Here is a 109,990-nt window from a genome sequence, read left to right as displayed (position 1 = left end):
TATTTAAATATGTACAGTATAAATTTAAATAAAGTTTGCTTTGAAACTATGGAATGTAAAAAATATAAAAATTTTATTTAAATAAAATAAGGTTTAATTAAATTAAATAAAACAATTAAATAATAATTTTTTTTGGACTGTAGAAAGATTTTATTATTACTACTATTATTGGCAGGTTTTGTTTTATTGTTTTTTTATGTTGACGTGAATTACAATTTTTTTCTTAGAGGAAGCTTTAAGAAAAGATGCAGTTCAAATTACTAAAATGATTAAAAAAATTTCCCATTTGAATAATAACTATGAGAGGCAACAGTTTAATTAAAGGTGCTTTTCTAATGGTTTCTCTGCCATTTTTATTAGTAATGTAGAAAATAAATAGCAAAATCTGATCTTGTTACAGCTTTGACAGAAAGTATAGTCAATTAAAAATAGATAACATTTCATATCTTGGGACTGTGCGTAGTTTAGATCTAATGGCAATGATATTTGATACTTTAAATGGAAAGGCGTGTTTTTGGAGATGTTAAAAGTTTAAATTTGTATGCGGATCGAGGGAACTGTCCGATACAGCCTGCAAATAGTAGAATCCAGTCTGAGTGAATAGATAATGTTCTTTAGAGCAATGAATGAAATTGTGAAGGAAATAAGACTCTTGCTTTCATTTCGTGTCAGCAGAACAGTGATGTGCCAATGGAAAACACAGAGAAACAAGTAAATGTATTCAGCTTTTCACCAGCCTCTTCCACCACAGCTCCTGATGGAATTAAAGACAAGGACAGTACTGTTGTCCTGATATACCCCTTTCAAAATCAGTTCACTTACATTTGTTAGATTGTAAAATGCCTTACGTGTTCTTGGAATTGGGGCCATATAAAAATATTACAAGCTATGCAATGAAAATGCACTCTAGAACTAGTGTATTTCATGTGAACTACATGATAAAGCCAAGTATTATTATTATTATGGCATGTACGTATTTGTACTTTATGACCTACTCATAATCCTTTATTATATCAAGCCTGAGCATTTGAGGGTTCGGAATTAATGCAATAGTGAATTTTAAAATAATACATTTTAATTTGTTTTTCTTAAGGATATTTTTACCTCCATGACCCTACAATAGAGTTAAAGCTGTAATTTACAATAACGTCATATAATTATGACAACACGCATCAAACCTGTCTAAGCGCTAAATAATGCAACATTTTCCAAGGGAACGTGACTGCTGTTGAAGCAGTACCTTATATATGCTACAGATGGCACTATAAGTGCTATGTAAAGGTTTGAGAGGCACGCAAAAAATGGAAATAGCGACAATAATGCAGCGCAATCATCAAAAAGATAAAATCAAAATGGGATTTAAACCAATTGTATTGCGCTGTGACTCATATTTTATTTGCAGCACATTTCCACGTCTCAAATCCAGCACCCATCCATTCCGTTCATCTGACTGGTTAACGCTGCAAACAGATGGCCATGAAACAATACAATGACATATTTGAGCTTGGGTTATAATAAGAAATACCTGTTGTTCTGGAAAAATAATCTAAATGTATTCAGCTATCTCTCAGGTTTGGGTGACAGGCAGGCAACTTCTGTTACATCAGAGTAAGACTCAAAATGGTAGCTTTACGGGTGAAATAAAAAACACAAAAACAATCGGCAACAGATGTGGTGAATTTAGGGCACAGAGAAAGCTCTCTTCAACCGTATCTGGATCCAGTCCAACAGCAAACTTCAATATGCCAAAACGTCAGGATGGCTCAGTGTACAAGCTGGAAAAGAAAGAAGTAAAATGGTCGTGACAGAAATGAGGTTTTTGCTAGATCTTTTCCACCATTAATTGGAGAGAGAAATTAGTACCTGAGGCCAGTCAGCTTCACAGAAAGCCAAATTCTGAGCTGTAACTTTAACAGTAAAAATATTTTTGCCTAAGACAAAGAACACGATTTTAGCTCTTTAAAGAAATAACAAGGTCAGCCTTCAATACGGACTTTGTTTTCGGTCGTATTATGGTCTGGACCCAAAGAGTGTAGAATCTCGGGTCAATCCATCTCATCCAGTTGTGCGTGCGACACTGACACGAGTAACCTTCGAGCGTTTCGCTGCCCAGCGTTTTTCACACTTGAATAAGCCATGCATTATACTAGCCATCCAACTGTTTATAGACGACTTCATTTGGAGTGAGTATAGATAGATTTCTAGACAAGGGTTACCCTGGTTTTTGGCTGCTGCCCCGTGGCCTTGTAGCTGTGCCAGCTGGTTCCTTTTAAAATGCGATTTATAACTGTGAGACTAATAAATATAGACACACAACTGGAACGCATTTTCACTTTTATTTACCAGAATATAAACCAAAAGTCTGTTTTACGTTCAGATGGATTTCAGTGTCTTCCTGGCTTCCAAATTTGTGTTTTGATAAATCGTTTTAAGCTGCATCTTCTGATGTATGAAATGTGTTAACATGGCAAGCATGCCGTCCAGTGGTAACAGAAATAATATTCAATAAATCATATTTTTCAACTGTCTATGCAACCGCACAGTACTTGGCACAAAATAATTCTATAAAGAAAGCAATAACATGTGTTCGACATATCCTGCATTTAGCTAGTCTCAACCATTGGTTTGGAACTAATGAGGCCTTGTTTTTGCAACACATGGAGGGCTACTAGAAAATGTTGCCTAAACACATTAATTGTACTGGTGAGCCATGTTGTTTTGTCAAGCTGGTAAGCATTAAAGAGAAGCAAAGCATGTCTCTTAATGTTTATTAGCTGTTTAATATCCTGCTTTGAGTCTCTTTTATCATTCGGTTACATTTGATTCCTTTTTAGTCATTACATTCCGGTTTAACCCACTAGCTCTTTTTGCTCTCCATTTCCTACAATCAAGGGTAACATGACGTCTTGTTATTCTAACTTAAGCTGTGACAGTGAACCTGTGGTCAAAGTCTAGTCACCATCAAAAGTGATTTATAACGTCCCTTGTCATTCAGAACAAAACCTCTCTAATCTTTATTAGAAATGGAGTATAAGGTTTCGCGTCTTGTGGAAAAGCATTTGCATGCTGCTGATGACATTCATTGGCACTACGGGATCATGTCTAGTCGTACCCCAACAAGTGAATTTAATTTAAGTTGCATGTTTGAACCAGAGGTGAATTACTTCATGTTGCACTCATCTCTATAAAAGCCGTTAATCAAACACTTACTCTGAAATCTGACAGTTTCATTATTCTCTTTCCCAAACTGAGCGTGTTTGTGCGTGTGTGCAAGCGTGACTGACTGTGTGTAAACTGCGTAGTAAACCTTTCCCTTGTCGTTTGAGTCAAAGACAAGACGTCCCCATTTGGTGTCCGCATCAAATTAAATTAGCAAAAGTTTTATATACATAGGAAGCATATTAAACGCAAGTACACGTCTGCTCTAACGTTTCATAAAAACCTTTAACTACCTGGAAAGTGTCAGAATTGTTGGAATAATGTTCCTTCGTTATTCAGAATAAAGTATATTTATCTAAAAATGAAGCAACATGTGTTTTCTGACCTGTACTTAAAGAAAGAGAAGATTGGCAAAGACTGGTCGAGATTTCAAATTACTGCAATGTGATTTTTTGTTCTAAATATGGCTGATGATCAACACAGGAAAAAAAATTAACTCAAGAAAAACAATAAGTAAACAAACGAACAAATAGGACATGCTCTAATGTACAGAAAAAAAAACTGCATTAAACTTAAACTTTGAACTTGAAAATCCCTTTTAGTCTTTGACCATTACAACTATACGTGCTGAGACCAATGCTGCAAATGATAAAATCATCATATATATGCTTTGTAAATGGCAAAAGTGATAGGTGCAGTATAATTAATGAGATACGTTAATATGAACCCTTGAACGTGGCCTCCAACATTCATGTTTAACACAGTTTCTTAGATTATGCAAGACGCTGATATGTTGTTATACAACAGTGTGCCTGAGACAATTCAGACTGTTTGTTAATTAGGGTTGCTCCGAACGGTTTTGTACTTTATAGGTCATTTATGTACGTTGAAAAAATGATCATACTTGTATTATTTGTTCTTCTCAAATGTTTTTGATTAATGAGAAGCAAGGTTGAAGGTGTTGAAAAGATATTGCTTGCTCAATAAAAAGGGGTTTTTCCCCTCCAGAACTAATAAATATTAAACAGTCCAAATTCAAAACATATTTTATGTCTTCTGGATTTGATTACCGAAGGCATTAGGGTTGTAGATATGTTCAGTACAGTCATATTCATTTCATTTCGAATATGCTGTGTTTAAACACTGAGGTATCTAGCAAAGAGACTCTGTGTCTCAGAGTGCATTTATCACTCTATCTCAGCTGTAACAGTATCTGTACCAGATATTTCACTGGAATGCCTTTATATTCCTTAAAGCCATTTCTTCTCCAAACAAGGACACGGCGTTTTTCTGCCTGCTCATTGTCAAGACCTCTTCTTTAGGGTCATAAAAAAATATGATTCATTTTTCATCAAGCATAAGACTCTTTTAGGAAATATCTGCGATTGCATTTCCCAAAAATATATTCCCTGTTCTGATTTACGCTGAATTGGTAACTTATAAGTGGTTTTACGAGGAAGTGGAGAACTATATTAGAATACATATGATGACACCGAGATAAAACTGAAGTTTCGTTCTAAAAATACGAACAGCCACTCCAAACTTCAATTTAAGAGACATTTCGTCTGATGTATAACTTTGGTAAGTAGTGTAAAAGGAATGTAGCATGTTTCCAAGGCCTTTTAATCTTCTGATTATATTTGCAATAAGATCTGATCTCCATAAATGGAAGGATGCGGATAAGAACAGAACCTAGTAATTTTAACAAGCAGCTCAGGAGAGAAACAAAGCAAAGTGAAGCGATATCATGCTTCTGATATCTGAAGAAATAGCTAATCTTTGCATGAGTTATTATATAAGTGAAAGAAAGAAGCCAGAGCTTTTCAGACTTCTCCAAATCTGCATTTTATTATCCTGACATTTTAATACCAGCTGAAATTTCTTGATAAATATTTTGTCTCAATTACCAGCATGTCAAGGTGTTCCTAAGCAAGCAAACAATCATGTTGTCTTTCATTCTCTTCTAATTACTTTCACTTGAAAACACTTATATTGATATAAGCAAAGAAAATGGAATAACAAAAATGTTATTCCTTATTCATCTCAACTCACTGGGTGACAGGTATATTTTTCTTGTGAAGCAATAATGAAAATAATTTTGCCTCTTTAGAATTCCTTCATTTTATCATCAAGTGAGATGAATGTAGCCATCTGAAGATTTATGAACTCCAGTACATGTTTAGACTGAAACAATAAGCAAAGCAACTTTCCTCACAGGTTTAAATGATAGATTTGGCACAGAGAGTCCTAATGCTTCAAATGATGCAATCAAGGCAGTTTGATTGTATACAAGAAGAGGAAGATACAAGAAGGGGAAGAAAACAAACTGACAAATGTGTTCCTCTGTTTAGATAATGCTGAGAAAAACAAGGATACATTCTAAAATCCAGAACATTACATTACACGAGTAGGGATATAAGAGGGAAAAAAAGCCTTATTGATGCATTTGAAATTCACCTTGAAATGACCCATGGTAGATCCTACATAGCCCTCTTGAGCATAAAGTGAGGAGGACTGAATATGGAGTGGTAGTGAACAGCGGAGGGGGTAGATGTGAAACCAACTTAGACAAAGAGCCCATTTTTCCAGGGTCCAGACGACCCCCACTTTTGCCATTCAACATTCAAAATAAATAAATAGCAATGGAGAAAGAAACCATTTACGCCCCCTGAAAGACTCAAGGCTCGAATGAGTGACAGACAATTGAAAAGACAAATTGTTACATTGTCTTTGGCCATGGATAGCAGCAGGGTTGCTGCAAAAAGGCAATTATGGGCTGATGTGAACTGCGAGGTCAAAGGTCAAACTCTGCGTCTGACCCCAAATTTGAAGGGGGTCCTCAAACCGAGGCAGCATGTAACTGACCTCTTGTCTGTGTCTTCCCGGCTTCACTCTCTCCTTCTCTTTGTTTGGGTTCTCCTTCGGTGCCCCGAATTCCCTCAAAAAGCCGACTGGCTTTCTCTTGCTAAAAGTGCTGACGAGGCATTTGTCCTGTAGTCACTCATCCATGTTTGATTTAATTGCTTTTCCAGTGCCTTGAAATGCTCTCCCTGGACTAAGCTCTCAGGGGCGAGAGAAATACATGAAATCGCCGCCAAACATTTTATATCCTAACAGTTTTAGGTTCCCTTGTAGCCTATAGATTTAGAAACCATGATTAAGTGTAATCACTGGAACGCTCTTGACCAGACAAGTCCGATTAGAACCGCACTCAATGGCATCAGGTTGCCCATGGGCTGCCAAAACTCACATTATTTTGACAGTCAGTTGAGACGACGGGATGACCTACTGCGCACCGGTGGAGGCAGCACTCCCATGAAGTTTGTGGGCTGGAAAACCCTCCCTTTTCCTGTCACATCCAGCCTGCCTCCTTAAGCAAGAATCTGGACGCTGTTTTCTCTGGGAACTTTGCCACCAGGCAGGTGACCTCCCTCTTCCTGGCCTCTCCTTCACTCTTAGCAGCACCTGGACCTATCATTAATCATACATCCACACTGTTATATCATACATGCAAGTGAGAAAACAGAACGAATCGCTAAAGTTTGCTAGCTTTGTTTTGCGCATTAGGCATTATGTTTAAAGAGTGTTTATGGTAAAGTTTCCCTGAACATTTGTGTAACCAACGAAAATGTTCTTAAAGATTAAAAAAAACATATTTATATTTATATTAATTATGGGATTGCTAGAAAAACTACATTTAGGATTTGATTACTTCAACATTAATTCTATTTATTAAGTCCTATGCAAAGCATACTGGCAAACAGAAAATCCACTGCCCAGGTTAATTTCATGAACTTACTAGAGCTTATTTATTTATTATGATTAATAAATAACAATAAATGTATTACCATTTTAATTACACATTTAATTTAATTAATTTGATTTAATTTAATTTAATTAATTTAATTAATCATGTCAGCAGAACTCAAATAAAATGTTTGCAACTTTAATTAAAAGTTTGACTATAATAATACATTTGAATTTTTTATTTACAACCATGCGTTTAAGTCCCCTGAATTTATATCGAGAGTGTTTTACTCTAAAAATAATTATAATGTCTTGCAACTTTTAATCATAATTTAATAAGTAATTTAATTGTCTTTATCCTAGTAAAGTGACGTTTGTTCAATCAAACTGACCCATTTTAATCTCTGAAGAACTTTACAATAAGAATTATGTTTTCAAGCTAAACTTTATAAAGCCTGATGATGCTATAAGATTCTGAGAATGTAACGCACAAAAACTATTGCACATATGCCAGAACGCAAAGCCATGTTGCAGTAAACAGGGTAAAGATTTGTGGGTAAAATGTGGAGGTTCTGGAAGGACAGATTATTCAGTGGTTGGAATAACTAAATGCAACACACCATGCCTTCCTCGTTAAAATGCAATGAGTTCCTGATGAGACCACATTAAGGCTGCTTTGTGAAAAAAAGAAATGCATAGAGCTGGACAGATTCCCATTTTGTTTACAAATGGTCACCAGTGAGGTGTTGCTCTCAGTGCCAATGACTTAACTCTTTGTTGTAAAGAACACAGTGCCAGTTACATTCCATTCGGTTCATTGGACAATGAAGAACTGCCGCCTAAACAGTCTTATCTACAATAATCAGCAGACGCTAAATTTGAGGGCCATTAAGGGATATAATTTCTTTAATTAAAGGCACTACTTTCAGAGCAAATCTCAAATGATTAGAAAATAAATCTACTAAGTGCTTGTAGTTAGCAGGGAAAGATTTGTAGCAATTTACTTACTTGCTAATGGTCTCGGGCGAATATTGATTCACAATTAAATGTGCTGAAATGACAGCTGATATGTCTGGCACTCATTTAAGCTAACATTGCTGTGAAATGTTGTTTATGTGATGGTTTATATGTGCTGATGTTAAACAGGGTGTCCCAAGAGCCCTGTTTAGCCTCACACTGAGTAGCGTGCAAAAGAAAGATGAGAGCCCCGAGGCTGCAGAGCTGGACAAATGTCTCTGCCCATGCATGAAGTCACAGAGCCACCGCAACACATGTTTCTATGTCTGGTGAATGTCATGCATCAGCTGACCTAATTCCTTTTACTTTGGTCCTTCTTTGTGCTGGAGGTCTCAGAGCCGTGGGTGAAAAAGCTATTGTGGTTTAGATCTGTGGGCCTTATAATTATACTGTTTAATTTATAGATCATAATGATTATTTACATGTTTTTTACAGCAAGCAGCACAGTATGTACATGCAATGGATCAAAACAGATTTTTGAAGAAAATTAAAAAAGACAAACTAATTGTGGCGGTCTCTATTTTGTTTTATAGAAATAACCACATATACTCTTTTGAAAGTTTGTCCCATTAACATCAAATTAAACAAAAAATCCCTGAGGAATACTGAAGCACTTATATGGAAGAAGGAAATATAACAACAAACCAGCTGAATATGATTTACAGATGAAAATATGTTTCTGTGGTAAAATACAGAGGAGGAAAAAGTGTGTTCTTTGGTGGCATGAGGTTCCTGTAATTATAAACAGATGGATGTCAAAATGGCTCTGAGCTCCAGCATTCCCTCCCAGTCGCAAACTCGTTCCCTGTATTTATTAAGATGTTCTGATATGGATTTGGTAAAAACCCAGTTTGCGGTGTGCCTCTTTGGAACGTAAAACTGTTACAATATGAGCGCCTCCTGTGATTGAGAGATTTAGGCTAATAACTCAAAACTCAATTAAGTCTTTTATTTATGATAAGCCTAGCTATCCCGACTGGTTGGTTGTTTTTTTTTTATTTGCATTTCACAATGTTTAATCCTTGTTGTCTGTGACCCTTTTTAAACAATATACAGCCCATTTACAGAAAACCGTTGTTTTACAAATAAATATTCAAAGTCATAATAAATGGACGTGGCTAAGTGGCTTAGAAGATAAAATGCAGTCGTATTGTTATGCTCCATTTGGCTTGTATTTGTGAAATGTGGTTTAACGCATGCTGTCATTGTATTGTGATTATAAACAGATATAAAATTTAGAAAACGCCAACATTTAATCTGAGTTGAATTAATCAAACCCAAGCTGGTAATCATGCCTGTGAGGTTATGTGATGATATCATTGCTGTGTAAAAAAAAGCGTTGGTAGACTAAAGCAGTTATCAGTTGTGATGTTACTACCGTCACAGGACAGGCTCCTAAATGGACTTTCAGAGGCAAAGGGATTATCTCTGCTTTCCTTGGCTTTGAGCAGTGAAAGAAAAGTAACAGCATGTTTGTTTTACTGCTCCTCACTTTTTCCTCTTTTCTCCTCAGTGCAAATCAATCTGTCATCCTTACCGGCAGCTGGAGAGAACACTGTGAATGTCTGAGAGTCCATCTTTTACTTTTTGGCAAACTTTCTGAAGGCCTGCGGTTCAGTATGGTGGATATATTGTGTCTTTATCCTGAAAAGCCCTGGAGATGTTATGGTGGGCTACAGCAAAAGGATCCAATTGCTATGCCCAATTAAAAATGAATATTTTAAATGCTGTCTCCTGCTTAGATCAACTTAAAATACATCACCCCAATCAGCTGCATAAGATTCGTATGGCTTCGCATTCAAAGGGTTTTCGAACGCTAACGTTCAACTGTCATAATTTCCTTTTCACAATGCACTTACTTTTTCCTACTCCCACATAGCTCCCACATAAACTAATTGTTTGTTTGTAAATATAATGGTTGCTATGATCCACCTTGGAAATCAGTGTGACACAGAAAGAGTTGGCTATAATTAATTTGTAATCTGGGCCTAGTTGAAACCATAAAATTAAAGATTTACAGAGCAGCCAACCCCCAAAAGGCACAAAGATGACACTCCGCTTTAACTCATTTGACAAGCCTTAACAAAGACACAAATTAAGAAACCTATTCAAGTCCAGCTGAGTCTTGAGAGATGAGCAATAAACCTGAATCAGTTTCTCTATGGTAAAGCTGGCGGCTTTCTCCCTCCTGAGTGATTATGGAGTGTGAACATGTTTTATAACTTGACATGTGACATATAAAAAATTAACCTCTCTGCCTAAATCAACAGAACGGCTATTTCCTTTTCTCTCTCTCTCTTTCTCTCTCTCTCTCTCTCTCTCTCTCTCTCTCTCTCTCTCTCTCTCTCTCTCTCTCTCTCTCTCTCTCTCTCTGTTTCCTCATCCCGACATGAAAGTTTAAGCTATCTGTAAATGTTAGTCATTGGCTTTGCAACACATGCAGACAAGCACTCACAGGTTGGTGTAAAATGTGGAAATGTGGTATACAATCTTGTGAATTCCCCAGGAGGTGTCAGGACAACATTATTTTAAATGAGGCCTTAGTCTTCAATTATATTCAAGTGGGATAAGCTGTGAGTAAATGAAATGGCATGCGTATTTTCACTTTATCAGAACACATGAGCTTCTCTAGAATTCATGCGAAACAGGTTTAATTAGTCCTGATGCGATTTGTTGAGTAACTTAATTAAGTCTTCTTATTTTTCACACACGGGTGTGGAACTCTACAAACGTGAGACAAAGACCTCCCATTATGCATCATCACATTCCTGCATTTAGCCATCTATTCTCCTTTAAATTAGGACAGTTGCTGCGGTTAGGTGCTGCGGTTAGTATAAGATTAGACCTTTCGTGTACCCACATGCGCATTTTACTGATAATGATCTCTATTGTGACTGAGGAAACCACTTTGCATAAGGTCCAATGGGCACTCAATACAACTACCACAGTTTTGCTTTGTTAGTTTAAATGTTATGTTAAGAGGCCTACTGTTGGGTCACTTTTCCACTCACAGCCATTCAATTAGCATTCATGCAGGCATCTCTCAGTGTGATATTAGCTTGATCAAGCCCTTTTCCCTCTATACCAGAGGCTATACAAACAGAAAAGGCATTCATTTATTCAGCTTAAGAGACTCCCTAAACTCCCAGGCCAGCCAACCCGCTGGCCAAGAAATTCTCTGGAAAGGTGCTGGCTGAAAAATGCTTCAGTCGGAAAGCTGTTGAGGGCTTCACGTTGTTTCTTCTGATAAGCCAGCACTCCCTTTTCCTGACACTTCTGCTGTTGAAGACCCCTATCTTTCAGATATGTTCACCCTCATGTAGCCCATGTCATGTTGTTTAGTTTAGTACAGATGAAGTGCAATCTCAGCTGACATACGTTTAACAAAATTCATAGAAACATACAGTATTTCATGCAGTAAGAGATTATGCATAAGTAGTGCTTGTGAAGAAATGAAGCCAATGGTGCTTCTCTCAATCATTTTGGCAAGCTAGATACGTTATCTTTATTTATTCTTTTTCGTGAAGCCATGCTGAAATAAATAAACAAATATGGACTCGGGATATTGAATCAAATATATTAGTTTGTCTAATGCTGAAAAATAAAAGTATTACCACAAGTGAACTTATTCTGGTTGCAGTAGCCGTTACCTTCAATGATGCTGGATGCTGGTGTCAAAACAATCATGGTTGTAAAAATCTTTTATTTGGAGGATCAAATTAAAAAGTAGCATTTACTTTAACAAATACAGATTTTCCATTACAAATGAAACAAGGTGGACATTTTAATAATTATACTTTAAAGAAAAGTATATATATATATATATATATATATATATATATATATATATATATATATATATATATATATATATATAGTTATAGTTATTTTTTTATTAAAAAGGTTACTTAAAAAAAGCACTGTAACCCTCTCTGTGTTAATTTAAGTCTTAATTAAATATAAACTGCAAAAGGAAAACTATAATTTGTCAGAACGTTTTAATATACACACCATTTTATCTATCCTGTCAGCTTCAGACAGTTCAGACTTTGATTGCGTGTATTTTAACATTTTCCTGCACTTCCAAGCTTATTTTAAAACGGCGCTGAGCACATTATAATGACGACCGTCTTGCTTTAAAAAAATGTCTTGACAACGGGAGTTTTTTGGTAATGAGCCCTGAGCTATCTTCAGACTTCATTATCTCACCAATGTGATTAGCAAAACAACTGCACGGAGGAGAGCTAACATGCGTCGGGCGATTTTACACCTCACATTTTAACTTAACACAGCACGGTAAAATATAAATGTCTTCACGAATGCAGGGGCAAATTAAGTCGTATTAATTTATATACACCTTTAAACGCACGCTCCGTGAACGTAAATTAGCCTACCTATATGACGGTTTAACCAGAAAATCAGTGTTACGCTGGTTACTCCGCGCATACTGAGGAGACAGCGTTGCATGGAATTAAAAATGCACATAGTTATGTGATAATGCGTGCACGTTTCACTCAGGTAATGGCTCTTGTCGGCTTTTCAGAATATGGTAAATGCAATTATCACGAGCCTTCAGCCAGCAACTCCTCATGCATTTCAATGCTTCGAATAATGTTATCGAAATGAAGTTATTAAGGATCTGTTTCCACAGTAGACGAGTGAGAGAAACGCAAGCGGGCGGGGATATTGGCTCATTCATTGGGTCATTGAATACTTTGATTGACACATGAGAAGCAAAAGGTGCAGAAAGTTTCCTATTGGTCGCCGAGGCGGACTCGGTCTCCCCAGGTCTCGAGCGCAGCGCATTTCAAGCAACTCAGCCTTGTGAGTCAGCAACAGCTACGGGGCTTCAGAGGTGGAGTTTCCACAACTTCAATACTCTGACTGCGGAGTCTTTTAAAATTCAGAGGTATTTGGCTCTTCCTGCTCATTTTCTAGAAAAAGAGAACTTAATTTCACTCAAGGCTCACCGCTTTGGGGGCTGCATTGACACAGGGATCCTGACCAGGAGTTCACAATGAAGTCTCTTGCATCTTTGTTGCTTTGGAGGATCATCATCTTGATAACGCCAATGGTCTCTTTGGGCCAGACATCCGAGTATGTGTATGAAATGTGGAACCCTAGCGGCCGTATCTACGACAAGCCTCCTCAGTGTGTGGACATCCCAGATGACCTGAAGCTTTGTCACGGAGTAGGCTACAACCAGATGATGCTGCCCAACTTGCTGGAGCACGAGACTATGGCTGAAGTCAAGCAGCAGGCTGGGAGCTGGGTGCCCCTGGTGCACAAGAACTGCCACCCGGGCACTCAGGTGTTCCTGTGCTCCCTTTTTGCGCCCGTGTGCTTAGAAAGGCCCATCTACCCATGCCGCTGGCTCTGTGAAAATGTGCGTGATGGCTGCACTCCCATAATGGAAGCGTTTGGGTTCCCCTGGCCTGAGATGCTCACTTTCGAGAAGTTTCCGCAAGATGAAGTGTGCATCAGTGCGCCCAATGCCACAGAGGCCTCCAAGCCCACTGGTAAGTTCGCACGAAAACATACAAACATTTAAATCTAAACTAATTTAAATGTCTAGCTATTCAAAAACCTGTCAAATAAATATACCGAGATGCATAGAATATTTTGACATGCAAAGAGAATTTAACAGGAAAAAAAAGTTTTTTTTTTTTTTTTTTTTTGCAAATACTGATTTATTTGTTTTTGGGTTTTTTGATAAACATGTAAGGTTATACCGACTGTTTCAATGTATACTGTATACATTTAGTATAATTTTACCTACTTTACAACCTTTCACCTTTTGCTGTGTGTGAGATTTAACACTTGAACATTTTAACGGCAGTTGCGATGTTATTTCAGGGACTGGTGTCCATTTGGGGGTTTTCATCTAGACTTATCACGCCTTTTGTTGCCTCTCAGCCCCTCAAAAACCTCATGTTTGTGTCTGATTTGACAAATGATTCATTTTCGGGAACATTTAGGTAACATGTTCCTTAGAATAACAGCGGTAGAGGATGCAGGGGTTGTGGGTAAAGCGTGATAGATGAATATCTGAGTTTTTGCTAACAGCTGGTAGCAATTGATTTCAGGGTGTTAGTTGAGTTCCAGGACAACACTGGGATGTGCTCCAACAACAGACCATTACATATCTATTAATTTGGTGTTATTTCGCAACTGCTATATTTTGCCTAATTTGGAAAACAGTTCCTTTTCTTTAGTGTAGTTTCTGACATTGTAGGCAGACAGCAAAAGTGACTTAAAAAGAGTTACTGTATTCATGAGTAACCATACTATTTCTGCAAATGTAATGCTATTTCAATATGACACCAGCAAAAACTTTGCCAGGCTTCCCCGCTGTGCCTGTTAACACGTTTTTTCATAAGGTAATGCAGGAGGATAGCACTTTAGTTCAGACAAAGGCAGAGATTTGAACAGCTGCTTTTATTTACCGGTGGTACCAAAGCAGAAAATTAACATTTTCCGTGGTTAGAAAATGAATACATTTCCATACCCTTAAAGACTCCTGTTAAAAACCTCCCCTGTAATTTAAAGCAAATTAAGTATGTTAGTAGGTAGGTTGTAGTATATATCTGTTTTACCAGGTAAGTCAGGGCATCTGGCACCAGTCAGACTTTCCCTATGGAAACACTCAAGCCCTATAGTTGTGTGTCCCAGACAAGGGAAAGTACAACTAGCTTATAGATGGCTCATAAATTACAAGGGAATTTCCATTTCAAAAATTACAACATGGTGTTTTTGAACGAACAGACTGTGCCAGAACGATGTACCACACTGAGAGAAGATACTTTAGTGACTTTAGCCATCTGCCCTAGCCTGCTGTTAGTGACGCACGGTCCTGAGTGAGAGATCTCTAGCATGGTGGCTTGGAAGTCGAAATACCAGAGAAGTTAAATTAATAAGCACCCCACAGAGATCCTGTCAGCTGTTATCACATGCTGTCAAATGAACCCAAAGCCACAGATACATTAGACCCTCCCTCGCATATCGACCCACTGTAAGCTTCAAGCAGTGCCGGGTTAAAGAGAAGAAAGGATTTCCTCTCTTCCTACTCTCTACAAGGGGTTAAGCCCTAACCATTTGTCCGCTGTTTTCTTGTGATTCCGTGGTAATAATGCCTGTGGAGAAAGTAACACTCGACAAGAGCCACTGAAATTGAAACTCTGTTTTATCTTCCACGGGGTAGTTGTAATGTACTGCTGATATCACCACACAAAAATGCAGCGTTGCTTTAAAATACTTTTTTTTTTTTTGCACAATTTTGATCCACTGGCAGCTTGCAAGTGGGTGATAATTTGCATTACGCAGAAAACTTGGGGCATAAAATGTTTACCTTTTGAAATTCCTTGCCAACAGCTGTCTTTACAAGCTCTTTTCACCTGAGTGCAATTTCCACAATAATCTGTTAAATAGATGCAAATGAAAAAAACAACTAATCACCAAAAAAATGATCAAAGTATTGTCAGGCAGCATAAATAAAGACAGACTGGAGTTTTAGAAAAGTAGATTACAATAAAAAATTATCTTGAATTTTAATAGAATTTAATTGTAATTCTTACTAAGAGAATTTACTCTCAAGGGTTAATTTCTCTGTTTCCATGACTATAGGGAGGCATCTGTGGAACAATAGTAGTCCTAACAGTCAGCCCCAGTTATTGGGGTGTTGTCCCGTGCCTCCTTTTTTCTGACCTGCATAACTTGTAACAATGGTTTATATACAAATGCAAACTCTGGAGATCATATTTCTTCACTTAAAATTACCATGTGACAGGCAAAGAAAGAAATAAGCAAACATTTTTATATCTATGTAAAAAGGCTTAATTCTAATATTTTAGAGATATGAGAAAAGTTGAGCCAAAAAAAAGAAGTATACTAACAATTCAAAGCACAGTATGTAGTACAGGACCTGTATCTTGTTGGACGGGGAGATAGGTAAAGAAAGAACAAGTCTAAATTCTGCAGTGTGATTGGTTCCCTGATGTTAAAAGCCAGTTGCAAACCTTCCAGAGAGGTTTGGGACAAAACGCCAAAGTAGACAAAAGAAACAAAACATTTGGTCACAATTACTCTGGATTTTGATATCAATGTTGAATTTTTCTGACAGCATTCCCTCTGTTTTAGGGTTCTCTCCAGTTTGCCCTCCTTGTGACAATGAAATGAAAACGGATGTGATTCTGGAGCACATGTGCGCCAGTGAATTTGGTAAGAACATCAGTACATACATCACACATGCCTAAGCACAGATAAAAAAAAACATACATCCATTCCATCTCAACGTGCCAAGACTGCAGCCCATCTTCCCCTCTTATCTTCTGTATTCTGGAAATGGAGTATAGACATGCAGGAAATCCAAGACTGATATATATTAGTTTGAAAAAACTGCCAAAACCACACAGTCTTGAACCAAAAGTATTCAACTATTCTTTCAGCTTCCCCAGCAGCCTTATGCAGATGCCTGTAGTTTAATGTTTTGCTCAACTTAAATTTAGTTCTCATGGTTAGAATAATGAGGGAAAACTTTATTCTTCCAGGAGCGGAAACCATAGCAATTCATTTTTTTATAATGACTTGCTTACCGGTATATTAAATCCTTCAGTTTCGTTTAGTTTTAAGATGAGGTCCACCTTTCACCAGTGTTAAGTCATCTTGTTGAGTCATAACTTTTCTTAGCCATGAATGTTGAGCGCCAGAATGATATTTTATTTCACGGCCATTAACACTGCTTTTGGGACAGATTCAAGCACTTTTAGAATCACTGGATCACAATTTTTTGTTATTTTGCACATATTTGACTGTCTTGACTGCCAAATCCACTTTTAATAGAACAATGCAATGGTTTTAAACACTTAAAACAGCAGCAGCAGAATGTTTTAAACCTTGTAAATCTATGTCATGGTTTGGATTACCCTTTGAGAGGCCACGACTGTTTTACTAATGAATTGAGGTAATTCACAGAGGCCCTAAAGTCTTTATTTGGCTGTTACTAACAGCTCTAAATTGGGATGTTTGCCCTCCTGTCTGGATGTGACAACAGCCCAGGGGTTGACCTCTGGGCATGGACTGACAAAGTCTGAGTCTCTTGGTCACTGGAGAAAACTAGAGTACCCATTATACCCTGATATATTTGTTTTCATTTCAAACAAATTCCTTCTCGTTATTAGAATATTTTTGTCCATATTATATATATATATAACTTTTAAAAAGAAATTAATATATTTTTTTAATACAGTAAAGAAATTAATCACTTTATAAAATAATTAAAATTAAATTATGTTTACAGAAATGGCATTATAGAATGTATAAAAATAGAAAATAGTTATTTAAATAACATGAATAATGTATGACAATACTGATCATATACTGTAGATGCTTTCTTAGTAAACATAAGAGACTTATCTAATCTCTAACCAACCCCACATTTTTGGGACATCTGCACATGGTGGTCTTTTTTTTTTTTTTTGCATAATCTCACGAAAGTTAGGTTTAACTTCTCGTTATTAGATTTTCAGTGTGACTGCACATTTATATTTGAAAATGGTTAACAACAATGACTGTTAAATGAGCCTATAACTGCAGCCATTAAGGCCAATCACAGCAGGAGTTACCTCAACAAAAGGAGAGCAGTGCGAGAGTGACTTCCTGCTTTCCTCTGAAGAGAAAAACAAAAGCTGGTTTTGGTTAGCCTCTGACAAAACCATAAAGTTTCATTCAGTGTTTGAAATGGGTAAGCTATCTCTGGAAAGCTGCCGTCTCTCTCTGGTCAGCTTTATGTAAACCGACCCCACTGACACTCTCTCTGTGACCTCAGTACTACATTACTTCTCCAGGATATTGTTAGAGACAGACAGTGAAGGAAGACAGGGTTCACGCTGTGAAACATTGCTTTAGCAATTAAGTCGATGTATGGATTAGTCTGTCCATCAAGTTTAGATGCATGTCGTCTTGTTAGACATTTCAGACTGCCCTTGATACTTTACGTTTAGTTTCCCTCCAGATGTTTGAATTCCAGATATTTGAAGAATACATTGTTTTTTTTTGTCTTTCCCAAATAGCACCACATTAACACACTTTAGTTGGCTGTCTGTCCTGTGGTCAGTGATGCATGCTCAGCTTTCCTGTAGTAAAACTGTAGTAAAAGCACCATTTCAACTGCAGCTCACCCCGAGCCACAGGTGCCATGTTTGTGAATTGTTTCAACCCAAACTCTTCCTACTGAGTTTATGGCATCGTTACATCTGGCTACGGACATGTCTTCAAAATGACAGAGGAAGCCAGGTCAAAGATCAGGGACAAAGGTTAAAAGTTTTTTTTAAAGTGTAGTTTATCACATATGAAATGTAAATACTTTCAATGCTTTTTATCAAAGTGATTCATCTGAGTTTGGAAAGAACGCTGATTGTGACCACACGATTTCTGAGATATGCTCTCTTTGTTTATATCTTATTTATCAAATATTTACCAGAGCTTTCAAGCGTGAAGTACTTATTTGGACCATCTGAGATTGAAACATTATCTGCCCCGGGTTTGTGTTTAGAATCTGATCCACCGCCTGCGCTTGGAAAAGGTGGCTGCTTGGTGTTTTTGTACTATGTACTGTGGTATGAATGCAGCAGATATGTGCGATCCTGGTGTGCAGTGTTTGCTTACTATCCTCACATGGTTCAGTAAACTAGTTTAACTGATGCAGATCTATCTGTGAAGAATTTGCAGAGTGGTATGCTAGTCAGCACCCCCCCGTTTTGTGATATTGTCTTATCACTTTGAGGGAGATTGGAAAGGCTTCTCAAACGACTTGATTTATGTGGTGCTTTATTGTGGCTTGCCCGTTTCGAGACACTGGATTACAGAGAACAAGAGAGAGTAACCCTGTTGTAGCTTTGCCTTTGTTATTGTTGGGAAAGTGTGGCGTTACACGTATTAGCTGTAAAGCCACATCTGAAGGTTTTCAACTGTACCCATGTCTCTGCATTTGTAGGGATTACATTCACAAACACAAGGTGCACAAGAAGTTCACGGTGGAGTTAAAGTGGGATTTGAACTAAGATAAAGTGGTTGTGGGAGGTAGGCAAGACTCTTTCTAGCCCGACTTGATAATTCTTTAACCTTCAAACCATTTTTTTATTTTTTTTTCATCAAACACTAAGCTCCTTTATAGACTTCAGATAAAGCTGTAATCCTTTCCATGTGCACTAATAATACTGAGAAGACTGGCTTATTTCTGCAAGAGTCATTAGAAGCGAGGAGGTGTGAGATATGAGGTTATGGGTTGCGGACTAAAACACATTTCATCATGTAACTCTTCAATTACAGTGTAACAGTGTGAAGAGCTGCTCTCATGACTTAAACAGGGTCCCCATGAGGGACTTTAACTTTCTTTGGCAATGATCAAGCATTACATTTTTCATGTTCTAGGCTGCCGACAATATATATATAAGTCAAGGTTCAAGAGGATAGGAGGAGGATTTAGTTTCATTGTGGTCTGCTCAATGACAGCCAATGGAGACTGATCAGGTTGTTAAAACATAATTAGCAGTAAATCTCAATACCAATGTCTGCTCATTTTCACGGGTCTTCAGGATCAGCCTACTAATTGGACCAAATTCTTCTGTCGGTGGCAGACTGCCTGAAGTTCACTGGTGGGTCACTGATGTTAGACCGTTGAAGTTGATAAGATGTTACGCTCTGCATGTTTCTCCATCGTTAACCCAGAAGAAGAAAAAATCACCTGCGAGGCAGTGTGAGGGAGAAACAGCCATTGAAGTTTCACTCTGGCAAGACCACCGTGGCGCTGACTCGTGCATAGGAAGGTTAAGGAAATGAAAAGATTAACAGGTTAAAGAGAGTTTACTGACAGATCAGACAGATTAAGTAAAATCTAAGAATGTGGAGTAAGATTAAACCAGGAGTTAAACGGTCAAAAGAACGGTCATGATAGAATTTCTTCATGTTTTCTCCAAAGTCAAGAGTCTGATAAGGTACATTATTTTATGAAATCTTTACAGGGTTTTTTGCATTTATGAAAGCACTATTATTAGACATATTTTTTATTTAACTGTGTAATTACACATTGGTTTATTTATTTATCAGTATCAAACGCTATTAAATATTTTTTATTTTAACACTTTTTATACATTTAGATTATCTTTGCATTACAGTAACAGTCACTTAAAATTATTTTTTATAATTTAAGATGAATTATTTATATTTAACTGATCTTATAATGAAGATCTGTTTTCATACTGCACATTAAGTTGTTATACTTAAGTCCATTTCTAGCACTAAGAATTATTTTAGTTTTTATTATACCATTATTTTTTTTTAAGGGCATCCCTTGTTACTTTTACCGTTTTTTCCAGTGGAGTTGCAGCTTAATGGGGAGCATTTTACCTACAGCCAATATATCCATCTAGAAAAATTCTGACCTTTGACTAATTGCCCTAAGCTTATAAGAGAGGTATTCAAAGGAACAAAACCTGGTATCCAGTTACGTCTAGTGGGGCAGAGGGCAGTGAAGCTGCAATTTGGGACATTCTTGCCCCCTGGGAAAAGAATAAGGCAATGAGAGCGGTTTTGGTTTGCAAGGATATCGATGCTTTTTCTTGAACTTGATGGAGTTCATGACAGAGAGACCAGTATCATGATGGCTTTGCCCTGAGACCATTGGCAGAGAAGACAGACCTGATATTGATTACACCTTCTCCTCATTTTTTTCTCCAATCCTTCATCTTTTTTTGCCCCTCTGCATTACTTAGCAGTCTAATCTCTCTTTTATGGCCCTGGACGTTTGGGAACCACCAGTGATACCCCTTGCAACCCAAACCCTTCTTGGCCTCTCTGAACCTAGCACATGGCCTGAGGGATTAGATGACTTTGTGTAGATGAGAGAGCACTGCACAGTTCAGGGATACGATGCAAGATTGAATGAAGCTTTGCAATATCATAGACCACAACATAGGCAGTAGGTGGGAGCAGTGTTTAAAAACATTGTGGGGGCTTTTCCAGGCAACTCAAAATCTACATGTCATTATGGAAATAAACAAGGCCTAATTTGAAGAAATACCGAAAACTAATATTTACTGGCAGTATGATGTAATCTTCGGTCTCCTCTCCACCCACTGGAGAAGATTAAGAAAGCTCTGATCACAGTTCTCACTGTTTTCTTTATCCATATTCTCAACCTTATCTATATCTCTGTTTTCTTTAGCCATAAAGACCAAGATCAAGGAGGTCAAACGGGAGAACACGGATCGCAGGGTGATCCTGCAGAAGAAGAAAAAAATTATAAAGCTGGGCCCTTTGAAAAAGAAGGACTTGAAAAAACTCATTCTGTACCTGAAGAACGGAGCCGACTGCCCCTGCATGCAGCTAGAAAATCTCGGAAACACATACCTTATCATGGGACGCAAGGTGGACAAACAGTATCTTCTCACTGGCATTCACAAGTGGGACAAATCCAGCAAGGAGTTCAAAAAGACCATGAAAAAACTCAAAAGCCACAAGTGCCCTGCCTATGAGAACGTCTTCAAATAAACATTCTCAGAGCTCCCACTTACTTTATGAACTTGCACATCCAGGCAACCCCAAATGTTGTTTTATTTTTCATTGTCCACGTACTATTAAATATATATTTCCCATGTATTCTATAGATCAAACACTTGAGGTTTTTTTGTCTCGGATCTGTGCTGTTTTAGTCTGAAAAGATATAATGAAAGATACAGTAGACAATCTCTCCACCACAACCAACTGATCACTTTTGTATATATCCAAACTGTTGATAATATGTTGTAAAATTATCAGAATTCACCTGCAATTGATTGTTGACTTTTCTTTAAAAAATTTTCTAAGAAAAATATTACAACAGATTTCCAGTGCATAGTTCTCTGCCAAACATCTTTACAGTTATTGATACAATTTTGTACACACTGTGAAAGTACAAACTATATAAGCCATTTATTTAGGCACACTGAGTATATTTTGCTCCAAGTTTAAAAGACAGCACAACTGTGCAATATGCATTGGTCACAGACCTTTCTGTAACCTGTACCATTCAGTCATCAAACATGTTTGGCAGTTCTCTGTTAAGAGCTCTGCTTTGCTTAATTACTGCCAAGATATATATATGCAGACATTTATTGCACAGCTAAAGCCATGTTTATGACAAATTGAACTGCCAATCCTGTATAACTGAGTTGATTATGGACATGTTTGATAATAGAGTATTGTATACATAGGCCTATACTTTATCTACTGTAGAACAAACTTTTCTGACTAGTAAAATAATTATAAAAGGACAGTACTCGATAACATATAACATCAGCAATACCGATAATAATGTTCATCGCTACAAGATTTTTCCATGTAATCTCATAACTCTACTGTTATTAGTGCATAATGCTGTTAGCGTTGCAGGTGAAAGGACTTTTGCAAAACTCATGACATTCTAGTCCACAGCTTTGTCTAAAATGCATGTCACCACTCTTTTAAGTACGCATAGTACGAATTGAAGTGTTGCATCCTTATTTCTTTAAAGTTATAATCTTGTTGTGGCGTAGCACTATTAGTTTGAATGTTTCTCAATTCCCATTTTTTATGTTGGCAATCATTTTGTACATAAAATTCTAGCACAAATATAAAATAAAGACTAGAAAAATGTCTTTTGCACCCCCGTCTTTATTAAAACTAGTAATTCAAAGTTTTAGACAGGAAACATTTAGGAAATATTTATATTGTGGTCATTTACAGTCATTGTCCCATGCAGAGAATTTATGTGGTCAGTGTGTGCAAAACATCCCGACCGCTATAGTCACACCATTACAAAACACTAGAATCCAGTTCGCTCAATCAGATTGTCTTTCGTTTATTTGGCTTAGTTGATATTAGCTGATGTGCGAGTTCTGTGCTGTGATGTATGAGGGACTTTTCGTAACGCCGTGACAGGTAGCAGCTGGAAAGTTCAGGCCAAACGCACAGACTGGTGCATAATTACAGAGAAAAGAGTACACATACTGTGGCCAAGATAAATTATTCACAAGGTGAAATTACTTCGTCATACGTTTATATATAAATATATAATAAAATGCAGTATTCGTTCTTACTGAATGTTTTTCGAGCATGTTAATCCTGTCTGGAATGTTGCAACGGTCTTATATTACCAATGAGCGCAAGTTCAATAAACGCCAATTTCACTGCCATGTTTCAGATGATTTATGGGCCATGCTCTACATAAAAGAAAAAAAACAACAAAAAAAAACAAGCCAGTTCTGGAAACGATTGCATGGATGAGTACAATAGACTGTCAGAGTTAATCAAACTGTCTGCATCCTCAGACATGACTGCCAAATTCAACTAATTGTTGTTTTTATGCTTCATTTTACCTATGTAGTGTTTTGAGAAGAATCCCAACCTAGCCATGCTTTTCCTATTTGTTTCAATATGGTCATGATATGAAACGCTCACTCTAACAAATCTCTTATGTTTCAGCTGTCAAAATGATTTCACAGAGTTAGTCTTGGACGACGGCAAATCCATATCAGCTATCCATACGATCTGTGCCGTTTTATTAAGGGCATAGGAAGTGATACGCTTTAATGTTGATAATGGTTCTTCACTTTTTAACATGAGCGTACTCTGGAAATCAGTAATACATTTTAATAGTCTTTCTTTGTGGTCTAGCCTAGCACTCTTGCCGCACAGTGACTCACATTTTAAGTTAACAATAAACCACATCAGCTGATCGACTATCGTGTTAAATCCATCAGCAAGACAACTACATAACCTCAGACTGATTGGTGCGATGTTCAATCACAGAACTATTATTAAAATGCCAATAAATTAAGAGTTCCTGTTAATGTCGGCATAAGAAAAAAAAAAAAAGAAGCTAATTACTGCATCTCAGTAGAAAAACATACAAGAATGAAAAATGCAGGAATAATACCAAGACCAGTCTTCGGACATATGGTTTTAGTAAATGACCTAGTATTGCAAAATGTATTTCAGATGTGGTTTCATCCCCGTCATAGTTACTGCAGCTGTCTTCAAAAGCCTGGAAAGAGTCAGGATGCAGCCTTGCCTTATTAGGAAACAATCTTTGATTAAAACTCTCTTTCTGTTTCCAAAGGTCAGACAACACCTTCTGCTTTTGATTAGTTATTGTTAACAGACCATATTTGCATACTCCAATGAGGGTTTCTTACAAATTACCATTGCAAACCACCGGCGAGATGAGTTTGAATAATAATGAATGCTATGAAACTGTGCTCCAACATCATGTTTTTAATCAAAAAAACTACGTGGGCAAATAAATGAGATGAAATATCCATATAACAGTTTGTGTAACGTTTTAATTTTTTGTATTATAATAAATATAATATATTGTATTATACAACTACCTTGCTGTTATAAAGCCTACTATCAAATAAGTCAATTTTTGTATTTGAAAATAATTTCTGCCATTTTGTCATTTGAAGTTTTACTAGCGTAGCCTCGTTTGAGGGCGGGACTGATGCACAGGAAGTAATGACGGACGCGTTTTGTTGTCAGCTAATCACTTTTGGCAAGCGCAAACTACTTGTTTAATATTCATGAGCCAGGATAGACTGACAGCCACTCAGCTGATGAAAAAGGCGTTAGTCTTCGACTATTGTAAGTGATTCTCATTATCACTATTTCAGAAACACAGTACGACCAATGTCTCAAACACCACTACTAGCCCACGTTCAGTTTACTATGAAAAACATTTTAACTCATGACGCTTGATTGTTTAACGGTCAGTTGTTATGCGTTCGAATCGTGTCCCATAAGAGTTTATGAGTTTCAGTTGTGTTTAAAATTCGTGTCATGCAGTGAGGAAAATCTGGCAGAATGTGAAACCTAAAGAATATAATTTTTTTTTAGGTTCTAACGCCCCTGCTTGCAGCGTTTATTTACAAAACCAAAATTATACTTAGTAAAGTCGGTCCTTTCATGAGGCAGCCTGAGGACGATGGTTTAGATTCCTTACAGATGTTATGATTACTTTCTGTAAAATGCTTGCATCAAAGAATGCTAAGGTGCTTTGCATCTCCCAGTCACCTCTGTCTCCATTTGGTTTCTGACTCCTCTCTTACTAACAGGAATTTGCTTCATAATGTCCAGGAATAGATAACAGGCAACATCTTGATTAAATAAATGCCGATAAAGCTGGAAAAAGCCATCTGCATATTTTAAAGGGATAATATAAACTGTAAGTGCTACTTATCTTCATGCAGTGGCTAAGATGGATCCAAAACAGAGTTCTGCCGCTACGTGGGAGGTCTGATCTTTCCAGAAACTCTGATATTTGATAAGTGGACACACTCATTTGACCCGACTGAATTCCAGTAGATGTGAAGATTTTGTTAATGCCTTGGTACAGTTGACTTGACTAGAGATAGGAAAGGGGGGAAAAAAACACGTTTTCTCCTGAGTATATCATTCTTTCCATTTCTATGACAAGAGTTTAACATATTTGTTTAATCAAATTATGTAGACAATTTTTTGGAGCCTATGAACAGATTAGCAATGATAGTTTTGTGGTGAAGCACATGAAGCAAAGTTAAACAACCCATGACAAGCAAACTATGAGTATACCAGCAAATATTCACAGATTTTTAAAGATTGTCATTTCTGTGACGTACACACATTTTATTGCTTATGCCTGACAATTATCTAATTTTGCCATTAATCACAAAGCTTTTTTTGTGATCACTGGCAAAATGTCAATCACTTTTATGTAAAATGTTTATTGTTGCTTGACATGAATAAAATATATATGCAAAATTGGATGTGTAACTGTGCATTAAATTGCAGATTACTGGCCTAAACTGAGAAAACATCAGTCAACGGATCTTTACTTTTGTTGGTCACTCACTGCAAAAACAAAATAAAAAAAAAAATGTATCAGTGGATAAACATATCAGTCTTGTAATATCATACTTAAAAATTAGACACTTAATTTAAAACCACCTTAAATGCTATTGAAAAATGCAGATTTTATGTTGTTTTAGTTCATAATGTTCCATTATTTGCTACAGTTCTCATATGAAAGCCTGTCGTCTCTTGTTGCTGGAAAAAAGCACGCAATTTGGCAAACCCAGGGTTTTATTTAACAGGTTCCTGTGTACTGACGTGAGTTTGCAAGAGAGAGAGAGAGAGAGAAAAAAAAAGAAATTTCCCCAGTGCGGGATTTTCAGTTGAAAGTTCAGTGTTCTGTGTTGCTATTGTTGGATTCCTCTGGGTATACCAAAACCCTAAATGTAAAAGTAATTTACAGCCTGAAACGTTCACCTTTAAGCCTCCCAAAAACCAGACAGGGAGTGAAGGTTAAGGGGTTGAACTCTCTTGAAATTAGCCATAAACATTACATTGAGTAATGAAGTGTTAAGTGACCAGGGAAATTAAAATGGTAGCATTGCTGCAGAGACATAAATGTACAGGTTAGCTGAGTGTTTTATTGAAACATGTCGCACTAAAGCTTTCAGTCTAAGAGAAATGTGTAGTAATTGTACATTACATATATGCCGTATAATTTATGCTTTGCCAGAACGGAACATGATCATACAAAAGCTGCTTTATCTTGCTTTAAATATGTAACTGACATACTTGCCTTTCTTTGTAACTCCCTTCTGTCTTTGAGGTGTCTCCTGACGGGACTAGATGAACGCAAGTGTGCAAAGCTGTTCCCTCACATGCCAAGAAGAGGGGGTGCTCAGAGAGAAACGGGGGCCCAAAGAGTGTCAGGGTGGGGGTGTGGGAGGACAGGGTTTGCCAGCTAAGCGGCTCAGGCAGCTATTGTTGGTGCACCTGGCCGCAAGACTCATTTCTAATTTATAAAGCGCCTCCCAGATCTGCCAAGGGGAGCTTTACTCCTGAGGCACCTCAGACCACTATTGTTTATTATTCTCCCCCAGCTCCCACTTACAACTGACTGCAGAACGTTGACCAGAAACACACTTGTGGCTTGATTTTTCATTTTAGTGTGGAGCTTGGGAGGTGAGTCATGGTTAGAATGCGTTTTTATACCAGGCATATACAGCACACACATTTATTCATATTGTAAACACACTTAAACCCACTCGGACTACAGCGCACACATAGCCATAAATGTCCATGCTTTACAAACTGCTCATTCCATCATTCAGTCATCATTAGTTAGTGTGTGTATAGTGCCAGTAAAGCAACTACAGCACTTTCTTAAAAATTGCTATAGTTAATGTGCTGTTTTTTGGAGGGGTTTTGGTGCAAAATGATGGACAGGTCCGTTTGAAAGACTACTTTTGCATAGCTTTTTGGGTAAGACAGAGGGCTATGTATCTTCATGACTGTCTAAATTAACAGATCGCCTCTGTGGTTTAAATATTGAAGTCTGTTATGAAAGTATGAATGTCTGATATATTTTAATGTGTTACAGACATCAAGTTTGACTGGAATTATTCTTTCTAGTAAAATAACAATTTAAAGGAATAGAAGTGATTCAAAAACCTTAACCTGTATTAACTTTTTGTGTTAATCGATAAAAAGTCATACAGATACAAACTGACGTGATGATATTTGGGTAAATTATGAGTTGGCTATGCTATAATTTCTTAATTTACATTCTTTTTATTGCGCCTAGAAAGTTCCAGTTGGATCCAGAACATAAAGAAACAAGATTTCTGAACACACATCTTATGTGACGCGCCCAAAAAATTACCTTCTCATTAAAGAATGGACTGAGATTAGATTCAAACTAATGAGCTCCAAATAAAGTCATACCTGCATTTTCTCCTGGACAATGTTTCTTTGTGCTCAACTTGGAGATGGAGAACTATCATCTTTCGAAGTGCCTATGGCTAGTCAGAAAAAGAGACAGAGAAAAGATACCCGTCTCAGAAGACCTTATTTTCCTAAATTTGACAGAACATTAGCTTGCGAAAAAAAAAGAGAGAAAAAAGGATAGGAACAGATAATGCTAGGGAGATTTTATCTGTTGGAGAAGTTTCTCTGAAGTTTGCCAGAACTCCCACAGTAGTGTCTGTCTCAAGTCTCCCCCTGTTGGAGGAAAGTGGAGATTGACATGGCCTTTCAGCAGATCACAGAATGCAGATAGTCTGTGGATAATGAAGAAGATGGGCCTGTTTCTGAAGCTGTGGTCAATTAGACATTCGCCATTGATAAATTCACTGCTATTTGAGTGCAAGGAGTTCACACTTCCATCTGTCTGTGTATGTGAAAGAGAAACATGTAATGCAAAATAGTTCTCTTTTCTTAATCCAAAGTGTAAAAAAAAATTAAATTGTAAAAAAGAATTGTTTTTGTTATACACTGTCAATTAAAGCTTCTGTGAAGACTAAAATGAAAAAAAAAAAGTTACAGATCTAGATAATCATTCAAACTCCAAACCCAGTCTGTGAATTACAGGTTTTAAAAAATCCTTGTTTTTTTTTTTTGAGTGAACAATCATCTTTTATCTCTTAATATCACTCTTAAAAGCCAAGCTTAGTCTCACTGTAGAGTTTACCGTGCGCTTTTATGCATGGTCTTTCTATAGAAATTTTTTCAGAATTTCAGTAAACCGTTTCCCCATTGAGAAAATACATTACTCTAACATTGTGGAACAAAATTGCCTCAAGGTTCAACTGAATTTACTGGAGCTGTGAGCGGAGACATCTGTTTAACTTAGTGATACATAAAAGAATGTTTCTGCAGCCCCGTGATGATTGTTAATTTCAGAATATTTATACCATTGTAAATTGTATTTTCAAAAGTCGACCAGGCCAGGAACAAACTTGGCTCACGTGGGAAAAGAAAATTGTCTTGTCTGGCATGACAGGCGAGGCGTTCGTTGTTCACTATGATTCACTAACTGTGATCTCCAGTGTGCGAGGAGGTGAGACATTGTTGGACATTTACACCCCAACCTGATACTCCCACTGAGAGGAAGATGGGGACTTCTCGCTGCTTCGAGCTCAAGTATGTGATGAAGAGGGATTCCAAGACTAACAGCGCAGTCACTGGCTCTTCTCCATCCCTCTGGGCAAGGCTGGCTCCCATCATGCACTTCTCTGCCAGCACCTCATTGGCTCTGACTGCCTTCTCTAATTGCAAGCGCCACGCATTCCCAGAATGCCTCACTCGGTTTTCCAGCTCATATTTTTTTCCCTGAGATTTTCTTTAAATGGAGTCAGACTAGAAATGCGGTTTTAGGGAAAGTGAGAGCTTTGATTTGGAATGAAAAAGTATGAAATTAAGTGCGAAGTGGCAAGCCCTTTATACTTCGCTGTGTTGTGGTAATCCACAATAACTACTCTCTTCCTTCCAGTTTTCCTCATCTCATCCCCCTGACTACCACCCTGAGTCATGACTTTCTGCAGTTAACCAATATTTTTCCAGACCACCACAAGAGGGAGACAAAATCGTTTGCAACAGCCCACTTCGACGTTAAAGCAAAAGCCCAGATTTTTTTTTTTACTTAGTGTATCCAGTTAAATAAGAACTTACAGTTTCAGGTAATATCTAAATAGAGGAATTAAAATGATCATTTGTAAATAGTACTTGATCTCTTTACACATAATATGTCTCCACCACAGCCAGCACATCCTCATGTGTGTAGTTTGATGGATGCTGTATTTGCTCTCGGGCACATTGATCTGTGGGTGTTTGTGGGCAGATTGTATGAATAGCCCTGGTCCTCTCTGCCCACAGTGTTCTCAAATCTCTTGTGCTCTTTATAACTTGATAGAGACAATGATGAGATATACTGCTATAAGAAAGTTTGTCTGGATGCTAACACAATGTATTGTTTGCTGTGCTGTATACAGTAGGCCTACATCACACAAAACAGTTGTAGGCTGTATGGTACGTTTTAGACATTTGCAGGTTCTGCGAGCATTTTTTTTCATGATAAATAAGTAGCCAAAAAATGTGAGGAAATGCATTTATATTGTTGTTTTAAAAGTAACGTTGAATACCTCTGAATAAATCTCAGGGGAATAATCCAGGGTCAACTGTCTAAATGAGTGCAGAAGGCTGACATTTCACAGGAAGGTCAAATTTATATTTCATGAGGACTTGTGGGCAGTCTTTTGAGTATTTTAACATGTACAGATTGGCCCAGCTCACTTCCATTGCCTCGCCATTTCCTGGATTTTAACATTTTATAAGAAAAGGAAGTGCAAATGGAAATGCATTTTTGTAGCGATCCAAAATACGCCACGAGTTCTGAATATACCGCAGAACAAGTGCTCAACCACACGAATGCAACAGAATGTCTAGAAGTGGTTCATGTCAGCAAAAAACAAAGGACGGGATGAATGCTCTTTTTAACAGTGTAAGCACACAGGAATATGTTTATTAAATTAGCCTTGAACACTGGCACAGAGCGCTACAGGCTGTCCTTGCCCTTTACAACCCTCAGCATCACCAGTGGTGGCACACAAGAGCTTGCAGCTGTGTGACCTCAATTTCACAAGGGCCTGATTCTACTACACTATTGATGCACACTTGGAATGGTGTCAGAGGGGAAAAAAAAAATCACATCTCCTCACATCATTTCCTTGGGCGTATTCATTCACCCTTACTACTTATCAAACTTTAAAAATACCTGTGCATAAGTGACTGACAGCCCAGCAGAATCAACCATGCATTGATAAGACATCTTACCTTTAAATTGGAAAACTGAATTTATTTCACTTCAGACTCCAGATTGAAGCTGCCTTCGTGCGCTTATCTTAGACTAGCTTTCCTTATCCAGACGTTAACCGTTCGAAAAGGAAACAGGAAAATTGGTCTGGGTTGAGCTGGAGACTACTTCAAGCATCACCAAGAATGAGGTCTTGACACCTGCGGGTACATTGAGCATGACATCACTGTGAATGTTTTAGCCTGAGAATATAGGACTCACCATTTTTCAGAGCACGGTCTTACTTCCGACTCGTCGAATTTTGCCGCTTGGTCAGGACCCTTTGGCGTCAGTTTTTAAGTTACAGGTTATCATTAGAAGTGTAGAAAAATAAAAGCGTTACAAACAAGTCGTGTTGCATTCCAAGTCCTTCTGAAGTCATACGATGTCTTCATGCGGAGAACAGGTTTGGAATATTAATCCTTTTTAAATAAATAATGATGGTAGTTGTAGCTGCCTGTTATATCTTGTGTTTTATTGACAAATGGTAGATTTTAAGGGCAGGGGTTGGGTTACTCGCTCTTAAATGCGTAAATAATGTAATATAAATAAAACTGTTGTGACTGTTTACATGAAGAAATCCCAAAACATATGCAATAATGGCAATATCGTTACTCATATAATTTAATCATGACAATAAAATTCCCAGTATACTGTGTCAGCATATTGATGCCAAAGGTTTCTTATTTATAGCAACGGAAGACCTGTGCTTCGAAAAATGATGCTAAAAGAGTACCCTGTTCACAGAAAGTGACGCCAAAGGGTCCTGAACAAACAGTACAGTATATAAATGAAGTGCTTTGTATAAAAGTAATTCCATTTCCAATATATGTAATATTCAGAATGAATATAAATTTTATAAAAGTTAGAATCGCGAGATATTACCTTTTTACATAAATATGAAACACTCAAAATTCAGTTTTTTTTTAATCTCGAAATTATTGCAAAAAAGACAAAATTGCAAATATAAACTATTAAAAAAAATAGTTTATATTTGCAATTTTGTCTTTTTTCCTCAGACTTGTGAGTAATAAAGTCTTTGAATCTGAATTGTGAGATAAAAAATAAAACCACAGTTGGCTGTATTGACTAATTAAGCTTCCTTAGGAAACACCTTTTGTTTCGAATTAAGGACACAGCGACATAATTTGTTGAATGTGTATTTATTTTTGAATGCTTTATAATGTTCACAGAAACAGTCTGCTAAATCCTGCATTACATCCTGTTAAGTCACAAAGCATGAAAGATGAAAATGGGTTCAAATCTATAGCTGTCATATATATTAGTTGTCACAATGCATCTGTATGTACCGTAAAGAAAATTTCCCCAGTGGACTGATAGCCCATCAGTTCCCATCCCCCATTTCTCCTCTTTTTCTTTTCTCTCTGTGTTTGTGTTGGGGGACTGGAGTTGCCTAAGGAAGAAGCTGTGACATCACTGTAGGTGACCTTGGATCCCTTGGTTCAGCCACAGCCGTATGGAAACTGGTATGAGTGTGTGCATATGCGTGCATGTGTGAAAACGTGTGTGTGTGTGTGTGTGTGTGTGTGCTCAGGCAGTGAGCTGTGCAGTGGCTGTGAAGCAGAACATTAGCTTAACTTTTGAGGTGCACTTGCCTAAAGCCTGAATGAAAGAGCAAACCTGTTCTTCACATGTTATCATCTCTTTTCTTGTTCTTATCAAGAAGGCTGTCACCCGCATCATGAGATAACTACTTTTAAAACGGAAATAAATGTACTGAGCTTAGCAAACGCATTGTAAGTGCAATGGGCAAAACCTATATTTTCATGCAAAAAACATGATGGGAAAATCATCCTATTGTTAACCTCTTATGCAATAATATATAAAATGCTTCAAATATATATATATATATATATATATATATATATATATATATATATATATATATATATATATATATATATATAGTTCATTAACATCTTTTGCATTTAAAATTAAAAATAAACTAATATTAAATTGCTCAAAACCAGATTTTTCTGATCCAAAAATAGTCAAGATGTAATGAGTAAAAATACGGCACAATGCACTGCAATAATATGATTGTATTAAAAGGTTGTTTGTATTGCCATAAAATCAATTGATTACGTCCTATAGCAGAAAATTCTCTGTACATTTTATTTATTTATTTTATGGTGTGCATGGCTTTTTAATGACTCCCAAATGACTAAATCAAAAATACGAGAGACAGGGTTGTGGGTGTCATCTGTAAAAGCTTGATCTAAAGTCAGTTTCTGATTTTGATCTGGCAGAGGCACGGACAAACTAATTTTGGCTTAAAAAGCTGTTTCTCACTCCAGCTCTTGAACATGGAACATATGTGGGAAGAAATACAAAACAGTTAGTTAGTAAGCACAATTTTACGTCATCTGCTTTCACATATAATGGATATTATTCTACCTCAGTGTATGAACCACATTCCACATGCGCTCTCACAGCCCCTAGCGAACTGGAAAGGTGTTGCAGTCTAGAAACATTATCACAGAACACACACACACACACACACACACACAGAACAAAAAAAACACAAAAAAACCCCACACTGCACTGCACTGCCATTTCAGTCTGCCGTGAATGCTTTGAATGCCTTTGTGATTTATTATGAGATGGCCAGTGAACAGTGAAAGTCACGCAGTAACCAGCAGCTTCTACTTTTAAATTCTAGATGCCTATTTACCTAGAATTCCTGCCGAGAATGTAAATGAGCCGATGGGAATTTGAATGTAGCCGGCTATGAGTCTAAGTGTGGAATAAGAAAGGAAGAATAGAACACACAATCCACAGGAGATTTTTCTCCAAGGCACTCCCAGGAATCTTACAATAGTGTTCTGTGAGAATGTGAAGTAGGCTTAGAACTCAGATTTAGCCTTTTTACTGTAATAAAGGAATCTTGGAGCTATGATTGGGTTGATATAAATAAGAACCTTCTTCTATTATTATATTTAACATGGGGGATTTATATTGCAAATATTCTGTATTCTGTAGACTGAATTGAACATGAACAACCCCACATATCGTCTTTTAAAAATAATGTCTAAGCCCTTTCAATTTTAGGAAAGCTTTTTATTTTTAACATGCATCAAATATGCACCTAATTTTTCAGTTATTCTGTTGAATTGTAAGTAAAAAGAATATTCATTCCAGAAATGCAAATTTTGCTATCATCTACTCACACAAATTAATGGCTTTCTGAATGTAAAATTAGGCTCAATTATATTAAAAAAATGCAAACTGAGATAAATCTAGCATTAAAACGTCTGCATAGGAACCACTGTAGAATCCAGCTGATCGTAAAAGCATCTGCTATAGTGCATAAATGTAATATTCTTGAACAATCTGTCTGAGACCACAGCAATAACAGCTGGTCAGTTGCATACGGCTTTGCCTAATCTGCCCGCAAGACATTTGTCCCTTCCCCATTCAGACAGTAGTCTGTTCCTTTTAAATGGTCAAACCATTTATTCAAACAGAAGCATTGGTGCCAAAAAATGCCAAGAAATAAAGTCCACGTATATCAGGTGCATATGTGTATGTAGTGGAGAACTAGCAGACTATGAGGAGAATAAAAGTACATTTTATTTAGAAGCCACAAACCATTTATTCTATTATACTTGTGCTATACATTATTCACCTCACAAATTCGGAGCGCACTCTCTCAAACCCAGTTTATGTGGGGCTGTAAAGCTTGTTTAGTAAATGCTCACACATTTTCAGCGTGTGATAGCTCTAAAAACTAGCCCAAGTCTGGATTGGCTTGTTACCAGACACTGTGACCTGAAAATGAGATTTGAGGCTGAGTGACTCTAGACACAGGAAGTGAGTGGATCGGTTTTCACTCGTTTATGTAAACCCAAGGATAAAGCAGTCTTTCGGGGCATTTACGCTTTAATAAACCATGCAGACAAGAAACGCTAACAACGGAATTCCGTTCACTGAGATAATTACGTCAATAATGAGTAGACGTCATAACATAAACAATGTTGAGCAGAATGAACAAAATCAATTGGGCATGTTTAAATGTGGATGGGTATATTACGCCACAATAGGAATCTTTTTCCTTTATTAAAAAACAATTTTAATTTGACGTGAACAGATGTGTGGCCGTCGATCTGATGAATGTTACAACAAAAGGGAGTATTTGCTGTTTTTCGAAGGATCTCAAAGTCGAGTTTAGCCTAAGGCCACATTCTCTTTAGTGTCATTCTGATGAACTGCTCCCCACACAGCCTGGCATCACTTCAAATCATAATCAAAATTCACTCTAAGGTCAATGGATTTTTCAGAGTAAAAAGATGCAGTATGTTTTCTTTAGGACCCTTTCAAGGTAAACATTTACACGCGGAAATGCAGGGCATGCATTATTTTTAGTCTGTTATCGGATAAGGATTTCATTCATAGGCCCACGCAGGAAATAATCATGTTCAGTTAAATAAACAGCACAACGACAAACTGTCAAATACACTGTGACGTGTGACGGGATAATAATAAATAAAGAAGTGGACATATTGATTTATTCGATTAAATATTAATTTGAATAACCTTAAATATCATCTTAAATAGTCCACTTCAAAAACAAACTAAATTACTATACATAAAATTCCAATGGTTGCACATGACTGCTTGTCTGCTTACTGTACATGATATACTGTACTTCAGGTATTTGGCCCAAGTGTTCAAGTGGGGCATAACTACATCCATGTGTGCAACTTTTCATTAACTGATTCTTACAGAGATTTTTTTTTTCCCTGTGCAATATAGCTTTTAGCAGCTGTATGATCTGTATAACGGCACCCTTTCACTGCAGAGGCTGTCGGTATGTATCAGCTAACACTAATCATTATATTAATAAACACTATTGTTTTATAGTGCATTCGTAGTTTATGAACTGTAGTCAATGCATGAATAGACTCGCCATTAACACAACATGAACTACAACTTTTCCTCGATAAATTCCTAATTTGCTGCTTTTTAATAGTTAAGTAGTTGTTAAGTTTAGGTGATGGACAGGATTAGGGATGTGGAATGGTCATGCAGAATATGTGCTTTAGAGGCACTAATAAATAGCCAATATGTTATTAATAGACATGCTAATGAGCAAAAAGTTAAGAAATGGTTCTTCTTTCTTTATCACTGTAATTAACACATTATTATTCATTTTCTCAGTATTAATAATAACTATTAATTGGTAATAAACAGTAAGCCTAGTTCTCATTTTTGATTAGGTCACAGAAAATGGGAAATTTCATTAATTAAGTGCTGGAAACCTTTATTGAATATTAATTGCATTTAGACAATATTAATATTGAATTTTGATAGAATATTAATTGCATTAAACAGTACAGCCTGTAATTCTCTGTTATGGGTAGGTTTAGGGTTATGGGACAGATACAGTTTACTGCATGTAAAGTAGTTTCTGTTAAAGGTTTCTGTACATTTTCCATTACCTCTTATATTTACAACTATTTATGGTTAACGACTTCTTATAGCATTATCTAATTAATTAATCTAACTAATTAAAAAAAACAATTGGTTTATTACAGTGACAATGCATGAAGAACACACTATTCGTAAAGAGTCTAATGAATTAGCTATATATAACTATGAATTGCCTATATAATAGCGTAGTTTGATAAGTACTTATCAATGTAGGAGTAGTCCTACATTTTTAGCAAATGTTAATTTTTGGGCCAACTATTGCTTTAACTAAATAACATAAAACGTGACATGAAACAGGGGCAGAACTGATTGCTGCGGTCTGTTTTTTACTAGTGTGTACTTAAACGTTTAAGCTTAATTGCGACAAAGCGCATCTGTTGATTTAATTCAAATTCATCTTTCATCTCACCTCTGATCTTTCTCGTTTGCGCACCGGTGTCTCGTCGTAAATCCCAGCTTTTAAAGCCACTACTGCAGAAAAAAAAAACTACTCCAGCCACCCAGCCAATGGAGGACGGCGGGGCGGAGAACGCTCTGCAATTGAACTAAAGGACCGCAGGCAGCTGTACGCGAGCATCCTCTATTCTACACACGCGCCCACATCACACAGTCAATGGATTACACCTTCTCCCTCCAAGTGCAACACCATCTGACCGTGTACCCGACACACTTATACGAGGACTACAGCTTAGAGTTACAGGTACGTTTGTAAAAACGAAGTCAAAGTCTGTGCTAGTTTGTTTAGCTCTGACGCGCGCGGCTCCAAACTAACCGTTCTACCGACACTGTTGGGAGATACTTGTTAAACACGGACAACATTAGTGCGGGATACTCTAAAAATGATGTTGGCGGTGTTACACTTTCTCACATTTCTTGACGCCGTGACGCACGGAAGCCAGCTGTGGCGCGAATTCGATGAATGTGTTGCGTGCTGTGATGTTTACGTGATAAGGGACGCGGGAACTGTAAACACACTTCATAGCGTCATGCCTACCGTGGAATATGACAGACCTTCACGGTATCATTTTCTTAGGTTTCTTTTGTTGTGCCAGGAAGCAGTTATTGACATTGACATTTTCGGTGGCACGAGGCAGTGTTGACAGATTGCTCTCGGTTTCGTCAATCCCACAGCTGTTTCGTTTACTGCAAACGATCAATTATGTATCGCTGTACAGTCCCGAGAACCCCGTCGATGCAGACAGTGTCAGTTTTCAGTCAAGTGCTCTTTGATCTTCGTTTTCACCTGTTGTGATCTGGGTAATTTACTGAGACAGTTTGATTGGAGAACTATCAGCCTTTGAATATATAAGGATTTAACGTAGTGCTTTGGGCAACTGTAAGATTATTAGCTGCCTGTCCTTTATCAAGCCAAGGGAAAGACCGATTGATTTAGACTTATAAAATTTGCCTTCTTATGTAACAGGAGACGTGTTACAAAAGCTCAGCAGAGCAAATTAGTTTAGTTTTGTGCGTGTATTATTTATTTGATCAAAATCCTTGGCTGAATGCTTTTGCTTAAGGAGGTTTCCTTTACATTTAGGGTACAGGTCGTCCTGTACAGTGCATTGAATAAACAAAGAAAAGAAGAATGTTTTATAAACGTTACAATTATTACAGTCTTCGTAAGTTTAGTACACACTTTCTGTAAAAGCTCTATGCCCACATGAGTTATATACATGCATATAATGCATCAAATGTGACTTGTCTTCGTTGGTGTTTGTTTTATATTTCTAGTCAGTTATCTTGAAATAATGCATTAAGCATTTTCTTACTTAACCACTTGTTTTTGTGTTTTAAGCCTTTGAAACAATTCTGTCCCTGTAAAGTTTCTCCTCCAGGTGCAGCTTAGATCATCTTCGTGCGGAACAATGGTAGCATTAATATTCTCTTTCATATTCCTTGGAGTGCAAATACGTGACACAAAAGCAGATGTCTTTTCCCGTAATAAGTGGCTTACCTTCGCTTTAACCCTGGATACGTACTTTCTCCGCTACAGATTACATTTGCTGTAGTTAGTGAAGAGCCAAATTTCATTCCTGTAGTTTGAACCTGACTAATTGTCTGTATTCAATACTTTAATTATCATTTAGGATTAGAGATGAGAAATACATTATGAGCTGTCATTTTTAGCTATTCATTAGTGTACTGTGTAACAAGCTGGGCTAATAAACAGTTGTTAGGACAGAGCAGAGTGAGAGTAAGATGTGAATTATTGATGTTTTCTTGACACTCTTTTCTTGTGCGGAGAAGAGGCTCATCTTTAATTTTTGTTATTACGGCGTGTTTACGAATTAGCAGTCTTTTCCTGGCAGCGGAAAACAGTATAAGGAAAGAGAAATGCCAGATATAACAGCATCAATCTCATTGCATTCATTCATTATAGATGCATCATAGTCCGAACCGTCCCGCTGTAGTGTGGCTTTCAGTGATAAGGGAGTAGAACAACTTCAAAGTTTGCTCGTTTAAACATTATTTTCCGTCAGCATTCACACGTGAGGCTCCCTGCCTCATGCCATGTTTTTAAAATTAAGCCATTTTCTCGGGATAAGGGACAGTGAAATTGCACAGCGGTGGGGTGGTTGGTTTGTTTAAATTGTCAGAGAAAATCATCCGTGCACCACAAGGTGGCTCTGTTAGTGTAGAATCACCTAAGAACTACCTCTGGGTTTTTTTTTTTTCTTGTGCAAAGTCTGCCATACTTACAGTGGCACATTCTGTTGAGGTTCATTTTTGTGGACTGTCCTATCCACAGCACTGGAGTGCCTTAATAACATCAGAATCTGTGACAAAAATTGCAATAATTGAGATTTAAGAGCCGTTGTTTAGATCATGATAATGTCTTTCGTAATAACGAGCGGTTGAATTTTTCTGAGACGTTTTTTTAAAGCTATAATCTATCATTAAATAGAAGAATCTGCTGTCTCTATAACCAAAACTTCCTAATTCGTCTCCCAGGGCTTCTGAGGCAGAAGTGACAGCCCATTGCCTCTCCAATACTGTTTTTCCATTGGGAGGGACAAAGCCCACACTTACGGAGAAGCTTATGGAGAGGAAAATGCCTTGCCAAAGCCCAGGGATATAATATGATATTATCTTTCACTATCCATCTCCATTTCTGCTCACAGGCATTAAGTAGCAAAGCTGAGGTTTAGACTCCCAGCAATATTTACAGCAATACTAGCTACCCTCAATGCACTATGAATACACATGCTGATTAAAAACTTCCTAAAATGCCAGGCATGCTCTTATTTATTGAAAATATGATGTTGTCTAGATATCTATTTTATAAAATAGGTAGAAAGTTTCAGTTGTTTGTCTAAACATACTGCTTAAATCAAATTGTATTATATTATTTATCGGAAGAAAGAGTTATTAGCTTTGAAGGAGTGAGGAAGGTGTCCTTTATATGAACCCTTCCTTTTATTTCTTCAGATGTTGTTGGAGTCCACGGGGTTCTAGTGTGATGAAGAAAATTACTTTTCTAATTTAATCGAATTTATAATACATGGTCCAGACAAAAAGCCTCGTATTCTAGTATGAGTAAGACAGGCTTGTCGTATGGTTTCACACTGAGGGTGTATGTTCTTAGATGGTGTTGAAAGCACCCTGCAGATATTAAAGGTGCAAAAAAGGTAGCTCTAAATGAAATGGCACAGTGCATAACCAATGGTGTTCAAGGTCAATTTTTGTCCTTACCCAATGAATGCTTTGTCGGTTTGAGAACCTTGCAGTACATGTTCTGAACTGTTTTGCACTGAACAAGTAAACACTGCAAAACATGATTTGTGTAGAATTAAATCAGAAAGTCACATTTTGTCATGCTTTGCCTTGGGCTAGGCTGATTCATCATTCATGTGTGAAAGAGGTGTGTACTCTTCTATTAAAGTTACATTACAGCACTGGAATGGGGTTTCCGCATTATGTCTTAGAAACCGGATTAACAATCACTGTTGACAGTTTATTGCAAAAATGCATTTTTTTGTCCAGTTTGAGTGTATAATTGTACAAGTTTGGAGTATGAGTATAAACTCGGCACTGTGGAGAGTATTGCTACACGCAAATAGCATATACTATTCTGTGTAAACAGCGACACACAGATGCATTATTTTGACTCAAATCAAAAGCATAAATAACATAAGACATATCTTTGTGTTGCGGCTGACACAGGTGAGCGTACGCTACTTGTGTGCAGAGATACTCTCGAAAAAAGTGCTAAAATGGTGATGCTATAGTGCTGAGTTTGTTGAATAAAGTCACTTAGTAACGTTACGGTTGAACCACTGATGACTGATGAGCTATTGGAGGATGCGGAGGAGACAAATTGTTAAATAAAGTTATTATTTTTTTACTTACATAAAAAAAAAATTGTAAATTGAATACTTTCCTGGACATTGACAGTGTTTATTATTTGACAGTAAATGGGACAGTCACAAGCATCCTGGTTTTCATCCAAAATATCTTAAATTGTGTTCACGAAGACAAGGTTTTATGGGTTTGGAATGACATGGGGGTGAGTGATTAATGACAAAATATTACTTGGCATGTCTTTGTAATTGTTTGTGAAATTCAGTACAGTCAGTTGAAACTTTAATGTAGTGTATTCAGTGTTCAACCATATTCAAAGCTCACATAGTTTTGAAGAATTTTCACGTAATATTGAAGCCCCCAGTGGTCCCCAGCTTGCTTGTTGAAAACCATTGGCCCAATTTATTGAAGAGATGCAATGATACTCAAATTCTGACTGATAAAATAAGCCTGATAATTATTTTCTTGTACAGTTATTTACTTTTTTTTCACATAAATTCATTTGAGGTAATTGGCAGATCCCCTGCAGCATTGCCACGGGCCCCCTAAAACAAGCCTTCTGTCTGGATTTGTATTTTTTGCTCACATGAGGCCCATCTGAATGTTGCACGACTTCTAATTAAAGCAATAGAACGGGATAATGATGTTTGACCTTCAGCTGGCCACAGGGAAGAAGCAATGAGCAATGTTTTTACTCTGAGAAAGGAACTGACATTGAAGCAGTAGAACGTTTGCAAAGGTGAGGAGGGAAATAAGTGGATAAATAAGTGAATCAGTAAATATGTTTTGTGTTGTTTTAAAACGGGCTTGTCAGATACGTCATTGGTTCTATTGTAAGTTGATTGCTAAAAGGTCTAGCTCACCAACCGACTCTGCATTTAAATTAGATTAGTTAGATGCTAGCTTATTGTAGCATGGCCACATTATTACATAAAGCCGTCTTAATTTACCCCATGATAATCACCCACCGTGACAAATTTATTATCTGCTGTCAGGAACAGGTCGCTTTCCTTCATCACGCTACAGTAAATTCTATCACATCTCCGTGCTCCTCTGCACATGACAGCAGATGTTTTCCCAATCCCCTGGACACATAACACCACTGTCTTCTCTAGGATGGTGGAAAAAGCATTTTGTACTAAGTCCACATAACAGCCCATGTCCATGATGCATCCAAAATTCATGAGTCGGGCTAAGAGAGATACTTTGTTCTTGTGCATCGAAACATCTGCTGTGTAAAAGAATCTCCTCTGTCACTTTATTTTGTAAGCCATTGGGGGTCAGGAGTGGACCTGACCCACCCAGCATTTGGCTTATGAAGCCGTTTGTGGAGTTGGTGAGAAGTCAAATAGCATAATTTTCCTGTCGTTATTTATCTTGGCACATACTGTACACAGGTTCTGAATTATCCATAAGTACTCCAAGGGTAGTTTCAAAGCCCTGTCAGGGAGGCTAAACAACTCTGTGAATACAACACAACATTAGAAAGACTAGCAGATGAGAACAGGCAGATGCTGAGCAGTGCAAGGCTCTCTTTTCTTTCTTTTACATTATTTATCTTATTTTCTTGAGACGTATCTTCTTCTGTCAGTCCTGTTTACGTAGTATGAGGAGCTACTCAGGATGTGTTATTTTGTTTAGGCAGAGGGGAACAAATCTTGTTTCTTCCCCCGATGTTTTGTTTGCTTTCGGCTGCTTATAGACCTACTTGAGGGATGTTGATTCTGAGCTTAACTTTTGCAAAGTGTCACCAAGTTACATAAACATGGTTTTGATATTATACTTTTAAATGCAGCTTTATAGCAATCTTGTGTTTCTGTCTGCTCTTGAAGTGATCATGATAAACTGGAGGTTAGTGACACTCCTGAGAGATACAGCTCGTTTTATCTATGTGCTTTCATGAATATTTTTTCTTTCCACTTTGCTATAAGCTTTTGTCTTAAATTTGTTCCAATTTTCAGTTAAGTATGCGTACTTATGAAGATGATCTGTTTAGAGTTCATCTAACTAATGTTATCGAGTTTAGATGAAAAGAAAAATCGTTGTCTTTAACAAATAATTTTCGCAGACATACGCTATATATACAGATACACACTATATATATAAGTAGTTCACATATGAATGCGTCCTGTGGTGTGGCATTTTTCATCAAATAAATTCAGCCTTTGTGAGCATAACCAACTTAAAAAAGATTTAAAAAATTTTACCAACCCCAAGCTTTTCAATGGTAGCATGTATACAATACATAGTTAGTGAATATCGTTAATTGTCATTAAAACATTTAAATTATTATAGAAACCAACTGATAATCAGTTCGTAGTTGCTGTAATTTAATGAAAATCATCCTGCTCAAGACCCCTCAAGCATCAGTTAATTAAAATCTAGTCTCATACGCATAATTTAGGATTGCAGCACATTCATTGATAACTGTATCATTGTTTGTTTATTCAGGCAATCTAATACAAAACCATTGAAGTAGTTTTTCTACAGCTACCTGCTGCCTATATGGTAATTCTTTTTATTAGTGTAGAGGACACACAGACACTCTTCGTGTGATTCCATTTGCTTTCTCTGTGCATTGGGATGTGTTGCCTCAGAATGCTAATGAGCTCAAGTAGGACATGAGGACATTACTCAGCAACCAGCACTGATGTGTTTGCATGCTTGTTAAAGCACCAGCAGGGATTGGAAACTGACTTGGTTAAAGGAACACTCCACTTTTTTTGGAAATCGGCTCATTCTCCAACTCCCTGTAGAGTTAATAAGTTGAGTTTTACCATTTTTAATCTATTCACCTGATCTCCAGGTCTGGTGATAGCATTTTTAGCATAGCTTGGCATATATCATTGATTCCAATTAGACCAGTAGCATTGCGTTCAAAAATGACCGAAGACTTTCAATATCTTTCCTATTTAAAACTTGACTCTTAGTTATGTTGTGTACTAAGTGACAGGCGCTGCCTTGCGGAAAATAGTCCCCAGTTTGCAAGACAAGCTTCCAAGCAAGAGGGTCTGGCTGTTTTCAGGCGCTGCGTGATATCACTTTGCCTGCTGCGGCCATGGTACGGCAGCAAGCTTTCTTGATTATTACCCCAGAATGGGAGTATAGTTCCTAGTCATATCAGCCTAGAAAATTGCAACTTTTAATTTTCATCTCAGTACGCAATATAACTACAGAAGAGTCAAGTTTTAAATAGGAAAAATAGCGAAACTCTTTGGTCATTTGGTAAAGGCGATGCTACTGGTCTAATTGGATTCAATTATCTATGCTAAGCTATTCTAAAAGTGCTATCGGCAGACCCAGAGATCAGCTGAATGGATCCAAAAACTCTAAAACTCAATGTATTAATGAGGGAGTTGAAGAATGAGCCTATTATCAAAAATAGGCTGTTGCTGTGTTTGGTTGCATCCTTTTAAGTAGGGATGCACAAAAATTTCAGCCTGTGAAAATCTTGCCACTGAAAAAGGCATTTTCGGTTTTCATCCGAAAGAAAAAAACAGCCAAAAATATGAGCCAAATATAGGCTTTATAATTTCAAATATGTCGTGCCCCACCTTTGTTATTGCGTGGTTTGACGCTCCACAGTATTCTGTTTAATGAATGTGTTTCTGCTCATATAGTAGCCTGCTACTCATGCTCAGTCCGCTCAAATAACAAAGCTCAAAAAGCAGAGTCCATTCAAATAATGCGCTGACAGGAAATTTCTATGTAGTATACTTGTTCCTGTTTACAGTAGCGCTATTGTGCTGTAACATACCGTAATACAACTAACGCTACCCTCTCATGACGCCATGCTTTTCTCACCTACTCTGATAATAATAGCTTTGTAGGATTATACATTATTTGGACAGTTAGTTAAAAATTTTTTTATCCAATTCTGTTGCATGGAATGCTATTAATAACAATTATAATAAGGTTCCTTTAGTTAATGTGTTAACTAACAGGAACGAACAACGAACAGTATATTTAGTATCATTTTCAGCCAAGAATTTTCATTTTGGTGCATCCTTACTTTTGAGCCGATTTTAAATCACTGGAAGAATAGCCAAATACTCATGAATTAGTGTGGCGTTGCTCTGAATATCACTTTTTGGCCTTAGGGTCAAGGTCAAATTATTCAAAGCACCTAGCTAGGAGTGTTTCAGCAGTGTGGGGACTTTCTTCAGCTGAAGTGACAGTAGAAGACCTTGAAGCAGCTGGCGTCCAGCTCAGTACCGCCCCTCACTGATTACAGCACACCTTTGACAGCCAGAACATTTGTCAGAGCCGCCCACTGCACTGCCCTCTCTGCACTTCCTGCTGCAGCCTACATGCATGCTCTTCACTGTGGACAGACATGCGCAGTATTTCTCGAAATTATATTTCGTCCTCTTAGGTTCAGTGCAGTCGTGTGTGGTTACTGGTTTGAGTGATAGATTGTATCAGTTTACTCGGCTTTGCGTTATCTTCAGATGATGATTTGAGCAACTGACAAATACAGTTCAGTGGAAAGTGTAAAAAAAACATACAGTACTGTTCAACGTATGTTATTGTTTTTAAATAAAGTGATCACACTTTATTTAAAGTGCAATTCTCGCCATTAATAAATCATTTATTGCAACTTTTGCTTCAATGGGGTGGGATTAGGGATGTTGTCATTCAAAATATGTGCTTTATAAGCATTAATAAACAGCTAGCATGTTAATAATAGGTATGCTAATAAGTCATCTTAACCATCCTAGGTGTATTTACTCAAACTCCTAGTAACTAGTTGCTTATTAGCGTACCTATTATTAACATATAATTATATATAACATATAGCTGTTTATTAGTACTTATAAAGCACATATTCTGAACAACGATATTGCACATTCGTATCCTACACAATACTGAAACCAATTTATTGAAGCAAAAGTGGTAGTTAATGATTTGTTAATGGCGAGAATCTAAACTTTTCATTAAAGCATTCAATGCAAGTTTTGAAGGTCCTTGGCAGTCTGAAAATCTGTGGTAGACTTTCATGTTTTTTATCAGCAGAGGAGTTTGAGTCAGGTTATTTTTATTTGTATAGTGCTTTTTGCATTTCGTCTGTGAGTGCGATCCATGTTGTGTGACAGAAGCTGAGGCAAAGAAGGTTTTTGATTAAAGATTAGGAAAAAAGATTTTGAATAACATGCACTGATAAACTGTGCGCACTAAATCCAGATACATTTTATTAAAAAAAGGAAATAGGGTAAATTTGTATTATGTCGTCCTTTAATCACATTCACGTGGCAAATAAGTAAGAGGGAAAACTCTTCAACTCTGTCAGTCCCATTCCTCTCTTTAAGCAGGCCTCAGACTGATTAATAATGCAATTGTTTTTTAGATGTGTGTGGTGTGTGTGTGTGTGTGTACATGAGAGCGGTGGAGCTTGGGCTCCAGTGATGGCATTTTGCCTATTTTGTTCTGCTGAATTTATGCACAGTTTCCTCTAAGAGGGAGAGTGAGCTCCTCTCCACACACCCTCTTTCGACTTTCAACTCTTTTCATTCCCTCTGTCCATTCCTCCCCTATTCTGCAGCAGCTCTGGTTATCTTGTATTGTTTTTTATCTTCATCTCTGCAAACCTATTCTGCTGGAATGCTGGTGTAAAATTGTTGCCTGAATTCAGCACATCTACAGATCTTTGTTGGAGAAGGTCGCCTTTTCTCAGACAATGGGTAAACCGAGGCCACAAACAAAAGGAAGCTGAAAAGCATGCCCAGTATCCTTAATGTTGGAGTATGATTTTGCAGATGCATCACAAGTTACAAGAGCAAAATACTTTCTAGATGAGTTTGAGAGCACAGTGTCAGAATCGTAAACGAAATAAAATTTTGAAAACGCAACTGAGCACTATTTAGATTTACCTGAGCTCTGAATATGATGAGGGTTTAGAAAAGATCTAGATTAGCAACAGCCTGGGATAAAGAAAGATTATAATCATTTTATTTAAATAACTTGAATATGGTAATGGTGTGATATCTATGTATGCATGAATTAGCGTGACAAACCGACTCTATTTGGAAACTATTCAGTATGTTTATTTATTCTGTCTTCGAGAAGTTGCAGTCATTAGCATTTGCAAAATCAGGCCATGCCCAAGATGCGAAAATCCCAGTGTCTTAATCTGCTAGCATGAAAATTCACTCATCTTTTCAAATGCATGTTATTGATCTAATTGTGAATGATTCATCCATGCGCTTCCCATTTTTAACAATTATTTTGACCCTGTAATTTTTCATCAAAATACCACACCTTAATCTTCTAGTAAAACAAGACTTCTCTATGGTAAAATATGACAGATTTTCATTTTGTCTGCTTAAACCCTGTACCTTTCTTACAATCAGCTGCATTCACATCTACCTCCATCCAATCAACATTACTCTTTCGATCATTTCTTTCACTCACAATACGGAAGAAAAGATCTGGTGCTAGTTCTATTTCATCTCGACTTCAAGCAGCTGTATTTTATATGTTGATCAGTTACATAAAAAGTAGCTGCCCGAGATCGTTACCAAAATAGCCATTAGGTGAACTGGCTTTAAAACAGGGACTAAAACACACTCCAAAGTTTTGTGGCTCAGTTCAATTACAAATTCATTAAAGCAGAGTTGGAACTAAATTATGCCAGAAGCAGATTTTTAAGCATTGAAGTACAACACCAAAAACATCAAAATAACTTTTAAAGTGTCATGATATGAGCAAGACGTTTCAATCAAATAGTCTGCAGAAATCTGTCTGATAAAGCAGACAGAAAGAAAACAAAAAGATAAAAAAAATAACGAACTAGGGAAACACATCACAGACGCTTCCTTTGCAGACGCTATATTGAGATCGAAAGGTATCAAAGCATGTCTGAATCCAACGTATTCGCTGTTGCCTGGTCATTTTTTAAAGCCAGCGTGGATACATATCCCACCATCCTGTGTGCGTGGGAAGACGTGTGTAAGCGTAACTCTGTGCCCTTGAGCAAAGATTGCAGCAAGCATACTGCATCCTTCCACATGTGCTGTTAAGATGAATAGAAATGCTAACGGACAACTCTCTCCAGTCATTACACCTCTCTTTGGCTTAAGACCAGTTCCTTTAGAACGTGCCTTAATACAAATGTGCTATCTGTTAAATCAATAATCGGTTGTGCAGCATGGCAGCTGCTTTCAAACTCAGTCTGTAGGCTTTTAAAACCTGTCTCCACATCAGCGCAGCTGTTAGTAATTGGCAGTAATAAAGGCACTCTAATTGGTCTATAAGGCAGAGTGTGCAAAGGGCAACTGCGGAGTGATCAGGTCCTTCATTACCCAGGACACACAAATAAAATAAAGCTTAGCATTTGCTGAATGTAAAACTTATAATCTGAGTGCATTTCTAGTTAGTGCAAAATGTTTCCTACCGTTTCTTTCCTTCCTACCTGTATCAGGCTGCAACCATGGTAAAATGAATATAGGAATTTTAGGCTCTCGACGTGTTCACTTATCATCCACGAAGCGCATGCTATTTAAAGTTAACTTTAATGTACATGCATTTTTTTGTGCTTTGCAGTGAATTGCCATTTAAATGCATTTATTTCACATGAAGGTCTTATGAAGGTTTTATCTGTTGCTCTAAAACCCCTGCAGTCTGTTTATAAGCCGTTCTGTGGAAGTGCAGCTCCAATAGAGGCATGTCATGTCCTCACGCTGGTTCGTGTTTTAATATGTGTGACGCATGCTGAAATAATTAAAGTGACAGAAACAACATGTCTTCATGAATAATTCATGTGACACATGTTTTCATGACACTGTTTTTCCCAAAAGTACGTCTAAAATAGCAGTGCTGTACGTGCAATGGTTTTGACTCCTGTCATATTCAAATTCACAGCGTTTAGTGATGGAAGTGTATAATAAAGTGCTGAAATATAATACTGTTTTGTTGTTGTTGTTGTTGTTCAGATGAAGTCAACAGAGGTGGATCAAGGCCTTTTCACAGACAGTTACTGCAAAGTGTGCAGCGCTCAGCTCATCTCAGAGTCACAGAGAGTGGCACATTATGAGGTGAGACCTGCTTTCTGTCTACATCCTGTCTGCTTGTACGCACAAATCACTCCCTGGCCTTTTGTTTGGTCGATGTTTGTCATTTGGGATGTTACTATCCATACAGGCAACCCCCTGGAGCAATCAGAGGTTAAGTGTCTTAGTGTCAACTAGTCAATGTAGCAATAAATATAGCTACTAGCCTGCTTTCTGGACATCTTCTACAATTACTCATAAGAGGTTTTGTGTGCATGTCCTCTGATCTGTGTTATAAGGAATACTGTAGGAGCATAGCTGTATTACAGAGTGTTTCCCTGTGGTCGCTGAATGGTGAGTTATATAGCCACTCGTCAACACAGCTGTAACCTGAACGGGCCCAGATGGGAACATAATGTATTTGCCCAGGCAGGCATAGAGTACAAGAAGGTATTGTGCTGGTCAGTGTAAAATATTAATTCTGGATTTGTTACTGACTGGACTGTCCCATAGGGACTGAGTGATGCAGGCATATTGAGCTTGTTTGTCCCCTGCCAATGCTCAATCTGCAACCATTCCATGCATTTCAATAGAAGACAGTAATGGACCAGAAAAATTGGCTTCCTGTGGATCACTAAAAGCTGCAGGTCTCGAGCATATGATTGGTTTACTTTCTCTGTCCATTAGAAATGATTTAGTTTAGAAATGTCAAACTGATTGCACTGAATCTAAACCTCTGACTATCAAGCTAAGCTCTGGCACAAGAACTTAATGCTAAAGTTAATAATGCAACTGAAATAGGGGTGCAACAATTACTCAACATTATCAACATTTCATCAAATACTTGATCTCATATGACACTACAACTTGCAATAGATTACAACTTGATTTTCTGTTATCCAGTGTGGAGCTAGCTAGTGATAAAAATGTTATTAGTGGTAAAAAATATTGTTTTGTTAAAGTGATAGTTTGGTAAAACTTTATTTTACGGTTACACCTATTAGTTATTATAATATTAATATTAGCCATTTATTAGATCTAATTGAGCACATATTAATGTCTTATTTTGCGCGACCTGATTCAACATCCGTAATCTTACCCAGTAGCTAAAGTACCTAAATAACTGTTAATAAGCAGCAAATGAAGATTTTTTTTTTGAGAAAAAAGTCATAGTTAACAAGTGTTACCTATTGTAGTGTTACCAAAATTTATTTGTAATTCATTATTTATCCAAAAATAAGATTTCTTATTACTTACCTTTTTATGACTTATAAAAGCATTCAATTACTTTTCATATCGTTAATTAAATGGTGAATGAGAGAGTTTCTCTGTTGATGACCTATTTTGTGTTCCAAATATATATATTTGCATAAATTAATTATATAATAATTGTAATTGCATAATATGACTTTAAAAAGCTGATGCGGTTATTTTTATATCTTAGTCATATATATCACAGTCATACTTTATATTAGTTGGCCTTAACTACTATGTACTTACATATAAGTACAATGTACTTATTGTGTTCAAACCCTTTTGCTGCTATTGAGGTGGGATACGGGTATGGTTAGGGACAGCTTTGGTGGTCTGGGTAGGTTTAAGGGTGGGTTAAGATGCAAAGGATGGGTCAACAGTGCAAATAAAAATGTAATTATAGAAATTAATTACAGATGTAATTACTTATAGGTATTTTAAATATAAAAGTACAATGTAAAAACATGTATGTACACAAATGCATTGTAGCTAACGATTAATTTAAATGTAAGTAGGCCTACATAATAGTTAAGGCCTCCTAATATAAAGTGGGACCGAATATGCATAACTAATTTTAACCGATTGCAAAAGCTGAATATTTATTCAGTGTCAGCAAAATAAATAACGATTGGTTGATTAATCGATGTAATAATTGTTAGATTAATTGATTATCAAAACAACCGTTTGATGTAGCCGTAAACTGAAAGTAGTTTCAGTTGAAATTTGGCTGAAGTATTTTTGGAGGGTCAATCATTAACAGAATCCAAACGGTTGCCGCTTTGTCAATTATGTCTTTTGGCTGTCAGCTGCACCAAACATAAAAATATGACAGCAGCGTGCACTTCATTGTGACCTAAAGTGTAAGGGCAATGCGTGTGTTTTTTTTGGCTGAAACTTTGAGAAGTGGCTCATTGCTGAAAAAAAAACCTTACGACTGGTTAATAATCACCTGTGAACAACACCCTGAACAGTTAAATGACCCAAAATGTTATTTTTGTTTTCGGTTTTTGGCTAAATAAATGATTTAATTTTGGTTTCAGTGCATGACTAATTTAGTCTTTTTAGTGGAAAAAGACTATCCGGTGCGTCTGAGGCTGCTGGGTAAATTACTAAAAGCTGCTAAAAAGCTAAAATCTTTTTGCTGATTTTTGCTTAAATTTTGCAAACCTCCACAGGCAATAAATGAAAATGCTGTCATGCTCCTAATGTGGAAAGACATGCAGTGGGCACAGTAATTTTTATGTGGAGACCCAGATTTGTGGAGAAGAGTTTTTGTCTCTCTTGCTTTGTCTCACCTCAGACAAACTCCAAAGTGTATCAGATGTGAGCTCAAATACTCACGGACCGTTAAAAGACTTTAAAAAGAGCCATGGGATATATAAAAGAATCAACTATGATGCTTAGTTTTTTTGCAGCAGCAATTGAGGAAGTATGTTTAAAAAAAACAGGCTGCATCATGAATTAAGGAGTAAAAGCATATTTGCAAAATTTTACATAAACCAAGAACATAAACCCTCTAATCATAATCAATAAACCAAAACTTTTACAAATCATCCTTTCTGTTATTCAAAAGAAACTCGCAATGTGATTTATTGAACCAATGAGGAGCTTTGTCAAAATTTTGCCAATCAGTCTCATTTAAAAACAAAATAATTTGTGTTTGCATTGAAAATGCCCTGAAGCTCATTTTATTAGGAAGGGATCTGAACTGTAGAAGCTGTAACATCTACAGAGGCTTTAGCGCTCAGGTCATGGTTTTAGAAATTATGCTGAGGGCACAATTTTTCCTCCGCAATGAGCTTTTAATCCTCACTCCTGAAACATCAAAGACTGAAAGAAAGAGAGTCAAAGACAGAGAGAGAGAGAGAGAGAGAGAGAGAGAGAGTGAGACAGATTGGAGGAGAGAGAAAATCCAGACATTTGAACTGAACAGTTTAACAGCAGCTATATTAAAAGGGACATTAATAATGCAGAAAGACAATCATGAACAGGAATAGCACTTCCAGCGTTGGGTTTCATTTTATAGTCCTCAGAGCACTCTATTTATGTGTTCAAGGTTATTCCATACCTTTTCATAGGACTGTGAAAGTATCACAAGTTCAGGTGTGATTAATGTTATCGTAGAACTTTAAGCAAACATCTTCTTATTGTTAAATCCAAAAATATTGCTGTGCTCTTATGCTTGCTAGCACTATGCTTTAAGGTGACTTTTCTTCTCTACATTTACTGATGGCACATCAGGTATGCATTACCAAAAGCAAACAGAAGTTATCTGGTGTCTTATAAGCAGTAAGCGAGGTCTGTGGCCTGTGTTTCCTATTGAGTGTAATCTCTCTGGTGCGCTATGATATTTAGTTTCTTTTTGTTGTCCCGCTCTCTTTCTGTCTGTTTGTGTGCCCTTGGCTTATGTGTTTCGTCCATGCAATTCCAATCAGGGTTCTCTAATCTTACATATGTATGAGCAGCATTGCGGAGAGCGGGAAGACTGTAGGCTTTTATTTACGCTTGGTCATGGTGATATTATCAGCGTTCAAGGACAAACCGCCCTCTCATTGTCCTGGATCCTCCCCTACAAGATTGAAATGGTCCATGCGAGTTTGTTTCTAGTGAGATTCCCACTATTCATACTAAAGACTAAAGGACAGTAATCACAGGTGAACTTTTCTTGTTTCATGTGACTATAATGCACATAATTCTACTAATCAGTCATAATAATGTATTGCTTGGAAGTTAATTGATTCTTTCCTCCAAACTGCCACAAAACTATCGACTATGCGAATTGTCATGAAATATCAATATTTAAAATTTAGTTTTAATACATTTTACAATGTTTAATACATTTAGAATTAATGTTAATTGTCCTGTAAAATTAGGACAGAAAATGGGGGAGAAAAAAAGTAAGAGTGAATTGTAATTTTTTTTGTATGTTTCAATTTTTTTTTCAATTTTCTTGAACGAGTGTACATTTAAAAATGTAAATATTACATTTAAAAAAAAAAAAAAAAAAAGATTTTAATGAAATAAACACTTTTATTCAGTAAAATGCATTATAGTGATTAAAAGTGGCAAATATATCATGTTCAAGAGGTTTATTAATATTTATTAATGTTATACATATGTGTGTGTGCGTGTGTGTGTGTATATATAGAGAGGGAGAGAGAGAGCACAAAATCAGCATATTACAATGATCATAAACTGGAGTAATGACAAATTTAGCTTTGCCGTCAAAGAATAAATTACATTTAAAAATATAATATATAATTTAAAATATTAAATATTTATTATAATATTTAAAATGTTACTGTTTTCTGTATTGTCAATCAAATGCAGTTTTGCATAAAGAGACATCTTTCAAAAACATAAAAACCCTATACCTTTGAGCAGCACTGTACATATTAATTATGTATGTATAAATAAGCCTGCTTCTGCAGTAGAGCATAAAAATATTGTAATAGTGACCCAAATTGTGACACGATTTCTTGCCATTTGACTTTCTTATTCTGAACTTCACGTTTCATTGTTTCATGTTTCATCCTGGTGGAAATCAGCTTCCACGGAAGTAGATTAAGTGTGATTAAAAAACAAAGAAATAAATCAGTCAGGCAAAATGTCCTAGGTTAAATGCTGTAGGATGGGAATCCTGTATTGTGAGCTAAACTTGTCGCTGAGCTGTAAAAGGTCTGACTTTGATTCAGCACAGCTCTATTAAACACATCTACTCTGTTATTATCTAAGTGAGGATCAGTAATGTCTTTAAATATGGCTCTAAATTTGGCTTCCTCAATTAGCTCCTGTACAGTTGGCTAAATCGGGATGTTCTTGTTGGCCTAACAGCTGTTAGAGTCGTATAAAGAGAAAAAAATCATTTCTCTGTAAGACGTTTCTTAAGATAGTTCTAATTAAAACAAGTTAGAATAAAATTGGGATGCATAAGGCCAGCCAATCAATGGGATTCTCGTCCCAGCGTCTCTTTTAAATGCAACCTAAAATTAGTTTTTCATATGAAAAAGGCACCAGTAATTGTATTTCATAGTAGCTCATATTGTACAGTTACAAAATAATGAATCCGCAGTCAGCTGATTTGATTTTTTCATTGTTAACAACAGAGGCTTTTAAATGAAGAATATTTGCCAAGCCAACAGTCTAGATCATTTTATTGTAGTTTTTTATGCGTTTTTTAAAAGCTATGCGGTACTGTGTTGGGATGACTGCATTAGGCACTCAGTTGTAGAAGACTCTTCTGAAAACACAACCTCTAAAACGCTTAAATGTTTTTTCTGATTAATCATTGTTAGAGGTCATTACTGACAGTCACAGCGAGGTGTAACCAGCCATAACACTATTTGGAGTACGTGAAAATGGCCATATATTTTCTTATGAATGTAAAGATTTTTTGTTCTTATTTTTAATTGGCATGAAATTCCTAAACAGTTAACGCAATAATGTATTGAAGGCACAAAGCACAATAGATCCATTGAAGAAAACATTTGATGGATTTAAATCTTGCTGCAGTGGAATTTTATGCTTTGAGGATCTTACAGATTATCTGGTAAAATTCTTCATTGTCTCTGCTGATACTTTCTTTAGCTCTTAGAAGTGGGGAGGAGCGGCAAACAAATTGGAAGACGATGGTGTTAATGGACAGAACAAAGGCTTGTGAAGCTCTGATGAAATATGGATGAGGGCCTGTCAGAAAAAAAAAAAAACATGAAAACATATCATGTGAAGAGTCCTTGGGTCTAACAGAAAGTCTTCCATACTCAAGACAAAGACTGATTACTAATAAACTCTCTTTTCTGCACTTTGATCCACATTTAGATTCATCATGCACAATATTTTCAGAATGTCAAGTTACGTCTTTCTCTTTGATGCTACTACCAGTAAAGAAGTCTTTGGTTTGTCTTGTATTCACACTAATGGCATTTTGTCTGTTCGTATTTTGAGGCTGTATTTTATCCTGTTAATAATAACAAAATTCATGTCTTTTTTTAATGCTTTGCTTAAAGGTGCTCATGTTAAAGTATATTTGGTGGTTTGTTCGAAATGTTTTTACAAAAAAATTGACAAAAAGAAGCTGTAATAGCCTGTCCTAGTTTGTTTTTTTTTCTTTTGCTGTGATTTTGTCTACAAATCCTCCGTCAGCATAGTGAATAGGGTTGTGCAAGGAGGTTTTGGCATGATTTTGAAATCCCACTCATTTTCCTGGCATTCTCTGATAGTATTCCTGCTTCCAAAACTGGGTCTGAACGTGTTCTAGTGACTAAGCAACCAGAGGCCAAATAGTGAGGATGCATATAGTGCCTTGAAATAAAATATTATGCAGTGGATCTGTGGCGTGTTGATAACCTAGTTTTTTTGATGCACAAGACTAATTAAAATTTATAGCTACAAAATGTATTTTTGAGTACCATCTGTTGGCTTTTTGCACCTTAATAATTTTTTTGAATATCTTGAGATACTATTGCAAGTGGAACTGGAAAATTATGTCATTAATTACTCCCCCTCATCTTCGGAACACAAATTAAAATGAAATTACATGAAATCAGAGAGACTTCTGACCTCCAAAGACAGCAATGTAACTGAAATGTTCCCAGACCAAGAAATGTAGTATGGACATGGTTAAAATAGTCCATGTGACATTAGTGGTTCGACAATAATTTTACGAATCTACGAATCTAATACTTTTTGTAAGCAAAGAAAATTAAATAACAACTTAAGACAACAATTTTCAAGGTCAGAAAGCTTTCAGATATCTTTAAAAATATCTTAATTATTTTTTTTTAAAAGAACAAAGGTCTTATGTGTTTGGAACGACATGAGCGTGAGTAATTAATGACAGAATTTTCATTTTTGGGTGAACTATCCCTTTAAGCTGTATTTAATAGAAATGTGCATAATCATTAGGGATGCACCAAATGTTCTGCAATTGTTTTGCTGAAAATAGCAAAATAAATGAAATAAATTATGCCGAACAATGACGTGATGTCATCAAATATAGGCACGCGCTAATGCAGCAAACATGTCAGCTGTTTAAAAGCAATTAAGTGTGAGAGAAAGACATTCATTACAAGCACCGACAACGAGAGACATGTCTCCGATGAGAAGAGGAAGGGTGGCTGTTGTTGGCTGATGACTGAATTCACGAAAATGACCTGATTGAAAAGGAATGATTAGTAAATTAAATGCAGACAGTTATGTTTTCAAATACACGCAGGAGTTGCATGTAGAGTTCAAACAGCGCTGCACAAACTCACATGCTGGGTAATGTTTTCATGCATTTTTTAAAATTAAAATAAGAGAAGACAATAATAATAACGATGATAATATTAATAATTACAACAGCTCTAGTAATACATTCATTATAAGACTAACACATAGTGTTCAGATTGGCATCTGTAATATTTTTAAATGTTTTCAAAGAATTCTCTTCAGCTGAGCAAGGCTGCATTTATGTGTACAGTAAAAAACACATGACTGATTCAAGAAGGGGGTATAAATATTTAGTGTTTTGGTAAATATTTGAAAAATGTTTTGTAATTGATTTATTCATTTGTATTTTTATATATATATATATATATATATATATATATATATATATATATATATATATATATATATATATATATATATATATAAACTAGACAAAGGAATAAAAAGCACATGGCTATTTATTCAGTGGTGAAAAAAATGGCAAAGGATATGGAGAAAATGCTAAAACCAGTGTTCTGTATTGGGCCTTCGGTGCAGTGTTTCATTTTGTTTGGCTTCAGCTTAGGATTTTCATTTTTCGGGGGAATCTCTAACAATCATTATCCCACTGGTTAGTTCTAGCATTGAAAACTAGCTAGCCATGCGGTAAACCAGTATAGACAAACACCAGAACAACATAAGAGTAGCTCACAGCATGAGAAGGATTAAATATGTTGAATAAATCAGGCCTTTACTTATAAGCAATTTTCCCATCGAATTATGTTGTCAGACTGAAAAGCTAAATTTTTGGTTGCTGTCTGGGTTCCTCTAAAATGTGTCTCAGTCTTTGTGCCACTAAACAGTCTTTGACTGGTTTTAATTTGTGCTTCCTTATGGCACACCTGCTGTTGTTATCTCTAAAGGTCTGCTTTTTTTCCCTGATGAATCTAATAAAAACCCCTACTTACACTAGATGTTTAAAAAATAAATTAGCAACAAGGGCATCATAAACTACAGCATCGTCTATACAAGATAAAATGTCGTAGTTCAAATTGACGGTATTGACAGGGTTATCAGCTCTTTAAGTCATATAAAGTAAACCCTGAAGAAGACGTGTCTCAGTAAACAGTCCTTTACCAGTGGAATGTGGGTCCTTTTACAGTAATGAGTTTTGAAAGCTTTCTCTATTTGCCAGTTATTTTTCCCCTGTGCTTACCCATGAGTAGAGCTCAGTGTTTTCCTCTGGCCAAATGACAGTGGGGTTTGGAACATCATGGGCTTTTTGTGCTTAGAGCTAAATTATGACGCTCTAAATCTATCTCTGTGACAGTTCACCCCCAATCTGAGTTTACCTAACCCTTTGAGACTAGTTTTGTCTACCTCCATGTAATTACCATACCTCCCAAGACTCCCTGAAGTCAAGAGTACTTAACGGTAAACTTCGGGTCAGATTAGTACACAAGTGTGATTTATTCAAATATAAGCCCACTGAGGATTGTTGCTGGGAAGCATCTTTATTTATAATTGAACAAATTAATTGTGAGCACATGTGATGATTTCTTTGGGGTTAATAGAGTTAATCTCAAACATGATACACATGCATGTATAGTATGTATTTTTTAATTTTTATATTAAAATGCTTGGCCGGACATTTTTTATTAAATTGTACAGCTCATATAAATATACAAAGTATCTTATTTCATTTTTTATTTGGAGAAAATCAATTGATAGCACCTGACTATTATTCGGCTGACTGGAAAATTAGCATATTTATTGCATGCTGGTGTTATGGGAAACTGAGAAATTATGGACAGAATTGTTGCTGAAGAGGTTGAAGAGAAATATGTTTATATTTGCACATACTTCAGGTGCTGAAGCAGCAGCCTTCTCAATAAATCTTAAGTTCCATCTGTCCCTTTCCATCTCTCTCTGTCTCATTTCATATTTACTCTCTTGAGGGGAGAAAAAGGAGGACCAGGCTAATAAGATTCTCTGAGGCAATCTTCAAACACAAGATGACAGATCATATTTTTGAACCACATTCATTTGTAGTCAGTCAGGTTTGTTTCATCCAGGTTCATGTGTCATTTTTTGAGAGTCCAAGAAAAGCAGACAGAAAATCTTTCACTTCTTCAAGAGGAAATGAGTGGCTTTCAATGCAGATTATACCAGTGCCACTCTCTGTCCTTCATTTTCACACTTTGCCTCTTTCCTTTGTGTTGAGGATGAAGTTCAATTACCCTCTTGTCAAACAACATCATTTTCAGGTAACCTGAGCAGTGAATTGATTTGGCCCACTCTCTGAAAGCTGTGCCGTCAAACCCAAGTAATTGATGGGTTTGTGATTTGTGGCTCCACACTCACTTAACGCTGACCACAGTAATTATTTATTGGCCTGTGCATCAGACTGGCACTGCCATTCACTTCTCACTCAGTTCCTGCTCCAGCTCATCTATCTTTGGTGTTTTTTAGATGATGTTTCTTCACAAGAAATAAATTTACTAGTCTGTCACAGCAGGATGAATTTGATTAGACAAACCATAAAATATAAAAACATAAGTTTAGATCAATTACATCGTATTATAATCTTATAATATTCAAAATAATCCGATTTTTTTTTCCTTCCCCATTTTTCTTTTTCAGAGCCGGAAACATGCAAACAAAGTACGTCTGTATTATATGTTGCATCCAGTAGATGGGGGATGTCCAGCTAAGAAGCTCAGAACAGATGACGTGAGTATCTCATTCGTTTCTCATTTTATTATTATTACAAATGACACATCTGTAATGTGTTCATAAATGACTTGCCCTGAACCGTTCTTCGAAAAGATCATGGTGCAAAACCCTTTTTCTTTTAATGAGTTCTAGTCGTTGCTCTTCACAGCCAACCATTTTTTTAACAATAACATGCTTCATGAACTCCAACCATTAAAAAGCACTCCATTTAATGTTTTCTTTAATGCAAACATTTAATATAATAGATTGAACTTGTGTATGCAGATTTCTTAAAAAAAAAAAGTAAATATATTTGAATCACAAAGAGGCAAACCTGCATCAGTGGACAGTCTGGCTATTATTAATGTATCACATTTCTGCCATATTAACGGTTGCTGTAGAATTTCAGTGTGCACTTAAGTTTCTGTATGACAAGATTTAGGTGGTATTTACTTTTTTTTATTTTAAGGGGATGTTCATGTAGGATGCATTCTTGCATTTAGGTAGTTAGAGTACAATAAAATTAAATGTGTTTTTCATTGTGGAAAGTGCTATAAAATAGTCCAAAACCTGTCTAGTACATATGTACAGGTGATTATTATTAAAATATTGCCTGTTTATTAGTACTTAGAAAACACGCATTAATCATGACCATAGTCATAGCCATAGTCATTCTACCTCCTTAATCCTACACAATACCTAAACCTAACAACTACCTACCTAACAACTAACTATTAATAAGGAATAAATTAGTATTTTATTGGGGTTTAATGGTTTGCTAATAGTGTGACCAAGTGACTGATGCTCTATTTATGAATAATTGTAATGATGATTCAAGGGTTGTAGCACATCTGTCCAGCATTTCATCATAAGAAGACAACAGCTTGGCGTGTGTGAAATGTTTTGATCCAACTGGTTTTGTACTGCAGTGTAACTTTGAGTTAATATTTGATCTTAGGTATATTTATGGCCAATTAAATTCAAGAAACAAACAAGAAAGTTCAACTCAATTCTAAGCTTCAGCCATCTTCTGAGAAGTGTCTCACTGAGATGATAGTCTATCTGCTCTGCTTCTCTCTGTGTGATAAAGCAGACTTCTGCTTTATTGCTATATTTGATGGGCTATTCACGCAACGATAGGGGTTCGCAAACACAAGGATGTGGTAATGTTGCTGGGATCAGCCTTTTCACGCACTCGGCTGGGCGAAGAAAGTCTATGATGCCTGTGGTTTTTGCAGATGTTACATGTTTCTTTAGACAGCTTCCAAACAGACCAACAAAGCTCTCACCGCAGGAGACCAAATGCACAACTAAATGTTACGCGAGAGTCTGAGGAAAAGCGTAGCCATCGGAGGTGAGAATTACGGTTAGAATTGAATGATATCGAATGCTGTGTATGTTTTATTGATATTCTGTATGGTCACAGTAATTGTATACATCATTAAACAAGCTATTGAGGTGAGGACACTGACAGAGAATTGCAGTAATGATGGTGATTAGTATACGATTATTGTATAGGCAACAACCTCCTTCAATGGACAGTTTTCAAAAGAGCATGTGCTGCTTTTGAGTTCTTTTGACTGAACTTTAACACTTGCATCAGATCGATAGTAGCAATGAACAGACATTCAAATGGTCATTGATCGCTGTGTGTCCATGTGTCGTCTGTCAATAGGCTCTGCAGACAAACTAGACTTTGCGCAAGTTGGACAGCAAATTTTAATGAGCCATTAAATGGTGAAGCTGATGTTAATGAGGTAAAAATATTAACAAGTCTTGTCAATGAGTACAGACCATAGGCCACAACTAGCATTTTTTTTTTAGAAAGAAAAGAGAAGTAAAAAATTCTAAATTGAAGAGACTAGTTAGAGTGCTTTATACAAAGCTATAGACTGTTAGCTTTGTAACAATGGTTAAGCTTTCATATACATGGTAACACTGTACCATATTTTATGTTAAGGATCAATTCTCACTATTAACTAGCTGCTGATTAGCATTCATACTTACTGTCTGTACTTGTATCTTATACACTTATATGCTCACCTCCAGAGTTAGACATGTTGCTTTTCACATTATGCATTTCTCATTATGAATTACGATACAGCTTTGTTAGATTCCTTTCTCACCGTAAGTGAGCCACTCCAGAGTTTTTTCGACAAGATCTCATTCTTGCACTCTCATACGATCTTGTACAATTATTTTGATGCAGATCCAAGCATGATTGTCACGCTCTTATATGCCTAAACAAGTGCTTTCACTTTCTCAAACAAGCTATCATATTGTTCCTTGAGACCTGAAATATAGCATGAGAGTCATATTAACCAATTTCACGGCACTTTTTCTTTAGCTTGAATTAATTAAATTTGAATGTTTAGGGTAGGTTTTCCCACTTAAATGCCGAGTTAATCCTCTTACACTCTCTTATCACTAATCAGTTAATGCACTTCTGAAAATCAATATAAAAATTGTGCAAGATGAGGAATTTTTGTGATTACCTTTTCTCTGTCATTAACCTATAAACGTGATAGAGAAAAACCAAGTCAGGAGGCGTTCAGTCAAAATCAGCACTTTTTACAGTGAGACCGAGGGAGTAGAGTGGAACTGAAAGCAATTATTTTTCCACTACATTGCTCTTTCTGATATTTATAGATCAATGAACTCTACATGGCTACTGTTGTGTGAATGCTGCTGTAATGTTTTCGGCTCCACAGCAAGAAAAAAAAACTACTGAAAGTTTTGCACCAGCAATTTTGCTTCAGTGTAAAAAGCTTAGGCATACTGATTTTTTTTTCTTGATTTCTTCAATAACAATGTTGTGTGAACTTTTTTCCAAATCATTTTTTTACATTCAAAACTACACCTTCTACTATTTAAATGTTAAGGGGAGGGCTTCATAATTTCAATTTCAGTCCAACTGTACAGTACCTGTCAGTCAAAGCTACACACAAAGTGCTGCCTACATTTTCTTTAGATTCTATCCCAGAGTTTTCCCAGAGGTTGTATGAGGATAAAGTGGCCCTTGACCAGCACAGGACTAAAATTCACCTGCATTAAGAGTCAGTAAGCAGCCAAGTTCTAACAAGCTGTCCTCTGCTCTCTCAACGCCTAATAAAGCGGCCACAGATCGTACAGGAGATCACTGGTCACATCCATCTGCTTAACACAAATCAGCTGTCTGCAGCAGCTACTAATAGCTACACGGTCCCCTAAGGACACTTTAAAAATCTCTCCCCAAGTCCCTAGCACACTGTAACTCAATGCAGGGGCTGTGGCGGAGGATGCAATTAGCGGCCTGGGACAACTTCTGCACTGATCGAATAGCCCATCGGATACTTACTCCTATTTAATTAGCGGTGATTAAATCAACCCCTGCTGGGGCTCATGTTTCCAGGGTAGAGCAGGGCAAACAGAGTGTGTGTGGAGGACAAGAACCAAAGCAGAGAGAAGAAAGCGAGCTGGAACTCAAGCCTGGATCTTCAGCTTTTGTTCTAGACTTTGTTTCACTGAGTTAATGACAGATCAGTGACTGTGTGTGGAATGTCCAGACAACCTGAGAGTGATACGGCACTTTTCACATTTCAGTTTACGCTTCTCTCTTGGGTATCAGCTGAAGTCATTTTGTCGGGTTTCTACATGCTCTAATAACCACAATGTATATGGCAAACCTATAAATACTGAAAAATGGGATGCGTGTACAACTTTTTTTGAAGGGGGATATACAATGCTTATTTTCCAAGTTGGTATGATGGTACATACTTTGGCTAAAATTCCTCAGTGTTTGTATAAAACAACACTATTTTTACCTTGTCAAAAACAGTTCATTGAATGACAGCTTCAGAATCAAACAGGCAATAAAAAACATTTGTTTTCTTTTCAGATTTTTGAATCTGGCTGACACTATAAACCATAAACTAAATGCAACAAATAAATAAATACATTAATTAATTAATAAAAACTAAAAATGTCATCCAACATCCCCTTTAAACCTGCTGTGAGTGGTTGTGTATTAGCATTGCTGATCAGTGTTATTATTATTATTTATATATTACAAAATTTTTGTAATTTTGTTAAATAATTTTGTATGTTTTATAAGTTTTTACTTAATGGACCTATTTCGCTACATTTTATTTTAAGTAATCAAAAAAATATATTAAAGGGTTAGTTCACCCCAAAATGATAGTTCTGTCATTAATTACTCATGCTTATGCGTTCTAAACCCATGACACCTTTGTTTGCTATCTGATCACCCATACAGTCTCATGTCACACATGGACTGTTTTACTGATGTATTTACTACATTTCTAGGTCTGGGAACATTTCAGTTGTATAGCTGTCTACGGGAGGTCAGATAGCTCTCTGATTTCATCAAAAATACCGTCATTTGTATTCTGAAGATGAACAAAGGTCTTATTTGGAACACACAAGAGTAAGTAATTAATGACAGAATTATTAAGTTGGGTTGAATTAACTCTTTAATAATTTTACACTGTTGTCGATTTGACTCTTTATCTCCTATCTAGTTTTAGATAGGGTTTTTTTTTTGACTGTCGAATAATTTTCTGCAGACAACAGGCAATTTTATCTTGAAGAATTGCTGCTCTATCCGCTTAGGCCATTGTTCATTTATAGCGCAACTTAGCTAAGCTTTTGAAAACTATAGCTGAACATTATAGTCTCCGGATCTCAAAGTGTAATTTTTTTATTTTAAGGATTTTAAAAAGATAAATCAGTGCCTGTCTGGCCATCTGAGATTTCACGCTGAAGGTAAATATTAGTATCTTGATTTTTTTGTACTGCAGCAGAGAGTAAATGTACATGGTATTTAGCTTTGTCAGAAAAAGTGCGGAGATGCTAACGTGGGATATGCAGATTTGTTTTGCAACAAATAATAGTCTTAATTTAGATATTATACTTAGATATAGATATGTTTTCAAAAGCGAAAATCGACTGGAATGAAGCTGTAAGAGTTCAATATATTTACCCTTACAAGCTAAGTTCCTCAAATATGACGATGGTTTTGGAGTATCCTTTGGAACCCGACTGATACGATGTGAACTGACAGCAATGTGCTCGCTATGGTTGGCATAGCATCTTGTTCTCATGGAGACGCAGACCAGGCTGAGTCATGGGTTCTCTGACCTTTTTTTTCTTTATCATTGTGTTTCTTTCACAAAGTGGACACTCTTCCATTCTTGCTGCAAGAAATAAGTAGTAAACAGTAAGAAATATAAGTGAGTAATCCATAATTGAACTTCAGTTAAAAGCACATTGTGCTTGTAACATTTGGTTTTGAGCGTTCTGAATCCACAAAGCAATAGCCATGCTGCACAGCAACCACGTATACAGTGTAAACAGAATTAAGTCTCAAAAGGTTTTGCACTAAAGCAATCTCTGCAAAGCCCCCAGAGCGCTTTCACAAGCAACTACTGCCTGCAAGCCTCAGATTCAGCGCTGAATTGAGGTCTTTCGTTGTTCACAAAAATGTACTCTGCTTCATGATCATATATATATATATATATATATATATATATATATATATATATATATACTGTATATAAAATGTAAATTTTTGTACATAAAAATGCACTTTATCTTTCCATTTAAGACTCGTTGATCTTCTGTATACAGTCATATTTCCCTCTCTCTTCTTCGTATTTGAACAGCAATTACAAATTCAGCATCTCTTTCCCACAGGCTGGTTCTGCTGTTCCAATCAGATGGTTATCAGCCTCCTGATTATTCCATCACAGCCCTGATGAACCCTGTCAGACTCTTAACACTTCTGCCTCTGCTTAGTTGGGCAATATGCAGTCATTTGTCACATTGAATTGACTTTATACGATAAAGAATAGATATGCAAAAGGCTGGAATACTGCACAAACGAAGCACTAAAATAACAGACAAACTAATTTCAGTTTAGCGTTCAAACTCTAACTTGGTTTTTGAGCTATACGTGTATCTGACATACGTTTATGGAAATGCGGTTAAATGTGTCAGTAATATACATTGTTTATTATTTTTGCATGTTATTTGTAAGCAAAACCTGCCAGATGATGTAAAATATGTCACTTGGTGGACTTTTGACAGCTCCAGGGATTTTGTGGGAACTACAGATTGTTCTTCCACATTTTTTTATTCCTGCTCAGACCGTCAGATTAAGCCCACTGCATTATGAGTGTTGATGTTTTTTTTGCCACAGCCCTTTTTCTCTGATTTACCTCTTGCAAGTGATGAATTAGCCTATTCATTTAACCAGCATATTGTATGCAGTTTTTGCCATTATTTTATTCTCAGAGGTGTTCAGTAAATACAAAGACGTTTCAATACAAAGTCAAATTAATTTGAGTTTGGAGTATAAGATTCTACTTTAAAATAGGCATATTTGTAGTAATACCCAAAACCTTGACCCAAAATTATCGATTTTTAGTTTTAAATATTTTTCAGTAGAGATCATGTTCCATAAAGATATTTTGTACATTTCTTACCATAAATATATCAAAACATAATTTTTGATTAGTAACAAAAAATTAAGGGTGATTTTCTCAGATACATTTTTTTTGTCGCACCCTCAGATTCCAGATTTTCGAATTGTTGTATATCGGCCACATATTGTCTTATCCTAACAAACCTTATTTATTCAGCTTTCAGATGATGTATAAGTCTGAAAAAAAAAAAATATATATAAGGTATCGTGTACTCACTTCATTTTCTCTCCCTGCTTAATTTCCTACCTGTCCTAAACTGTCTCTGTCAATAAAAGCTAAAACACAGAATGGAAAAAAAGCTCTCAACTGAGTGGAGTTGGCAAAGGTATTCATGCATACATGCATTCAGAAAAGATTAGCTATTGCTGAAGCTGATGATTGCTGAATGCAAAGAGGCTTCATTGTTGTGTGTGAATAGGCTGCATTAGAAAACAAGCATTCACAAAGCATTAATCTTGAGTAGAACAACGTTAAAGACCATGTTGTCTACCTAGGTCATAGTTGCAGTTCTTTGAAATGCAGAGTTGTGCAGAATGTTTATTTTCTGTTAAAGTGATGTGTGTTATTTAAAATACTTTCTCATCTCCAACCTTAATATGCAGGGACAACAATAAGCAAGCTTTTTGCTTGTTTGCTTATTGAAGTTGCTCTGATGTTATTATGAGAGTAAAGCCCTGTGGAAAACACTTGTTTTGTGTTGACAGTAAAGTGAATTTTCCGCTTTCAGATAAAAAGATTATTTTATTGCATGAATGAAATAGACACAAATCCATTTTGCTGAAGAGCAATGCTTCTTTCTTACTGACAGGCTGTGAATTGCTGTGTAGACGTATATTCAGACGTGTAATTATCTTCAGCTTTGCGCATGGCTTTAGAATAAGTGAGCCGCACATATCTGACGAATCACATTGGAGATTAAATCTGGGGGAATACAGCTGAGTCAGGGGTTTTCTGTTGCGTTTTCCTATAGAAGAGCCCTGGATGTCATTTTTCGGTTCAAATGTTATCAATATTATTCATTCGTGCACATGTCTGTGCCTTAGACTCTGGAGTTGATGCTTAAATATGCGTTTATTTTTCGTTTATCTAAAAGACAAAATGAATTGTTAACATATCCCAGTTCACTTCCATAATCTGTTGGATTTTTCAAGTGAAAAAGGTCAACAAATAGTTCAACACTCCATTGGTAACTGATTGGCCTACACATAAAAATGCCTTTAACTCCAAAGTACTTAAAAGAAGTTAAATACAACCCAGCACTGGGTCAAATATGGACAGACCCAGCTAAATGTTTAACTCAACCTTCTGGGCAGTAACCCAACACTGGATTTGTCCATGCACAGTAATTTAACAATTAAACTGCTGTAAGTTGTCAAGCCAACGCGAATTTGCAACACGGCGACCTTCCCCTTTTGCAGATGGCAGTCATTAACACCTGTGTTCTCTATCAAATTAGCTTTTAATAGTGAGTCATTATGTTTTGCTCTTGTCAGTGATTTTATTTGGCTGTATTTTATAGTGAATGTCACTGTAGCACAAAGACCACAGCATTCTGAATGTACTATATGAGGACTTGTGTGGGAGATTCTTCTTTTCAGAGCAGGTGATGTGGTAATAGATATATTGAATGTACAGTGCACATACCGAAGGTCATCTGGAGAAGTGCTGTGTTGGTGTGTGCTGTATGTTCAGCTCCCTCCATTAACCCAGAGGGTGCTTAGCTTCCATAATACTTACAAACATAGAAAACAATGGATTTCTGCAGACCAAAAATAGCTTCAATGTAATGGACAAAACCATTGTCTGGTATGTCTGATAACATAGCACATACTTGTACATACTTAATTCTGACCTCATTGCTGTCTAATTCACTTTCGATATACACCAGTGGTGTTAGCAATGCAGTTTAGTAGTCTAGCAGACAAAGAGTGAGTTCCAAGCGCAACCTAAGCCTGTTTTCGCTCCACATTTTGCCTCTTCCTCGTGTCCAAGGCTCTGTGTGGCTACGGCACAAAATTGCTGGAAAATGTATGCAAATAAGCCCCTTGTTTAATTCATACAGCTGGAACCTGAGCTGTAGGGCAACCATTGTTTTTGATTACTATCAATATAAAGTATCTGTAATATAAACTTATTACAGTTAACAGCTACGATGCATATAAGGAGCATTTAATAAGGCCAAAGACTAGAAAACCTCGCAGTGGAATTTTAACAAAATTACAGTGCCTTAGGGAAAAGAAGCGAGAAAAAGTTGTCAGAATGAACTAAAAAAAGAAACGAAAGTAAGACATCACATAAGGCTTTGTCACCTTATTTCTGTTTTGGTGATGTTGAAGCTCTTTTAATGCAATGTACAGTAGCAGTTTGGATATCAGTGAGGGGTGTTGTAGAGGGCAGAATTTTGGTTATTATATCATAATACAGATACGCTTTATTTTTTATTTATTCTATATTATGGAATATTTAAAAATATTACATTTTAAATTAATCTTAATATGTAAAAAATAAATTTTATTTTTGAGATGGTAAAGCTGAATTGTCCAGCAGCCATTGTTGTAGTCTTTAGTGTTTGGTGTCACGATCTTTCTGAAATCATCCTAATATGCTAATTTTGGTGCTCAAACGTATTATTACTATATAAGAGTCGCATTTATTTTGGAACATTATAAATGTCTTTACTGTTACATTTGCTTAAAATAATCTGCCTTTGAATGCATTTCTTTTATAATAATACATTTAAACTTAATATTTAATTATTATTAAATTCATTTCATTATTTTACAACACAAATAATATAACTTTATTATATGTGACCTGTGCTGGCAAAACGAGTCAGAATGAACTAATCTTCGAAAATGTGTTATTTTTATTTTCACATTCTCCATTAAGAACGATATATGACTTTTTGGAACTAGACAAAAAATTAATTAGAGCACAATATGTTATTAATGTTATTAAAGAAAAGAACAAAAATGCAAATAAACAGTGAGTGATTCCATCTTTTCTGTAATGTAATGCATGGATCAAATACAATGCTACACATCAGAACCCAACCCAACCATTAGCAGGCAGAGAAAAGGAAAGGCTACTCCTTTCAGAAAATGCCCAACTGAAGGTAATTTTAGATGTTTAATTGCTCTTTGGAGCATTGGGTTCGCTAGAAGAGGGCTTAATGAACACCTTTTTGTGAAAACCTCAAATTCTGACATTTTCTGTTCTTTTACCTGTAGCTCAAAATTAGACACTGCATTTTAAATCGTTTTACCAGCAAAGGTCACATATACTGTACGCTAATTGTCAGGGGGTTTTTTGTTATAGAGAAACTGTGCATCCCTAAAAGTGAATTATATTGGATCTTCAGCCTAAGCATAAACTGATGAATACATCACAAGGAAATGAACTCGGTCATGAAATGGCTCCATAGATTCAGCATCTTGTATTTGATGTAAGGGTACATAATAGATCTTACTGCAGGCAGTGGGTGATTACTGTTAAATCACCTCCATTTGCATTCCATCAGTAGCCACATAAGAAATCCCAAAGAAGCCAAGATACCTCCTCTCATTCTTCACTCTGTTACATTTGTAACTCATTTACCTTTAAGCATTGCTGGGGGATTGACCTCCAGGGGTTAGGAGGAGAAAAAGTGATAAATATTGCGCTAAGCTCTCGATTTCCTCTTTTAACCCCGTGCCCTTGCTTTGTCTGACCTTCTGACCCTGATAAATGTGTCTGATGTGTTGCAGGGGAGTGAGGAGGGAGATGTGGATAAGAACAAGTGCTGTACACTGTGTAACATGTCCTTTACTTCAGCGGTGGTAGCGCAGTCTCATTACCAAGGCAAGATCCATGCTAAGAGGCTCAAACTTCTGCTGGGGGAGCAGCCTGCCATAACAGCCAAAGGTACGTGCTGCTCACACAAACACACACGTAGCACTAAAATGTTCTCTGGGAGGGTGTTTACGTATGAGGAGATCTGTCGGAGATGAGTGTCTGTGGCTGGAGGATCAGGGCAAGGCGTTTGAACGAGCCGGACACTCAGAGCTTTGCACTGCACAGCGTTGCTCACCGCCTTCTTGCCTACAGGGGTAATTGACCTAAAAATAAGGCGGAAGAGTGTGTCTGTCTGCGATTTCTTAAAAGGAGCTTTACAGAAGCAGCCGAGTGAAAGCAGCGAGTTTGAGAATGCTGTTGTCACACTGTCTGCATATTTGTGTTTATGTCTGTGTTCATTCTTGCATTAGGTTTCTGTCGTGCGGTGCTCTGCTGTGCATGTTAGGTTCCTGACCTGTTTTCAGCACAATAGCAATGAGCAGGAAACACTCTGGGATCTGTGGGCTCTTAGAAATCCTTCACCCGTAGGAGGATGCAAAAAGAATATACAGTGTGTACAGTTGAGAGACTTCTTGTGTCATTTCCATTTCATCCAATGGGGAGAGAGGCTGCAGCGGCTCTCAGTTCAGTTCATCATCCGTTAGTCACCAGCTTTCCTACTGGCTGTGCCTGTAAATGGCCAATGTGTTTATTAATTACACTCTTCGCTGGACAGCTGTGCCACATATGGCATAGTTAGGAGGCCCACCACATCACATCTAGTGTTTAGGATCAATTACACAATTCTAACGCTTGAGATGGAGCCACAGTCTGCCCACTGTCTATGTCAAACTGATGTAATCTAATAGACATACAAGGCAAACCACTGTGTCTCCTGTGGAATATATTATTATTGATATAAAATGTGATTTTTTTTTATTGAGATGTATTTTTGTTTTATTATGATAATTATGATGATATTATTATTATTTATATTATTATTCTATGTTATTATATTGATTGATTACATTAGATTTTATTATAATAAATAAATTATAAACTAAAAATATATAATTTATTATTATGATTATTATTAGGAGGTATTTGCATTTACAAGTTACATTGATTTTAATAATATACTGTATACATATATATATATATTGTCACGTTCTCTGGACTTTTGTTATTGTTTTGTCTCGTGCCACATGCTCTGTGCCCTACCTTCCCTTTGTGTTTATGGTATAATTGTCTTCAGCTGTGTCTCGTTAGTTTAATCAATTACGTTGCATATTTAAGTCCTGTGTGTTTGTCTTCAGTTTGTCCGATTGTCGAGGTTACTTGGTTTATGTCCTGTCTGCTTGCCTGTAATTATTATTATTTTGCCCATTTGGAATTAAATCTGTTTAAGTTTATTTTTTTGTGCCGTGTGCTTAGTCTTGCGAAAGCGCGAACGTGACATATATATAATAAATTAAATAAATAGTAAAAGTAATGTTCAATTAATAGAAATATAAAAATACATTTAATTTAGAGTGATTCATATTCTATGATTTTTATTATAATTATGCGTATGCTTTTTCAGATATTACACATTTAGTATATTAATAAAATCTATTTAAATGCTAAATAACTCAAAATAATAAGGAAATTATTATTTATTATTATTAAATAGGTGAATCCAATAAACAGTAATATTTACCATCGGTATTGTAATATTGCTTTTTTTTTGGTTTAATATTACTATTAAAATGAACTCCTTGATCTTATCACCATGATTGGATTTATTTTTGATAATGGCTGAACATTTATCTTTTACTTATCACCCTCATATTACTGTTTAATGGTTTTGTGTTGCCATGTTAATTTAAAATTTATAGGTTCATTCTTTTCAGTCTGGTTGTAAATGCAAGGCTATGTAGCATATCTGGCTTAAAATGAATTACCGCTGTAGTCTTGTTTTTTTCTTTGCTCTCTCCGTCTCTCTTCTTGTTCCTCCCATGTTTCCTGTCACTGACTGATGCCATCATTAGCTGTGCCATCTGCGTCTGATGGCTAGAGACAGACGAGGCTTGTGTCCCACTCCGAGGGGATTGAGGCAGACCATCAATCCCTCTGACATGTGGCATACTGAGACAGACTAGCTCAGGCCCAGCTTAACTGAGCAGAGAGTTCTCTTGAAACTCAGTAAGCCTTTCAGTGCCCTGGCAATCTGGGGACAAACTGTAAACATGTTGCAGTGCCACTTCAACATTTGTTCTCCGTAACCAAAATGTGCTGTGGCCTCATTTATAAAATGTGGTGCAGAAACATCCTAAATTTGATCTTACGATCATTTCTCAAATATGCATACGTTTGATTCATAGCATATCCCTTTCTTTCAGACGTGAAATCTATGAATCGCACATAATCTTAAACTTGTGCGCAAATTCATGGTTTCAACTCTCTGCCCATAAACAACTCCTAATTAATGTCTTTAACATATAAGATATCACCAATCATTGTTATTTAGAACAGTGAGCTGCAATAAAAATGTAATAAAAAGTGAGTTCATATGCTTAGACCCAGACCCTAAACTAAGATCAAATACGCAGGTCCCTGGTGTTTTTAGAGGGAAAGGTGCGTTTAGAGGGAAAGGCAAAAAGTGTTGTTACCAATGTACTGTTACCATTCTGAGGCTTGTTACATGTGTAGTTACACAAACATTAGAGCTGTAGATACTTTGTATTTGTGTGTACTTACACATACACATCTAATTACTATGTAAGCACACGGGTATTAGGGACACATAAAGCGGGATGGGGAACAATTATTTAAATTCTTAGAATTGTAATGTTTGTATTCATTTTGGTTTAATTTCTGTAAACATATAAAAAAAATTTAAATGTTGCGTGATCATATTATAATGAATTTTTATTGTTAAGTTGTTTACTTGTTTGATCTGAACTAACTCTGCCTTTTCATGAGAAAGCAAAAGTCTGGGTTGGCTTTTTATAAAATCATTATCACAGCAACATTGTGACTTTAACCACAACAAAACATTTCATCATAATTTTAGAATTGAACCTAGAGGATGCATATTAAAGTTATGCATAATTGGAGGTATTTCATGTATAATTGAAGGTATTTCTGAATAGCTTAATAGATCAAGTCATTTAAATCTAATTTAATGGCTTTTAGAAGTTGTGTGATGTGCTAGGATTTCAGTGGCTCTAGCGCAGTTTGTGTGAAATAAAATCAGGCCATTGAAAGGCCAACCTTATTGATTTCTGCATGACACATGTAAGTGACGTTACTGAGTGAACGAGTGGCCTGAGCTCAGCTTATCTCCTGGGAAACACTATTGTTTCGACCGGATATCAGCTAATAGCACAAACCACCCTGTCTCTTTCTTCTCCTCCTCCTCCTCTTTTATATTCAGTAAGACAAATGAGAAAGTACTGGAAGGCCATGTGTATTGACCTACATGTACATTTGTTTATTTATACGTGACATTTAAGGCTACTACATCCATCTTATTAAATAACTCAACATGGTGTTTTGCAGTCAGGTCTGGTTGCCTGTGAATTATTTTACTACAATAAACATTGCTTCTGAACAAATATGGGACAATTCTATGTTGTTTGTACAAATGTGTGTATAGACTAGATATACAACATTTAAAACTGGGCAAGCTACCTAATTATAAATTATAAATAATTAATTTTTCTATTTTTAAGCCTTCAAAATCTTCAAAAAGCTTTATTTTTTATTTTTGTGAGGTGTTTAATGTTGTAAAAAATTGCTAGATGAGATTCAGCAGTGAGAAAATTGTACAGAAACTCCAATGAGGACTTTTTAGAGAGGAAAGCCAATAACTGCAAGGATTTAAAAAAAAAAGGAAAAAAGAAATAGAAAGAAAAAAAGCCTTTGATCTTGTTCTGGTTGATCCAGAAATGGAATCTCTCAAGCTATACACCTTCATTGCATTAGGATAAGATTGTGTGTAAAATGCATCTGTAGTTTGTGCCATATTTTTGTGCAATAAAGCTGTTTATTAGGTCCTAGCATGATTGGTGTATGGGGGGGAAATGTATTAGTAATTTGGTTACAATGTAAATAAGACAAAGATTAATTTACACAAATGTAGCTATACATTCAATTGAACTTTTTTTCTTTTTTTGTGTAAAAAAAAAAAGTGCATCAAATAGTTTCTGTTATGCATATACTATATGGTAATTTGTTAAATAAGTTATTATAAATTTTCAGTCAGAAAGTCAGAAATGATATAAGAGGTAACATGAGGGCAGCATAAACTTAATAACTAGGCCTGTATGGAGTCTACAGCTGTAAATTTTGACAAAGAATAATTTCAAAATGTATATACATAATGCCTTGCATGTTTGCTTCTTCAATATATCAGATGTTCTGAAGGATTTCCCCCACAGTTAAATGTGATAAAAGTGTGTACATTCAGACCTAACAACACACAACAGTTATCACTAGGAAATCACATAAAGTTTTGTGCATATGACTTGTGCAGGCTTTCTTCTTGGATGAATGATCTCTTCGAAAGTCTCTCTCCATCTTTATGTCACCCAAATCCAGTAGCTGTCTTTGTGCCTGCAGTAAATCTCCTGATAGATGACTCTTCCCTTATTGCCTAAACTGTCACCTGGAATTACCTGAAGTTTCTCTGTTATTTCCTCCCACAGAATCTCATTAATGTTTGAAATCTCCTGCCTGGTGGTGTCAGACTATTGTTTGTTATAAAGAAGACAGGAAATGCATTACCGATGAATCTTTTTCACTGCAGCGGTGGTCATGAACTGAATGAAACCAGCATTGAGACTTGCGCGAGACTTGAAATCATTTCAATCAGTGCACCATGAACATTTCGTTGTTGCTTTTTGTTGCCACTGTTCTCGACCTGCTATCTCATCCTCTGTTCCTAATTCCATTTCAGTTACTGTATATATATAGCCTTTCCTTAACCAGGGATACTCGGGAGCCTTCTAAGTGATTTTAAAGTGCTTTTATGCTGCAGTAGGCAAAGGGCAGCAAATAAATGGAAGGATGGAGGTATATCTGTCTTTTGGGGAAAAGACATGCTCATCGCTCCTCCCTGAGCTTGCGAATAAGAGGCACAGTGGGGGAGTGGACAGTGAGGTGCTAATGATACACTGAAAGAATGTAAAAGAGCTGATTTTATGCCCAAAAAAGAGCAAGGAGTAACTGTTCTGAACAAGGTTTTGGCCACCCCTGGTGACCATGAGAACATTAAGTAAAACTGTGATAGCAGTAATGAATGACTTTAGTGTCACAGGCCTGTGGCACCAAATTTCATTTAGGCAGTACAGAAGGACTATTAAGGCAGAAGTCTGGTTGCAGTAATTACATTGGGTGAGACATTGCCGTCTGCATTGAGAGAATAGTGATGGTGAGTGATGGTGTTATAGGGGACATTCCGGGGGAATATATTCATTTATCCTTTTGTGAGGCTCAGTGATTTAGCTAAATATACCCAGGGAATTGCTGTGTGATATTTCTAGGACTTCTCACTGCCACTTTATCCTCATGAAAGGCAGTATATATGGTTAAAGGTTTGGGGTCAGTAGGTCTTTTTTATTTAAAAGTAAGAGTAAAGACATTTATAATGTCAAAAAATATTTATATTCCAAATACATGCTACTTTTTGACTTTCTATTCCACAAATAATCTTTAGGAAATTAATAACACAAAAAAATTTAGCAGATAAATAGTTATCACTAGTACTTGTAACAGAAGGGGCTCAGACAACAGGTAAGATAAAGGATATTTGTAGATTAAGCTGGAGATGTTGAGAGTTCAATGATAGTTCGCAGGAGAAGATCTTGCAGTAATGAGTCTTTGTAGGTAAATCGGATAGCACACACCTCAGCACACAAAGGCACTGGAGATACTTGGAGGACTGGAAGGAACTCAGGAGACACTTGGAGAACTAAAAGGAACACATGAGGTAAGTAAAAAGGTAGGTAATATAAGCACAGTGAGTTCTCTTCATAGGTATGAGATCGGACAAATGCCGAGGGTGAGATGTGCTTTTATACTTGGTCTTGATTGGATGAGTGGATTAGTGACAGGTGCAGGTGATCGTTGTGATTGGTTGGTGACTGAGTCTGGCCGATTCATGACAATACCCCCTCCTCCACAGTTCGCTCCTGAGGACCCCTGCATCGTGGTGACCTACTTCTGCCCTGAGGTGCAGGAACATCGGATGGTTGCCTAGACCAGGTGGAGACCAGTGGAGGCTGGTAACTGAGTGGGAGGGAGTCAAGTGGATGGATGGCGTAAGGAGTTCTGAACCCAGAAACTGGTTCCAGGAATCCTGGTGGCCATGGCAGGAGGTTTGTAGGAAACACCCCACCTCTTGTATCCTTCCTTCTGTTTATCCATTTGCCTGAGGGTGATATCCAGAGGTGAGGCCAATGGTCACACTTAGAAGCTTGAAGAATGCATTCCATACTCTGGAGATAAACTGTAGTCCACGATCTGAACCAATGTCTTTGGGAATGCCGCAGAATTGGATAGGTGTAACCAGAGACGATTCGGCACAGGCAAAGGGAGTAGCTTGCCAGTTAGTAGATGAGGAGGGCTTTTTGTCTGGGCATCCCTGAACAAACCTTCCTACATCCCTTGCCAAATTTGGCCACCAGCAGAGAGAGGGTTGTGTTCGCCCCTGGGTGGCCAGTGCCTAGAGAGGAGTGAACAGAGTGGATTAGTATAGTGGGTTGGGAACATGGAACGTATTATCGCTGACTTAGAGGCGACTGAAGAAGTGGTCCATTGGATGGGAGTGACAATCATTTCTGATGGGATGATGGGTTCAGGGTCTTTATCATTCTCCATACAATTGTGAATCTGTGACAAGGTGTCCGCTTTCACATTCCTAGGACCTGGACGATATGAAATGGAAAAATTTAATCTGGTGAAGGAGAGAGTCTACTTTGACCACAAAAGGAAGATCAGGATCAGGAAGAACCAGGAGAGGTGCACTGGTAAATGCTTTCTTGAGGGTGGTGTAAGCTTTGCCTTGTCCATTTGACACCAGAATGGGAGATGTTGTACTGGAGGAGCTGCACTGTAGGTTGGTGGAAGGTGCATTTCTAAGCCTTGAGGTAAAGCTGGTGTTCTCTCTGCCTTTGAAGGACCGCCACAATGTGGTGGCGATGTTCAGCCATACTTCGGGAATAAATGAGGATGTCGTCGATTTATACAATGACAAATCTGTGGAGGAAATCCCAGAGTACCTCATGCATAAAGTCCTGGAACACAGAGGGGGGCATTGACGAGTCTATAAGGCATGACAAGATCACAAAGGCAGTCTTCCAATTGTCCCTCCTCACATATCCAGATGAGGTTATATGCACTGTCTAGCTTAGTAAAGATGGATGCTGGGACAAGGGGAAAGGGATTCCTTTTTTGAGCAGAACACGTCCCTGAAGGGGGCATACTAGGTGGGTATATCCATGAATCTCTTTTCTACTGGACTTTCAATGATTGTAGAATTCACTTGCAGTGGTTTAGAAGAAGAACATGGAGGGGACGGTATATTCGAGAAACAGTCCTTGCCCCACTTAAAGACTTTCAGACAACAGGTAAGATAAAATATGTTTGTTTATTTACAACACTTTGTAAGCAGATGTCAGTCAAGCCGGAGATGTTTCAGGTAAGTTAAGAGTTCAATGAGAGTTTCAGCGGAGGAGATCTTGCAGTAATGAGTCTTTGTATCTTTGTAGGTAAACCAGATAGCACACACCTCAGCACACAAAGACACTGGAGATACTTGGAGGACTGGAAGGAACACAGGAGACACTTGGAGAACTTGGATGAACACAGGAGGTAAGTAAACAGGTAGGTGCCATTAGCACAAGTAGAGCAATGATAGTAGAGCAATGTGAGTCCACTTCCTATGTACAAGATCAGACTAATGCTGAGGGTGAGGTGTGCGTTTTTATACTTGGTCTTAATTGGGTGATTGGATGAGTGACAACAAGACTTTAAAACTTTTTGACCTACTTCTAAAAACAAATTTATAGATGTCTTTGTAAAAAAATATGTAAATTTAGAGCCATTGCTCTGGCACCGTACAAACCCTTCCAGTGTGAATACTCTGAGGAGACTGCAGTTGCAGTAACAATGTATTTACATTGACATGAAGCTAATGCGAAAAATGTATGGCATCTTAGTACACAAATATAACAATAAATCAAGATGTTCATTCTATTCCATACACAAAGCAGTTGTCATCATGTGACACATGGCTTAAAGAGAACAACGAACACAAGTGCAAATAATCTAGTAAATAATATCAAAAAGCTCGGTGACCCTGTATAATACATGGCAAGTGCAAAATATCTGTGTTAAAATAAAAAATAGTTATCTTATATTGTACAGGGATGGTGTTGGTCTTGTGTTTATAGGAAACTAGAAACCTTCCTGTTTTTCATTTTGATGGATGCAACTCCATAAACCCCTGAGCTTGTAAATCAATACCCCAGTGTTTCAGTGCTGGATTCTGCTACTATCCATTGTGTTATACTGCAAGAATCTGTCAGATACTCCAATAACGGCAGCTAAGGCTTAAGGAAGTTTTAGAAATTACACATTATTTACTATACTTTACTGTCACATTTACTAAATTTGTATTTGCTTTGCACTTTTAAAATTTGTTCTTCATAGACAGCTAAGCCTTGCCACACATTAAATGCTATGTAAATTTCCTGTATGACCACACAGGATTAATTAATTTAATGGCTTAAATGCAAATGTATTGTCTTTCATTGTGCCAAGAACTCATAGGCCCAGCAATAAACAACATTTCTTTTACAGAGAATGATAGTCAGTTATATAAACTAGATTAAGCTTTCTCAAAATGAAGTTGCCTGCTCATGTACTGTCACCCTCTCTTGTGGCAGCTCATTTATCTTCTTTAAATTTTCATCTCATTTAGCATATTAATTTATGGTATCAAATTATATTTTTGCAGCAGTGGTTGTTAATTGCCTAAATTAAATATTGTGTCCAAACCAAAGCATGCATTATACTTTTATCAACCCCGCTGGAAAAATGTAAAAGAAAAGTGAAAACAGATTGAAGGAATAATGCACGTGTTTTGGCAGGGTATAAATTTCCTGGCACAACAAGAGTACTTTTCAGCGCGTCTCTTTGTTCATGGACGTCCCAGTTTTTACAGATATGCTAATAAATCAAAGCTTTGCTGAAAGCTTATGTGGAGTCTCTTTAGCCCCTGTTTATGTATCAAATCATATATAAAGTTGTAAATGTAAAACAAACTCTGTCAAAGATATTGGGTCAGTTCGCTCTCACCGCTCATTGATACCTATTAACACTAATAAACTCAGACAGGAAGTGGCTCATTCTTTCCAATTGTCCCTTCTGCCAGAAATTGGATGTGTGGTCAAGGCTGAACAGAGCTTTTGTAAACATTGTCCATGGCAGAGTGGACAGCCACTGAGGTGTTAAACTGATTGTTTGGCCTGACATTATGATTCTCTGGTGTATTTTGTGCTTATTCTGTCTGCCATCCATGCACAACGGTAAATGAGTAAAGAACCTTGGCTTTGTGTGTGTGTGTGTGTGTGTGTGTATGGGTCAAATGCAGGGCTGTCAGAAACAATGCAGAGCATCATCTTCCTGATAAAGTCACTGGCAACAGCTTGTTAGTTGTGTAGCAGAGGACACATCCAAACACAATGATGAATAAAATCTCAGTAATTGGGCTGTTGCTGTCAAAATTGGAAATAATGTACGACTAGAATCACTGAAGTAAACAAGAATAAGACATACTTTAGTTTGTTTCATTTGGTTATCCAAACAGTAAAATGTCATCACATAGCTGAGAATAATTTGTTGTGTGAGTTTTCTTTTGCTTTCTGAGCATGTACTTAGAGAAAATCCAAAAACCTGGATTGCTACTAGGATCCAAAATTATACACTTAAAGCACCAAGTGAGAGTAAAGCATGGCTTTGGCAAGTGAATAAAACAAAGTTTGTTGCCAGTTGGCAGATCATTTTATTAGAAATGGCAACATTACATGATTTAAAACAGATTGTGTGCCCCTTGTGATGTAAGCAGTAGAATCAAAGCAGTACAAACTGTATAACCTTAACACCGGCCCTTACCTCTTCATCTAGAACAAAGGCATTTTTCTTCAGAAAGCCATGTTGTGATAAATGTATAGAATATTCTTCATGTTAAGCTTCTTAAACGGCAATAAAAAGAATAACTGTAACCATAGTGTTGCAAATTAATTAAATTTGAATTGTAATTATACATAATTTCCTCCAGTTTGCAGTGAATTTCTCCCCCCAATATATAGTGTCTTGGCCATTGACTAAAGTTTTATATAGCAATCTACAGAATTTACCATCTTGTACGTGGATGCTAAACACACCTTCCCAGCATATTTTGCTATTGCGTTTGAATCTGAAGTCTTAAAGGGGTCATGAATTACCTTTACTTTTTATTTTGTACTATTCTCTGATGTCCACTTTAAATTAACAAGATTTTAAAATGTTTTAATAAAACAAATTGGTTCAGTATAAGCTGTTTTTAGCCTAACAAGAAAGTTTTGAGTTTTAAACAGGATGTTTTATAGTCAAAAGATTTCTCAGTGCATGGCCCTTCTGAATATGTAAATATAAAATGAACCATATTTATTTATTTTTTTCTGTTTCTTCAGAGGTGACACCCAGTCCAGTGAAAACACCCTCCTCAGAAACCTCACCTGTTAGCTCGACCCGTCAGCACCGGGATTCTGATCGCTACTGTCAGCTCTGTAATGCTTGGTTCAACAATCCTGGAATGGCTCAGCAACACTACGACGGCAAAAAGCACAAGAAAAATGCAGCACGAGCAGACCTACTGGAACAACTAGGGAAAACTTTAGACATGGGAGAGATGAAAGGTACAAACTTAAACTCTCCTAATGGCTGTTTATGGCTGCGAGATTAATTTGGCTGTTATTCCATTAGATGATGGATACTGAACTGCATGATAAAAGATTTGTATTGCTTTACTGTCCTGCAGATATTTGACGGAAATGAGAATGCTGATTATATTGGCCAGTGCAACTGCTTAGAAATGAATTGGTTATGCAAAATTACTGTGTCATATAATTAAGCTTGAAATGACTAGGTGTGATTACGTTTAATGGTAATTGGGGTTTACGCAGAAATGGATTGAAGGTATGCAAATATTTTCCCTATGGTTTTTCATAAAAACATTTAAATATTTTACATTAATAATATATGTTTTGCTAAAATAACCAAGCCCAGAAGTATTTACAATGATGTCTAAAAGTCTAAAGACCATTCTTCAAAATGGGTGTGTTTTAATTTTTTTCTTATTAAATATATAAAATATCATAAGCATAACAATTAGAATGAAATGTAGCACTCTTTGAGTATCACTTGATCAGTGTTCAGTAAACAGCTTTTTTGCTTGTTTGAAAAACCTATGTTTTTGGCTACAGTATTTTTTTATTTTAAAATTTGTAATTTTGTTAAGAATTAAATTACTTTGTTTGTTATTTGAGGTATGAGAGCTCTGTGAGGTCACAAAGATTGACCTCTGTTGCTCATGTTATATTTCACTGTGCTTTTTTATTGAAGGCTATTCCCAGCTCAGAGCAGTAGTTGGTGCCGTGGGGCTCACTTCCTCAACAGATTAATGGAAGCGCTCACATAATACAATAAAACTTCTCGATGTGTCTTTTACTTCCCTTGCCTCTTCTCAAGACTGAGCTCTAGGAGAATAAAAGCAATAGGTTGCGTGTCCAGGGACTTTGATACAGGCTATTAATTTCCGAGGGATGAAGAGCGCGCTCTCCCATTGTCTCATGGCTCACATTATGTCAATAACAATTACAAATAAATTTTCTCTCAGGTGAGAGGGAAAGAGTTGAGACCAGCAGTCACTGCTGTGAGGACTCCCACTTCCTAGCAGAACTATTAAGTAACATGGGATGCTTGAACTCATTAGAGCTAAAGAGATTCAATGCAGTGCAGATCAAAGCTTTGGAGAGATTGGTGCTGTGAGACTGAGATGAGCACTCAGCTCATCCCAGTGGTTGGGTTTAGTTTGTTTGGACTGAAGGTTATCCCTAGCTTAGAGTGATGAATGGTGAATTCAGAGTAACCTTGTTAATGGAAGACACACACAAGACTTGGCCAGGCTCATAGTGACTATTACTCTGTCAGCACAAGATTAAAATGGAAAACAATTAGGCTGAGTGCCCAATGAGAAAATATACTGGAGATTTTTACTTCACTTGAGGATAGAATTATCTACATTTCCAAACATCACAACAGATTTATCAATTATTTTAATCATTAATTATTGTGCGCTCTCGTTTCAAAAAGCATGACTTTTGCTACGGTTTAGAGGCCAAAAAAGAGACTCTCGAAAACGCTGCAGACCTAGTTTTAGTTTGAAAACTCTGGCATTGTGTTTCAGTGTAAACAGAGCATAACAGAGACCTTTGAAAATAACATCTTGCTTGTTGTTGTACCTGCATTGGTAGATTCCCCATCTGATTGCTCAAAGCACGTAGATGCATCCGTGAGCTAAATAATACAGCATCTACCTATACATATCTATGGTTGTACACACAGATTTAAAACTAAAACGCACTAGTGAAAAGGGGCCTAAAGAGATTAAGGTAAAATTTTAAAGTAGGAGAGATCACTGTTTTTGGTACACTTTTTCACTTTAACTGTAAAACAAAACAATTGTGGGTTTTAAACTACTCTTTATGGTAAAAACACTAAATGTTTGTGTGGTTTCATTCCTCTTTTGGAGCAAAAACATTGAACATTATGAAATAATTTTGCAGTAATTATTGTTACCATTTCATCACTCAGCCCTAATTGTCCACCATGACTTACAACTTAAATTGGTACTAGGTGTTACAGTTATCCTCGGCCCCTATATATATATATCCATTTTCAGTTTGCATTTACTACCACACACTGTGATTTCAGCATCAGGAAGACAAAATGGACCTACAAATGGCCGGACGGTATACTGCACCACAGCTGATCTTTCACACACATTTCCTCTTCACTGGGTTAAGGAGGGAAAAATGGATGGGCCAACCATCTCTGCAATTTTCCCCTCGGCTGCCCGTTCTCACTGTCTGCCCTGCAAGGTCTCTCACTAATGTCACCTAGTCATTACTCCAGCCAGCAAATGTCACCATAGACACCGCAACGTTCGGTAGTATGCCTCTGATGGCTTCTCTCCAACGTGATTATCAATTAGTAATGATGTGGCAAATCACCCTAACGGCCAGAGCGAGCGAGAGAGAGAGAGTTTGGCAGAGAGGAAAATGTTGCAGAAGAACTTGCTGTCTAATTCATCGGGCTGGGAGCTGCTGGTGGCAGGCTCATCTTTCACACAAAGCGTTAGCACTTGCCTCTGTCTCTCTTTCAGTATCCATCCCATGTTTTCTTCTCTGTCTGTCTGCTCGCCTTAGATTTTTCTGCATTTTTCTCTGTTTGCATATATCTGTCCCGGGCATCCTTTGAGTGTTGTCTGATGTTCAGAGCATCAGAGAGGGAGGCACGCAGTCACACTTTGAAGACTGCAACATCATGAAATATTCATAGTTTTTCTGTTGAGCACTATGTCTGCGTGGTTTCTCATGAATGTGTGTGTGTTTGTGTGTGTGTGTGTGTGTGTGTGTGCATGGCACGTTTTCCTCTCCTGCTGCTTTGAATTGCAGCACCTTTTTATTTACACAAGAGGGGCAAAGTGTTACTTCTGTATTCTGTAGATTTTTGGGAGGGTAAACATCAAGTGGTTCTCCTGCATTTTTCTAAACTGTAGAAAAGGGTGATACCAGTTGAATGTTACAACAAGTACAGTATGTATACTGTATGCTGATGATGAAAAAAGCTCAATATACAAGGACAGAAATACATAATGATTTAACGCATATTACATTTAAAATATTTTATCAACGATTGATTCAAATAAACATTTAATTCAGATGAGTGAAATAAGCTGTCAGGTATTATATACATAAAACTATGTATACATTATAGGTAAATACATTTATCATTCATGATGTACATGTACAGATGTTATTTAAATACGCAGTACATTTATACATATATATTTATATTATATATATGTATTAATTATATATATTTACATATATACATTTATACAATATATACATATTTATATACACACATTTTTATATATATATATATATATATATATATATATATATATATATATATATATATATATAATGTATATTATGTATTATATATAATTAATAGTTTTATAATAGTTTTTTTTAGTACTCGTTTTATTCATATATTTTTTTACTTCATATTTATTTAATCTTTTGTGGATTTTTGGACTTTGTGAAGTAATGTGCGTCTAAAGCCTGTCAAATCTGTGTTTTTCAGCGGTGAACTGAAGAGCAGACCTCATTTTATGTCTCTGCCTCTTTTTTGCTCTTCACTCTCACTCGTTTTCCTCATGTACTACATGAGTGTGTAGTTGCTATTTTCACCCTCACATTCATCCAACCCATCCTTTTAACACTTAACATTGCACACTGAACAAAAACCCAACTCATTAGAGGGCCAATCCATAGTCATTTTGAAGGAGAGGCAGCAAATGGGGATTATTTTTCTCTTTCTCAGCACTCGGTGGAGAAAGTGGAGGAAGCCCTTGTGATTTGATCCGACATTGTGATGTGTTCTGCTGGAATTACAGATAGAGACATTTTTCTGCCATTCTGTCTCACACAGCTATCATAAGCTATCATAACATTTAATGTTTTTAAAATATGAATTACTACACAAAAAACTTTTTAATTCAGTCTGTGTACTCTTTTTACAAACACAAAACCTTCCAAATAGTAACATCAGAATGAGGTTTTCATCATATCTTCAATAAATCAGCATGATAGTTTGCTTGGTCTCGTACAGTTCTTTTACTATTAATTTAGCAATGCAGTGACCAAAATGAATGTTGAAAACTGGATTTTAGTTGATGCTTTGTTTTGCCTTTGAGGAAAAGAGCTTCCATTTCAAACAAGTTATCAATCAAGTCCGTTTAGCTGCCCTCATTTTAACAGAAGATGCTGATATAATTCACAATGATATGATTTCAGTAGTGATTATGGATCTTTTGTGTCTGTGTGTGTGTCATCACCAAGCCAATCCGGCAGTGCCTGTGACAAATTCCATCTATCCAAATACAGTCCTGCTGGTTAATTGGAAAGACAAGTCTGGAGATATAATTTGGCTCGTCTGGTAATCAGCATCTTCACTCCGAAGGACTGTGCAATTACATTCTTCTTGCCTAGTGCTTCAGTGTAGAAGCCATTAGTCTTATGTGCCACTCTGAAGACGATCGAGGAGTGTTGGTGGTTGTTGCGATTTCATGCTAAGGTGTTATCTGTATTCTTTTGGGCTTTATTGAAATTATTGTATTACTCTTGTAAAATTATTTTGGAAAGGCAGAAGCATTACTTTATTTTTGCAGCTTCAGTGTCCTCGAAAAAGATTTAATTTAAGATATCTTGCACCTGCAATTGTCAGAATTAATTTAAGGTTAGTTCACCCTAAAAGTAAGATTCTGTCATCCTTTAACTCATTAACTCATCCTTACATTGCATTCTCTTCTGCAATAACACAAAAGAAAGTATTCTGAGAAATATTTTAATGTATCTTTACACAGCTGGTCACTAGGATGATATCCTTTCAAAATATTCACCCTTTTCATTTCGGGTGAACTATATAATGTACTTTTATCACATAACTGAGGTACTGTAATTATTAGTATGAGAATGTAATCTGAAGATGCTAAATGAATTGTGCTGTATTATATGTGCACTGCTAAATATGGGCACTAGCCATGGGCTTTTTCAATTTGATATGGTTGATATGTTTTCTTCTGGAGCAGAAGTGGATCAGTTTTTGCTGAATTACCCACCATTTAGATGCCATCTGCGTGACACTGTACAAATATGGCCATATTTTTCTCATTCATTGTTGTTTAGCATATTTTTGCTCATGTTTGAATTCACAGCAGAGCTGATGACAAATTGAGGCAGAAACATTGTCTATTTACAGTGCAAACATGCTGATTCAAGCCTGTTCGGCAGGTTGATAATGTGCTGAGTATGACAGGGTGTTGTGAATATGACTTCTGCCCTCATGACCACTGCCAATATAAATGATGTAGTAGTTGGAATATCTTATACTTTTTCTATAAACATATGCTTAGGTTTTCTGGCCCGCTAAGAGAATCAAAGCAAGATCTGTGCTGTACCATCAGGCAGACAGATGCCTGGAGGAAAAAATAGATGAACTTGCCTTAAAGTTCATAAATGATGAACTTGCAAGAGAGCTTGTCCTATAGAGGCCAGATTGGAAAAGCATGTGTGCATGCTAAAGCATTTTACTAAGTAGTAGTAGTAGTAGCTTTAGTAGCGGTAGTAGTAGTAGTGTGTACATTTGTATATGTATGTTTGTATTAGGGGTGTAACGCTACACTTATTTGTAGCAAAAATTTGGTTTGGAACATGTGTGCTGAACAAATCAAAATTCAAATGGCGTTTTTACACTCTTTGATGTGACGCAAGAAAATTGCTGTATAACACCTCAGTTCAAACAGCAGCGGAGTGCGTGAGCGCTCCTTCCTCCTTATTACTAGTTTTAATGCAAAATATACATAAATGAGCATTTCACCTAAAATTCTAATTGAGTTGTTACATCTCACGTAACAACTCAATTAGCATTTTATCCATGGAGAGACATCATTAAAACATCTTGTACACAAAATGTCAAGTAGCAGTTCCTTTACCTCAGGGAAGTCATCAGCCAACATTTGAACAGCACTGTTTATACAATAGCAAATTAAAAATGGCCAATGAGCTAATGTTTACCTTTTTTTAAAAAGTCCAACAGCACTTATAGTTGCTCCTCAATAGTGTCTGTTGAAATTCCAGCTGTGGTGATTGTTTCCTTGTGTCTTATATGGCTATTGATGGCAAAATGAAATGACTCTCAGAGTGTAATGATTAGTGACTAATAGTCTGACTATTATTCCAACTAAGTTAGGTTGGATAAACTGTAGGATCGACAGATGGGAATCTCACTAAGTGAGTATGTCCCAAGGCATGTCCCAGTTCAGTGGTGTTATGATCCCTGACGAGACCAGAAGCCAGAGGAGGTGATAATATCCCTGAAGGCTTCATTAAACTTTATTGTGCTCTAGGAATTCTGCAAGCTGTTTATTCCATTACATCTACACATTTTTATTCTAAATAACACTCTTAGCCAAATGGTCAAAATTTATTTCCTCATGCAAATTTGTACATTTCTATTTAAGCGAGTCTTCATCTGCATCCATATACTATGATAATAGGTGGAATGTGCTCTGTTAAAATACAGCATATATGCTGTGAAACAGGGATATCAAAGAGGCAATATTCCATCTTATTTTTTCCACTTGTGGTTCCTCCGTTCCTATTCGGTGGATATTCTGTGCTAACGGCAATAAATCTGAGGCAAGGGTGACACCGATGAGAGAGACCTCATGGGAGCTGCACACTGGTCGACTCTTCATTGCTCATGTGTTCCGTGGGCAGCGCGACAAGCAGAACGGATGGCTAACATTGATGGATGCCTGGGCGGTGCTCCATTATTTCACCTTTTCAAAAAGCATTTGAGAGGCGGCCCGTCAAAAGGCCAGCTGGGAGTCACCACAAGCTACACGGCTCTGCCACATCCTCTCAATGTCAGTACCCAAGAGAGACTGCGTCTGGGGAATAAGCAAGCGGGTGTATTTATCCCACCAATAAAATATACCAGCTAAATGCAACAGCTGACGATATGGTCAGCTTAATTGGCAACCACAAAGACTTTTTATGCCGAAATTTCTGGCCAAAAAATCAGTGAAGAAACACAACAAAAATATGCTAATTCTTTCTGGGTCATCAGTCTGAGACAAACCATGGGCACAGCGTACAAATGTTAAACTGCTGAAGTCAAAAAAAAATTTTTGTGTATGGCCATGAATCTAGAAGCTTTAAAAAGTTGTTGAGGGAAAGGACATTTTTTGCTGTGCTTTTCAGTTTCACTGTTGCTGATATGATTAGCAAGTTTTAAAAACTCCTGCTGGCTGCCCAGTGGCAGAAATAATCACACTCTGGGGTATAACACAGATAGACACAAGGAAGACTTTGTTCCTGGTCTGTCGGTGTCAGGGTTTCTTTTTTTTTTCTGCCAACCTGCTGTAATACAAAATATCAACAGAGGCAGCAATCTCTAGATGTATGAGAATGAGTAAAATTAAGCATGATGATGAATCAACAGTACGACATTAATTTCTCCATGCCCTTCTCCTGCGAACATTGTTTATGGGTTTAACTCAATTTGGAGAGGAGGAGATTGCAAAGGCCATTTTTCAGCTGCAATATCATTAGTGCAACATGACAGCAATTACACGGGACGCTTAATCCATATCGGGGGTGCAGGCGGCAAACAGCACTGATAGAGAGCCAAAGTGCTGCTGTGTCACGTTAGCAACAAGCTTTTTTGCTGTCCAGAGTCAACACACAAATAGGCAGAGTAGAGTAACTAACTACTTTTACATTTTCCAGCAGTTAGAAGTGTGACAGAATGCTATATTACTGTATTTTTGTCACATTTTATGTTACAACAAAGACTGTGATCAGATGTGCTGTTTTTTTTTTTTGGTCTATATATATATATATATATATATAATAAATATGCTTGATTACCTAAATAAACAATTCAGCATTAAATAAATGAGGTTTAGTGGTATTATTTTTTTTAAATTAGTAATTTAGCTTTCTGTTTTTAATCTAAATTAAGCATACGTTTCAGTTTATGTTAAATGTATAATCTGACTGTTTATAAACTACTTCCAATTCTGAGCAGCTTCCCCACTGAATCATAATATGAAGTCATATTTCGTTTCAGTCGTTTCACGCTTATATTTTTTTAATATCTGCTCGAGCATCACGGTTCATGGTTTCCGCTCTCTTGCCCTTACGGGTGCAACAACATCAGTAGCCCAAGCTGGATTACAAGCCACATGGCCTTCTCAAATATTTATAATGTCACTTGAGACACACACACACACACACACACAAGAATAGAGGAACTTGTCTCATCTAAGGTCCCCCTCCCTAGGCTCCGATCACATTTCATGGAGAGACCTTCCATTGTAATTTCATAGTTGTTCTTAAAAACACAAATAAATAAATAAATAAAAAGGCTTGACATTTCTATATTTATATCTCTTTAATTGATTCTCTCTGCACACACAGTCCCTCAGGGTACGGTAATCAGGAGAGTTGATCAGGCAGAACTGCGAAACACAACCGAGCAGTGACCCGTGTTGAGCCTCAGCTGACTGAGAGAGATAGAGACCAGCGTTATCTCATTCCCCAGTTAGTCCTTCTGTTCTCGGGAATGACATGATAAGGCTTTATTGACCACTCTGCTTTCAGCTGAGCGTGGCGCAGAGGCCGTGGACAAAAGATAGTCATAGGATAGGCATGTAATTATGATTCATAAAATAGTTTTTTCTCTAATTGTTGTAAAGATGATGTTATTGAAAGGCATACGCGACGAGATTTCACAGCTGAATTTTCTTGTGTCTCTTTTCCGTGTAGGTTTAAAACGCTGCTACACATGCGACGTCTGCAGTGTCACGCTGAATTCAGTGGCACAGTATCATGCACACCTGCAGGGCTCCAAGCACCAAAACAAGTAAGTGTCAACATGCACCTCATGCGCAAAAAAACACAAAACAGCTTGTTTTTTGAGGTTGTTTTTAATTTATACAATATGTGTTTTTGTATTCTTGTTTAATAGCAATAAAATAAATAATAATAATAATCATTATTATTTTTTAATTACTAAAATTTTGATATTTTGTAAATAAGTTTGTAGAATAGCTCAAACATTCTATCCATCTAAATGCTAAAATGTATTTAAAGCTTTTGGAACTCATTACCAAAATGTTTTATTTTAATATAATCAAGCAAAAATGTATGTGTATATACGGTATATATCAATATATATCAATATATATATATATATATATATATATATATATATATATATATATATACACATGTATGTGATCCTGGACCACAAAACCAGTTTCAAGTCACTGAGGTATATTTATAGCAATAAGCAAAAATACATTGTATGGGTCAAAATTATTATTTTTCTTTATTTTATTTCTAAAAACTTTATTTGAAGGTGATTTTCTCAGTATTTTGATTTTGCACCCTCAGATTACAGATTTTAAATGGTTGAATCCTGGCCAAATATTGTCGTATCAATTATTTATTCAGCTTTCAGTTGGTACATAAATCTTATGATGTTTAAATCTTATCCTATACACACATACAATAAAAAATGTTTGGTTTTCTCAGCTACTGAGACAGACTTCCTGAAAGTGGTGGTAGGTTCCAGGGCGTTTTTAAATGTTCTTGAATTTGTATTGAATTTCTGGACTGTTCTTCTTTAAGTCTTTCAGTCCTCTGGACTGGCAGTGTGACTGTTTGTTCAGAATTTCCCCCTTCTTTCAACGCTCTGCTCCAAGCATGTTTGAAGCAATTACTCCATAATTTCGGTGCTGACCCCAGTTCCTCTGTTTATACACACATGCGGGTCATTAGCTGTGCAAACATTAGGAGCACATCCAAAACTGGGATTTTAGTGAGCATTGAGATTAGACTCTTAGTCAGCCGTCCATCGCTTATTAAAATCCTTCTCCGTTGCTCCTCACTAGACAAAATCTACTGCTCTATAACTCTGAGCTTTGTAAAAAACAAAGTGCAGCCTGACTCCGTTTACATAGCTGTCAGATGACCAGCCCTTTTATAACCCTCTGCCGTCAAACTGGATGTCTTCCCTGTCATATGGTCCAGTAGCGTATGTTTCAGGGGGTGTACTGTTCTGCACTGTGCCTGCTGATCCTTATCCAGGTGGTTTGTTTTGAGTGGACCACATCAACGAGTTGACTGATTGAGATACAAATACATGCTGTCACAAACATATAACCAAACAGAGCATGCTGGCATGCTGAATAGATTATAAGGGCCCTACGATTTTTGCAAAGCAAAATTTGGCAAAACCTGGATTGAAAAGGGTTGTCACGATATAGACTATTGTCTGAGAATATTAATCAACAAAAGCTACTACACATCTGTTTCATTTTTATCAAAGACACTCAACATGAACTTCATCAGATACACACACATGCACAATGAGGATAGACAGTTCACACTCTTTGAAGGGGGATGGTAAAACAAATGACCTTTCCGTGTTAAGGGTATTGATAAGTGTGCAGATCAATAGACACACTCCGTGTCTCCTCAGACAGACTAAATGAAACTTCCTGCCTCTTCCTTTCTTCATTCAGCCAAGCACACTCCTAGCCAACAAGCCAAATACTTTTCCCCTGCCAAATTGAGAACAACTTTATATTTAGCAATTCAGTTCAGCTCTAAGGATGCATTAATTATCTTTACTCCAGTAAAGTATAAAAAAAAATTATTTGTCTTCTTTGAAGGCAATCATTGCTGCTTAATGTGGTGTCTCCTTTTATTTAGGATTATGACAAGATACAATGTCAAAATGTAAAAAAATCTTATGCCATTTTTTTTTGATCAAGAATAAAATAAAAGCAACAATATTATGAAATAAACAGGATTTCAGAAATCATTATTATATGCTGATTTAGTACTTTTTATTGTTTTTTAGTCAAAGGATTGTTTGATAAGCCCTATTTTAAGGATCTAAGTGCATGGTCCATGCATCCACTTGCTGGTTTAACGAAGAGAAAAACTATGTTCTTAATGAGTAATGGGTGTATTTTGGGCATAACTTGCAATAAGCTGATCAGAGTCTCATACCCCCATTACCTTTGCCATGGCAAATATGTAGGCAGAATTTACAAGCACAAGACTAAACACATTTCCATAGAGGAAACTGAGTTGCTAATGACTATCATGTAATGACATGCAATGACTATCCATTATGACATGTAGGCATTTTTTCATATTTATGTAGCCTACACAATAATAATCTTTTATATTGTAATCCCTTCGTTTTTAATATTTAGAATGTTTGTGTTCTACTGCACGTCCCCGGTGTGTGTTATAAGTCATTGGCGGAGTATGTAAGGCTAGGAAGGCTTTTAAAAAATGTTGAAAAAAAACGTAAAATTAAAAACTTAAATTCAACACATAACAAATTAAAATACGTAGAAAATTTCTACTCCACTTCCCTGCAGCGCTGCAGTTTTAAATGAGTTCTTTTAATTCAGGTAGGAGGTTATGCTCTCATGTATTAATCTGCCATTGCTCACACAGTGTCCAGTATTGCATGATGCGAATTTGCAGCACAGAGTTTATCAAGCTTGAACTTTGGAATGCAGCGAAATATTTAAAAAAAACTTTTCACACAGGCATGCATTTCCAGTCTGTATTCAGTGCAGTGTGACTGCCCCTTTAGCCTTGCCCTGGCCATATTACTAACATACTACTTAAATAAAAAAAATTATTGATCCACTGACCTTAAACCAGGTTTAAGTACTAATAAACAGTCAGTAATATGTGCTAGTAATATGCTTGCTAATAAGCGACTATTTAGGAGTAAAAATTTGTCCTTAAAATAAAGTGTTACCTTGTTTTCTTGATTTAGGGCTCTTCTATGCTCTTAACTTTCTGTAAGACACAATTTTTTTAATGTTGGTTTTACACACATAAGCAAGTGACATGTGATTCCATCAATACATGTGATTTCCTGATAAACACAAAGAAGGCTATGGGATATTAGCAGATTAAAACTCTACACAAGTATCAATAGGTCAAGCCATGGCCAACAGGCTCATTATCATTGCATCACTACACCATTAAATAGAGTACAAACACAGGAGCAGCATGCTTACCACATACCAGAACATGTCTTTTTCTATCCCCTAAACAACAAACTTTTTCTCTTAGCAAATGTTTATACCTTCTGATTGATAACTGCTACTGTTGTTTCAGAGCTAACAACATTCTAATGGAGAACATTTATGTTATTCTTACAGAAATGTTACAATTTTACAATTTTTAACCACTTAGAGATTTAGGCTTTTAGTCTTTCAGCACATAGCATCAACCGAAGAAGGATGATAACAAAGACAATTAGCTTTCACTGTTTTTTTATTGCAATATTCATTTGGTACAAAAGTGTGGATACTTTTGACACCTTTTCATTTAAACCATGTCATTATTAATCTGTTTTGTAAATGTCTGCCTCAACAAGTAAACGGAGTAAATAAATTACTAGCCGTCACGAACAACAACTTAAGGGTTATGAAAGTGCCCATAGCATGCATCAGGGATGCCGTCTGTCTCCTTGCTGTTTTTCAGCTAAAATGATTAAAGGTTCTGTTCAGTACATTAAAGGGATAGTTCACCCCAAAATGTGATGTTTATCTGCTTACCCCTAGGGCATCTAAGGCGTAGGTAACTTTGTTTCTTCAGTAGAACAAAACAAAGATTTTTAACTCAAACCTTTGCAGTCTATCAGTCATGTAATGGAGGTCAATGGCAACCAAACGTTCCAAAGCTCTGAAAGTCCAAAAAACACACAGATGAAACCAAATTAAACCCTACGGCTTGTGATGAAACCAAACAGTATTTATATCATTTTTTACCTCTTATACACCACAATCTTCAACTCTCCTCAGCTCATTCACAACATTTGGCACATGACGCATCGGTGTGCTTTGGCACATAGATATATACACATAGTTATAGACGTCGATCCTTGCATTACGCGACCCATAGAAACGCGCCGGATGTTGTAACAGAACTGAGGAGAGTCGGTGTATAAGATTGTGGTGTATAAGAGGTAATTATATAAATAGTGTTTGTTTTTTTGTGTCTTAACATCTTAATGTATCGCCGAAGGGTTTAATTTGGTTTCGTCTGTGTATGTTTGTTTTTGATTCTCAGAGCTTTGGAACGTTTGGTTGCCATTGACTTCCATTATATGTATGACAGACCGCAACGGTTTGAGTTAAAATGTTTTGTTTGTGTTCTACTAAAGAAACAAAGCCACCTACATCTTGGATGCTCTGTGGGTAAGCAGATAAACATAACATTTTTGGGTGAACTATGCCTTTAAACGGTACACTGTAAGACGCCTGCATTATAACTTCTCATCACCGTCCCCCTCCTCCAGCTATCTTTTACCCCAACCGCTGCTTTTAACCCTGCTGGTTAATGAAATTCTTTCATCTCGGTCTCTCTCCTGTCCATCATCCTATTCCCAATACAATTCTCCAGCTCGGCAACCTTACAGCCAGGAGGATATGTCTCCACACAGCCAACTGACAGCTCTTTGATTCCAGTCTCATCCTGTCTGCAACAAGCTATTTGCCTTCAATCTCACTTGCCCCATTTTCCAAACACCATCTTGGCTGATTTGTTTGTCTCACACAAGAAGTAAGCTCCCTAGGGTAATCTTGATTTTTCAGTGTAAAATAAACATGTCTACACTCCAAGCACCGATAAAACATGAAGTATTGATTTTGTTACAGTCTGAACAAATAGCCTAAGAAAGTCTTCAAACAAAAGTGTTTGCTTTTGGCATCATATTGTGATGAGACAAGATGAGGACTTATTTTGTGTGACAGAAGATAAAAAAGCTTTTTATTTTTTTGAGGTTAACGATATTTCAGTGTCACACTGTGCTTAAAAAAACTATATAATCTCACAGTAAATACTTGATTTTATATTATGTATATATTATATATATCATGTCAAATGACTGTTGCCATTTTAGGTACAGAAAATGATTTGATGCAGTCAAAAATTATTTTCTCCACTTAACTAAGATACGCTACTTGTCTTGAAAAATTATAATGTGAAGAAGACAAATGTTTAATAGTGACTGCGTTCAACGGTCCTGGTTCAGCTGTAAATTAAAAAGCTAAAATATAGCATTTACTATATGGTTTCTATATGGTTTGGTTCCAAAACCAAAAAAACAACGACTTTTTTGTTTAACAAAACAAAGTATAACATACAGGTTAGAACAACATGACAGTGCGTAAATGATGACAGTGAGTAAATTAAACTCTCATCCTATCCTTTCTCCCAACCATTTATCCTTTATACAGGATCACAGGGATGCTGGAGCTTCGCCAGCCCCGCTTTAACATTTATTGATTTTACAGGACTTTTATTCATAGCAACTCAAAGTGTATTTATGTATATATTTTATCAGTAGACCCTTGTGTTCCCTCAAATCTTTGACCTTGCTTGATTGTTCCATTATCTGCTAGTTAAGCTACAGCAACATGGCTTTAATGTGACATTGAAAAACCTGCTTTGGCATTTTGGATGACTCATTCCTTAAACATTGTATTTCATCTTGAAAAGCCATCCTTTGTGTAGACTTGTTTGTTTTATACAGACACAGCTGATTCATCCATGTCATTATTTCTTTGAAGAGTAAAAGTGTGATCTGTGGGTTTGTTCTCCTTTTTTTCCTCTATTTGTGCTTTGCATTTTCTTTCCTTTTATACACAATTGATTGTCTTGAGAAATGTCAAATGAAAACTTGACCTCATAATGCATAGGTTTCTTTTTTATGGGCTCTTTGCTTTATTTTGGAAAATACAGTAGACTGGAAGTAAAGATAATAGAAAAAGAACTTCAACTTGCTTGACATGAGCTAAAGTCGACTGTGCACTACCCTATGGAGACATGGCTCTGACACGATATTTTCTACCTCCTAACATTTACAGGTAGCGATTTTATAGATCACTATGAGCTGCGCTATTAAAAATAAAGATAACAGACTTTATTTCCCCAAAGAAACTTCCAGTCAAATGTTCTTAAAAAAGATCTGTGGAAACCATCAGCTTCTTCATCCAACATAAAGTCAATGAAAAATAATTTCAAAATAATTTCTGAATAAACTTTAATTGTTAATTACATAGTGTTGTTAAATAAATAGCGTTGACTATTTAATATGTACAGTATATGACTAAAATGTTACAGTATCACTATAGTGGGCTGATCCTTTCTGAGGACCCTACACATGAAGAGCAGCATTTAACATACACAATCCCACAGCTTCAATGCAAATTGTATGCCCCAAGTGCTTCCTCCATTTTACATCACAGCTGCGATTGCAGAAGATCAGACCATGACTCTTTGATGTCTCTATCCTGAGACACCCACCCTCCACTCAGAAGCATAATAGGGAAGCTGCTTGAGCATTGCCTTAGGAGAAGAATGAATCACCACTACTGCAGCTCACTCTCTTTCAGTGTCCTGCTGCCTGAGTCCTACTAATACAGAGGACTGGGTAATTGAAATCACACAAGAATGACCCACTGGGTCATTCTTGGTAGGAACTAAAAGGTCTCAGAATCAAAGTACAATGTCACCGTGACATTTTATGAAGGTTTTGTGTCATTTAACACTTTATTTTCCTCACAAAACTGAAAAGAAAAGAGCACTGTTAAATGTATGTCTCAGTTGCTTTGTGAGTGAAATCACAAAACACTGCATGGGCGAAAATCGGACCGTTCCATCATATTTAAGTTCAGCACTTGAAAACAACACCAGAGGGAGGAATGAATGGAAGGTGGGAGGGAGAAGGTGGATGGAGGTCAGCATTGGTTTGGCAACAGCAATTTCATTTGAACGTAGGCTCTAAAGCTGTGAAGATTATTATGTAAAATTTTCCTCCAGGCTACTTCGTTTGGCTTAATTTGGGATGTGAGCACTGTAAATTATTAACAACGAACGGCATGTTTAATACAGCTATTTTAAGAGGAGCGGCAACAATTCAAATGCTGTATGAAAACCTCATGACGAAGGTAGGCCTGCGTCTTCTGCCGAGTAAACTAGTGAGCTTGACCTATTACGAAATCAAAAACATTGTGAAAGTAAGATAAAGCTTACATTTGTCACAAAGTAAAAGAATGCAAACAATCAGATGTGGCCAAAATTTGATTGCTTGTTTTTTTTGGCGGCTGATAAAACCGCAAAAAAACCTAATAAAAAACACACTGAAATACACATGGGCTCTGAATTGCCTTAGCAACTGCATAAATATACACCAAATGTTTGATCTTGCTTTTTGGATTTTGTAGAATAATTTCCATTGTGACCATTGCCTATCCAGGCTTTAGCTTTGTTGTGCATTACAGAGTTTTTGAGGTGAAAATAATAAATGTTATTATCGAGTGAGCACTGGCAGCTTATGTTATTTGCTCAGGCAACATTTTTCACATGCAAGTCTTTTAGGATTGTCTTTCTTCTTAATGTCAATAAGTCTTGGTATATGTAATAAAACCAACCTGGTCTAATTAAATATGTAACTCTGTGCACTTTTTGTGCAACACCGTTTTTACATGCCTTACTGCACGTTTCTGGCGACTGCAACTATCTTAGGACTGTCACTATAAGGTTATGCTCTACCATGCTGGAAATATGCCAAATCTTCCGAAATTTGGAGCACTTTTGTCACGTATGTTGTTTGGTGTTTGTAAAATGTGAGATGTGAGAACTTATAACACTGCAAACTTACTCTACATATGTGTACAAATAAAGTGAACCTCAACCCGAAATTCAACCCTTAACCTTCCTGATAGTGTTAACAAATGCAAAACTGATATCAAAAGGAATTTATTAATTCAACCACGTCATTTCAACTTCCTTTTACACAGATTTTAATTGTCTTGTCGAAACATAGTTACATAGAATTCGATCTGGAGCTCCTTGTCTCCATACTCCATGAGCTACTGAAACCTACTTTCTACGAAAAGCCATAGGATAAATTATGCATATTAATTCCTCTTTTTTTAAATTTCAAGAATATAGTATATAATATAATGTATGATACAGCTGTATTTAAGCACAAATTTTGCAAAACAAGTTATTGCCGAAAATGTCTTTCATTCACTGTATCAAGAGACAAGTAGGTGGTGGGGAGGTCTTTTTAGATTTTACTGGGCTGTTTTAAAGAGATTGTATACTGCAGAATTTATGTGAATAACCCTCTGAGGCCTGGCATTTGGAAATGAAGGATGGTTTTAGTGCTGAGGCCTAAAATGCAAATTGCCCTTTGAAGAGGCATCTGGGGTATTTCATTACTATGGCAAAGATAAACAGTCCTCTCCCTCTCATTATATCAAGTGACCTGAACCTCAGCAGAGTCCTTCGAAATGTCACATGAAGTGGTGTTTTCTCAGGGTTTTGTGTCCATTCTTTGGCTTACGACGGCTGTAACAATACTGGGGTGCATCAAAGATTAAGGTTGTAATTAAAGCCTGAAGTGCTCTCACTGGTGCTGTTATTGCTCCACGCAATCAGTTCCAGTGTTATTTTAACCGTGTGCTTAATTGAACATAATTAGCCATGTTAAAAAGCTCAAGTCTCCCATTTCACCTCCTTGATGCTTTTGATTTTTAAAGAAAAATGTGTAGTTTTACCGACACAAAAAAACGATGTTCCGTTGGATCGACATCAGAACATTGAGTGGACTATTGTAGCATGTTCTGGGACTACTCCAGTGTTCACCTAGTATTTAGGGTTACTGTCCTGAAGCCTAAACTAACACCATTTATTACTCTAAATGCACAATATCAATACTGATTTAAAGCAATCAGAATTTAAGGTTAAAAGGCTCTTGATATCATATAGTTATATATCTCTGATTTGGCTTCAACTTGGCATCATGACCAAACTTTATCTTGGTTGTTTGGAGAATTTTGAGTGAGATATGGGTAGATACAGCCTCTTGTTCTTGATAGTTCCATCTGCAGTGTCCTCAAATCTCTAACTTCAATGAATGTTCTTTGAGCTTGTCATTGAGTGTCTTTAATAATGAACCCTTACAACTGTGAAATATCTAGAAAAAGAAATATAGTTTCATTTCTGATGACACCTAAAACTTGCACAGATTCCAAGAAACTTTACAAATTCCAACATACACTAGATGACATTTAACGGATTCATCCTTGAGCGGTTGACCTTATTCATCAACCTTATTATTATTTTTTTTTTTCTTTACCCTGGATACAAAACCAGTTCAGAGCCATAAAATATTTACTGACAACCAGAAGACAAATAGCACCGATTTTCCACTGTGTTCAATCTGAAGGTTTGTCTTTTTGCAAGGACGAAAGTCACTTATCAATATTTCAATGTAAATATTTAATGAGATGTTAACACGGTTTACAGGATATAGAAATGATTCTGTGGCAAATTACAGGCCTCAAGCATAATTTCCCTTTCATCTTTTACTGTGAGATCTCAACCTGTTTTTTTCTCTATGGCTGCATTAGAGTCAGAGTTATGGTAATGTGTAATGACATAACACCCTCATGTTTCTACACAGCACATTATCATCTTTTGTTCCAGTGAAATTTTACACAGCCCTGTCATTAAAGGGGGAAGTGGATGGGTTCTTCTGTGTGGAGTGTGGGGCACATTTACTGTGTTTTGACTTTAGACTTTAACTTCAAACCTATCAGATAGAGACAGCGGATTAAACAGAAACCACTCCGAGCCCTAAAGCCGAGCTCTGAAAGGTTTTGGGATAAAATGGCAGGGTTGCATAGGTGAAAATTCAAATGTTTCTGCTTTAAAGAACTTCTCAGCTGCAGTGGCCGTAATATCATATTGTATCATCTGACCTTATTAACTTTCTTTATCTCTTTCCAGCCTAAAAAATCAGCTGTGTGTCCAGTGAACCAACAGGAAAAACAAGATGATTGGATTGATGTCAGACAAGCTGTGATCAGCTTGCCCAGGATTTTCTGTCTCTACTCTGTCCTCCCTCTCTCTCTCTCTCTCTCTTTACTCTGTTGTCTTACTCTCAATTTGACTGCAAAAGAAAATCCTCTTAAAGTCAGCCTTTAGTCATCTCGAACCCTTCCTCTACAGCAGCTCTCCTCCTCATGACTCAAAGACAGACATCAGGCTCTGAATCTCTGGAGAAGATGTGACTTCATCCAGTGACACCCATCTGGTACTTATTCTGTTATCGCACCAGAACTTTATATAGCTAATCTCAGTCAGTTGTTGTGTGCATGACTGAATACCGTATTCGTTGTCACTTTCTCAGCTAAGCAATATTTGTCCAAAATCTGCCAAATTAATAGTTAAAAATCATAAAAATGAACATAAAAAGAGAATGCACTATTTGGAAACTGTTGTCCACATTTATTTTTTTGTCTCTCATTTTTAATGCACTATTTGTTGTTTGTGAGCAAACAATACACGTTATACAAATATCTATGTGTTTTTGGCCTATAAATATGGACACTTGGGGCAGGGTTCTAACGAAAAAAACGATTTGATGTGTTGTATGTATGTGTGATCTGTAGATAGCTGTTTCATGAATGGGCAATCGAGAATATTTGTAAGATAATGTGAGCCTATTCAGATTTCCGGTCTGGTTTTTAATACATTTTTGACATTTTAAAAAGAATGAAGTTATAAAGGTCTTCAGGAGAAGATCGAAAAGCAAAGAGGAAGCAGCTAATACTTCGTACGGTTGTCTGTCAGTCATTTTACATGCCTGTTTGCTTTTACATGTCACAGCGAAAATTAGAGGTGTATGAAATTTGGTATTTGATAATATTCAAACAATATTTTAAAAATATTGTTTTAAAAGGTATACTTATTCAGAGGGCATTATTCATTTGCACTACCTGTATTTTTTTATGTTATAAAGGTAACAATTGGAAGATTAAAATTAAACTTTATTGCACAGCTCTTTAAAATACTTAATTCCGATTGGTCAGTTTTTGCATTCCAATGTCAAATATTTCAGCATAACTGCTCAATCGTTTAGGTATTCATTGCTCTGTGGTGGTCTGTTTCTCTGTTGTCTTTACAAGTGAGCTATTAGAGTCATTTACACCCAGAACAACTCAGAAATATGTATGTTTTAAACTGATATAAGACACCTGACAGGGTTATATATTTTTTTGTGATAATGGTTGACTGCCCATAATCCCTTCCCTATTTTACACTCTATATAGAAAGATGTCAATGTTTATCCCTTCTTAACAAATAATCAAGAAACAGCAAAATCTCTTAAACGACATATGACGTGAAGAAACATTTTTATCAAAGCCAGATCTTTAGATCAAAGCGTAACATATTTAGCCAAGTGTGGTCGGACGTAATCGGTCATAATGTACATAAAGATTTTAATATAAGTGCGATTCAGTGCACAAACAATCACCGCTCTGTCACAAAGATGGAAGTATCCATTTATGCATCGTTTCATTGGAACTAGTGTGTGTTCCCTTTAAGAGAGCAACTTCCTGTTCTCTCCCGCTTTGTGCTCTGGGTCATGTGATCAACTGTGTCTGAAACAAAATAAAAGGCACTTCAAATCACTTATGTTACACTGTTTTGATTTCTACTCTCTTTATTAAGATGTGTACAGTACATAAGCTTTAAAGTAGATATGCTCAGTGGGTTATTTCTCTGTGGGACGTATTATCTCCCAATTTGAGCAGCGAGAAGTGGCACAGGTTCATAATTCATCTTCAGACTTCATCAAATGTAATTAACATTCAGACATCTCATTTCCGACACTAATTAAGCTGCGGCATGACACGAAATTGCCTGCCAGAATCCCACTACGCTACCGATATTTTACCTTCGATAATAAAAAACAATCAGCTGTTGCGCTTTTCCCATCCTCCTTTTCCTCTCAAAGGAGCGATATTCAGACAGCCGCGTTCTTTCCGAGCACCTCTCCACCTTCAGTCTCTCTGCGAGTCAAAGCTATTTATTTGATAATGAACTTTTCTAATGAAACGTTCCAATGCTGTGCCCCACCCCCTTTCATGCATCCTGACCCGTGGAGACAGATTATTCTAATTAAGTGATGCCGGCAATGGCGGCACCTCATCAGAAGGCCTGAGTCATTAATGCCGCTCATGAGGAAATTTAAATAATGGAATGTAAATGGGGAATTCTCCCAAAAGGGAGCTGATTGTGTGAAGATGTTGAAGTGGGCAAATGACAGCGTGTAATAAAGCAGCCGTGTCCATCCCAAAAGAGTCCGGTGACTCTCCCGAAAAAAAAAAAAAAAGAAAAAGTTCAATGTGAAAGCTTTGATGTGCTTTCAGTCTCACTCAGGTGTGGGGAGCTAAATCTATTCTGCCTGACTGTTATTTTTGGTATACAGGTAAGTGCCTTTTAGGCCCCATAGACCGCAACTCACCAGAGCCATAAATAATCCATTGCTCCAAGCCCCCGTTCTGTGCCCTTACGCTGGAAAAGCAGATCCATAGGAGGCCTATAACAGCCAGGGGGATCGGTTTTTCTACATTTGTATTTTGAAAGGATATCCACTCTGTGTAGAGCTACAAATGACAGGAAGTCAAAGCAAGTCAACAAAGAATGCCCGCGCAGAGGTACTTAATATAAACAATCTTTCAAAACCGTAACATGGTTTTTCACTACCAAATAACTGCATGTGAGCATGTCGTATGAAAACAAGACCCAAAGTGTGTTTCTGTGCACAGAAATAAGGGTCCAGTTGATGAAAAAGATGTGTGCGATTATGGATTTATACTTTATAGCTTATGTTTTATACAGAACACGACACTCATTAAAAATAGAATTATTTCTATAAATAATTAAAATAAAAGATTGTTTATTTTTCAAGTAAAAATTAGGGAAATCTGGGTAGCAGTAAATATAAATAATAATAATAATAATAATAGTTGAATCTTGTTTCCACTCTAAATTAAAATAAATGAAAACTTTAATGCTATTGTAATTTTATCCCCTAAAAAGATTCTGAGCTTTACAAGCCATCAGAAATTTACATGAATCAATTTTTAATTATTCATTAATATATATTTTTTCCCTTTATGCATGAATTCATTATGCATAAAACCCAGGGGGTTTGTGAGGGATCTGCAAAGGGTTTCAAAGATTAAAAAGCTAATATTTAATGAAATAATAAAAAAAAGTCAAATGAAAATAAATATTTCCCAAATAAAATATCTAAATCATAAAAAGAAATTCAAATTTTTGTTCCCACTTTGGCCTTAACTGCTGTTAACTGTATACATTGCACTTACTGTGTGCATACATGTTTTTACATTGTACTTGTACTTTATAAAATACCTATATGTCGTTACATCTGTAATTATTGTCTGTAATTACACTGTTGACCCATCCCTTACACCTTAACCCACCCTTAAACCTACCCAGACCACCAAACCTGTCCCTAACCTTAAACCCGTATCCCACCTCAATAGCAGCAAAAGTGTTTTGTAATACAATATGAAAAAAAATTAAGTGCATAGCAGTTAAAGCCACCTAATATAAAGTGTGAATTTTATATCACAAGCACACTTACACAAAAACATGCATATTTGTAAATAATCTCTATATACGATAAAAGAAACTTCATTGGTCCAATCATATAAACAGCCTGAAGTCTCCTACAAGGCACCTGAAACTCACTCACCCCCACATCTCATCCATAAGAAATCTGTTTTGATTGTTCCTACACGGAAGCAGCAACAAATCATGATTAACAACTAACCCTAATGCTCATACGTAATCGCGGAGCGTAAATGGAATGAGTCATATAGAGTAGGTTTATAAAAGAGGAGAGAGTGGAATAGATTAGCTGCTGTCTGTTCCGGTTAGCTCCAGCATGTCTGAAGCTCAGGCTTTAGCCAGTGGGAGACGTCCAGGTTGTCAAGGTACATCCATCCGGACAGTCTCCCACATTGCCCCTGTGCGTGTCTATCTGTCGCAGCAGTAGCGGTTATTTGCTTTTAGAGTGTGTGTGTGTTTGTAAACAGCTCCATTTCTCTCTCTCTCTATCTCTATCTCTCTCTCTCTCTCTCTCTCTTTCGTCTCTGACATTACTATGCTGTGGGCAGAGGGGGTGGAATGTCTGTCAGTGTGTGTTAGTTCACCACCAGCCAGGGCCGGCAGTCAGAGGCTAAACCGGAGCAATGTTTCTGCCGCTGTTGTGCCAGTCAGCATCACACAGCTCCTGAGAGCCAGAGCCGTACACCCTGGCACCCATATCCTCAGCTCGGGGCCGCCTTCCTGGAGAAGATACTTGATTTAACCCCTGTTCCCCCCAGGTTTTTCATGACCGCCCGTGACTCTGTGAGGAAGCACAGGGACACATATATTGCGTTCTGCGGCTTTCTAACGTGCATCAATAATCTTTTTGATGCTTCACCAGATGACAGCTTGTTCGGGATGAAATGCTCTGAATTAAACAGAATTATTAAATGATGTGAATGTGTGATGGAGAACAAGAAAGCATTTATGAAAAAAAGTAAAGATTTTCTTCTACATAACCACATTTGTTTCGGTCCTAAATATTTCAGCAGGTCACACCAACACTGCAGTACACGAGTTTTATTAAATAACTTAATAAACTGGTTTGTTCAAATGCACTGATTCAGGAATGAAACGTATGGCTACGTCCAAAATCAAATGCTCTTTAATGTACTTAAAAAGAATTACTTTGCAAATGTATTTTCAGATAGATTTTCACCTTTTTTTACCACCTATGGAAGCATGCATATTTAGATGCAACCAGTCTATGAGTGAATTATATGCTCATTGGAAACAAAACACTAATTCTGGAACAAACCACCATGTGTTGCTAACTAAAATCAGTCATTCTTTCTTTGAATTCCAGCATTGAAATTTCTGAAATTAGTCATCATGATTTCATAATTTTAATTTTAGCACAAAAAATTTCAAATTGCTTTGCAAACGCTACATTAGCAGTTCCGGGAAGTTCAGCACCACCAAATAAATCATGAGTGCAAAACCCTAAAATGATCCAGAGTTCCTTCCTTTGTACTGATTTCATAACTCGCATTACTCACTCATAATCGCTAAGTGAAAAACATACAGCTTAGTCTATGAAACTTTTCTTCAAGCTTCAGAGAATAAATATCCATTCATCCATTATTCATTAGTTCAAAGGCCAGCAGCTACTTCGGAGTGCAAGCACTCTTCCTTCTCCTCGTTCCTCTTCCCATCATCCCTGCTGGATCAGACTTACACAAACTCAAGCTGCAGTGGGTCTCCTGTATAATATATCCCAGTTCATTTCAGGTCTAATTGAAGAAGAACGCAAGATATCTCTCCAGCTGTTATTGCAGGAGTATAATAGCAAGGAATCTGAAAAGAGGACTAGAGGCCTAAAATCAAGGTCAATCTATAAGTCTGCTTAAGTATTTCATTCAAAAACGTATTCACCTAAAGGTAAAATAGATTCGCGATCTTTAATTTTTCAATTTATGAAGGCCGTAATTCTGCCCCGGATCACTTATGTGCAAGTATTAGCTGTCACCTCGAGCTGCTTGTGCCGTGCTGGCATTCAGAATTATACATATCTAAAAGCGTAGCCTATATTTTTCATTCCACTTCACTTTAACTGTATTTTTCACTTTAATGCATCTACCGTATGTGTTTAGATGAGCATCGAGCATAGGGTAACAGAACAAAGGTTTTATGTATGATCTCCAGACTTTAATAATTCACTCATATGCCTTATTTAAGTCATGCATTTTCGAGACACAATAAATCATTCTTTCACAAGTGAAATGAAGGTCTACTTACATCAGACAAATCCTAGAATATTGTATGTTGCAAAACCTGTCATCTCTCATGCACATATATATATATATATATATATATATATATATCTAGTGAATCTTATCTATCACATCCAGTTCTACTGTCACAAATCCTTAAAGAAGTAGCTCACCCAAAAATGAACTCACCCTCAGGTCATCCAAGTTATAGTCAGGGCTGGGCATTATATCGCATGATATATTCATGTGCATCTAGCTACGCAAATGCTTTGCAAATAAATCGCCTTTGATACTGAACACGATATTGCGTAGCTTGTCAGTGATCTATAGCTCTGTGTGTTAACCGCCGCTCCATTTGAAAACAGGTGATGAAGATTTACCGCTAATCAAATAATCTGTTTCACTGAAGAGACGCAAATGAATATATTGTGTAATATATATTGCCCAGCCCTAAGATGAGTTTGAGTTGATGAGTTTGCTTCTTTAGTCGAACAGATTCATTTAGTGCAATTCATCATTCATCATCATGGATCAATTAACATTAAATGAAAAGCTATCAATTATTAGGACTAAAATATGTGTCCCCTAACATCATTTTTAAATGAAAGTTGTCTCATCTGAATCAGAAGAGAAATATGCAAGGATCAGAAACCGTTTACAAGCAGCCCAAAACAGTTTGACTATATAAATATGTCACCCAAAGCATGGACTTTTTCCCTGTAGAAAGCACTATTATAGACTAGTATTTTGACCAAAAATGATGGTATAATGTTGGTTTAATGACATTTTAAATAGATACAATGTGTATGAGTTGTTTGACTAGCTCCTCTGGAAAGGTTGGTTGCAGGCAGAGCTATGAAAAATTTGTGTGGGGTGTATTTTTACATACATAAATAGGACAGCGTATCATTGGATAGGCAGATCACACACATGTAGTATATACATGCATAATGTAAAATGATTTGCCTTAGCTTTCTCTATAGAGTGCTTTTGACCTCGGTGAAGGACGTTTTCAGTTTGTTGTAAACCCTGCTGGACACTAAAATGCCCAAAGGGGTTAATGTTTTAAAATTGATCATTTTCATAAATAATAGAAGCAGTTCAACAGCAGCTACACCTCACCGGCTGTAATTTCACTACCAGGATATAATAGTCTATGAATAAACCTGCGCCTCATCATATCAGGGCAAGCTTTACATACGTCTCCTGAGAAAGAGGAAATTATTTTCATTAATATGAAATCTAGCATTAATTTAGAACCGTGCGGCGACGGATACTTCATCTCCCCGAGACTCATACTGCGTTTCTCAGTTCTCTCCGATACCCTACAGATACCGTAAATGTATATGGTGACACAAAAAAAGAAGTTATAATTGTGCATTGTTGGCAAGGTGATTATGAATTCCACAAACTGAATTTCACTGAAATTAAGATACGCCATATGCTCACGCTTCGGTTATTGAAAGCCATTTAACTGATGCATAACAAATAATGACCCCATTAACATGTTTCATATCAAACATAAATAATTGCATAAACTGCATAAAAGAGGGTGGTAGCATTTGGCTGGAATTGCTCTCAAATGGTTGTTACTTTTCCACTCGGCAGTAAGACTGTACACTGTCTCTGTTCATTTTTTTTTTTTCAGCGGATCCAGCATCAGCAATAAGGGGGAGGACATGGGCCATTAAGGAGTCACATTATGAGATACATGAAATACAGTTATGAGATACAGATTTATATTACAGCATGTTATTGTAATGGATTTAGGTCGCATCCATTCACATTCGTGTCTCATTTCAGTCCTCCCTGCAACTTTCTATCCCAGACTACAGCTTTACATCAACCCTTTCACCCCCACCACAATATTGAACCATTATGGGAAAGGAGCTTATAATGGCTTATAATATAGGGGCTATTATAATGGCTTGTTTCACTTAAGAGTTGTGATTGATTCAGTCTGTGACTTAAATATATTTTACTACTCCGTTTTTGCTTAGTAAACGCATCACATTCCAGGACAATACTGTCAAATGTATTAAGACTGCTTATCGGTGTAGTGAGTTTTACCCTTAGCTTAATTTTCACAAAGAAGCAAGGCTGTTCACAAAATGTTAACTCTTTTTAATTCTGTCAGAACACAAAAACAAAAGAAGCTGCGACAAATTAGTAGTACCTAAACTAATCAATACCTAAAATATTTCATAAGGTTATAATAAGACATTGAGATTCAAACATTGCCTAAACATCAACATATGCAATAAAACGTAACATTTTAAATAGGTTTCGCAATTAAACCAGTAAACAACACACTAAACAAAGCCACCAGAGATTCAAAAGGATCCATCCCATTCAAGGTCAGGTATCTACAACAAGCCTAAAACCATTAAAAATACTTATTTCAGCTAGTTTCTACATTTCTGATTTTCATTTTGTTTATGTAGGCCGCCTAAATATACAAATTTAATTAATCAAAATTAATTCAATTAATTCGACTTTTTGTTCAGGTGAAAATGTACTTGTTTAGACTTGGAATGCCGCATGCGGTTTGTTAATAAAAATTACATCTATTTGAAATTTTGCTTCGACTTTTTGGAGACGTGAGCTCCAGGGCATCAGGGGCCGTTCAGTGCTCTTGAACCCACCGAGAGCAGCCTTACCTCGGACAGTTCTTCTGGAATGTGCCGCTGGCTCGGAGCTTCTCTGAAACGGTCCGCTGAGAAAAGTGATATCTTTGTCGCATTATTCTTTCATATTTCACGGGTAATTTCAGGTCACGCCGCTGCTCAATGCATTTGTTGGCTGCGTCTTACAAAGTGTTGTTGAAAGTAAAAATGACTTCCTTGTTTACGACCCATTTTCAGTTTCTTTCAATGTCACTCAGGATTAAAACTCTTGATCGCCATCTAACGGCAGAATATGTAACTAAAATCACCATCATGAACACAGAGTTTCTCAAAAGTACTATTATTAAATACTAGCCTGCTATTATTTATATACGATATTGTTTATTGTATGATAATACAAATAATGCAACAACTAATAGATGAAAGACCAAGATTAAGCGACCAAAGTTTTTGCATTATTTAGACTACAACAGTTTCTTATTTGCTCGTTTCTGAGGTGTTTTAAAGTTGTGCTTTGAAAGAGAGGAAGGTCATAACCTCTGTATAATGCAGGACAAAGCTTCAGAGTCCAGTTATTCCTCTCACCATCGGTGCTGTGTTACTGTCCCCAGCAGTGATGTGGAAGGAACATGTCGACGTGCTTCTAGTTGACCGGCTGGCATGCTGGATAGCTGATATCAGCTATTGGACCCTTTGAACAGGCCCTGTCAAGTATCAGGTGGTCTTTAGATGTGAGAGGAGACAAGATGAGCATTGACCCTTATTAAGTTTACATACTACATGCTACATTACATGGCTGAGGCCCAGGTTCATATAGAACCCGTTGTTAGATCTAATTGCGGTTGAAACTAAATATCAGATTCAGCTAAACGGATCAGGCAGTGTCAAGTTACGATGTACAGTTATGCCTGCTTTTTGACAAAAATAGATGAATAAATACATTTAAAGACAGAAACAATTAAGGCAGAGTAGTTCCAAACCTGTATGAATGTCTTTGTTCTGCCGAACACAAAGAAAGATATTTTGAAGTAGGAAAAAAATACTATGGAAGTTAATGGTGACTCAAAATATAATTTATAAATTATATAATATAATATATATATAGTGCTTAGCAGAACAAAGAAATTCACAGAGGTTTGGAACTACTCGAGAGTAAACGATGACAGAATTGTAATTTTAAGTGAACTATTCTTTTAAATAAGAAGGCATGTAAGAGACAAAATACCACCTTCCAAATAGGCTGCTAGTTTTCTGTAACAGTGGTTTATTTTTGTTTGTTTCAAACATTAATCAATCAATTATATGCAATTTAATATCCTAATCAGAAAAAAACAGAGAAATCTATCTTTCATTTCTTTGTATATTCTTGTGCCTTTTCATCTCTCTTTCTTTTCATAATATTAAAAGAACTTTTTGCCCTGGGTTGCTGTTATGCAATGGGTCATACAGTAGCTGGTCAGGGCCGTTCATCCTCTCCTAGCTCTATTTGACATGAAGGTTGTTTCAGTAATTGTTCTGAATGACATTTATGTCAGCCTTTCTTTTGCGCTGCCCGTCAGGCAGCTTTGTGTCAGAAAATGACTGCATTATAATGAGTTATAATGCCAGGAAGCTAGTATGTGCCATTGTAGGGCTCATCTGACATTGGTGGGGGTTTTCCCTGACTGCAGTTTAAAAGATGTGAAACTTTCCTATGCATGATGAGACGGAGGTGAAGAAAGAGTCAAATAATATACATCAGTCTTACATCATCGGAGTGCACCCATGTACTAAACTCTATCACCGGCGATTAAGATTATGTTGTTTTTATGGATGCCACTGTGATGATTTTCACCACATTTTACTTAGTTACGGTGTAACTGAAACCATTAATTTTCCAGTAAATGTCTACGTATTTGAAATGACTCATCTGGCCAATGTAAACACAAACTGATTTATGACAGAGAGTTCACAGGCACTGTTCTCAACTTCTGGCGGCTTAGAAGAAGCGGTGCAGAGTGATAATAAATGAGATGAAGCTAGAGAGACACTTTATTTGGAAGCAGACAATTCCATTAATCATATCTGAGATCAATCGGTGCTGAACACAGACCCATCAGCTGACAGCAGCTGAGTGATTCAGCAATTACTACAGTATAAATCACCCTTTAAAACACATTATGAAACAAATTGGATGTTTTTATCTTGCCTGAGCGCTAGGTTTCACTGACTGGCAGCATGTGGCACAGGATACCGCAAAAAGCAAATATGGTGACGCAATAATCAAACCTCTTTCTGGCTCAGCTTTGCTTTTACTATTCCCGGTAACAGCGCACTTCTGGTATGAATTCAGACTTGTTGGAAAGGTGACAGGTTTTCTCAGGAGGCTTTTGCTTCTCTTTCCGGGCTCCTCTCACAGTGGAATCGCTTGACATTTGGGATTTGACCATTCCATGCACCCCGGTTCCTTCCTGCTGGCAGATAATTGCATCAAACATTCATGATGACCTATACAAGCGGGCTGCATGGAGGGCATGGCTCAGCTGATCCGCACACTTAAACTCCGCTCTGAGAGGTAACTGTGATGGATTAGAAGTGTACAGAGCATGCAGATCGCTCGTGCTGGAACCAGCAAGCCACAGGCAGATACCGGCTCACTGCTGCTTTTGTTATTAATATCACACTAGGATTCTAAGTCACGATGGATCACTTCAAAAGCAAACTATTTGTTGCATCTCGAGATATGTGTCTTTTTCTTTAATAATAATCTTGGTTACATTCGATGGTCCACTTTAGAGTAACTTTGTAACTAATTTGTCAACTAATTCTCATTATTTTGCAATTACATGTCTCTCAGAGTAGCCTGTAAGTAAGGG

At 36.8% G+C, this 109,990-nt stretch overlaps 2 protein-coding genes across 2 annotated transcripts; both read left to right on the top strand.

Moving 5' to 3' along the window:
• The first annotated feature begins 12,713 nt into the window (after nt 1-12,713).
• sfrp1a (secreted frizzled-related protein 1a) lies at nt 12,714-22,590 on the top strand. The gene is made up of 3 exons (XM_043240462.1): nt 12,714-13,442; nt 16,060-16,140; nt 21,143-22,590. The coding sequence occupies exons 1-3, from the start codon at nt 12,941-12,943 to the stop codon at nt 21,466-21,468; spliced, it is 909 nt and encodes a 302-aa protein (XP_043096397.1). The 5' UTR covers nt 12,714-12,940; the 3' UTR covers nt 21,469-22,590.
• Nucleotides 22,591-36,576: 13,986 nt separating this feature from the next.
• Nucleotides 36,577-100,302, top strand: zmat4a (zinc finger, matrin-type 4a). The gene is made up of 7 exons (XM_043238276.1): nt 36,577-36,767; nt 48,304-48,405; nt 58,447-58,536; nt 68,750-68,906; nt 79,538-79,762; nt 88,532-88,628; nt 98,615-100,302. The coding sequence occupies exons 1-7, from the start codon at nt 36,681-36,683 to the stop codon at nt 98,640-98,642; spliced, it is 786 nt and encodes a 261-aa protein (XP_043094211.1). The 5' UTR covers nt 36,577-36,680; the 3' UTR covers nt 98,643-100,302.
• Nucleotides 100,303-109,990: the final 9,688 nt, after the last annotated feature.

The sequence above is a fragment of the Puntigrus tetrazona genome, chromosome 5 (assembly GCF_018831695.1).
Source record: "Puntigrus tetrazona isolate hp1 chromosome 5, ASM1883169v1, whole genome shotgun sequence".
NCBI lineage: Eukaryota > Metazoa > Chordata > Actinopteri > Cypriniformes > Cyprinidae > Puntigrus > Puntigrus tetrazona.
This window is presented reverse-complemented; position numbering and strand designations above follow the sequence as displayed.

Bases quoted from the DNA above. Each gene is read 5' to 3' on its own strand.
- sfrp1a (XM_043240462.1), top strand. From the start codon at position 12,941: ATGAAGTCTCTTGCATCTTTGTTGCTTTGGAGGATCATCATCTTGATA. The intron at 13,443-16,059 runs GTAAGTTCGCAC...CCTCTGTTTTAG, and splicing joins AGAGGCCTCCAAGCCCACTG to GGTTCTCTCCAGTTTGCCCT. The intron at 16,141-21,142 runs GTAAGAACATCA...TGTTTTCTTTAG, and splicing joins CATGTGCGCCAGTGAATTTG to CCATAAAGACCAAGATCAAG.
- zmat4a (XM_043238276.1), top strand. From the start codon at position 36,681: ATGGATTACACCTTCTCCCTCCAAGTGCAACACCATCTGACCGTGTAC. The intron at 68,907-79,537 runs GTACGTGCTGCT...CTGTTTCTTCAG, and splicing joins GCCTGCCATAACAGCCAAAG to AGGTGACACCCAGTCCAGTG. The intron at 88,629-98,614 runs GTAAGTGTCAAC...ATCTCTTTCCAG, and splicing joins GGCTCCAAGCACCAAAACAA to CCTAAAAAATCAGCTGTGTG.